Here is a 113795-nt window from a genome sequence, read left to right as displayed (position 1 = left end):
TGTTGAACGTTGGCCACGTATTGAGGTAGCAGAGACAAGGATTGAATATTGGCCACGTATTGAGGTAGCAGGGAGAAGTGTTGAACGTTGGCTACGTATTGAGGAATAAAGAAGAAGTGTTGAACGTTGTGCACGTATTGAGGTAGCAGTGAGAAATTTTGAACGTTGGCCACGTATTGAGGTAGCAGGGAGAAGTGTTGAACGTTGCCCACGTATTGAGGTAGCAGAGAGAAGTGTTGAACGTTGGTCAAGTATTGAGGAATAAAGAAGATGTGTTGAACGTTGTGCACGTATTGAGGTAGCAGGGAGAAGTGTTGAACGTTGGCTACGTATTGAGGAATAAAGAAGAAGTGTTGAACGTTGTGCACGTATTGAGGTAGCATTGAGAAATTTTGAAGGTTGGCCACGTATTGTGGTAGCAGGGAGAAGTGTTGAACGTTGGCCAGGTATTGAGGTATAAAGGAGAAGTGTTGAACGTTGGCCACGTATTGAGGTAACAGGGAGAAGTGTTGAACGTTGGCCACGTATTGAGGTAGCAGGGAGAAGTGTTGAACGTTGGCCACGTATTGAGGTAGCAGAGAGAAAAGTGAACGTTGGCCACGTATTGAACAGTTGAACCACGTATTGAGGTAACAGGGAGAAGTGTTGAACGTTGGCCACGTATTGAGGTAGCAGGGAAAAGTGTTGAACGTTGGCCACGTATTGAGGTAGCAGGGAGAAGTGTTGAACGTTGGCCACGTATTGAGGTAGCAGAGAGAAGTGTTGAACGTTGGCCACGTATTGAGGTAGCAGGGAGAAGTGTTGAACGTTGGCCACGTATTGAGGTAGCAGGGAGAAGTGTTGAACGTTGGCCACGTATTGAGGTAGCAGGGAGAAGTGTTGAACGTTGGCCACGTATTGAGGTAGCAGGCAGAAGTGTTGAACGTTGGCCACGTATTGAGGTAGCAGGGAGAAGTGTTGAACGTTGGCCACATATTGAGGTAGCAGGGAGAAGTGTTGAACGTTGGCCACGTATTGAGGTAGTAGGCAGAAGTGTTGAACGTTGGCCACGTATTGAGGTAGCAGGGAGGTGTGTTGAACGTTGGCCACGTATTGAGGTATTAAGGAGAAGTGGTGAACGTTGGCCACGTATTGAGGTAGCAGGGAGAAGTGTTGAACGTTGGCCATGTATTGAGGTAGCACGGAAAACGTGTTGAACGTTGGCCACGTATTGAGGTAGCAGGGAGAAGTGTTGAACGTTGGCCACGTATTGAGGTAGCAGGGAGAAGTGTTGAACGTTGGCCACGTATTGAGGTAGCAGGGAGAAGTGTTGAACGTTGGCCACGTATTGAGGTAGCAGGGAGAAGTGTTGAACGTTGGCCACGTATTGAGGTATTAAGGAGAAGTGTTGAACGTTGGCCACGTATTGAGGTAGCAGGGAGAAGTGTTGAACGTTGGCCACGTATTGAGGTAGCAGGGAGAAGTGTTGAACGTTGGCCACGTATTGAGGTAGCAGGGAGAAGTGTTGAACGTTGGCCACGTATTGAGGTAGCAGGGAGAAGTGTTGAACGTTGGCCACGTATTGAGGTATAACGGAGAAGTGTTGAACGTTGGCCACGTATTGAGGTAGTAGGCAGAAGTGTTGAACGTTGGCCACGTATTTAGGTAGCAGGGAAGTGTGTTGAACGTTGGCCACGTATTGAGGTAGCAGGGAGAATTGTTGAACGTTGGCCATGTATTGGGGTAGCACGGAAAACGTGTTGAACGTTGGCCACGTATTGAGGTATAAAGGAGAAGTGTTGAACGTTGGCCACGTATTGAGGTAGTAGGGAGAAGTGTTGAACGTTGGCCACGTATTGAGGTAGCAGGGAGAAGTGTTGAACGTTGGCCACGTATTGAGGTAGCAGGGAGAAGTGTTGAACGTTGGCCACGTATTGAGGTAGTAGGGAGAAGTGTTGAACGTTGGCCACGTATTGAGGTAGCAGGGAGAAGTGTTGAACGTTGGCCACGTATTGAGGTAGCAGGGAGAAGTGTTGAACGTTGGCCACGTATTGAGGTAGCAAGGAGAAGTGTTGACGTTGGCCACGTATTGAGGTAGCAGGGAGAAGTGATGAACGTTGGCCACGTATTGAGGTAGCAAGGAGAAGTGTTGACGTTGGCCACGTATTGAGGTAGCAGAGAGAAGGATTGAATATTGGCCACGTATTGAGGTAGCAGAGAGAAGTTTTGAACGTTGGCCACGTATTGAGGTAGCAGGGAGAAGTGTTGAACGTTGGCCACGTATTGAGGTAGCAGGGAGAAGTGTTGAACGTTGGCCACGTATTGAGGTAGCAGGGAGAAGTGTTGAACGTTGGCCACGTATTGAGGTATCAGGGAGAAGTGTTGAACGTTGGCCACGTATTGAGGTATCAAGGAGAAACGTGTTGAACGTTGGCCACGTATTGAGGTAGCAGGGAGAAGTGTTGAACGTTGGCCACGTATTGAGGTAGCAGGGAGGAGTGTTGAACGTTGGCCACGTATTGAGGTATAAAGGAGAAGTGTTGAACGTTGGCCACGTATTGAGGTAGCAGGGAGAAGTGTTGAACGTTGGCCACGTATTGAGGTAGCAGGGAGAAGTGTTGAACGTTGGCCACGTATTGAGGTAGCAGGGAGAAGTGTTGAACGTTGGCCACGTATTGAGGTAGCAGGGAGAAGTGTTGAACGTTGGCCACGTATTGAGGTAGCAGGGAGGAGTGTTGAACGTTGGCCACGTATTGAGGTAGCAGGGAGAAGTGTTGAACGTTGGCCACGTATTGAGGTAGCAGGGAGAAGTGTTGAACGTTGGCCGCGTATTGAGGTTGCAGAGAGAAGTTTTGAACGTTGGTCACGTATTGAGGTAGGAGGGAAAAGTGTTGAACGTTGGCCACCTATTGAGGTAGCAGAGAGAAGTTTTGAACGTTGGCCACGTATTGAGGTAGCAGGGAAAAGTGTTGAACGTTGGCCACGTATTGAGGTAGCAGGGAGAAGTGTTGAACGTTGGCCACGTATTGAGGTAGCAGGGAGAAGTGTTGAACGTTGGCCACGTATTGAGGTAGCAGGGAGAAGTGTTGAACGTTGGCCACGTATTGAGGTAGCAGGGAGAAGTGTTGAACGTTGGCCACGTATTGAGGTATTAAGGAGAAGTGGTGAACGTTGGCCACGTATTGAGGTAGCAGGGAGAAGTGTTGAACGTTGGCCACGTATTGAGGTAGCACGGAAAACGTGTTGAACGTTGGCCACGTATTGAGGTAGCAGGGAGAAGTGTTGAACGTTGGCCACGTATTGAGATGGCAGGGATTAGTGTTGAATGTTGGCCACGTATTGAGGTAGCAGGGAGAAGTGTTGAACGTTGGCCACGTATTGAGGTAGCAGGGAGAAGTGTTGAACGTTGGCCACGTATTGAGGTAGCAGGGAGAAGTGTTGAACGTTGGCCACGTATTGAGGTAGCAGGGAGAAGTGTTGAACGTTGGCCACGTATTGAGGTAGCAGGGAGAAGTGTTGAACGTTGGCCACGTATTGAGGTAGCAGGGAGAAGTGTTGAACGTTGGCCACGTATTGAGGTAGCAGGGAGAAGTGTTGAACGTTGGCCACGTATTGAGGTAGCAGGGAGGAGTGTTGAACGTTGGCCACGTATTGAGGTAGCAGGGAGAAGTGTTGAACGTTGGCCACGTATTGAGGTATTAAGGAGAAGTGTTGAACGTTGGCCACGTATTGAGGTAGCAGGGAGAAGTGTTGAACGTTGGCCACGTATTGAGGTAGCAGGGAGAAGTGTTGAACGTTGGCCACGTATTGAGGTAGCAGGGAGAAGTGTTGAACGTTGGCCACGTATTGAGGTAGCAGGGAGAAGTGTTGAACGTTGGCCACGTATTGAGGTATAAAGGAGAAGTGTTGAACGTTGGCCACGTATTGAGGTAGCAGGGAGAAGTGTTGAACGTTGGCCACGTATTGAGGTAGCAGGGAGAAGTGTTGAACGTTGGCCACGTATTGAGGTAGCAGGGAGAAGTGTTGAACGTTGGCCACGTATTGAGGTAGTAGGGAGAAGTGTTGAACGTTGGCCACGTATTGAGGTATAAAGGAGACGTTTTGAACGTTGGCCACGTATTGAGGTAGCAGGGAGAAGTGTTGAACGTTGGCCACGTATTGAGGTAGCAGGGAGAAGTGTTGAACGTTGGCCACGTATTGAGGTAGCAGGGAGAAATGTTGAACGTTGGCCACGTATTGAGGTAGCAGGGAGAAGTGTTGAACGTTGGCCACGTATTGAGGTAGCAGGGAGAAGTGTTGAACGTTGGCCACGTATTGAGGTAGCAGGGAGAAGTGTTGAACGTTGGCCACGTATTGAGGTAGCAGGGAGAAGTGTTGAACGTTGGCCACGTATTGAGGTAGCAGGGAGAAGTGTTGAACGTTGGCCACGTATTGAGGTAGCAGGGAAAACTGTTGAACGTTGGCCACGTATTGAGGTAGCAGGGAGAAGTGTTGAACGTTGGCCACGTATTGAGGTAGCAGGGAGAAGTGTTGAACGTTGGCCACGTATTGAGGTAGCAGGGAGAAGTGTTGAACGTTGGCCACGTATTGAGGTAGCAGGGAGAAGTGTTGAACGTTGGCCACGTATTGAGGTATTAGGGAGAACTCTTGAACGTTGGCCACGTATTGAGGTAGCAGGGAGAAGTGTTGAACGTTGGCCACGTATTGAGGTAGCAGGGAGAAGTGTTGAACGTTGGCCACGTATTGAGGTAGCAGGGAGAAGTGTTGAACGTTGGCCACGTATTGAGGTAGCAGGGAGAAGTGTTGAACGTTGGCCACGTATTGAGGTAGCAGGGAGAAGTGTTGAACGTTGGCCACGTATTGAGGTATAACGGAGAAGTGTTGAACGTTGGCCACGTATTGAGGTAGTAGGGAGAAGTGTTGAACGTTGGCCACGTATTGAGGTAGCAGGGAGAAGTGTTGAACGTTGGCCACGTATTGAGGTAGCAGGGAGAAGTGTTGAACGTTGGCCACGTATTGAGGTATCACGGAGAAGTGTTGAACGTTGGCCACGTATTGAGGTAGCAGGGAGAAGTGTTGAACGTTGGCCACGTATTGAGGTAGCAGGGAGAAGTGTTGAACGTTGGCCACGTATTGAGGTAGCAGGGAGAAGTGTTGAACGTTGGCCACGTATTGAGGTAGAAGGGAGACGTGTTGAACGTTGGCCACGTATTGAGGTAGCAGGGAGAAGTGTTGAACGTTGGCCACGTATTGAGGTAGCAGGGAGAAGTGTTGAACGTTGGCCACGTATTGAGGTAGCAGGGAGAAGTGTTGAACGTTGGCCACGTATTGAGGTATAAAGGAGAAGTGTTGAACGTTGGCCACGTATTGAGGTAGCAGGGAGAAGTGTTGAACGTTGGCCACGTATTGAGGTAGCAGGGAGAAGTGTTGAACGTTGGCCACGTATTGAGGTATAAAGGAGAAGTGTTGAACGTTGGCCACGTATTGAGGTAGCAGGGAGAAGTGTTGAACGTTGGCCACGTATTGAGGTAGCAGGGAGAAGTGTTGAACGTTGGCCACGTATTGAGGTAGCAGGGAGAAGTGTTGAACGTTGGCCACGTATTGAGGTAGCAGGGAGAAGTGTTGAACGTTGGCCACGTATTGAGGTATAACGGAGAAGTGTTGAACGTTGGCCACGTATTGAGGTAGTAGGGAGAAGTGTTGAACGTTGGCCACGTATTTGAGGTAGCAGGTATTGAGGTATAAAGGAGAAGTGTTGAACGTTGGCCACGTATTGAGGTAGCAGGGAGAAGTGTTGAACGTTGGCCACGTATTGAGGTAGCAGGGAGAAGTGTTGAACGTTGGCCACGTATTGAGGTAGCAGGGAGAATTGTTGAACGTTGGCCACGTATTAAGGTATTAAGGAGATGTTTTGAACGTTGACCACGTATTGAGGTAGCAGGGAGAAGTGTTGAACGTTGGCCACGTATTGAGGTAGCAGGGAGAAGTGTTGAACGTTGGCCACGAATTGAGGTAGCAGGGAGAAGTGTTGAACGTTGGCCACGTATTGAGGTAGCAGGGAGAAGTGTTGAACGTTGGCCACGTATTGAGGTATAAAGGAGAAGTGTTGAACGTTGGCCACGTATTGAGGTAGTAGGGAGAAATTTTGAGCGTTGGCCACGTATTGAGGTAGCAGGGAGAAGTGTTGAACGTTGGCCACGTATTGAGGTATAACGGAGAAGTGTTGAACGTTGGCCACGTATTGAGGTAGCAGGGAGAAGTGTTGAACGTTGGCCACGTATTGAGGTAGCAGGGAGAAGTGTTGAACGTTGGCCACGTATTGAGGTAGCAGGGAGAAGTGTTGAACGTACGCCACGTATTGAGGTAGCAGGGAGAAGTGTTGAACGTTGGCCACGTATTGAGGTAGCAGGGAGAAGTGTTGAACGTTGGCCACGTATTGAGGTAGCAGGGAGAAGTGTTGAACGTTGGCCACGTATTGAGGTAGCAGGGAGAAGTGTTGAACGTTGCCCACGTATTGAGGTAGCAGGGAGAAGTGTTGAACGTTGGCCACGTATTAGGGTATAAAGGAGAAGTGTTCAACGTTGGCAACGTATTGAGGTAACAGGGAGAAGTGTTGAACGTTGGCCACGTGTTGAGGTAGCAGGGAGAAGTGTTGAACTTTGGCCACGTATTGAGGTAGCAGGGAGAAGTGTTGAACGTTGGCCACGTATTGAGGTAGCAGGGAGAAGTGTTGAACGTTGGCCACGTATTGAGGTAGCAGGAAGAACTCTTGAACGTTGGCCACGTATTGAGGTAGCAGGGAGAAGTGTTGAACGTTGGCCACGTATTGAGGTAGCAGGGAGAAGTGTTGAACGTTGGCCACGTATTGAGGTGGCAGGGAGAAGTGTTGAACGTTGGCCACGTATTGAGGTAGCAGGGAGAAGTGTTGAACGTTGGCCACGTATTGAGGTAGCAGGGAGAAGTGTTGAACGTTGGCCACGTATTGAGGTATTAAGGAGAAGTGTTGAACGTTGGCCACGTATTGAGGTAGTAAGGAGAAGTGTTGAACGTTGGCCACGTATTGAGGTAGCAGGGAGAAGTGTTGAACGTTGGCCACGTATTGAGGTAGCAGGGAGAAGTGTTGAACGTTGGCCACGTATTGAGGTAGCAGGGAGAAGTGTTGAACGTTGGCCACGTATTGAGGTAGTAGGCAGAAGTGTTGAACGTTGGCCACGTATTTAGGTAGCAGGGAAGTGTGTTGAACGTTGGCCACGTATTGAGGTATTAAGGAGAAGTGGTGAACGTTGGCCACGTATTGAGGTAGCAGGGAGAAGTGTTGAACGTTGGCCACGTATTGAGGTAGCAGGGAGAAGTGTTGAACGTTGGCCACGTATTGAGGTAGCAGGGAGAAGTGTTGAACGTTGGCCACGTATTGAGGTAACAAGGAGAAGTGTTGAACGTTGGCCACGTATTGAGGTAGCAGGGAAATGTGTTGAACGTTGGCCACGTATTGAGGTAGCAGGGAGAGGTGTTGAACGTTGGCCACGTATTGAGGTAGCAGGGAGAAGTGTTGAACGTTGGCCACGTATTGAGGTAGCAGGGAGAAGTGTTGAACGTTGGCCACGTATTGAGGTATAAAGGAGAAGTGTTGAACGTTGGCCACGTATTGAGGTAGCAGGGAGAAGTGTTGAACGTTGGCCACGTATTGAGGTAGCAGGGAGGAGTGTTGAACGTTGGCCACGTATTGAGGTATTAAGGAGAAGTGTTGAACGTTGGCCACGTATTGAGGTATTAAGGAGAAGTGTTGAACGTTGGCCACGTATTGAGGTAGTAGGGAAGTGTTGAACGTTGGCCACGTATTGAGGTAGCAGGGAGAAGTGTTGAACGTTGGCCACGTATTGAGGTAGCAGGGAGAAGTGTTGAACGTTGGCCACGTATTGAGGTATTAAGGAGAAGTGTTGAACGTTGGCCACGTATTGAGGTAGCAGGGAGAAGTTTTGAACGTTGGCCACGTATTGAGGTAGCAGGGAGAAGTGTTGTCTGTTGGCCACGTATTGAGGTAGCAGAAAGAAAGGGTTGAACGTTGGCCACGTATTGAGGTAGCAGGGAGAAATGTTGAACGTTGGCCACGTATTGAGGTAGCAGGGAGAAGTGTTGAACGTTGGCCACGTATTGAGGTATAAAGGAGAAGTGTTGAACGTTGGCCACGTATTGAGGTAGCAGGGAGAAGTGTTGAACGTTGGCCACGTATTGAGGTAGCAGGGAGAAGTGTTGAACGTTGGCCACGTATTGAGGTAGCAGGGAGAAGTGTTGAACGTTGGCCACGTATTGAGGTAGCAGGGAGAAGTGATGAACGTTGGCCACGTATTGAGGTAGCAGGGAGAAGTGTTGACGTTGGCCACGTATTGAGGTAGCAGGGAGAAGTGTTGAACGTTGGCCACCTATTGAGGTAGCAGGGAGAAGTGTGAACGTTGGCCACGTATTGAGGTAGCAGGGAAAACGTGTTGAACGTTGGCCACGTATTGAGGTAGCAGGGAGAAGTGTTGAACGTTGGCCACGTATTGAGGTAGCAGGGAGAAGGGTTGAACGTTGTGCACGTATTGAGGTAGCAGGGAGAAGTGTTGAACGTTGGTCACGTTTGCCGCGTATTGAGGTATAAAGGAGAAGTTTTGAACGTTGGCCACGTATTGAGGTAGCAGGGAGAAGTGTTGAACGTTGGCCACGTATTGAGGTAGCAGGGAGAAGTGTTGAACGTTGGCCACGTATTGAGGTAGCAGGGAGAAGTGTTGAACGTTGGCCACGTATTGAGGTAGCAGGGAGAAGTGTTGAACGTTGGCCACGTATTGAGGTAGCAGGGAGAAGTGTTGAACGTTTGCCACGTATTGAGGTAGCAGGGAAAAGTGTTGAACGTTGGCCACGTATTGAGGTAGCAGGGAAAAGTGTTGAACGTTGGCCACGTATTGAGGTAGCAGGGAGAAGTGTTGAACGTTGGCCACGTATTGAGGTATTAAGGAGAAGTGTTGAACGTTGGCCACGTATTGAGGTAGCAGGGAGAAGTGTTGAACGTTGGCCACGTATTGAGGTAGCAGGGAGAAGTGTTGAACGTTGGCCACGTATTGAGGTAGCAGAGAGAAGTGTTGAACGTTGGTCAAGTATTGAGGTAGCAGGGAGAAGTGTTGAACGTTGGCCACGTATTGAGATGGCAGGGATTAGTGTTGAATGTTGGCCACGTATTGAGGTAGCAGGGAGAAGTGTTGAACGTTGGCCACGTATTGAGGTAGCAGGGAGAAGTGTTGAACGTTGGCCACGTATTGAGGTAGCAGTGAAAAATTTTGAACGTTGGCCACGTATTGTGGTAGCAGGGAGAAGTGTTGAACGTTGGCCACGTATTGAGGTAGCAGGGAGAAGTGTTGAACGTTGGCCACGTATTGAGGTAGCAGGGAGAAGTGTTGAACGTTGGCCACGTATTGAGGTAGCAGGGAGAAATGTTGAACGTTGGCCACGTATTGAGGTATAACGGAGAAGTGTTGAACGTTGGCCACGTATTGAGGTAGCAGGGAGAAGTGTTGAACGTTGGCCACGTATTGAGGTAGCAGGGAGGTGTGTTGAACGTTGGCCACGTATTGAGGTATAAAGGAGAAGTGTTGAACGTTGGCCACGTATTGAGGTAGCAGGGAGAAGTGTTGAACGTTGGCCACGTATTGAGGTAGCAGGGAGAAGTGTTGAACGTTGGCCACGTATTGAGGTAGCAGGGAGAAGTGTTGAACGTTGGCCACGTATTGAGGTAGCAGGGAGAAGTGTTGAACGTTGGCCACGTATTGAGGTAGCAGGGAGAAGTGTTGAACGTTGGCCATGTATTATTGAGGTAGCAGGGAGAAGTGTTGAACGTTGGCCACGTATTGAGGTAGCAGGGAGAAGTGTTGAACGTTGGCCACGTATTGAGGTATAAAGGAGAAGTGTTGAACGTTGGCCACGTATTGAGGTAGCAGGGAGAAGTGTTGAACGTTGGCCACGTATTGAGGTAGCAGGGAGAAGTGTTGAACGTTGGCCACGTATTGAGGTAGCAGGGAGAAGTGTTGAACGTTGGCCACGTATTAGGGTATAAAGGAGAAGTGTTCAACGTTGGCAACGTATTGAGGTAGCAGGGAGAGGTGTTGAACGTTGGCCACGTATTGAGGTAGCAGGGAGAAGTGTTGAACGTTGGCCACGTATTGAGGTAGCAGGGAGAAAGTGTTGAACGTTGGCCACGTATTGAGGTAGCAGGGAGAAATGTTGAACGTTGGCCACGTATTGAGGTAGCAGGGAGAAGTGTTGAACGTTGGCCACGTATTGAGGTAGCAGGGAGAAGTGTTGAACGTTGGCCACGTATTGAGGTAGCAGGGAGAAGTGTTGAACGTTGGCCACGTATTGAGGTATAACGGAGAAGTGTTGAACGTTGGCCACGTATTGAGGTAGTAGGGAGAAGTGTTGAACGTTGGCCACGTATTGAGGTAGCAGGGAGAAGTGTTGAACGTTGGCCACGTATTGAGGTAGCAGGGAGAAGTGTTGAACGTTGGCCACGTATTGAGGTAGCAGGGAGAAGTGTTGAACGTTGGCCACGTATTGAGGTAGCAGGGAGAAATGTTGAACGTTTGCCACGTATTGAGGTATAAAGGAGAAGTGTTGAACGTTGGCCACGTATTGAGGTAGCAGGGAGAAGTGTTGAACGTTGGCCACGTATTGAGGTAGCAGGGAGAAGTGTTGAACGTTGGCCACGTATTGAGGTAGCAGGGAGAAGTGTTGAACGTTGGCCACGTATTGAGGTATAAGGGAGAAGTGTTGAACGTTGGCCACGTATTGAGGTAGCAGGGAGAAGTGTTGAACGTTGGCCACGTATTGAGGTAGCAGGGAGAAGTGTTGAACGTTGGCCACGTATTGAGGTAGCAGGGAGAAGTGTTGAACGTTGGCCACGTATTGAGGTAGCAGGGAGAAGTGTTTGGCCACGTATTGAACGTTGGCCACGTGTTGGCCACGTATTGAGGTAGCAGGGAGAGGTGTTGAACGTTGGCCACGTATTGAGGAAACAGGGAGAAGTGTTGAACGTTTGCCACGTATTGAGGTAGCAGGGAAAAGTGTTTAACGTTGGCCACGTATTGAGGTAGCAGGGAGAAGTGTTGAACGTTGCCAACGTATTGAGGTAGCAGGGAGAAGTGTTGAACGTTGGCCACGTATTGAGGTAGCAGGGAGAAGTGTTGAACGTTGGCCACGTATTGTGGTAGCAGGGAGAAGTGTTGAACGTTGGCCAGGTATTGAGGTAACAGGGAGAAGTGTTGAACGTTGCCACGTATTGAGGTAACAGGGAGAAATGTTGAACGTACGCAACGTATTGAGGTAGCAGGGAGAAGTGTTGAACGTTGGCCACGTATTGAGGTAGCAGGCGAGGTGTTGAACGTTGGCCACGTATTGAGGTAACAGGGAGAAGTGTTGAACGTTGGCCACGTATTGAGGTAGCAGGGAAAAGTGTTGAACGTTGGCCACGTATTGAGAACGTTGGCCACGTAGTATTTAGGTAACAGGGAGAAGTTTTGAACGTTGGCCACGTATTGAGGTAGCAGGGAGAGGTGTTGAACGTTGGCTACGTATTGAGGTAGCAGGGAGAAGTGTTGAACGTTGGCCACGTATTGTGGTAGCAGGGAGAAGTGTTGAACGTTGGCCACGTATTGAGGTAGCAGAGAGAAGTGTTGAACGTTGGTCAAGTATTGAAGAATAAAGAAGAAGTGTTGAACGTTGGCCACGTATTGAGGTAGCAGGGAGAAGTGTTGAACGTTGGCCACGTATTGAGGTAGCAGGGAGAAGTGTTGAACGTTGGCCACGTATTGAGGTATAACGGAGAAGTGTTGAACGTTGGCCACGTATTGAGGTATAACGGAGAAGTGTTGAACGTTGGCCACGTATTGAGGTAGCAGGGAGGTGTGTTGAACGTTGGCCACGTATTGAGGTATTAAGGAGAAGTGGTGAACGTTGGCCACGTATTGAGGTAGCAGGGAGAAGTGTTGAACGTTGGCCATGTATTGAGGTAGCACGGAAAACGTGTTGAACGTTGGCCACGTATTGAGGTAGCAGGGAGAAGTGTTGAACGTTGGCCACGTATTGAGGTAGCAGGGAGAAGTGTTGAACGTTGGCCACGTATTGAGGTAGCAGGGAGAAGTGTTGTCTGTTGGCCACGTATTGAGGTAGCAGGGAGAAGTGTTGAACGTTGGCCACGTATTGAGGTAGCAGGGAGAAGTGTTGAACGTTGGCCACGTATTGAGGTAGTAGGGAGAAGTGTTGAACGTTGGCCACGTATTGAGGTAGCAGGGAAAAGTGTTGAACGTTGGCCACGTATTGAGGTAGCAGGGAGAAGTGTTGAACGTTGGCCACGTATTGAGGTAGCAGGGAGAAGTGTTGAACGTTGGCCACGTATTGAGGTAGCAGGGAGAAGTGTTGAACGTTGGCCACGTATTGAGGTAGCAGGGAGAAGTGTTGAACGTTGGCCACGTATTTAGGTAACAGGGAGAAGTGTTGAACGTTGGCCACGTATTGAGGTAGCAGGGAGAGGTGTTGAACGTTGGCCACGTATTGAGGTAACAGGGAGAAGTGTTGAACGTTGGCCACGTATTGAGGTAGCAGGGAGAAGTGTTGAACGTTGGCCACGTATTGAGGTAGCAGGGAGAAGTGTTGAACGTTGGCCACGTATTGAGGTAGCACGGAAAACGTGTTGAACGTTGGCCACGTATTGAGGTAGCAGGGAGAAGTGTTGAACGTTGGCCACGTATTGAGGTAACAGGGAGAAGTGTTGAACGTTGGCCACGTATTGAGGTAGCAGGGAAAAGTGTTGAACGTTGGCCACGTATTGAGGTAACAGGGAGAAGTGTTGAACGTTGGCCACGTATTGAGGTAGCAGGGAGAAGTGTTGAACGTTGGCCACGTATTGAGGTAGCAGGGAGAAGTATTGTTGAACGTTGGCCACGTATTGAGGTAGCAGGGAGAAGTGTTGAACGTTGGCCACGTATTGAGGTAGCAGGGAGAAGTGTTGAACGTTGGCCACGTATTGAGGTAGCAGGGAGAAGTGTTGAACGTTGGCCACGTATTGAGGTAGCAGGGAGTTGTGTTGAACGTTGGCCACGTATTGAGGTAGCAGGGAGAAGTGTTGAACGTTGGCCACGTATTGAGGTAGCAGGGAAAAGTGTTGAACGTTGGCCACGTATTGAGGTAGCAGGGAGAAGTGTTGAACGTTGGCCACGTATTGAGGTAGCAGGGAGAAGTGTTGAACGTTGGCCACGTATTGAGGTAGCAGGGAAAAGTGTTGAACGTTGGCCACGTATTGAGGTATAAAGGAGAAGTTTTGAACGTTGGCCACATATTGAGGTAGCAGGGAAAAGTGTTGAACGTTGGCCACGTATTGAGGTAGTAGGCAGAAGTGTTGAACGTTGGCCACGTATTGAGGTAGCAGGGAGAAGTGTTGAACGTTGGCCACGTATTGAGGTAGCAGGGAGAAGTGTTGAACGTTGGTCACGTATTGAGGTAGCAGGGAGAAGTGTTGAACGTTGGCCACGTATTGAGGTAGCAGGGAGAAGAAGTGTTGAACGTTGGCCACGTATTGAGGTAGCAGGGAGAAGTGTTGAACGTTGGCCACGTATTGAGGTAGCAGGGAGAAGTGTTGAACGTTGGCCACGTATTGAGGTAGCAGGGAGAAGTGTTGAACGTTGGCCACGTATTGAGGTAGTAGGAGAAGTGTTGAACGTTGGCCACGTATTGAGGTAGCAGGGAGAAGTGTTGAACGTTGGCCACGTATTGAGGTAGCAGGGAGAAGTGGTGAACGTTGGCCACGTATTGAGGTAGCAGGGAGAAGTGTTGAACGTTGGCCACGTATTGAGGTAGCAGGGAGAAGTGTTGAACGTTGGTCACGTATTGAGGTAGCAGGGAGAAGGGTTGAACGTTGGCCACGTATTGAGGTAGCAGGGAGAAGTGTTGAACGTTGGCCACGTATTGAGGTATAACGGAGAAGTGTTGAACGTTGGCCACGTATTGAGGTAGCAGGGAGAAGTGTTGAACGTTGGCCACGTATTGAGGTAGCAGGGAGAAGTGTTGAACGTTGGCCACGTATTGAGGTAGCAGGGAGATGTGTTGAACGTTGTGCACGTATTGAGGTAGCAGGGAGAAGTGTTGAACGTTGGTCACGTATTGAGGTAGCAGGGAGAAGGGTTGAACGTTGGCCACGTATTGAGGTAGCAGGGAGAAGTGTTGAACGTTGGCCACGTATTGAGGTAGCAGGGAGAAGTGTTGAACGTTGGCCACGTATTGAGGTAGCAGGAGAAGTGTTGAACGTTGGCCACGTATTGAGGTATAAAGGAGAAGTGTTGAACGTTGGCCACCTATTGAGGTAGCAGGGAGAAGTGTTGAACGTTGGCCACGTATTGAGGTATAACGGAGAAGTGTTGAACGTTGGCCACGTATTGAGGTAGCAGGGAGAAGTGTTGAACGTTGGCCACGTATTGAGGTAGCAGGGAGAAGTGTTGAACGTTGGCCACGTATTGAGGTAGCAGGGAGAAGTGTTGAACGTTGGCCACGTATTGAGGTAGTAGTGAGAAATGTTGAACGTTGACCACGTATTGAGGTAGAACGGAGAAGTATTGAAGGTTGGCCGCGTATTGAGGTAGCAGAGAGAAGTGTTGAACGTTGGCCACGTATTGAGGTATAACGGAGAAGTGTTGAACGTTGGCCACGTATTGAGGTAGCAGGGAGAAGTGTTGAACGTTGGCCACGTATTGAGGTATAAAGGAGAAGTGTTGAACGTTGGCCACGTATTGAGGTAGCAGGGAGAAGTGTTGAACGTTGGCCACGTATTGAGGTAGCAGGGAGAAGTGTTGAACGTTGGCCACGTATTGAGGTAGCAGGGAGAAGTGTTGAACGTTGGCCACGTATTGAGGTAGCAGGGAGAAGTGTTGAACGTTGGCCACGTATTGAGGTAGCAGGGAGAAGTGTTGAACGTTGGCCACGTATTGAGGTAGCAGGGAGAAGTGTTGAACGTTGGCCACGTATTGAGGTAGCAGGGAGAAATGTTGAACGTTTGCCACGTATTGAGGTATAAAGGAGAAGTGTTGAACGTTGGCCACGTATTGAGGTAGCAGGGAGAAGTGTTGAACGTTGGCCACGTATTGAGGTAGCAGGGAGAAGTGTTGAACGTTGGCCACGTATTGAGGTATTAAGGAGAAGTGTTGAACGTTGGCCACGTATTGAGGTAGCAGGGAGAAGTGTTGAACGTTGGCCACGTATTGAGGTAGCAGGGAGAAGTGTTGAACGTTGGCCACGTATTGAGGTAGCAGGGAGAAGTGTTGAACGTTGGCCACGTATTGAGGTATTAAGGAGAAGTGTTGAACGTTGGCCACGTATTGAGGTAGCAGGGAGAAGTGTTGAACGTTGGCCACGTATTGAGGTAGCAGGGAGAAGTGTTGAACGTTGGCCACGTATTGAGGTAGCAGGGAGAAGTGTTGAACGTTGGCCACGTATTGAGGTAGCAGGGAGAAGTGTTGAACGTTGGCCACGTATTGAGGTAGCAGGGAGAAGTGTTGAACGTTGGCCACGTATTGAGGTAGCAGGGAAAAGTGTTGAACGTTGGCCACGTATTGAGGTAGCAGGGAGAAGTGTTGAACGTTGGCCACGTATTGAGGTAGCAGGGAGAAGTGTTGAACGTTGGCCACGTATTGAGGTAGCAGGGAGAAGTGTTGAACGTTGGCCACGTATTGAGGTAGCAGGGAGAAGTGTTGAACGTTGGCCACGTATTGAGGTAGCAGGGAGAAGTGTTGAACGTTGGCCACGTATTGAGGTAGAAGGGAGAAGTGTTGAACGTTGGCCACGTATTGAGGTAGCAGGGAGAAGTGTTGAACGTTGGCCACGTATTGAGGTAGCAGGGAGAAGTGTTGAACGTTGGCCACGTATTGAGGTAGTAGGGAGAAGTGTTGAACGTTGGCCACGTATTGAGGTAGCAGGGAGAAGTGTTGAACGTTGGCCACGTATTGAGGTAGGAGGGAGAAGTGTTGAACGTTGGCCACGTATTGAGGTAGCAGGGAGAAGTTTTGAACGTTGGCCACGTATTGAGGTATAAGGGAGAAGTGTTGAACGTTGGCCACGTATTGAGGTAGCAGGGAGAAGTGTTGAACGTTGGCCACGTATTGAGGTAGCAGGGAGAAGTGTTGAACGTTGGCCACGTATTGAGGTAGCAGGGAGAAGTGTTGAACGTTGGCCACGTATTGAGGTAGTAGGGAGAAGTGTTGAACGTTGGCCACGTATTGAGGTAGCAGGGAGAAGTGTTGAACGTTGGCCACGTATTGAGGTAGCAGGGAGAAGTGTTGAACGTTGGCCACGTATTGAGGTAGCAGGGAGAAGTGTTGAACGTTGGCCACGTATTGAGGTAGCAGGGAGAAGTGTTGAACGTTGGCCACGTATTGAGGTATAAAGGAGAAGTGTTGAACGTTGGCCACGTATTGAGGTAGTAGGGAGAAATGTTGAACGTTGGCCACGTATTGAGGTAGCAGGGAGAAGTGTTGAACGTTGGCCACGTATTGAGGTAGCAGGGAGAAGTGTTGACGTTGGCCACGTATTGAGGTAGCAGAGAGAAGGATTGAACATTGACCACGTATTGAGGTAGCAGGGAGGAGTGTTTAACGTTGGCCACATATTGAGGTAGCAGGGAGAAGTGTTGAACGTTGGCCACGTATTGAGGTATAACGGAGAAGTATTGAACGTTGGCCACGTATTGAGGTAGTAGGGAGAAGTGTTGAACGTTGGCCACGTATTGAGGTAGCAGGGAGAAGTGTTGAACGTTGGTCACGTATTGAGGTAGGAGGGAAAGTGTTGAACGTTGGCCACCTATTGAGGTAGCAGAGAGAAGTTTTGAACGTTGGCCACGTATTGAGGTAGCAGGGAGGAGTGTTGAACGTTGGCCACGTATTGAGGTAGCAGGGAGAAGTGTTGAACGTTGGCCACGTATTGAGGTAGCAGGGAGAAGTGTTGAACGTTGGCCAAGTATTGAGGTAGCAGGGAGAAATGTGTTGAACGTTGGCCACGTATTGAGGTAGCAGGGAGAAGTGTTGAACGTTGGCCACGTATTGAGGTAGCAGGGAGAAGTGTTGAACGTTGGCCACGTATTGAGGTAGCAGGGAGAAGGGTTGAACGTTGGCCACGTATTGAGGTAGCAGGGAAAAATGTTGAACGTTGGCCACGTATTGAGGTAGCAGGGAGAAGTGTTGAACGTTGGCCACGTATTGAGGTAGCAGGGAGAAGTGTTGAACGTTGGCCACGTATTGAGGTAGCAGGGAGAAGTGTTGAACGTTGGCCACGTATTGAGGTATAAAGGAGAAGTGTTGAACGTTGGCCACGTATTGAGGTAGCAGGGAGAAGTGTTGAACGTTGGCCACGTATTGAGGTAGCAGGGAGAAGTGTTGAACGTTGGCCACGTATTGAGGTAGCAGGGAGAAGTGTTGAACGTTGGCCACGTATTGAGGTAGCAGGGAGAAGTGTTGAACGTTGGCCACGTATTGAGGTATAAAGGAGAAGTGTTGAACGTTGGCCACGTATTGAGGTAGCAGGGAGAAGTGTTGAACGTTGGCCATGTATTGAGGTATAACGGAGAAGTATTAAACGTTGGCCACGTATTTAGGTAGTAGGGAGAAGTGTTGTCTGTTGGCCACGTATTGAGGTAGCAGGGAGAAGGGTTGAACGTTGGCCACGTATTGAGGTAGCAGGGAGAAATGGTGAACGTTTGCCACGTATTGAGGTATAAAGGAGAACTCTTGAACGTTGGCCACGTATTGAGGTAGCAGGGAGAAGTGTTGAACGTTGGCCACGTATTGAGGTAGCAGAGAGAAGTGTTGAACGTTGGCCACGTATTGAGGTAGCAGGGAGAAGTGTTGAACGTTGGCCACGTATTGAGGTATAAGGGAGAAGTGTTGAACGTTGGCCACGTATTGAGGTATAAGGGAGAAGTGTTGAACGTTGGCCACGTATTGAGGTATAAAGGAAAAATTTTGAACGTTGGCCACGTATTTAGGTAACAGGGAGAAGTTTTGAACGTTGGCCACGTATTGAGGTAGCAGGGAGAGGTGTTGAACGTTGGCCACGTATTGAGGTAGCAGGGAGAAGTGTTGAACGTTGGCCACGTATTGAGGTATAAAGGAGAAGTGTTGAACGTTGGCCACGTATTGAGGTAGCAGGGAAAAGTGTTGAACGTTGGCCAGGTATTGAGGTAGCAGGGAGGTGTGTTGAACGTTGGCCACGTATTGAGGTATTAAGATCTGAGTAAAGCTTGTAATCCTCCGATGAGGTGTAGATTTGTGGGGCATTTACTTGAGTAAAGCTTGTAATCCTCCAGTGAGGTTAGCTTTGTGGGCTATTTATCCGAGTAAAGCTTGTAATCCTCTAGTGAGATTAGCTTTGTGGGACATTTATCAAAGTAAAGCTTGTAATCCTCCAGTGAAGTGTAGTTTTATGGGCCATTTATCTGAGTAAAGCTTGTAATCCTCCAGTGAGGTGTTGCTTTGTGGGACATTTATCTGAGTAAAGCTTGTAATCCTCCAGTGAGGTGTTGCTTTGTGGGCCATTTATCTGAGTAAAGCTTGTAATCCTCCAGTGAGGTGTAGTTTTGTGGGGCATTTATCTGAGTAAAGCTTGTAATCCTCCAGTGAAGTGTAGTTTTATGGGCCATTTATCTGAGTAAAGCTTGTAATCCTCCAGTGAGGTTAGCTTTGTGGGCCATTTATCTGAGTAAAGCTTGTAATCCTCCAGTGAAGTGTAGTTTTGTGGGGCATTTATCTGAGTAAAGCTTGTAATCCTCCAGTGAGGTTAGCTTTGTGGGCCATTTATCTGAGTAAAGCTTGTAATCCTCCAGTGAAGTGTAGTTTTGTGGGCCATTTATCTGAGTAAAGCTTGTAATCCTCCAGTGAGGTTAGCTTTGTGGGCCATTTATCTGAGTAAAGCTTGTAATCCTCCAGTGAGGTTAGCTTTGTGGGCCATTTATCTGAGTAAAGCTTGTAATCCTCCAGTGAGGTGTAGTTTTGTGGGGCATTTATCTGAGTAAAGCTTGTAATCCTCCAGTGAGGTGTAGTTTTGTGGGACATTTATTCGGGTATTGCTGTTAACCCGTGACTTGAATATAACTTTGTTAAGACTCTCTGATAAATAGGCTGCTAGATAGGTAAATAAAACTTTACAATAAAAAAAGAACACCAGACATTTTATCATTCATAAATTGTTTTATTTTCTGATGAAGGCACTAACCCGTGAACAGCTCTTCCACAAGTATCCATAGCAACAAATGTACATCCTGCGTTTTACCTATAATTAACTGTCAGGTTTTATTACCAACCTATGAGGACTAGTCCACACCTCTGATGTCTTAAGTTCACATCTATGAGGTCAGGTCTACACCTGTGATGTCTAGTCAATACCTGTGGACATTATAGCCCCAAGAGGTAAATGATATATTCTGGCATTAACCCTAAAACTATCACTAAGATGGTAATATCTGTAATAACAACTGTTCCTCATATATACATACACAGTAGAAAAAAAGAACCTGTTTTAAGAGTGTTTTAATGAACTTGATATGATAATTGATCAAAATTCAAAATGTCCCATACAATACAGAAATTCCTACTTCATTAAGTCCTCAACACAAATCCTATTCAGACTTGAAATTTTGAAAATAATTAAAAAAAAATCAGTCAAATTCAAGTATGCTTTACAGAGACCAGTGAGATGTTTTATGATACTCTAGAATAGCTGTAGTAAGAAATAATGAAAGAACTAAATGTGACTAATTACTTTGAAATATTTCATGATTCATGTAAACATTTTATTCAGAATCAATTAGGTATAAGGAATAATTATCTAAATATTTTGTGTAAAACCAAGACACACCCTGTACCATATTTACCTCCTAATAAGCCCAGGCCTGGGAAGAATAAAACCTGGACACATTGTACAAAATCAAATTACTAATAAACCCAGGCCTGCACAAAATTCTGAAACCTTGAGCATTGTACCATATCTAACCTCAAGTAAACCCAGGCCTGGTACAGAGGTCTGAAACCTGTTACATTTTACATATTGTATCAATGATAAACCCAGGCCTGGTACAGAAGTCTGAAACCTGTTACATTTTACAAATTGTATCAATGATAAACCCAGGCCTGGGACAGAAAAAAAAGAATTAAAGCAACTAATTTGATAGTATTTTTTTATCCCCTCAGCAATAAAACAAGACAAGAAGATGTGCAACACAGTCACAAAATCATATAATGTAACACCTGTAAACAGTACCTTGTTAGACATTCCTACATACATGTAACACCTGTAAACAGTACCTTGTCTGACATTCCTACATACATGTAACACCTGTAAACAGTACCTTGTCTGACATTCCTACGTACATGTAACACCTGTAAACAGTACCTTGTCAGACATTCCTACATACATGTAACACCTGTAAACAGTACCTTGTCAGACATTCCTACATACATGTAACACCTGTAAACAGTACCTTGTCTGACATTCCTACATACATGTAACACCTGTAAACAGTACCTTGTCTGACATTCCTACATACATGTAACACCTGTAAACAGTACCTTGTCTGACATTCCTACATACATGTAACACCTGTAAACAGTACCTTGTCAGACATTCCTACATACATGTAACACCTGTAAACCTACATACATGTAACACCTGTAAACAGTACCTTGTCTGACATTCCTACATACATGTAACACCTGTAAACAGTACCTTGTCTGACATTCCTACATACATGTAACACCTGTAAACAGTACCTTGTCTGACATTCCTACATACATGTAACACCTGTAAACAGTACCTTGTCTGACATTCCTACATACATGTAACACCTGTAAACAGTACCTTGTCTGACATTCCTACATACATGTAACACCTGTAACACCTTGTACATTCCTACACATGTAACACCTGTAAACAGTACCTTGTCTGACATTCCTACATACATGTAACACCTGTAAACAGTACCTTGTCTGACATTCCTACATACATGTAACACCTGTAAACAGTACCTTGTCAGAGATTCCTACATACATGTAACACCTGTAAACAGTACCTTGTCTGACATTCCTACATACATGTAACACCTGTAAACAGTACCTTGTCTGACATTCCTACATACATGTAACACCTGTAAACAGTACCTTGTCAGACATTCCTACATACATGTAACACCTGTAAACAGTACCTTGTCTGACATTCCTACATACATGTAACACCTGTAAACAGTACCTTGTCTGACATTCCTACATACATGTAACACCTGTAAACAGTACCTTGTCAGACATTCCTACATACATGTAACACCTGTAAACAGTACCTTGACCTTGTCTGACATTCCTACATACATGTAACACCTGTAAACAGTACCTTGTCTGACATTCCTACATACATGTAACACCTGTAAACAGTACCTTGTCTGACATTCCTACATACATGTAACACCTGTAAACATGACCTTTTCTGACATTCCTCTGTAACCTTGAATCTCGTGATTCCTTGATGGACTTAGTGAAATAAAACATGACAATTCATTTGAAGACATATAAACTGGAATAAAAATATTCCTCTTTATAATATATCATCAATGAGAAATCTGAAAAAAACATCTACTGATTGACAAATTAATTGTGACCTGACATTAAAGAGTTTAGTATAGACTGTCAACAACCTTAGTGTCTATAGGTAATATTTTTGTAATCTGTAATGAGAAAACATCACTACCACACCAGACCAGTTTACTCAACAACATAGAAATATCATGAAATTAAATACTTTGACACAATTTCTTATTGAAAACATCATTGAACATCAAATGTAATCTAATATACATGTATTAAATTAGTAGCATGTATAAAATAAAGATATATATAGCACATCCTTGTAAAATGTATGACTCCATGGAATAACAGATTATGTCACAATGTAAGGAATGAGAGATAATAGTGGAATGTAAGACAGTAATTTGTGGCAAAACATATTTATGATAGTGCTGTATTCATATTTTGACCTTTATACAGCATGTAGTTTATAAATGCATTAATAAATAAAACAGAGTGATTGTAGTTGGCTCCCAAAAATATACCTGCTCTCTGACAGTCCCCTCTGCCCACTGTTGGCATCCCTGTTAACCGGCCCACTGTTGGCACCCCTAATAACCTGCCCACTGTTGGCACCCCTGTTAACCGGCCCACTGTTGGCACCCCTAATAACCTGCCCACTGTTGGCATCCCTGTTAACCGGCCCACTGTTGGCACCCCTAATAACCTGCCCACTGTTGGCACCCCTGTTAACCAACCCATTGCTGGCATCCCTAATGACCTGCCCACTTTTGGCACCCTTGATGACCTGCGCACTGGTGACACCCCTAATAACCTTCCCACTGTTGGCACCCCTGATTACCTACCCACTGGTGGAACCCCTGTTAACCAGCCCATTGCTGGCACCCCTGTTAACCTGCCCACTGTTGGCACCCCTAATAACCTGTCCACTGTTGGCACCCTTAATGACCTGCCCACTGTTGGCACCCCTAATGACCTGTCCACTGTTGGCACCCCTGATTACCTGCCCATTGCTGGCACCCCTGTAAACCTGCCCATTGCTAGCACCCCTGTTAACCTGCCCATTGCTGGCACCCCTGTTATCATGCCCACTGGTGGCACCACTGTTAACCTGCCCATTGCTGGCACCCCTGTTAACCTGCCCACTTGTGGCACCCCTGTTAACATGTCCACTGTTGGCACCCCTAATGACCAGCCCACTGTTGGCACCCCTAATAACCTGCCCACTGTTAGCACCCCTAATGATATTCCCACTGTTGGCACCCATGATGACATACCCACTGGTGACCCCCCTAATAACCTGCCCACTGTTAGCACCCCTAATGACCTACCCACTGTTGGCACCCCTAATGACCTGACCACTGGTGACACCCCTAATCACCTGCCCACTAGTGGCACCTCTAATAACCTGCCAACTTGTGGCACCGCTAATAACCTGCCAACTTGTGGCACCGCTAATAACCTGCCATCTATTGAAAGTGACCTAGCTTGGTCTCTTATCTTGACCAATGACCAAAACAGTATCCCAGTTCATTACAAGGCTGAAAAAGACTACATCTATCAGGCCGTTAAACCATTGCCAGATCTCAAGGAAATAAAAGAATAAATTTTTTAAAAGATATGACAGCCACAGTCACAAGGATGCCTCAAATATCATGTAATGAAATGCATACCTTTAAAAGGTACTCGATTCATTAATTAATCCCTCAAAACTTGCTCATTTTTTATGATTAAAAATGTTGGTTTGGCAGTTACTATTTTTGACCATGGGCTACACATAAAATGTGTTAACTACTGGGGTGTAAATATTTTTATTACAGATGTCTAAGAGCTGTGATTGATTAATCAACAATTTTCATTCAGTTTCTTTAATGAACACTAGAAACACTTGAGAGAAGTACAGGTTCTTATGAATTAAACCCTTGTCTACCAATCTCACTACTTTTACAATACCAACACAGATACACATATCTCTAATACCAGCACATGTACTGGAATGATACCAGTGGTGGAATGTGTATTCATATAATACTTACGAACAATGGTTTACATACGCACTTATAAATATTGTCATCACAGGAAAAAAATGGTTTATGAAATAGGAAAATATGTTTAATGTGATTTCATTGACACCTTTATATGTGAATATATCTTTGTTTTAAGTGATACTAATATACTTTGTCTCTAATACTATTGGTAAATAAAACTACACTACTCTAAGATAAAACTCCACATCGCCTTGCAAGATGATACATGATCTGATAAATATACAGCAGATTCCCAGTACGGTAGAAACTTACATTACCCATAAATACCTTGGTTTCTGAGGAGTATACAAATCAATGAAAGTATTCTTCTCAAGGTGATTGGTCATAAAATTAGTCCTTGGTTACATTTACCATAAGAACCAACAAATGTGTGCAAAAGGTCCAAAGTAGGGGTGTGTGGGGAGGGGTGGGTGTGTGTGGGTAGGGGGTAGGGTTATGTGGGGAGGGGGTGGGGTGTGTGGGTAGGGGGTAGGGTTATGTGGGGAGGGGGTGGGGGTGTGTGCACAATTATGTAGCTATAGATTTATTTTGCGGAAACATTTGACATTGAAACTTTAAGCAAGAATTTATCTGAAAGCATTTAGATCAAAACATCAGGTGTTTCTGACCTTTGTACTGAATGTTTAACAAAGAAATCTATTATATCTGACAGCTTTCCCCTTTGGAACAAAAGTGTGATGCCAATGATAAAGGCTTTTTTTTTTAAAGAAAAATTCAAAATTCCGACACTTTGGTACTAATTCTGTTATGTGTCTATCTAGTGTGCCACAGCAAGGTTATAGCACTGTGTTCTCCGATAAATACAGGCAATTCTCTCGGGGAATTAATCTACCAAATATCTATAGCTTGGTTTCTACTTTAGAAAAAGCTACAAAAATAAACATACATTTATATGCTATATCTTCTGGTCAATAAGCCCACCTATATATATGTACTGTGGCTACAATCAAATCAACAATAACCCACCTATATATATGTACTGTGGCTACAATCAAATCAATGATAACCCACCTATATATATGTACTGTGGCTACAATCAAATCAACGATAACCCACCTATATATATGTACTGTGGCTACAATCAAATCAACGATAACCCACCTATATATATGTACTGTGGCTACAATCAAATCAACGATAACCCACCTATATATATGTACTGTGGCTACAATCAAATCAACGATAACCCACCTATATATATGTACTGTGGCTACAATCAAATCAACGATAACCCACCTATATATATGTACTGTGGCTACAATCAAATCAACAATAACCCACCTATATATATGTACTGTGGCTACAATCAAATCAACGATAACCCACCTATATATATGTACTGTGGCTACAATCAAATCAACAATAACCCACCTATATATATGTACTGTGGCTACAATCAAATCAACAATAACCCACCTATATATATGTACTGTGGCTACAATCAAATCAACGATAACCCACCTATATATATGTACTGTGGCTACAATCAAATCAACAATAACCCACCTATATATATGTACTGTGGCTACAATCAAATCAACAATAACCCCATCCCCTGACTTTGACTCATTGGTAATGTGTTGGACCAGGACCTATTGAGGACAAATATGATATCTAAAAACGAAAGTATGTGGACAAGGAGGGCTCATTTTGTAAATGGTTATATAACTCAGACAACTAGTGTGTTTGGCGAATGATAACATCATATATAAGAATTGTGTTTAATACAAGCATATCAAAATGTTTGTTTAGAGTTAACACATTTACAACGCAATACTATAGCCTCTTACAACAAAAATAGAATATTCCAGATCAACTGGAAATGTGAATCAATATTAGACATATAGGGGGTGTTTTTCCCACACTCAGACCTCTACACAATATTAGACATACAGGGGGTGTTTTTCCCACACTCAGACCTGTACACAATATTAGACATATAGGGGGTGTTTTTCCCACACTCAGACCTTTACACAATACATTGGTTTTGGCAGCTTTATGTACACAGCAACTTATCAAAATAGGTATTTTATACACTTTGTTTTATATACAAACAATGAACATTCAACAAATCACATAATTTTATAAAATTTAAACAGCACAATTATTAATATCATTATATTGTAATTAAAGGGGGGTAACTCTCAAATGCAGTAAATCATCTCTCAGGTCACAGACCACAACTCATAAAACAAACAAATTCATTTGTGAATAAAATGGATTTCTAAATCTTTTGTTTATTATAAAACATATTGTGTGACTTCAAAACATTTAAAAAAAATCACATATATGATGATTGAGCAAGGATGATTTGATAGTACTAGATTTTCCTTACCAAACACTTCCTACTAATTAAATTTTAAACATTAGAATTTTGTGATAAAAAAGCAAGAAATTATATCCCATAACATCTATACTATAAAAAATCAATTTGATTCCTACGTGAGATGCTGTTTATCTAAGGTCATCTCAGAAGGGGTTATCAACTAAAACACTGTCATTCTACTGAGCTCATTGTCTTGTAGGTGAACTTTTAGCACTTTGGTAACTACTAAACACTCTTCAAGTACATGTATCACCAAACTTTTGTGGTATTTGTACTTTTGTGTTGAATTTATTAGTTGTTCTCAAAATAAATTTGAAGATATTCTGCATTTTAAATGCAGTGAAGCGAGTTATTCTGAAGGTCAGATTGTACATGTAAATCATTTTTTGGATCCAACTTTAAGTTGCACTGAAAGTCAATATGTAAGAATTATATTTGGGGTCAAATTGAAGTTATTCTGAAGGTAAAATATATATTTTGAGGTTTGAAATTGAATTTTCCTGAAAGACATATTCTGAAGGCCATATGGTTTGACTCCTTTTAATTAAGTTGATATATGATGTATTACTTTTATGAACCATCACTGCCTACAACTTGAACACCCAATCTATGGTCAAGCTATGATGTATCTTCTTAAACACAGGAAATCTCACAAGAATAACCAGAAAATTGTAAGCAAGATAAGTAAAACTGGTGGTCAGTTGTACAGATATCACTGTTACACTGTAACATCAGTTTACAATGACTTTCAGTTGGAAACATTTAAACAGATATGACCTGATAAAGAAAAGCCTCCCTGTTCCAGTAGTACATCACATACATGTTTTTACAGTGGACATCACATCCACATTATAAATGGAGGTATTCCATTCTCGAATAGAGGCCATCCACATTGAACTGGGTTATCATCATAGTATAAAATGGCAGCCATCCCTCTATACCTATGAGAGTAGAGGGCTGCGTGGAATGATTGGTCCTCGGAACATTGTGTCATAGTTGTAATCACAGGTATGTTATTATAAAATACTATTCTCAGGATCTCTATAAAAATAACATCTCTTGCATAGAAAAATAACAATTCTGTATATCAACATGATAACAAACAATGATGTGCCTAAACTGTGTCCCGTATAATGCCGTTTGGTGGTTTCTTCTTCCACTGCCACAGTTGTCGGTCGATACCAGAACACGTCCGCATCAGGAGCTTTTGACCGTCTACCGATACCTCCATACATTTCTGTGTGTTAGCGTGGAGAATTGTGTTGTCCTATAACATCAAGGTCCTCTTTATATTAATAACTCTATCTTTGTTATACAAAGTCTTACACAATTCACAAAATTATAAATACTGCTTAATCAATGAAGTAATGATTTTTTATACTAATTAAGTGGTTGGGACTTATAAAGATTTCTACAAAAGGATTCAATTTAATCTGTAATCATGTGATTCTGAACAATATCCAATATGGTGCACTGATGATGAAATAACTTGCCATCAGTTTGATATAAATCTGTAGCAGTACTCATGATTTTCAATATTTGAATATTTTTTGGACTTTTCTATAGATTTTCAATGCTAACAGATAAAATAACATGATTATTAACACATCACTCCCTGTATTCAGCTTGTACCAGCACTCCGAATTATCCTTCCCCAGTAACCACTGCATGCATTCACCTCTCTATACATCCCTTTCATAGCATTCACCTCACAAGAACCACTCTTAGGTACTCTTCAATAGTAACCACTCTGTGTTTTCACCTTTCTATACACACACTCCTGGTTACCTTCCCTTGTAACCACTCTGTGTTTTCACCTCTCTATACACACACTCCTGGTTACCTTCCCTTGTAACCACTCTGTGTTTTCACCTCTATATACACACACTCCTGGTTACCTTCCCTTGTACCACGCTGTGTTTTCACCTCTCTATACACACACTCTTGGTTACCTTCCCTTGTAACCACTCTGTGTTTTCACCTCTCTATACACACACTCCTGGTTACCTTCCCTTGTAACCACTCTGTGTTTTCACCTCTCTATACACACACTCCTGGTTACCTTCCCTTGAAACCACTCTCTGTTTTCACCTCTCTATACACACACTCCTGGTTACCTTCCCTTGTAACCACTCTGTGTTTTCACCTCTCTATACACACACTCCTGGTTACCTTCCCTTGTAACCACTCTGTGTTTTCACCTCTCTATACACACACTCCTGGTTACCTTCCCTTGTAACCACTCTGTGTTTTCACCTCTCTATACACACACTCCTGGTTACCTTCCCTTGAAACCACTCTCTGTTTTCACCTCTCTATACACACACTCTTGGTTACCTTCCCTTGTAACCACTCTATGTTTTTACCTCTTTATACACACACTCCTGGTTACCTTCCCTTGTAACCACTCTGTGTTTTCACCTCTCTATACACACACTCCTGGTTACCTTCCCTTGAAACCATTCTCTGTTTTCACCTCTCTATACACACACTCCTGGTTACCTTCCCTTGTAACCACTCTGTGTTTTCACCTCTCTATACACACACTCCTGGTTACCTTCCCTTGTAACCACTCTGTGTTTTCACCTCTCTATACACATACTCCTGGTTACCTTCCCTTGTAACCACTCTGTGTTTTCACCTCTCTATACACACACTCCTGGTTACCTTCCCTTGTAACCACGCTGTGTTTTCACCTCTCTATACACACACTCTTGGTTACCTTCCCTTGTAACCACTCTGTGTTTTCACCTCTCTATACACACACTCCTGGTTACCTTCCCTTGTAACCACTCTGTGTTTTCACCTCTCTATACACACTCCTGGATACCTTCTCTTGAAACCACTCTGTGTTTTCACCTCTCTATACACACACTCCTGGTTACCTTCCCTTGTAACCACTCTGTGTTTTCACCTCTATATACACACACTCCTGGTTACCTTCCCTTGAAACCACTCTCTGTTTTCACCTCTCTATACACACACTCCTGGTTACCTTCCCTTGTAACCACTCTGTGTTTTCACCTCTCTATACATACACTCCTGGTTACCTTCTCTTGTAACCCCTCTGTGTTTTCACCTCTCTATACACACACTCCTGGTTACCTGCCCTTGTAACCACTCTGTGTTTTCACCTTTCTATACACACACTCTTGGTTAACCACTCTGTGTTTTCACCTCTCTATACACACACTCCTGGTTAACTTCCCTTGTATCCCCTCTGTGTTTTCACCTCTCTAAACACCCACACCTGGTAACCTTCCCTTGTAACCACTCTGTGTTTTCACCTCTTTATACACCCACACCTGGTTACTCCTCACTAAACACACACACCTGGTTAACCCTCCCTATAAACCAACATACTGTTCTCACCTTCCTATACACCCACACCTGGTTACCCCGCCCTATACACCCACACCTGGCTACCTCTCCCTATACACCCACACCTCGTTATCCCTCTCTATAAACCAACTCACTGTACTCACCTTCTTATACACCAACTCACTGTTCTCACCTCCCTATACATTCACACCTGGTTACCTCTCCCTATACATCTACACCTGATTAGCCCTTCCTATAAACCCACACCTGGTTACACCTCCATATACACCAACTCACTGTACTCACCTCCCTATACACCCACACCTGGTTACCCCTCCCTATACACCACCACCTGGTTACCCCTCCCTATACACCACCACCTGGTTACCCCTCCCTATATACCCACACCTGGTTACCCCTCCCTATACACCACCACCTGGTTACCCCTCCCTATATACCCACACCTGGTTACCCCTCCCTATACATACACACCTGGTTATCCCTCTCTATACACCAACACCTGGTTACCCCTCCTTATACACCCACACTGTGTTACCCCTCCCTATATACCCACACCTGGTTACCCCTCCCTATATACCCACACCTGATTACCCCTCCCTATATACCCACATCTGGTTACCCCTCCCTATACACCAACACCTGGTTACTCTCCCTATATACCCACATCTGGTTACCCCTCACTATACACCCACACCTGGTTACTCCTCACTAAACACACACACCTGGTTACCCCTCCCTATAAACCAACATACTGTTCTCACCTTCCTATACACCCACACCTGGTTACCCCTCCCTATATACCCACACCTGGTTACCCCTCCCTATATACCCACACCTGGTTACCCCTCCCTATACACCAACTCGCTGTACTCACCTCCCTATATACCCACTCTTGGTTACCCTCCCTATACACCAACTCGCTGTACTCCCTATACACCCACTCTTGGTTACCCTCCCTATACACCAACTCGCTGTACTCACCTCTCTATACACCAACTCGCTGTACTCACCTCTCTATACACCAACTCGCTGTACTCACCTCCCTATACACCCACACCTGGTTACCCCTCCCTATACACCAACTCGCTGTACTCACCTCCCTATACACCTACTCTTGGTTACCCTCCCTATACAACAACTCACTGTACTCACCTCCCTATACACCTACTCTTGGTTACCCTCCCTATACACCAACTCGCTGTACTCACCTCCTTATACACCCACTCTTGGTTACCCTCCCTATACACCAACTCGCTGTACTCACCTCCCTATACACCTACTCTTGGTTACCCTCCCTATACACCAACTCGCTGTACTCACCTCCCTATACACCTACTCTTGGTTACCCTCCCTATACACCAACTCGCTGTACTCACCTCCTTATACACCCACTCTTGGTTACCCTCCCTATACACCAACTCGCTGTACTCACCTCCTTATACACCCACTCTTGGTTACCCTCCCTATACACCAACTCACTGTACTCACCTCCCTATACACCCACTCTTGGTTACCCTTCTGGCTATGACAGGGGTAGATAATCACACTTTCACCACCCGAATAATCCAGACACCCATCGTCCCGGCGAATCTCACCACCTTTACTCAGCATCCAGTACTGAAATCAACAAAAAAGCACTTCTAACTTCCATAAATTTGATATAATTGGTAACAAAATACTAAAGCTGATGTAAAACAATGTGAATGAAATAAATTCATTTAATCATTAAGGAACATTTTATAAACTGACCTGGTTGCCTCCCTGGTTGTGACATGGCCACATGTTGACAGGTTTGTGGAAGTTGTGAGAGTCCACTGAGCTATCTACACACATCGGTTTGGCCTTGTTACGTACCTGAAATGATTTTATTACTTGATAAACGCTTTATTGTTATAGAAAACTAACACTTGTTTAGTATACTTTTACTGCTATTTATGTCAGGCTTATATTAGCATGTTATGTGATAGCTGGAAAGTTGTGATCATGATTTCCAGGAGAAAATAACCCTCACAGGTAAAGTTACTATATGTTTACAGTGTTTCTAAACATGGGTTTATCATTTTAGTACATTTAATACATCTGCAACAAATATGACTCCTCTACTGATATGCTAACAAATCGCAATGTTGGTGCAACATTCACCTTTATCCATGATTTTGATGATTGTTGCGTGTAACCATAAGAAAAACATGCTTACCTCCCCTGATGCCACTGCCTCTCCTGGTACAAAGAGATCAGGATATATGTTTTTAACAAACCAGTCAAATGATTTACAGTTTAATTTTTTCCTCAAAGTCTTCCTCTCCGAAACGTCGCCATAATCACCCTGTAGACAGATGTCATTTTAAATCACAGACAAGTTAGTTTAAGAAAATTCGTTAAAACAAAGACAAACATAATTCTTTTTCAAAAAGTCTGTGTTGTGTGATTATCTTTTGGACAAAATGGAACTGATAAGTATCTTTAAACACATCAAATTTTGCTGTAAGCATGCTATGATATGTCCATATCAAATACCATTATCAAGGAAAGTAAGCTCGCTTAAATAAATATATTAGCTTCAAAACTCACCAGATCATTGTTAAATCGTTCATAATAATAATTTTTATAGTCGTCCATCCAGACTTCAGCCAATCGGATGGAGTTTTTCTTCACTACGTTGACCCCCGACCTCCATTTGTATGGACTACGTTTCCTAAAGATGTGACCTACATGCGAACAGGGGATGATCTCCAGGGTTCCACCACACATCCAAACCTGGGTAAAAGGTCAAAGGTCAATAAAACATCAGCATTTGTTGTGTATAGATAGCACTAATACAAATTTCAACTACTTCATGAGTCACCAAGTCATATGACATTGAACCATGACCTCTCCTGAAAGAAATTTCCATAAGGATGTCATAAGGAAGTCTAGATTTTCAAATAAAAAAGCACTGTTTATATTTAAGATGCTGATGCATCTTCAAGGACAAATATTTCAACAGGACTATTTTGTTTATTTTTCAGGAGCTGACTGTAGAATTCAGCACTTTCTCTGTCACACATACCATCAGTTTATTGAACAAGAAACAATGCATGAAAAGACTTGGATCTGTTGTCCAAACACAGAACTGGAATATTTTTGTTCATTAATAGTTTGCTGCCTTTCTCTTGATGATTATACTATGGCCAAGAAAAAACACTGTATAACGATTTCTGTATAGGTCAGTCCAGACCTTCTTTATTAAGCATCAATTGTGTCCACATGATAAGCTTAGACACGCAAGACCTGGTAATTTGGCCAAATTGTCTCCTCCCAGGCTAAATGTTTGGCGTGGGTTAAAAATTGTCAGACAAATATGTGAATAACCATTGAGTGAGCCTTTGGAACCATAAAAATGGCTGTGTGCCCCCAAGGGCCTTTAGTTAAATCCTGTGACCTCTCCGTATGAGGTCGTAAATATTTCTACAAATTTAATATGACGTGTGTTTTTGGTCCCTGCTTTACAGTAAAACCTAACACAAGAAACATTCTCTTCTTGTTATTGAGCAATTGTGTTTATTCTCATTTGGTCGCTACGGTAACAGATCTCATTCACTGCCATAAAACTGTTCCATTGAATTCAAGAAAAATCTGTATTGCATGTGCTTGCTTTAAAAAAGATGGTCATTATTGTGCAAAAGAGATACAATTCAAAGACAAAGTTTCACACTAATTTCTGTCTGTATGTGATTGTCTCTTGTCATGATACATAAGTCAGCCCCCTAAATTCCTACGACTGGCTCAGCAAGAACCAATTTTAGACTTCAAGTATACATGTAGGATTTGGCTACATTTAGAATGTAATGCTGTTGGTACATATGTTACAAAATCTAACCAAGGTAAGGTTGGCAAGCTCTTTTCTCTACTAAACTTTGTGAGAATGTTAAAGAATTTGCTGACAGCTCTAATGTCACAGGGCAGATTCTACAAGCTGACAACAACACTAGCCTGACATTCTTACTGGAACAACTGGGGTTACAAATGAGGACAGGATAAATACATATTGCTATTTACAGATGTTTGTATAAATTCATATTCCATGACTTTGTTTCTCTTATGGTAAACAAAGGGCGCCAATGATACTCTTCACTAACTGACAAAAAAACAATGGGGGGACTTACAGGGCAATGGGGTATTGTTTGGACAGGAGGTTAACTACTATAAAGGTCATGGTTTACTGATGGGTGGGTACAAACTGTAACAAAATGATAACAGGCCCAGTTATTCAAAGCTTGGTTAGAGTTAAACAGTGGTCAGTGAATTTTTTCAATTATGAATTAAACAAAAATTGGGAACATTTTTCATTTCACAGTTGTAGATTTACTGATATCTTTTAATATTGATTTTGCTTTGAATGTCCCTGTATTTTCAAGTGAGAACATGGAATTTTTCACTAACCACTGATTAACTGAGACAAAGCTAAAGCCAAATTGGGGTCAGGCCTCTAGACTTATCATTAACCTGTCTGATTGGTCAACATCAGATGTGAGTGAGAATCATACAGATTAGTTATATCTGCAAAAATATTCAACCCTCTACCATTTTGTTTCTTGAAGAAAGGCTGGTCCAAATATAACAGTATTGTCTCCTCTGGACAATTAATACACGATTCAACAAGAGGCAAGCCCCACCAAATTTGACCGGGGTCATTTCTTTTTGACAACTTTGTCAAGCTGCATCCAAGGAACATACTATATTGCAACTAAGCCTTTAATTCATGAGATGAAGTTGTTCAAATGCTTTTACAAATCTGACCCCTGTGACATTGAATATAAGTCAAGGTTGTTTCTTTCCAAAAACTTCATCATTTTCATCATAGGAACATACTAGCCAAATATCGAAATGTTTGGTCCATTTTTTATTGAGAAGACATTGTTTAAGGAAAAAAGTTGATGCCCTTTGGGCCAGGTGAGTCAACATTGAGTCTTAGGGTCAAGTGCATTAGATCTGACTCAGAGAGTGGACTTGTAACAAGACAATAGCATTTACTGGCAATGAACTTAAACCAAATAGATATATATAAATGGGCTTCTTAAAAGACATAGAATTATCACAATTTGTTGGATGAATACAAAAGGTAAATCTATAGTATCTTTAGTAATAAATATACCATTCCATTCCATTTGTGCCTGCATTCATGAACCCTGATATTTTCCATCCATGAAAGGTTCAATAAATTAACTTCTATGTTCAGGAGTGGTTTTCAATTTTTGTTCTTACCCTAAAGGACATTTCCAGGTTCTCACCGCCCCAAATGTCCATTCCTGGATCGTAGGTGCCAATTTTTGTGAAATATTCTCGACTGATGGAGAACAGTCCTCCGGCCATGGTAGGGGACCTGTGTGTATAGAAACACAGACACTTTACACATACTTTCCAATACTTAACATGAATCATTTTGTCCTACATACATACAACTGAAGTCTTACATATCAGGAAAATGAAGTGTCTTTCTAATTTCTGTGCATATCTATCAATAACAAGAGTGCCGTGGACACAATATACACAGCCACAAAATATAAAGATAAAGAAAAACTGTAAAATTGCCACTTCCAGCACATCCACCCATTGTAGTAGTGACATTGAGCAAGTTTCGTGAAAATCTGATCATTAGTTAAGTAGGAGTTGCGTTCACAAAGCTCTACTAAGAGCAAGCTACAGACACAAAGTTGAAAATGGCATAAATCTTACAAAAATCAAAGAACCGAAAAATCGCAACTTCATGCACATCTACCCATTGTAGTGGTGACATTGAGCAAGTTTCGTGAAAATTTGATGATTATTTTAGGAGGAGTTGCATTCACAAGAAATGGACGTACGCCTAGACGCGCAGACGGACGGACGTAGAAGATGACGCCAATATACGACCGCTTCCGGCGGCGTATAAAAACTGTATATTTACCATTGCTTTAACTGAAACAACTTTTGCAGGTGACATTCAAATGTGGCAATTTTAACTGTACATGGTTTGATGCATGCCTATTGAGTGGTCAAGATTTGCAGGCAATCAGGCTCTTAAGCTTTTATCCAAAGTGACCAGTGAGTGCAATTCCTTGATTGGTGGAGAAAGACAATAAAGGTCACAGTGATTCTGTTTTCTCATACATGAGATCCTCTGTATGCTTATCTAATTAGATCATTATATACAGTACAATTCTTGTTACAAATATGACAGATAAATATATCTGATATTAAGTTAACATTTGATATTCTATCTGGCAGACCATTGGATTAATTACAGTCAAACTGTGGAACACTCAGTTTTCTCCAGTTATACTGTACAAATAAACTTTCACAAACTAACCCCTAAAAACTTGTTTTATCTAAAGTGCTTCCCATGTCCAACACAAGTAAATCTGTGTCTACTGCCCATCTCTACAAGTAAGGTACTTCACCAATGTCATTATAATCATCACATCAAGACATATTCTGTCTAGAACCAATGTTTCCGTTTTGTTTTTTGGAAACATTTCATTCTGAACTGGTAATAAGTAACAAGTTTCTCATCTCCTTACACATAGAGGTGAGTTTGAGTCCAAGGAAATTCAACAGAGATACCTCTCTTCAGACTATAAACAAACACAGTGTGCCTATTTGACACTGTTTTAGGGGACATAGGTTGTGTTCTCTCATTACTGATGGACCTAAATCAAAAGTCTTCATACAGCAATGTGAGAAATGGACAGACAGGGTAAAAGCTAAAAGCCCAAGTAATTTTGTGACAATTTAAGGACATAAAGATATCAAAAGGTTTTGTGAAAAGTATATTCCTAAGGTCCTTCCAACATGGTGATTTTTAACTGAGAAAATATTAGCATTAGTGTCATATAGCCAAAACAGGTCATATCTAGAATAATTTCAGCAAGTTAACAGATAACCATTCAAATAACCAGTTTATTTACTAGTCTACTGACCTATCAACTGACCAGTCCACTGACCAGTCTACTGACCTATCAACTGACCAGTCCACTGACCAGTCTACTGACCTATCAACAGATCAATCCACTGACCAGTCTACTAACCAGTCTACTGACCTATCAACTGACCAGTCCACTGACCAGTCTACTGACCCAGTCCACTGACCAGTCTACTGACCCAGTCCACTGACCAGTCTACTGACCTATCAACTGACCAGTCTATTTACAAGTCTACTGACCTATCAACTGACCAATCTATTTACCAGTCTACTGACCTATCAACTGACCAGTCTACTGACCAGTCTACTGACCTATCAACTGACCAGTCCACTGACCAGTCTACTGACCTATCAACTGACCAGTCCAGTGACCAGTCTACTGACCTATCAACTGACCAGTCCACTGACCAGTCTACTGACCTATCAACTGACCAGTCCACTGACCAGTCTACTGACCTATCAACTGACCAATCTATTTAGCAGTCTACTGACCTATCAACTCACCAGTTTACTGAACTATCAATTGACCAGTCTACTAACCAGTCTAGTGACCTATCAACTGACCAGTCCACTGACCAGTCTACTGACCCATTCCACTGACCAGTCTACTGACCTATCAACTGACCAGTCTATTTACTAGTCTACTGACCTATCAACTGACCAGTCCACTGACCAGTCTACTGACCCAGTCTACTGACCTTTCAACTGACCAATCTATTAAGCAGTCTACTGACCTATCAACTGACCAGTCTACTGAACTATCAACTGACCAGTCAACTGACCAGTCTACTGTACTATCAACTGACCAATCTATTGACTAGTCTACTGACCTATCAACTGACCAGTCCACTGACCAGTCTACTGACCTATCAACTGACCAGTCTATTTACCAGTCTACTGACCTATCAACTGACCAGTCTATTTATCAGTCTACTGACCTATCAACTGACCAATTTATTTACCAGTCTACTGACCTATCAACTGACCAGTCCACTGACCAGTCTACTGACCAGACTACTGACCTATCAACTGACCAATCTATTTAGCAGTCTACTGACCTATCAACTGACCAGTCTACTGAACTATCAACTGACCAGTCCACTGACCAGTCTACTGTACTATCAATTGACCAATCTATTTACTAGTCTACTGACCTATCAACTGACCAGTTGACTGACCAGTCTACTGACCTATCAACTGACCAGTCTATTTACCAGTCTACTGACTTATCAACTGACCAGTCTATTTACCAGTCTACTGACCTATAAACTGACCAGTCCACTGACCAGTCTACTGACCTATAAACTGACCAATCTATTTACCAGTCTGTGGTGTGCTGTAGTACATGGACTTTTAGTATGCAGACGCTGTACCAAGAGCTGATCAAACCCTGCTCAGATTAGATCAGCTGATCAGAATGTAATTAGGGTGTTGATGGCCACCACGAATATTCTGTTATTGTAGGTCGATGATGAAGCAGACAGTCTGATGCTATGGTTTGTATCAGAGAGAACAAGAATGTTATTCCCAAACATACACTGTTTTCCTTTACAAATATTTTACCAAAAGACTTAAAAATCCACCCTCTTATATCAGTTGTCATCAGAAAGCCCACAAGAGATTCAATCCATAACACACTGATTTTAAAGTAGAATTGTGAAACACATGAATAAACACCCTAAGCCTCCTAAAACAATATCCTAAAATCAGTATACACCAAACACATTGTATTTTTTATTATCTTAGTATTGTCAGTTTTTTGTGACACTGAAATATTCTGTCTGACAAATTCTTACTATGGATATACATAGACTCATCAGTACAACACAGTGTGTATTTACAATAATCCCTGTTTGGTGTACAGCCATGCTTAAGTATGGTGTTTTAGTATGACAATAGTCCCTGTTTGGTGTACAGCCATGCTTAAGTATGGTGTTTTAGTATGACAATAATCCCTGTTTGGTGTACAGCCATGCTTAAGTATGGTGTTTTAGTATGAAAACAGTCCCTGTTTGGTGTAAAACCATGCTTAAGTATGGTGTTTTTGTATGACAATAGTCCCTGTTTGGTGTAAAACCATGCTTAAGTATGGTGTTTTAGTATGACAACAGTCCCTGTTTGGTGTAAAACCATGCTTAAGTATGGTGTTTTAGTATGACAATAGTCCCTGTTTGGTGTACAGCCATGCTTAAGTATGGTGTTTTAGTATGACAATAGACCTTGTTTGGTGTACAGCCATGCTTAAGTATGGTGTTTTTGTATGACAATAGTCCCTGTTTGGTGTAAAACCATGCTTAAGTATGGTGTTTTAGTATGACAACAGTCCCTGTTTGGTGTAAAACCATGCTTAAGTATGGTGTTTTAGTATGACAATAGTCCCTGTTTGGTGTACAGCCATGCTTAAGTATGGTGTTTTAGTATGACAATAGACCTTGTTTGGTGTACAGCTATGCTTAAGTGTGGTGTTTTAGTATGACAATAGACCTTGTTTGGTGTACAGCCATGCTTAAGTATGGTGTTTTAGTATGGCAATAGTCCCTGTTTGGTGTAAAACCATGCTTAAGTATGGTGTTTCAGTATGACAATAGTCCCTGTTTGGTGTAAAGCCATGCTTAAGTATGGTGTTTTAGTATGACAATAGTCCCTGTTTGGTGTACAGCCATGCTTAAGTATGGTGTTTTAGTATGACAATAGTCCCTGTTTGGTGTACAGCCATGCTTAAGTATGGTGTTTCAGTATGACAACAATCCCTGTTTGGTGTACAGCCATGCTTAAGTATGGTGTTTTAGTATGACAATAGTCCCTGTTTGGTGTACAGCCATGCTTAAGTATGGTGTTTTAGTATGACAATAGTCCCTGTTTGGTGTAAAACCATGCTTAAGTATGGTGTTTTAGTATGACAACAGTCACTGTTTGGTGTAAAACCATGCTTAAGTATGGTGTTTTAGTATGACAATAGACCTTGTTTGGTGTACAGCCATGCTTAAGTATGGTGTTTTAGTATGACAATAGACCTTGTTTGGTGTACAGCCATGGTTAAGTATGGTGTTTTAGTATGGCAATAGTCCCTGTTTAGTGTAAAACCATGGTTAAGTATGGTGTGTTAGTATGACAATAGTCCCTGTTTGGTGTAAAACCATGCTTAAGTATGGTGTTTTAGTATGACAATAGTCCCTGTTTGGTGTAAAGCCATGCTTAAGTATGGTGTTTTAGTATGACAATAGTCCCTGTTTGGTGTACAGCCATGCTTAAGTATGGTGTTTTAGTATGGCAATAGTCCCTGTTTGGTGTACAGCTATGCTTAAGTGTGGTGTTTTAGTATGACAATAGACCTTGTTTGGTGTACAGCCATGCTTAAGTATGGTGTTTTAGTATGGCAATAGTCCCTGTTTGGTGTAAAACCATGCTTAAGTATGGTGTTTCAGTATGACAACAATCCCTGTTTGGTGTAAAGCCATGCTTAAGTATGGTGTTTTAGTATGACAATAGTCCCTGTTTGGTGTAAAGCCATGCTTAAGTATGGTGTTTTAGTATGACAACGGTCCCTGTTTGGTGTAAAGCCATGGTTAAGTATGGTGTTTCAGTATGACAACAATCCCTGTTTGGTGTAAAGCCATGCTTAAGTATGGTGTTTTAGTATGACAATAGTCCCTGTTTGGTGTAAAGCCATGCTTACGTATGGTGTTTTAGTATGACAATAGTCCCTGTTTGGTGTAAAACCATGCTTAAGTATGGTGTTTCAGTATGACAACAGTCACTGTTTGGTGTAAAGCCATGCTTAAGTATGGTGTTTTAGTATGACAATAGTCCCTGTTTGGTGTAAAACCATGCTTAAGTATGGTGATTAGTATGACAATAGTCCCTGTTTGGTGTAAAACCATGGTTAAGTATGGTGTTTTAGTATGACAATAGTCCCTGTTTGGTGTACAGCCATGGTTAAGTATGGTGTTTTAGTATGACAATAGTCCCTGTTTGGTGTAAAACCATGGTTAAGTATGGTGTTTTAGTATGACAACAGTCCCTGTTTGGTGTAAAACCATGCTTCAGTATGGTGTTTCAGTATGACAACAGTCCCTGTTTGGTGTAAAACCATGCTTAAGTATGGTGTTTCAGTATGACAACAGTCCCTGTGTGGTGTAAAACAATGGTAGTATGGTGTTTCAGTATGACAATAGTCCCTGTTTGGTGTACAGCCATGGTTAAGTATGGTGTTTTAGTATGACAATAGTCCCTGTTTGGTGTAAAACCATGCTTAAGTATGGTGTTTCAGTATGACAACAGTCCCTGTTTGGTGTAAAACCATGCTTAAGTATGGTGTTTCAGTATGACAACAGTCACTGTTTGGTGTGAAACCATGGGTAAGTATGGTGTTTTAGTATGACAACAGTCTCTGTTTAGTGTAAAACCATGCTTAAGTATGGTGTTTTAGTATGACAACAGTCCCTGTGTGGTGTAAAACAATGGTTAAGTATGGTGTTTCAGTATGACAATAGTCCCTGTTTGGTGTAAAACCATGCTTAATTATGGTGTTTCAGTATGACAACAGTCCCTGTTTGGTGTAAAACCATGGTTAAGTATGGTGTTTTAGTATGACAACAGTCCCTGTTTAGTGTAAAACCATGCTTAAGTATGGTGTTTTAGTATGACAACAGTCCCTGTTTGGTGTAAAACCATGCTTAAGTATGGTGTGTTAGTATGACAATAGTCCCTGTTTGGTGTAAAGCCATGGTTAAGTATGGTGTTTTAGTATGACAATAGTCCCTGTTTGGTGTAAAGCCATCGTTAAGTATGGTGTTTTAGTATGAAAATAGTCCCTGTTTGGTGTAAAACCATGGTTAAGTATGGTGTTTTAGTATGATAATAATCCCTGTTTGGTTACTTTACATACATGTATATATAGCTGAAGACAGTATTGGGTTTTACCTGGGTACTTTTGTGTATAATGGTAAGCTCTCAAATTCAGAACCTAGCGCTTAACAGTGTAGTTAGCTTTATCATGAGAAAAAGCCTTTTAAAGTATTTTTATCAATAATTGCTTTTGACATGTAGAGAACTAGACTGAAAAGCAAGAAACAGGTCTAACTCTAACTGATGTGTTTTCCAATTGAAATTAGAAATATTTCTAACAAGTGTTCTTCTGGCCTATAACACTTGTCAACAATAAATGGCCTCTCGGGATCTAGTGGATTCCACAACACATTAGCCAACAATTCGATTGCATAATGAACCCTCAGCATACTTCTTAACAAATACCGCAGTAAATGAAAAAAAAAACTGTATTTCTGTCGATATGTTTTCACTTAATTTAACATGGAATTCAATGCCCCATAGTAAAATGGAGCACAAACCATGCCTGATGCAACCCATCACATCGCTAGGAAATGCCTGACACAGACTGTAACACAGTTAGGAAATGCCTGACACAGTTTGTAACACAGTAAGGAAATGCCTGACACAGCTTGTAACACTGTTAGGAAATGCTTGACACAGCCTGTAACACTGTTAGGAAATGCCTGACATAGCCTGTAACACAGTAAGGAAATGCCTGACACAGCTTGTAATACTGTAAGGAAATGTCTGACACGGCCTGTAATACTGTAAGGAAATGTCTGACACGGCCTGTAACACCGTTAGGAAATGCTCGACACAGCCTGTAACACTGTTAGGAAATGTCTGACACCGCCTGTAACACTGTTAGGAAATGTCTGATACAGCCTGTAACACTGTTAGGAAATGTCTGACATAGCCTGTAACACAGTAAGGAAATGCCTGACACAGCCTGTAACACTGTTAGGAAATGACTGACACAGCCTCTAACACAGTAAGGAAATGCCTGACACAGCCTGTAACACAGTAAGGAAATGCCTGACACAGCTTGTAATACTGTTAGGAAATGTCTGACATGGCCTGTAACACCGTTAGGAAATGCTCGACACTGCCTGTAAAACTGTAAGGAAATGCCTGACACAGATTCTAACACTGTTAGGATATTCCTGACACAGCCAGTAACACTGTTAGGAAATGCCTGACACAGCCTGTAACACTGTTATGAAATGCTCGACACAGCCTGTAATACTGTAAGGAAATGTCTGACACGGCCTGTAACACTGTTAGGAAATGCTCGACACAACCTGTAACACTGTTAGGGAATGTCTGACACCGCCTGTAACACTGTTAGGAAATGTCTGATACAGCCTGTAACACTGTTAGGAAATGCCTGACATAGCCTGTAACACAGTAAGGAAATGCCTGACACAGCCTGTAACACTATTAGGAAATACCTGACAGAGCCTCTAACACATTAAGGAAATGCCTGACACAGCCTGTAACACAGTAAGGAAATGCCTGACACAGCTTGTAATACTGTTAGGAAATGTCTGACATGGCCTGTAACACCGTTAGGAAATGCTCGACACTGCCTGTAAAACTGTTAGGAAATGCCTGACAAAGTCTGTAACGCTGTTAGGAAATGCCTGACACAGCCTGTAACACTGTTAGGAAATGCCTGACACAGATTCTAACACTGTTAGGAAATTCCTGACACAGCCTGTAACACTGTTAGGAAATGCTCGACACAGCCTGTAACACTGTTAGGAAATGCCTGACACAGCCTGTAACACTGTTAGGAAACGCCTGACACAGATTCTAACACTGTTAGGAAATGCCTGACACAGCCTGTAACACAGTGAAAAATGCCTGACACAGACTCTAACACAGTAAGAAAATGCCTGACACAGCCTCTAACACAGTAAGAAAATGCCTAACACAGCCTGTAACACTGTTAGGAAATGCCTAACACAGCCTGTAACACTGTTAGAAAATGCCTGACACAGCCTGTAACACTGTTAGGAAATGCCTGACACAGCCTGTTACACAGTTAGGAAATGCCTGACACAGCCTGTTACACAGTTGGGAAATGCCTGACACAGACTTTAACACAGTAAGAAAATGCCTGACACAGCCTCTAACACAGTAAGAAAATGCCTTCAACAGCTTGTAACACTGTTAGGAAATGCCTGACACAGCCTGTAACACTGTTAGGAAATGTTTGACACAACCTGTAACACTGTTAGGAAATGTCTGATACAGCCTGTAACACTGTTAGGAAATGCCTGACATAGCCTGTAACACAGTAAGGAAATGTCTGACATAGCCTGTAACACTGTTAGGAAATGCCTGACACAGCCTGTAACACTGTTAGGAAATGCCTGACCAAGCCTGTAACACTGTTAGGAAATGTCTGACACAGCCTGTAACACTGTTAGGAAATGTCTGATACAGCCTGTAACACTGTAAGGAAATGCCTGACATAGCCTGTAACACAGTAAGGAAATGCCTGACACAGCCTGTAACACTGTTAGGAAATGCCTGACACAGATTCTAACACTGATAGGAAATGTCTGACACAGCCTGTAACACCGTTACGAAATGCCTGACACAGCCTGTAACACTGTTAGGAAATGTCTGACACAGCCTGTAACACCGTTACGAAATGCCTGACACAGCCTGTAACACTGTTAGGAAATGTCTGATACAGCCTGTACCACTGTTAGGAAATGCCTGACATAGCCTCTAACACAGTAAGGAAATGCCTGACCAAGCCTGTAACACTGTTAGGAAATGTCTGACACACCCTGTAACACTGTTAGGAAATGTCTGATACAGCCTGTAACACTGTAAGGAAATGCCTGACATAGCCTGTAACACAGTAAGGAAATGCCTGACACAGCCTGTAACACTGTTAGGAAATGCCTGACACAACCTCTAACACTGTTAGGAAATGCCTGACAGACTCTGTAACACAGTAAGGAAATGCCTAACACAGTTAGGAAATGTCTGAAACAGCCTGTAACACCGTTAGGAAATACTCCACACAGCCTGTAACACTGTTAGGAAATGTCTGATACAGCCTGTAACACTGTTAGGAAATGCCATACACAGCCTGTAACACAGTAAGGAAATGCTTGACACAGCCTGTAATACTGTTAAGAAATGCCTGACACAGACTTTAACACTGTTAGGAAATGCCTGACACAACCTGTAATACTGTAAGGAAATGTCTGACACGGCCTGTAACACTGTTAGGAAATGCCTGACACAGCCAGTAACACTGTTAGGAAATGACTGACATAGACTGTAACACAGTAAGGAAATGCCTGACACAGCCTGTAACACTGTTAGGAAATGACTGACATAGACTGTAACACAGTAAGGAAATGCCTGACACAGATTCTAACACTGTTAGGAAATGCCTGACACAGCCTGTAACACTGTTAGGAAATGCCTGACACAGCCTGTAACACTGTTAGAAAATGCCTGACACAGCCTGTAACACTGTTAGGAAATGCCTGACACAGATTCTAACACTGTTAGGAAATGCCTGACACAGCCTGTAACACTGTTAGGAAATGCCTGACACTGTTAGGAAATGCCTGACACAGCCTGTAACACAGTAAGGAAATGCCTGACACAGCCTCTAACACAATTAGGAAATTCCTGACACAGCCTCTAACACAGTAAGAAAATGCCTGACACAGCCTGTAACACTGTTAGAAAATGCCTGACACAGCCTGTAACACTGTTAGGAAATGCCTGACACAGCCTGTTACACAGTTAGGAAATGCCTGACACAGCCTGTTACACAGTTAGGGAATGCCTGACACAGCCTGTTACACAGTAAGAAAATGCCTGACACAGCCTCTAACACAGTAAGAAAATGCCTTCAACAGCTTGTAACACTGTTAGGAAATGCCTGACACAGATTCTAACACTGTTAGGAAATGCCTGACACAGCCTGTAACACTGTTAGGAAATGCCTGACACAGACTCTAACACAGTAAGAAAATGCCTGACATAGCCTGTAACACAGTAAGGAAATGTCTGACACAGCCTGTAACACAATTAGGAAATGCTCGACACAGCCTGTAACACTGGAAATGCTGACACAGCCTTCTAACACTGTTAGGAAATGCCTGACACAGCCTGTAACACAGTGTGCCTGAGGAAATGCCTGACACAGCCTGTAACACAGTAAGGAAATGCCTGACACAGCCTGTAACACAGTTAGGAAATGCCTGACACAGCCTGTAAAATGGACACAGCCTGTAACACTGTTAGGAAATGCCTGACACAGCCTGTAACACTGTTAGGAAATGTCTGACACAGCCTGTAACACTGTTAGGAAATGCCTGACACAGATTCTAACACAGTTAGGAAATGCCTGACACAGCCTGTAACACTGTTAGGAAATGCCTGACACAGCCTCTAACACTGTTAGGAAATGCCTGACACAGCCTGTAACACTGTTAGGAAATGCCTGACACAGCCTGTAACACAGTTAGGAAATGCCTGACACAGACTGTAACACAGTTAGGAAATGCCTGACACAGCCTGTAACACAGTAAGGAAATGTCTGACACAGCCTGTAACACAATTAGGAAATGCTCGACACAGCCTGTAACACTGTTAGGAAATGCCTGACACAGCCTGTAACACTGTTAGGAAATGCCTGACACAGCCTGTAACCTGACACAGCCTGTAACACTGGAAATGCCTGACACAGCCTGTAACACAGTAAGAAAATGCCTGACACAGCCTGTAACACAGTTAGGAAATGCCTGACACAGCCTGTAACACAGTTAGTAAATGCCTGACACAGCCTGTAACACTGTTAGGAAATGCCTGACACAGCCTGTAACACTGTTAGGAAATGCCTGACACAGCCTGTAACACAATTAGGAAATGCCTGACACAGATCTGTAACACAGTTAGGAAATGCCTGACACAGCCTGTAACACTGTTAGGAAATGCCTGACACAGCCTGTAACACTGTTAGAAAATGCCTGACACAGCCAGTAACACTGTTAGAAAATGCCTGACACAGCCAGTAACACTGTTAGGAAATGCCTGACACAGACTGTAACACTGTTAGGAAATGCCTGACACAGCCTGTAACACAGTTAGGAAATGCCTGACACAGCCTGTAACACAGTTAGGAAATGCCTGACACAGCCTGTAACACAGTTAGGAAATGCCTGACACAGCCTGTAACACAGTAAGGAAATGCCTGACACAGCCAGTACCACAGTTAGGAAATGCCTGACACAGCCTGTAACACAGTTAGGAAATGCCTGACACAGCCTGTAACACAGTAAGTAAATGCCTGACACAGCCTGTAACACTGTTAGGAAATGCCTGACACAGCCTGTAACACAGTTAGGAAATGCCTGACACAGCCTGTAACACAGTTAGGGAATGCCTGACACAGCCTGTAACACAGTAAGAAAATGCACAGAAATTCTGTTAGGAAATGCCTGACACAGCCTGTAACACAGTTAGGAAATGCCTGACACAGCCTGAACACAGGAAATGCCTGACACAGCCTAACACAGTGTTAGGAAATGCCTGACACAGCCTGTAACACAGTTAGGAAATGCCTGACACAGCCTGTAACACAATTAGGAAATGCCTGACATAGCCTGTAACACAGTTAGGAAATGCCTGACACAGCCTGTAACACAGTTAGGAAATGCCTGACACAGCCTGTAACACAGTTAGGAAATGCCTGACACAGCCTGTAACACAGTAAGGAAATGCCTGACACAGCCTGTAACACTGTTAGTAAATGCCTGACACAGCCTGTAACACACTTAGGAAATGCCTGACACAGCCTGTAACACAGTTAGGAAATGCCTGACACACAGTTAGGAAATGCCTGTAACACAGTTAGGAAATGCCTGACACAGCCTGTAACACTGTTAGGAAATGCCTGACACAGCCTGTAACACAGTTAGGAAATGCCTGACACAGCCTGTAACACAGTTAGGAAATGCCTGACACAGCCTCTAACACAGTAAGAAAATGCCTGACACAGCCTGTAACACTGTTAGGAAATGCCTGACACAGAGTCTAACACAGTTAGGAAATGCCTGACACAGCCTGTAACACAGTTAGGAAATGCCTGACACAGCCTGTAACACTGTTAGGAAATGCCTAACACAGCCTATAACACAGTAAGAAAATGCCTGACACAGCCTGTAACACTGTTAGGAAATGCCTGACACAGCCTGTAACACTGTTAGAAAATGCCTGACACAGCCTGTAACACTGTTAGGAAATGCCTGACACAGCCTGTAACACAATTAGGAAATGCCTGACACAGCCTGTAACACTGTTAGGAAATGCCTGACACAGCCTCTAACACTGTTAGGAAATGCCTGACACAGCCTGTAACACTGTTAGGAAATGCCTGACACAGCCTGTAACACAGTTAGGAAATGCCTGACACAGCCTGTAACACTGTTAGGAAATGCCTGACACAGCCTGTAACACTGTTAGGAAATGCCTGCCTGTAACACTGTTAGGAAATGCCTGACACAGCCTGTAACACAGTAAGAAAATGCCTGACACAGCCTGTAACACAGTTAGGAAATGCCTGACACAGCCTGTAACACAGTTAGGAAATGCCTGACACAGCCTGTAACACAGTTAGGAAATGGCTGAAACAGCCTGTAACACAGTAAGGAAATGCCTGACACAGCCTGTAACACTGTTAGGAAATGCCTGACACAGCCTGAAACACAATTAGGAAATGCCTGACACAGTCTGTAACACAGTTAGGAAATGCCTGACACAGCCTGTAACACAGTTAGGAAATGCCTGACACAGCCTGCACTGTTAGGAAATGCCTGACACAGCCTGTAACACAGTTAGGAAATGCCTGACACAGCCTGTAACACAGTTAGGAAATGCCTGACACAGCCTGTAACACAGTTAGGAAATGCCTGACACAGCCTGTAACACAGTTAGGAAATGCCTGACACAGCCTGTAACACAGTTAGGAAATGCCTGACACAGCCTCTAACACAGTAAGGAAATGCCTGACACAGATTCTAACACAGTAAGGAAATGCCTGACACAGATTCTAACACAGTTAGGAAATGCCTGACACAGCCTGTAACACAGTTAGGAAATGCCTGACACAGCCTCTAACACAGTTAGGAAATGCCTGACACAGCCTGTAACACAGTTAGGAAATGCCTGACACAGCCTGTAACACTGTTAGGAAATGTCTGATACAGCCTGTAACACTGTTAGGAAATGCCTGACACAGCCTGTAACACAGTAAGAAAATGCCTGACACAGCCTGTAACACAATTAGGAAATTCCTGACATAGCCTGTAACACAGTTAGGAAATGCCTGACACAGCCTGTAACACAGTTAGGAAATGCCTGACACAGCCTGTAACACAGTTAGGAAATGCCTGACACAGCCTGTAACACAGTTAGGAAATGCCTGACACAGCCTGTAACACAATTAGGAAATGCCTGACACAGCCTCTAACACAGTAAGAAAATGCCTGACACAGCCTGTAACACAGTTAGGAAATGCCTGACACAGCCTGTAACACAGTTAGGAAATGCCTGACACAGCCTGTAACACAGTTAGGAAATGCCTGACACAGCCTGTAACACAGTTAGGAAATGCCTGACACAGCCTGTAACACAGTTAGGAAATGCCTGACACAGCCTCTAACACAGTAAGAAAATGCCTGACACAGCCTGTAACACTGTTAGGAAATGCCTGACACAGCCTGTAACACAGTAAGGAAATGCCTGACACAGCCTGTAACACAGTTAGGAAATGCCTGACACAGCCTCTAACACAGTAAGAAAATGCCTGACACAGCCTGTAACACTGTTAGGAAATGCCTGATACAGATTCTAACACAGTTAGGAAATGCCTGACACAGCCAGTACCACAGTTAGGAAATGCCTGACACAGCCTGTAACACAGTTAGGAAATGCCTGACACAGCCTCTAACACAGTAAGAAAATGCCTGACACAGCCTGTAACACAATTAGGAAATTCCTGACACAGATTCAAACACAGTAAGGAAATGCCTGACACAGATTCTAACACAGTTAGGAAATGCCTGACACAGCCTGTAACACAATTAGGAAATGCCTGACACAGATTCTAACACTGTTAAGAAATGCCTGACACAGCCTGTAACACTTTTAGGAAATGCCTGACACAGCCTGTAACACAGTAAGGAAATGCCTGACACAGCCAGTACCACAGTTAGGAAATGCCTGACACAGCCTATAACACAATTAGGAAATGCCTGACATAGCCTGTAACACTGTTAGGAAATGCCTGACACAGTCTGTAACACTGTTAGGAAATGCCTGACACAGACTGTAACACTGTTAGGAAATGTCTCACACAGCCTGTAACACTTTTAGGAAATGCCTGACATAGCCTGTAACACTGTTAGGAAATGCCTGACACAGCCTGTAACACTGTTAGGAAATGATTGACATAGCCTTTAAGACAGTAAGGAAATGCCTGACACAGATTCTAACACTGTTAGGAAATGCCTGACACAGCCTGTAACACTGTTAGGAAATGCCTGACACAGATTCTAACACTGTTAGGAAATGCCTGACACAGCCTGTAACACTGTTTACAAGAGTACATATCAATGGATGGGCTAATTTGTCAGATTGATTCCATTTTTATCATTGAAAAATCCCTTTTAATGACATAAGTTGTAAATTTATTGGTTTAATTGTCCAATGACTTCCCTTCCGACCATCATCTCATAATCAAGGCCTTAAAATAAACATTTCCACAACATGAAATTTGAAGAGCAGCATCCATTATTTAAATCATTCCCCAAGGACTATGAAATAATCACGATATGTACTGACAGTTTCACATCTTGTGAAATTTAATTTTGTAAAATCTGAATCCTTTTCTCTCCTACAATATGACACAAACAAAACCCGGAATCACCATCAAACCAGCTGTAATGGTTTATTTAACCTCAGGATCAGATAGAATATTACAAGATGGCAGTTTTTCAGAAATAACTCCACCAGCTTGCAGAATGATTTTGATAAGCTGTCCATCTTAGTAACTCAAAGTGGTATGGCTACACTCAAGGTACTGCTACATATGTACCTTTTGATCCAAAGACATCAGTGGGTGGTCAGGTGGCACAGTGGTAATGCAATCGCCTTTCACCTAGCCGTACGGGGTTCGATTCCCAGCATGTTAAAAGGTAACGGGTCACCTACCCAGCCATGTGGGTTTTTCCTCGGTTCTCCGGTTTCCTCTCCCAATAAAAACACTCACGTGCTTAAATCCAGGCCAACAAGAGTGATTAGTACAATAACTTGTTTCGCAATTGTTGTAAAATAAATAAGTGTATATAAAGACACCAGCTCCTTAACTACAGATGACATCCCCGTCCTCCTCATGACTCTCACTCAGTATATCTATCCCCAAGACACCAGCTCCTTAACTACAGATGACATCCCCGTCCTCCTCATGACTCTCCCTCAGTATATCTATCCCCAAGACACCAGCTCCTTAACTACAGATGACATCCCCGTCCTCCTCATGACTCTCACTCAGTATATCTATCCCCAAGACACCAGCTCCTTAACTACAGATGACATCCCCGTCCTCCTCATGACTCTCACTCAGTATATCTATCCCCAAGACACCAGCTCCTTAACTACAGATGACATCCCCGTCCTCCTCATGACTCTCCCTCAGTATATCTATCCCCAAGACACCAGCTCCTTAACTACAGATGACATCCCCGTCCTCCTCATGACTCTCCCTCAGTATATCTATCCCCAAGACACCAGCTCCTTAACTACAATCAGCAAGCTTCTAAAACCCAAAGACAATGTCCATTGGTACAACTTGACACCAAGAGATCCATATATCCCATGACACTATCCACCGGTATATCTAGATACCTAGACCTCCTTTTTCATCCTTAGATACCATTAATTGTAAGACACCATCCAACCATCCATTATTACATCTACATACAAAGAGAAATTGTTCTATATCCCAAAACACCATTCATTGGTAGATCTATACACCAAGTGATGTCTCTATATGTAGATAGCAATACATGTCTCTATATCTATACACCAAGTGATGTCTCTATATCTATACACCAAGAGATGTCTCTATATCTATACACCAAGTGATGTCTCTATATCTATACACCAAGAGATGTCCCTATATCTATACACCAAGTGATCTATACACCAAGTGATGTGTCTATATCTACAACCAAGTGATGTGTCTATATCTATACACCAAGAGATGTCTATATCTATACACCAAGTGATGTGTCTATATCTATACACCAAGTGATGTGTCTATATCTATACACCAAGTGATGTCTCTATATCTATACACCAAGTGATGTGTCTATATCTATAAACCAAGTGATGTCTCTATATCTATACACCAAGAGATGTCTATATCTATACACCAAGTGATGTGTCTATATCTATACACCAAGTGATGTCTCTATATCTATACATCAAGTGATGTCTCTATATCTATACACCAAGTGATGTCTCTATATCTATACACCAAGTGATGTCTCTATATCTATACACCAAGTGATGTTTCTATATCTATACACCAAGTGATGTGTCTATATCTATACACCAAGTGATGTCTCTATATCTATACACCAAGAGATGTCTATATCTATACACCAAGTGATGTGTCTATATCTATACACCAAGTGATGTCTATATCTATACATCAAGTGATGTCTCTATATCTATACACCAAGTGATGTCTCTATATCTATACACCAAGAGATGTCTCTATATCTATACACCAAGAGATGTCTCTATATCTATACACCAAGTGATGTCTCTATATCTATACATCAAGTGATGTCTCTATATCTATACATCAAGTGATGTCTCTATATCTATACACCAAGTGATGTTTCTATATCTATACACCAAGTGATGTGTCTATATCTATACACCAAGTGATGTCTCTATATCTATACACCAAGAGATGTCTATATCTATACACCAAGTGATGTCTCTATATCTATACACCAAGTGATGTCTCTATATCTATACACCAAGAGATGTCTATATCTATACACCAAGTGATGTCTCTATATCTATACACCAAGTGATGTCTCTATATCTATACACCAAGTGATGTCTCTATATCTAGATAACAATATATGTCTCTATATCTATACACTTAGTGATGTCTCTATATCTATACACCAAGTGATGTCTCTATATCTAGATAACAATATATGTCTCTATATCTAGATAACAATATATGTCTCTATATCTATACACCAAGTGATGTCTCTATATCTATACACCAAGTGATGTGTCTATATCTACAACCAAGTGATGTGTCTATATCTATACATCAAGTGATGTCTCTATATCTATACACCAAGTGATGTCTCTATATCTATACACCAAGTGATGTGTCTATATCTATACACCAAGAGATGTCTCTATATCTATACACCAAGTGATATCTCTATATCTATACACCAAGAGATGTCTCTATATCTATACACCAAGTGATGTCTCTATATCTAGATAACAATATATGTCTCTATATCTATACACCAAGTGATGTCTCTATATCTATACACCAAGTGGTGTGTCTATATCTATACACCAAGAGATGTCTTTATATCTATACACCAAGTGATGTCTCTATATCTAGATAACAATATATGTCTCTATATCTATACACCAAGTGATGTGTCTATATCTACAACCAAGAGATGTCTCTATATCTATACACCAAGAGATGTCTCTATATCTATACACCAAGTGATGTCTCTATATCTAGATAACAATATATGTCTCTATATCTATACACCAAGTGATGTGTCTATATCTACAACCAAGAGATGTCTCTATATCTATACACCAAGAGATGTCTCTATATCTATACACCAAGTGATGTGTCTATATCTACAACCAAGTGATGTGTCTATATCTATACACCAAGTGATGTGTCTATATCTATACACCAAGAGATGTCTCTATATCTATACACCAAGAGATGTGTCTATATCTACAACCAAGTGATGTCTCTATATCTAGATAACAATATATGTCTCTATATCTATACATCAAGTGATGTCTCTATATCTATACACCAAGTGATGTGTCTATATCTATACACCAAGTGATGTCTCTATATCTATACACCAAGTGATGTGTCTATATCTATACACCAGGTGATGTCTCTATATCTATACACCAAGAGATGTCTCTATATCTATACACCAAGTGATGTCTCTATATCTATACACCAAGAGATGTCTCTATATCTAGACACTAATTGAACTCTGTCTTATGAGAGAACCTACTTGTCTTCTGTCAATCAAAACTCTTTCCAATTCCTGTAGACATGTGGAGATACAGACAAAAACCCCTCTAATTTCCCACAATTTCCTCCACGGAATTTGAATCATAAATCAATTATCTATGTTAGTGGTCCTGTCGTAGAAATCTATATATGGCTTACAGGTTGATCTCGCCTTGGTAAATTTCGTCCACACAGCATTCAAATCTATTGAGAAGAGATAGCTAATTAATAAATCATATAGGGAGCTTTGGCACAGGAAGTCCCTTTCAGTGTCCCTGTCTTTGTGACAGAGAACCAGACTCAAAAGACAAAGATTTGTAAGGAAATGATCTGCCACAGAGCCATTATCACAACGCGGTACTGACATATACTGCTAATATCGTACACAGGAGTTAGGAATGAAATGTCAGAGACTGGTACACAGTGTTTGTACCAGTCATATCTTCTCTGTTGTACTCCAGGAAATAACAACCAGAACATACTGATAACCATAGCACTGATATACAGGAGTGTAGGACATATATGAAATACTACGCAACAATTTGAATTTGAATTTTTACTGTACTCAAGAAAAAAATACTACTGCTTGGGGAGAAATTATCAAGAAAAACGTAGTGTTTATGACATTTTTTTATCTGATTGATTCAAAATCAGTTTTTTTGTGGTAGAAGTATGTTTACCTCAGAAATACTAGTTTCATCATTTACAAAAAATATAGCTGTTTGAATGCATAGTGAAGACAATATATCTTCACCAATTATCATGATTTTTTAAAAAAATATATATTTGAAATATCTGTGATAGATATTTTTCAACAAAATTGTTACCGAGCAAAGCAGAAATTTTCCATTTTTCAATAAGAATATGTTGATTTTGTTATTTCATGATTATCATTTTTTTTCTGCATTATATCACACAGCACAATGTCAAGCTTTGAGATAAAATATTTATTTCTGAATCATCTCGATCGAGGCACAAAATCATTGATGAATATTCAATGTGCATATAGGCATATATAACTTGAATATTTAATGTGCATATAGGCATATAAAACTTGATTTATTTCTTATCAAAGTTATTTGATTTATTCATATGAAATTAGATTCCCCCCCACCCCCTAAAAGAACAACAAAACCAAAGCAAATAAAATGTGTTCTTGTTTGGTGACTGTCATAGTTTTCTGCCCTTGTATTTCAAATCCAGACTTGTCATTGTTGTCTGCCCTTTTTTTCGCATTTAGACATGTCATATCTGTCTGACCATATTTTTCATACCTAGACAAAAATGATGTCATAGTTATCTCCCCTTGCATAAACAGTTGTCTGGTAAGCAACAAAGAACTAAACATTTACAGTTATGAACTATCTACTTTTGTCACCGTGGGGTGAAAAAATGTCAACAAATTGATGCACGAAAAAATTGTGAATTGGGAAGGAGCTTTTCATGTTGTCTTGACTCTTGACCTACTTTCTACTTTTGTATAAAGTCTTTTCATGCATTATAAAACAACCTTCTACAATCATGACAGAAATAAGACTATATCTCTTTAAGAGTAGACTATGTACATGTAATTAACACATCACAGAGGCTCCAGGACATGATAGAAATCAAGGGGGAGGTTACTCTAATATTGCAACAAAATTCCAATAATAAATATGCTATTCATGGTGCATACTTCAGCATTGGTTATCAAAGTAATATTCTTAAATAATTGTTAAATCTTATTCTTGGACAATTTTCATGATCTTTTCCCTGATATATTCATTAAATGTCAAGCTGTTGCCAGGACAACCATTCAAACACTAGCTTAAGCATGGTGGTCATCTCTCCTGTCTAAGCAGATGATTAAAGAAATTCAGGACAACATGTCCAAATGTGTCTTCAAAATTTGAAGTGTGAGTTTAATGATGATCATTTACATAACAAAATCCAATTCGCTTTTTCTCCATTTTAAATGATTTGTTGATAACATCAGAATGTTGATAAATATCATGTAGCTGGGCATACTGTGCAGTACATGTAGATGATATTCTCAATATTTTGGGGTAAACTTCATTTGTAACAACACAACTAAGTAAAATCATATGTCACATGGTATTGTGTCCTATCTGGAAAGTTCTATACAGAATTCTACATAAATCACACTCTCCATTGGAAGGCAATGTACTGTTAACTTTGGAAGAGTCTCTCGTAACTTCTTGAATCCTCTGTACGATGTCTGTTGTCTCAGTGACCTACTTCAGTAAGAAATAGGTATGATGAATTTCACATATGAATACCAGAAATCAATATAAACAACAATTTGGTCAGATAACCTGTAGAGAGACATTTCATATGCCTCAACATGCACATCACTTTTAGACTGAAATTACTTTAGAATGGGTATAGTATGCTTGTTTTTATGCATACAATGCAGACAAGATCACAAATTTTGTGGTGTTTCAACACTTAACTTCAATCCCCTAAATTTATCTAGATGTCAATCTGATCTAGCAAATCTTTGCCTTTCTAACTCCAGGCTACCAGCATGTACGTAATGGTCATTACATACAAACACTTTATGCTCAAGTTGGAATATTTACAAAATTTCTAAATACACCTTATATAACATGATTTTATTGAAATTAAACATCAGGTATGGCAAGTTACCAACAAGAAGCTCATGTGCCTGCATTGTTCACCTGGTATTCAATATTCTTCAAAAATACAATCAATGTTCATAACAAATACATTCATATGTACGCTATTTGCATTCAAGCTGAACGCAATCAATCAATTTTAACACTTATAATTTCCACAACAAGCTTTATCTTCTAACATTCAACTACATATGGTCATTTCTACTTTCTTCTCAACATTTGTGGGGCTTTGACCTTTGACACCTTTCCTGGAGATATTCAGCTCCTTTGACCTTTTCTTTTCCAAGGTTTACCAGAAATCTTTCACAGGGTTTGATTTGACTATGGTTCAAGGTCATTTTTTTTTTGCAACATTTTTCAGACTTCATCCGAGAGATATACCTGCCAAATATCATGCTTCTAGATCTTTCAGTTAATCAGAAGAAGTTGTTTGAAGTTTTTCCCACAGAAAAAGACATAAGCATGTTTACATGTGATTTTCTTGAGATAGAAGTAGTTGCATCCTGTGTACGTTATAAAAAGTGACTTGTAGTAACAAGATAGATAACCTACCTGTAACAATAATTTGTGTTCAGACCTATAGTGTTCTATAAACTTTATATACTGTACTATATATATGTAATTCCCTGAGGCTATCATCAGCTACAGAGTTAAAGCTTTGGACACTTTGTTCCTTCTTTCCTGTATGTGTTAAGAATTGTTCCAGCTTTTAATGGTATCAGATAGCATATTGGGTAGAGCGTGAGACTTCCTGCAGGAGGAGCCACATGTACCCTAAACAGTGGTAGATAAGAGCTGCTAACACTGCTATTTTAGGGTTCCTTTACCGAACATCTGTGAGCAGGTGTGAGGCAGGAGGATCCATTACTGATCGCGGATATCCAAGAAGAGTTATTGATTTAAAAGTAAAATAACTTAACACTTCCAGACAGGTCTACGGCACATCACTGCAGAAACGAAACAAGAAACTTTGCCACGCAGAAATCAATTTTACTATTAAAACAGTGGAAGAAAAGGTTAGAGAACCATTTGATGGAAACTCTGTATACACCTATAGGTACTGCTACATTTTAGTGTTCACACATTACTTTGACATGTTCATACCCTCTCATAATACATAGCTGTGAAATTTCATGAATTTTTCAAATTTCAAGTAAAATAACGATAGGGGTGATGAAAAAACAGTAATTAAATCTATAATTCTTGCCAACAGTTTCTCACACCATGAGGGTTTTCTAGTTCCTGGCTGCATTCCCATCGTACAAAGATTAAAAAAGTGATGTACAACAGATAATTACATAATAAAGAATGTAACGCCATATATAGTAGTCTTGGCGCGATTCTAAGGTAACAATTTTTTCTAGTTTCCATGACTACCAATTTCTGTTCAATCATTAATTTTTGGTTGGCTATTTCTTATCCAAACATAAGAAGTTTAGAGTTTAGTCAATTCTGATCATCCACAATGCCTGTATTTCTGTTCTCTGGTGTCAAGTTTGATAAAACATACCAACAGATACAAAATCTCTAAGAAATCATACTTGCCAACATTTTTTTAATTTTCATGTCGGAGATTGAACACATTCAAAACTTCTCCACTCAGAAAAGTGCAATTATCTATTACAGATCTCCATCAACTAAAAGTACTTTTTATAAACTTGATCCTCTGAGCTTATTGCTATGTAACGAAACATATACCGACAGAATTGAGCATCCTGAAAATGAGGCTACCATAGTTCTGACAAGGTTGTTAAGTGAGAATATGATTCCTCACAAGGTCTAGTGTGGCGCGTTGGACCGTACTACTAAAGGAAATTGTATGATTTCAGCATGTTTCCTTGAACATCAGGAGGAATAAAAAAAAGATTCTTTGAATTTTACGCTAGAGTCATAAAGACCGATATTCCCTTATCACTCTCCAAATGTTTCAATCTTTTCTTTGTAATTTGAAAATTTAACTCCATTACGGCTCGCTGAACTGTCAAGTGATTCCTACTTCAGTAGGTTGTTCATTTTGTATTTCAATTTCTTTTCTGTCGATGACATAATTTCACAAATTCTCGAGAACATTCCTAATTTTCTACTTCATTTTCTCTCCTTCAGATGATTTTAACACAATAATCATTCTCTTTTCAAGTCAAATTGGTAGGGAAGTTTTTTGGTTTTCATCAGTGCTAATTAACTCGCACACTACCTCTCGCTAACAATGCCTCAATGCTTTGTACCCACGTAGTTTATTGAATTGTCTGATCTGGGAGGGGGTGAGGAAGGCAACATGAACAAAAGCTGTGTATGACAGGTAACTGGTGTTCTGGAGGTTCCCAAGACAGAAATTCATCAGATTTAACATGGTAGGCCGTCAAAAAAATATTTCACTTTAATGGTATTTGTCATAATGCTTTTGCAAAATACAAAGAATTTTTTTTTTGGTTACATTTTCTGTGTTGATGGTAATTCAGTAACATTTTCAAGTCTTTTACTGAAAAATTGAGACTTCTGTCAAAATTTCATATTTACTGATTTAATAGAATATATTGTAAAATTTTTGGTTCTACCATATAAAACTTGCATTATTAGATTAAAGTATTGTAACACCAGTCTCTTAATGAATGTTCAGGTGTGTGGCTTCCAACTTCAGACATTTCCAAAAATGAATAGGAAACAACAAAACTATAAAAGTAAAACTGTCATCCAAACTTTCTCAAGCTTTTGTTCATCTTGATGAATTACTGTTATTTTATCATATCAACATAAACTGACATACCTGACGGGCATATAATCCTTGTATTGTCGTCGTTGACGCTCGTATTCTGGGATGGCATGCCAGTTAAACTGAAGGTTCCAATCAAATCCCCCAATACTCGTACTTTTGGCACTGCCATATTGGTATTTAAATGAATCATCTTCAATGACATCGATGACAGGACAGACGACAATAGAATTGTTTGTAGCGATTCTATCTAATAATGGCTCCAGCCATCCTACAGAGAGAAAAAGTCAGTAGAGTGGACACTCATTATCTAACACACAGAGAAACCATCAGTAAAGTGGACACTCATTATCTAACAAACAGAGAAACCGTCAGTAAAGTGAACACTCATTATCTAACAAACAGAGAAACCGTCAGTGGACACTCATTATCTAACACACAGAGAAACCATCAGTAAAGTGGACACTCATTATCTAACAAACAGAGAAACCGTCAGTGGACACTCATTATCTAACACACAGAGAAATGGTCAGTGGACACTCATTATCTAACAAACAGAGAAACGGTCGGTAAAGTGGACACTCATTACCTAACACACAGAGAAATGGTCAGTAAAGTGGACACTCATTATCTAACACACAGAGAAATCATCAGTAAAGTGGACACTCATTATCTAACACACAGAGAAATGGTCAGTGGACACTCATTACCTAACACACAGAGAAACGGTCAATGGACACTCATTATCTAACACACAGAGAAACGGTCAGTGGACACTCATTATCTAACACACAGAGAAACGGTCAGTAAAGTGGACACTCATTATCTAACACACAGAGAAACGGTCAGTAAAGTGGACACTCATTATCTAACACACAGAGAAACGGTCAGTAAAGTGGACACTCATTATCTAACACACAGAGAAACGGTCAGTAAAGTGGACACTCATTATCTAACACACAGAGAAACGGTCAGTGGACACTCATTATCTAACACACAGAGAAACGGTCAGTAAAGTGGACACTCATTATCTAACAAACAGAGAAACGGTCAGTAAAGTGGACACTCATTACCTAACACACAGAGAAATGGTCAGTGGACACTCATTAACTAAAAAACAGAGAACAGGTCAGGACACTCATTATCTAACACACAGAGAAGAGGTCAGTAAAGTGGACACTCATTATCTCACACACAGAGAAACGGTCAGTAAAGTGGACACTCATTATCCAACACACAGAGAAACGGTCAGTAAAGTGGACACTCATTACCTAACACACAGAGAAAAGGTCAGTAAAGTGGACACTCATTATCTAACACACAGAGAAACGGTCAGTAAAGTGGACACTCATTATCTAACACACAGAGAAACGGTCAGTGGACACTCATTATCTAACACACAGAGAAACGGTCAGTGGACACTCATTATCTAACACACAGAGAAACTAACACACAGAGAAACTGTCAGTAAATTGGACACTCATTATCTAACATACAGAGAAGAGGTCAGTAAAGTGGACACTCATTATCTAACACACAGAGAAATCATCAGTAAAGTGGACACTCATTATCTAACACACAGAGAAATGGTCAGTGGACACTCATTACCTAACACACAGAGAAACGGTCAGTTAAACACACAGAGAAACGGTGGACACTCATTATCTAACACACAGAGAAACGGTCAGTAAAGTGGACACTCAACACACAGAGAAACGGTCAGTAAAGTGGACACTCATTATCTAACACACAGAGAAACGGTCAGTAAAGTGGACACTCACACAGAGATCTCAGTAAACTAACACACAGAGAAACGGTCAGTAAAGTGGACACTCATTATCTAACACACAGAGAAACCATCAGTAAAGTGGACACTCATTATCTAACACACAGAGAAATGGTCAGTGGACACTCATTATCTAACAAACAGAGAAACGGTCAGTAAAGTGGACACTCATTATCTAACACACAGAGAAGAGGTCAGTAAAGTGGACACTCATTATCTAACACACAGAGAAACGGTCAGTAAAGTGGACACTCATTATCTAACACACAGAGAAACGGTCAGTAAAGTGGACACTCATTATCTAACACACAGAGAAACCATCAGTGGACACTCATTACCTAACACACAGAGAAACGGTCAGTAAAGTGGACACTCATTATCTAACACACAGAGAAACGGTCAGTAAAGTGGACACTCATTATCTAACACACAGAGAAACGGTCAGTAAAGTGGACACTCATTATCTAACACACAGAGAAACCATCAGTAAAGTGGACACTCATTATCTAACACACAGAGAAACGGTCAGTAAAGTGGACACTCATTATCTAACACACAGAGAAACGGTCAGTAAAGTGGACACTCATTATCTAACACACAGAGAAACCGTCAGTGGACACTCATTACCTAACACACAGAGAAACGGTCAGTAAAGTGGACACTCATTATCTAACACACAGAGAAACGGTCAGTAAAGTGGACACTCATTATCTAACACACAGAGAAACGGTCAGTAAAGTGGACACTCATTATCTAACACACAGAGAAACGGTCAGTACACTCATTATCTAACACACAGAGAAACGGTCAGTGGACACTCATTATCGAACACACAGAGAAACCGTCAGTGGAGACTCATTATCTAACACACAGAGAAACCGTCAGAAAAGTGAACACTCATTATCTAACACACAGAGAAACCATCAGTGGACACTCATTATCTAACACACAGAGAAACAGTCAGTAAAGTGGACACTCATTATCTAACACACAGAGAAACCGTCAGTGGACACTCATTACCTAACACACAGAGAAGAGGTCAGTAAAGTGGACACTCATTATCTAACACACAGAGAAACGGTCAGTAAAGTGGACACTCATTATCTAACACACAGAGAAACCATCAACACACAGGAGAAACGGTCAGTAAAGTGGACACTCATTATCTAACACACAGAGAAACGGTCAGTAAAGTGGACACTCATTATCTAACACACAGAGAAACGGTCAGTAAAGTGGACACTCATTATCTAACAAACAGAGAAACGGTCAGTAAAGTGGACACTCATTACCTAACACACAGAGAAATGGTCAGTAAAGTGGACACTCATTATCTAACAAACAGAGAAACGGTCAGTAGAGTGGACACTCATTATCTAACATACAGAGAAGAGGTCAGTAAAGTGGACACTCATTATCTAACACACAGAGAAATCATCAGTAAAGTGGACACTCAGTCTAACACACAGAGAAACCATCAGTGGACACTCATTATCTAACACACAGAGAAACAGTCAGTAAAGTGGACACTCATTATCTAACACACAGAGAAACGGTCAGTGGACACTCATTATCTAACAAACACAGAAACCGTCAGTGGACACTCATTATCTAACACACAGAGAAACCATCAGTAAAGTGAACATCATTATCTAACACACAGAGAAACCATCAGTAAAGTGGACACTCATTATCTAACACACAGAGAAACGGTCAGTAAAGTGGACACTCATTATCTAACACACAGAGAAACCGTCAGTAAAGTGGACACTCATTATCTAACACACAGAGAAATGGTCAGTGGACACTCATTATCTAACACACAGAGAAACCATCAGTAAAGTGGAAGAGAAACGGTCAGTAACACTCATTATCTAACACACAGTGAAACGGTCAGTGGTCACTGATTATCTAACTCACAGAGAAACGTTCAGTGGACACTCATTATCTAACACACAGAGAAACGGTCAGTAAAGTGGACACTCATTATCTAACACACAGAGAAACCATCAGTAAAGTGGACACTCATTATCTAACACACAGAGAAACGGTCAGTAAAGTGGACACTCATTATCTAACACACAGAGAAACGGTCAGTAAAGTGGACACTCATTATCTAACACACAGAGAAACGGTCAGTAAAGTGGACACTCATTATCTAACACACAGAGAAACCGTCAGTAAAGTGGACACTCATTATCTAACACACAGAGAAATCATCAGTAAAGTGGACACTCATTATCTAACACACAGAGAAATGGTCAGTGGACACTCATTATCTAACACACAGAGAAACGGTCAGTAAAGTGGACACTCATTATCTAACACACAGAGAAACGGTCAGTAAAGTGGACACTCATTATCTAACACACAGAGAAACGGTCAGTAAAGTGGACACTCATTATCTAACACACAGAGAAACGGTCAGTAAAGTGGACACTCATTATCTAACACACAGAGAAACGGTCAGTGGACACTCATTATCTAACACACAGAGAAACGGTCAGTAAAGTGGACACTCATTATCTAACACACAGAGAAACGGTCAGTAAAGTGGACACTCATTATCTAACACACAGAGAAACGGTCAGTAAAGTGGACACTCATTATCTAACACACAGAGAAACCATCAGTAAAGTGGACACTCATTATCTAACACACAGAGAAACGGTCAGTAAAGTGGACACTCATTATCTAACACACAGAGAAACGGTCAGTGGACACTCACTCACTCATTATCTAACACACAGAGAAACGGTCAGTAAAGTGGACACTCATTATCTAACACACAGAGAAACCGTCAGTAAAGTGGACACTCATTATCTAACACACAGAGAAACCGTCAGTAAAGTGGACACTCATTATCTAACACACAGAGAAACGGTCAGTAAAGTGGACACTCATTATCTAACACACAGAGAAACGGTCAGTGGACACTCATTATCTAACACACAGAGAAACGGTCAGTAAAGTGGACACTCATTATCTAACACACAGAGAAACCGTCAGTAAAGTGGACACTCATTATCTAACACACAGAGAAACCATCAGTAAAGTGGACACTCATTATCTAACACACAGAGAAACCGTCAGTGGACACTCATTACCTAACACACAGAGAAACCATCAGTAAAGTGGACACTCATTATCTAACACACAGAGAAACCATCAGTGGACACTCATTATCTAACACACAGAGAAACGGTCAGTGGACACTCATTATCTAACACACAGAGAAACCATCAGTAAAGTGGACACTCATTATCTAACACACAGAGAAACCGTCAGTAAAGTGGACACTCATTATCTAACACACAGAGAAACCATCAGTGGACACTCATTATCTAACACACAGAGAAACCATCAGTAAAGTGAACACTCATTATCTAACACACAGAGAAACGGTCAGTGAACACTCATTATCTAACACACAGAGAAACGATCAGTGGACACTCATTATCTAACACACAGAGAAACGGTCAGTAAAGTGGACACTCATTATCTAACACACAGAGAAACGGTCAGTGGACACTCATTATCTAACACACAGAGAAACCATCAGTAAAGTGGACACTCATTATCTAACACACAGAGAAACCGTCAGAAAAGTGAACACTCATTATCTAACACACAGAGAAACCATCAGTGGACACTCATTATCTAACACACAGAGAAACGGTCAGTGAACACTCATTATCTAACACACAGAGAAACGGTCAGTGGACACTCATTATATAACACACAAAGAAACAATCAGTATAGTGGACACTCATTATCTAACACACAGAGAAACGGTCAGTGGACACTTATTATCTAACACACAGAGAAACCATCAGTAAAGTGGACACTCATTATCTAACACACAGAGAAACCGTCAGAAAAGTGAACACTCATTATCTAACACACAGAGAAATGGTCAGTGGACACTCATTATCTAACACACAAAGAAACAGTCAGTAAAGTGGACACTCATTATCTAACACACAGAGAAACGGTCAGTAAAGTGGGCACTCATTATCTAAGACACAGAGAAACTGTCAGTAAAGTGGAGTTAGTAATGTTCAACCATTTAACATTAATCTTACATCTATATAAGTAATGTGTACAGATAAGTAAAGTTTCGATGTTATATTATATTAAGATTATGTCCTTAATAAGTTTATCTTATCTATAATGAAAATTTCAAAAATTTTTTTTATTAATTTCATGTCATTTATTTGTTGCTAAACTTTACAACTTCTGTGCCCAACAGAACCTCCAGAGCTCAGCTCTACTGTATTCCTAATTGGTTACCAAAGCATAAATCTTGAATGCGATAAGGGTCCATATTTCAATAAGAACCATCTGTGGAGCATACAACAATGAGGAGAAGTTCATTCAGTAAGGTTTTCAAGATGGCGACCACCTCAAATGTGGTGCAGGTCAGAATTTCTGTTGGTTCTATCATCTGTGGACAAGATCAAAAGTGGAAGTTCTGTCTCACTACAATTTTCCATCTAGTAGCAGTTGCTACAACAAGATTTTAAAGATAGCAACTGTAACAGTCCTTCATGGTTCTGAATTGTGTTTAGGACCATCTATGGACAATTCCCGTAACACTAGTGGAGGTCCTTTTTTATATTAGAGGAGTAATGATCAAACATTGTCTACTAACAAATAGACTGATGATAGACCCTGAACAATGTGCCATAGCTCTTCTCGTCTTCAACAAGTGGAACTAAAAACAACCTCATTTGATTGAATAATAGTACTTTTCCCGTAAAATAAACATACAGACATAACAAAGAGTGTCTCACCTTCAGTACATTCACAGTGGGAGTCCAGGTATGTCAGAACGTCTCCAGTTGATACCGAGTAACCTAGTAACCGTGCTCGTATTAAACCTTCTCGTTTCTTAGTCCGTACTATTTTCACTTTGCCTAACTTTGCCATGTAAGTTTCCAATGGCTCTTTCAGGTGATCTATAATCAAGGAAATCATTTTATTGTCAATACAATAAAACTGAAACATGAAGGATAAATTATAAGTGGCTAAACGTGTCAGGAGAAATGTGTTACACTTCCTCCGTAACATTCCAACACCTTTATGCTAAAAGCCATCTCAAGTTTTGATGTTTTGATGTCAATGTAGCAATTAAGTGACGATCTGAAGAGCAGGAGTAATGTTTTATGTTTTAGTGAAGCTGAGTTCTGAGGTTTGATCATCTTCACTTTATGTAGTAAATATTTACAGGTATATTCAGACTGGGGTTTGGAATTATCTAATAATGAGTAAATCAACACCCATTCTACATTATATGAAATAATGTCATGAAATACAGATTGCTCAATATGGCGAATTATCTCCCCACATCCAGGCTTATCCTAAAGATAGTAAACCTGGGGACACAACAACTGTAGGTAGTAAACCTGGGGACACAACAACTGTAGGTAGTAAACCTGGGGACACAACAACTGTAGGTAGTAAACCTGGGGTAAACCTGGGGACACAACAACTGTAGGTAGTAAACCTGGGGACACTATGACTGTAGGTAGTAAACCTGGGGACTCAACAACTGTAGGTAGTAAACCTGGGGACACTATGACTGTAGGTAGTAAACCTGGGGACACAACAACTGTAGGTAGTAACCCTGAGGACACAACAACTGTAGGTAGTAAACTTGAGGACACAACAACTGTAGGTAGTAAACCTGGGGACACAACAACTGTAGGTAGTAAACTTGGGGACACTATGACTGTAGGTAGTAAACCTGGGAACACTATGACTGTAGGTAGTAAACCTGGGGACACTATGACTGTAGGTAGTAAACCTGGGGACACTATGACTGTAGGTAGTAAACTTGGGGACACAACAACTGTAGGTAGTAAACCTGGGGACACTATGACTGTAGGTAGTAAACCTGGGGACACTATGACTGTAGGTAGTAAACTTGGGGACACTATGACTGTAGGTAGTAAACCTGGGGACACAACAACTGTAGGTAGTAAACCTGGGGACACAACAACTGTAGATAGTAACCCTGGGGACACAACAACTGTAGGTAGTAAACTTGGGGACACAACAACTGTAGGTAGTAAACTTGAGGACACAATAACTGTAGGTAGTAAACCTGGGGACACAACAACTGTAGGTAGTAAACCTGGGGACACTATGACAGTAGGTAGTAAACCTGGGGACACAACAACTGTAGGTAGTAAACCTGGGGACACAACAACTGTAGGTAGTAAACCTGGGGACACTATGACTGTAGGTAGTAAACCTGGGGACTCAACAACTGTAGGTAGTAAACCTGGGGACACTATGACTGTAGGTAGTAAACCTGGGGACACAACAACTGTAGGTAGTAACCCTGAGGACACAACAACTGTAGGTAGTAAACTTGAGGACACAACAACTGTAGGTAGTAAACCTGGGGACACAACAACTGTAGGTAGTAAACTTGGGGACACTATGACTGTAGGTAGTAAACCTGGGAACACTATGACTGTAGGTAGAAAACCTGGGGACACAATGACTGTAGGTAGTAAACCTGGGGACACTATGACTGTAGGTAGTAAACTTGGGGACACAACAACTGTAGGTAGTAAACCTGGGGACACTATGACTGTAGGTAGTAAACCTGGGGACACTATGACTGTAGGTAGTAAACTTGGGGACACTATGACTGTAGGTAGTAAACCTGGGGACACAACAACTGTAGGTAGTAAACCTGGGGACACAACAACTGTAGATAGTAACCCTGGGGACACAACAACTGTAGGTAGTAAACTTGGGGACACAACAACTGTAGGTAGTAAACTTGAGGACACAATAACTGTAGGTAGTAAACCTGGGGACACAACAACTGTAGGTAGTAAACCTGGGGACACTATGACAGTAGGTAGTAAACCTGGGGACACAACAACTGTAGGTAGTAAACCTGGGGACACTATGACTGTAGGTAGTAAACCTGGGGACACTATGACTGTAGGTAGTAAACTTGGGGACACTATGACTGTAGGTAGTAAACCTGGGGACACAACAACTGTAGGTAGTAAACCTGGGGACACAACAACTGTAGGTAGTAAACCTGGGGACACAACAACTGTAGATAGTAACCCTGGGGACACAACAACTGTAGGTAGTAAACTTGGGGACACAACTACTGTAGGTAGTAAACCTGGGGACACAACTACTGTAGGTAGTAAACCTGGGGACACAACAACTGTAGGTAGTAAACTTGAGGACACAACAACTGTAGGTAGTAAACTTGAGGACACAACAACTGTAGGTAGTAAACCTGGGGACACAACAACTGTAGGTAGTAAACCAAGGGACACTATGACTGTAGGTAGTAAACTTGGGGACACTATGACTGTAGGTAGTAAACCTGGGGACACTATGACTGTAGGTAGTAAACTTGTGGACACTATGACTGTAGGTAGTAAACTTGGGGACACTATGACTGTAGGTAGTAAACCTGGGGACACTATGACAGTAGGTAGTAAACCTGGGGACACAACAACTGTAGGTAGTAAACCTGGGGACACTATGACTGTAGGTAGTAAACCTGGGGACACTATGACTGTAGGTAGTAAACTTGGGGACACTATGACTGTAGGTAGTAAACCTGGGGACACAACAACTGTAGGTAGTAAACTTGAGGACACAACAACTGTAGGTAGTAACCCTGGGGACACAACAACTGTAGGTAGTAAACTTGGGGACACAACAACTGTAGGTAGTAAACTTGAGGACACAATGACTGTAGGTAGTAAACCTGGGGACACAACAACTGTAGGTAGTAAACTTGAGGACACAACAACTGTAGGTAGTAAACCTGGGGACACAACAACTGTAGGTAGTAAACCTGGGGACACAACAACTGTAGGTAGTAAACCTGGGGACACTATGACTGTAGGTAGTAAACCTGGGGACACTATGACTGTAGGTAGTAAACCTGGGGACACTATGACTGTAGGTAGTAAACAAGAATAGATGTATTGTTTTGGGACTAACAATAGAAAAAATGTAACTCTTAATTTTACCTCATTGTTCACTTTAGTACTACATCTGTGAAAAAGCACTCATAAATACTGGTAATAATATTCATAGTGATTAAAAAAAATCCATTACATGCCTCCTTAATCTGGAAAAATATTTCTTTTTGTTTAAAAAAGTGAAAAAATAATGATGTAAAAAAGATATTGGTGTTCTCATGTTTTGACAAAAAAGAATTAAAAAAAATTGACATTTCTTTACTTTAGTAATGAGCTCTCTAAGTAGGGATCAACAATGAGGCGTCGGCATGACAACATATGTGATTCCAAAGCAACAATGAGGCGTCGGCATGACAACATATGTGATTCCAAAGCAACAATGAGGCGCTGGCATGACAACATATGTGATTCCAAAGCAACAATGAGGCGCTGGCATGACAACATATGTGATTCCAAAGTAACTATGGGCTTTTCTGTTGGAACTTTCTATATGTTATCTGTTTACATTAATTTGCTAACATTAAAATCTTTCCTCCCAAGAACAAAATTTGAATTAATGACTTACAAGGATTGTTAATGTTGTTTACTGAATACACTCTATAAAATCTAAATTCACTGAAATATCCTTAGAGATGGCAAATGTGTGAATATAGGAGTTCTAGGAGTTAGTAGTAGTCTCTGCTACACTTGTTGTGGAAAATTTGGATAAACAGGCAATCATCTGAATCCTTCTGGTTGTATTCATAAGAGGCCAATTGTTGATAAGTAGAATACACCACTGATCATTTTGTAAAATTCACTATGGGGAGAATTATTGAATTATGGAATATGATCATTTTAATGTTATTCTTTTACCATCAATTCCTTGGACCACCATGATTTTTATTCTGCTTGAATAAAATACATTAATACTGAAAAAAATTATATCAGCGTAAATATAACTACAGGCTGGATAATCAATGTCACTGGAGAGTTAAGCTGGAATGTAGCTTCTTTGATGTTTCTACTCAGAAAAAAAAAACATCTGACTGACACAGAAAAAGTGAAATACACAGATTACAGGACTGGGGTCCTATAGAAGCAGGCTTATCTTTGTGATTGAGATATTGAAAGGGAAAGATTACTGCATCCATCAAAGACAACCTACAGTGGGTTTCCTATCAGGAATGTATTTTCATTAAAGTTTATTGGAAATACAATCTCTGGTTCATGATATACCACAGAATGGTTGTGTGTTATTAGACATAGTGTTGTCTGGTGAAGGCTGGATCATGAAGCAGTATTTGTTACAATGTTACACGTTCATTTACCTGTATCAACTCAGCAGTCAGATCTAAACATGTGATCGCGAAATATTCAATAAATATCATTTGCTTCTTCAGTAATTACAAATAACCATGCCTAACATGCAGGCTAAACAGAATGGTTCAGTAACTGTTTTTACTGATAAATACCCACAGAGTTATTACAGTAGCCATAAATTGTCACAAAAGATTTTTATCTCAAAAGAATTTCTATTTCACAGGAATCATCCTAATAAGGTAGAAATGAAAGATTTCTTAAACAGGAGTTGTCAAGATAAAAAAGTTACATCTGAGTAAAAAACATTAAGTTTTTCAACAGCAGTTGCCATTCCTTGTTAGTGGTATTGGGGAGCCTTGTGATTAAGACAAGGCATGGAGGGCCACATAATGCTCAATCCTTGGGGACATATCTTCAAAACAGCATATGGTTGTCTCCCCTGGGAGGGGAATGTAAACTGTTTAAAATGACACTCCTTCATCTTATCTCCTCCAGTAAATGAAATTCAGTCGGAGCCTCATTTATCATGGACTGACAACAGAGTCTACCATTCTCTAGAATGGATGACAGACATTAACCCTGTGGCTGGGCAGATCTTGTCATACAGATAAATAAAATTCTGACCAACACCAGAAACCTCATCTTCCTTTTTTATTAATATCATTCATATTTGATTTTACCCATTTTAGCTGTCATACAGCTGAAATCTGTCACACTTATTCTCTATAACATTTCCTCGTCTATGAACTGTTTACAATGCATTTTATGTTAAAAGTGTTGTCAGTTCTTTTTTCACGAAACAACAAATGTTGTAATTACAAGTCGTGTCTGTAGAAGAGTTTTAGTGATGTGACAATAACCTTGAGCCAGTGATGCTGGGTACATTTGAATATATTCAAATGGCAAAAATGTTTGAGGATTTGTTTAAAGTTTGTAGCGATGGCTGTGCTAATGACATCATGATAAAAATTCTAATGAAAGTGTGTTACCTTGACATTTGTCTGTCAAGAAATAGACCCAAAAATGCAGATGTCAAATTGAAGTGTAGAAGAGATTTGCAGACAGGTGGATGACAAAATCATAAGAAATGTTTTGAGTACAGAAGGAGAGTATGATAAATACTTATTTGAAACTGATGTTAGGATGACAAAACTTGATGCTATCCGTTTAATGTTTTTTATCCTGCAAGTCTTGCTTTATTACCTGATAAATTTAATGAAAAATAGCATCTTATTCATATCAGAATTCAATTTTTTTCAAACATACAAACCCATATCAGAGAAATCATCGACCAGAACAATTTCGCGGAGTAGGTGGGGTGGAGATCTGTCTAGAATACTATGTACGGTTCTCAGCAAGACTGTCCATGCCTCATTATGAAAACACACCACTACACTGGTGTCAGGTAGTTTTTCCTGGTACTGAAGAGACTGACATCTGTAAAGACAATATCAAATAACACATTATACTCAAATAACACATCATACTCAAATAACAAGTAATACTTAAATAACACATCATACTCAAATAACACATCATACTCAAATAACACATCATACTCAAATTACAAGTAGTACTTAAATAACACACCATACTCAAATAACACACCATACTCAAATAACACACCATACTCAAATAACACACCATACTCAAATAACACATCATACTCAAATAACACATCATACTCAAATAACACACCATACTCAAATAACACATCATACTCAAATAACACATCATACTCAAATAACACACAATACTCAAATAACACATCATACTCAAATAACACACCATACTCAAATAACACATCATACTCAAATAACACACAATACTCAAATAACACATCATACTCAAATAACACACCATACTCAAATAACACATCATACTCAAATAACACACCATACTCAAATTACAAGTAATACTATAATAACACATCATACTCAAATAACACATCATACTCAAATAACACACCATACTCAAATAACAAGTAATACTTAAATAACACACCATACTCAAATAACACATCATACTCAAATAACACATCATACTCAAATTACACATCATACTCAAATAACACATCATACTCAAATAACACATCATACTCAAATAACACATCATACTCAAATTACACATCATACTCAAATAACACATCATACTCAAATAACACATCATACTCAAATAACACATCATACTCAAATTACACATCATACTCAAATAACACATCATACTCAAATAACACATCATACTCAAATAACACACCATACTCAAATAACACATCATACTCAAATAACACACCATACTCAAATAACACATCATACTCAAATAACACATCATACTCAAATAACACATCATACTCAAATAACACACAATACTCAAATAACACATCATACTCAAATAACACACCATACTCAAATAACACATCATACTCAAATAACACATCATACTCAAATAACACATCATACTCAAATAACACATCATACTCAAATAACACACAATACTCAAATTACACATCATACTCAAATAACACATCATACTCAAATAACACATCATACTCAAATAACACACAATACTCAAATAACACATCATACTCAAATAACACATCATACTCAAATAACACATCATACTCAAATAACACACAATACTCAAATAACACATCATACTCAAATAACACACCATACTCAAATAACACATCATACTCAAATAACACATCATACTCAAATAACACATCATACTCAAATTACAAGTAATACTATAATAACACATCATACTCAAATAACACATCATACTCAAATTACAAGTAATACTATAATAACACACCATACTCAAATAACACACCATACTCAAATTACAAGTAATACTATAATAACACATCATACTCAAATAACACATCATACTCAAATTACAAGTAGTACTCAAATAACACATCATACTCAAATAACACATCATACTCAAATAACACACCATACTCAAATAACACATCATACTCAAATAACACATCATACTCAAATTACAAGTAATACTTAAATAACACACCATACTCAAATAACACACCATACTCAAATTACAAGTAATACTATAATAACACATCATACTCAAATAACACATCATACTCAAATAACACATCATACTCAAATAACACACCATACTCAAATAACACACCATACTCAAATAACAAGTAATACTTAAATAACACACCATACTCAAATAACACACCATACTCAAATAACGTGTTATACTCAAATTACATGTAATACTCAAATAACACATAAAACTTAAGGTACAAGTCATACTCATATTATTAATAATACTCAAATTAATTTCACCTGCCTATCAAAAATGTTGGCAAAAGTCTTCTACGAAATTTAAATTTCATTTCAGTAATAATTATCATAACTTTAGTATGCAGTATTTAGGGTGCAGGCATGGCAAAGGAAGACCATGTTATTCATCTTTCTCCTGGGTGCTCGAATATTGACCTATCCGAGTCGTTCGAAGACAACCCTACCGGTGAGGAGGGTTCCCCCGGGGAAAGATGGCCCCAGGGCTGCTGAAGCATGCTCTGTCCAGGATGTGGGCCCTCCGGGCCGATGTCTCCTGTATTCTTGGGGCGGAGGTTTGCCCATTGCCTTCAGCATCGTCGATTCCCGAGTCCTTTTAGATTCCCTGGTGCCCCCTTGGGCATCCGTTCGGTCAGATTGGTCTCTGCCAGAAGGCACTATCATGTCTTCAGCTCTGGCCACTGACCGGGCTCGGGTTATGGAAAAGAATTCTTCCTCTACATGTGCTCCCGGGATTTCCTGGACTGCAACTCGGCATTGGTGATCTGTCGGAGGCTTCTGCCAATGACTATGCCTCACATGACTGGCAACTAGCCTCTCAACCAGCTAAGCTGGAATTGAGAGAGCTGGCAGCCTGGCCCGGCAAATCGGTGGACCAGGTAGTGTTAGATGCTAAGGAATACCACAAGATGGAGAGAATATTGGGGGGTTAGGGGTTGGGGGTGTCTCTCCGCTTTTCCCTACAGTGGCAGGAGATGACGTAAAGATGCTTGGGCTTTGTCTGTGGTCAAGGAGGCTCTAGGTATCCTCCTTCTTCGGGATCCGCCCCTTGCCACCCAGCCTATTTTCTTTCCTCTTCCAAGGGATGCGGAAAAGGCTCAGGCACTCCAGGAGGAAGTAGGGACCATGCTTGCCAAGGGCGTGGTTGAGGAGGTTCCTATGTCAGAATGCACTTCCTGCTTTTACTCCAGAATGTTTCTGGTTTAGAAGAATATCGGTGTGTGGCGTCCGATTATAGATTTCAGTGCCTTCAACAGGCACGTAGATTCTCCTTACTTCAAGTAGGAGACCCAACAGGGCATTATGGCCTCTGTGAGGGATGGAATGTGGGCAACTTCAGTAGATCTGAAAGGATGCCTATTTCCATATTCCAATCAAGAAGTCGGCATGGAAGTTCCTCCGTTTCATGTGCAATGGCAGGGTCTTCCAATTCGGGGCCATGCCCTTCGGGCTCATGACAGCTCCTTTGGTTTTCACCAAGTTGCTGCAGGTGGTCGTGGGACTGCTTCACTCACACAGAATAAACGTCCACATCTATTTCGACGACTACCTCATGCTTCATTTGGCGAGGGAATCGCTAGTGAAGGACACCAGTCTAGTCCTTAAAGTCTTGCTCAGAGTCGGCTTCATTCCTTCCAGATAGAAGTCAGAGGTTTCCCCTTCTAAGGACTTCAACTTCCTGGGGAACCGTTTTGACATGGTTCGGGGCTTAGCCCTTCCACCTTTGGAGAAGTTCGAGAAGGCCAGGGCTCTGGCTCTGACCTTCATCACTTGGTCACATGTCCAGGTGTGTTGATTCCTCAGCTTTCTGGGGTATCTCAACTCCCTGGAAGATGTGGTCCCCTTAGGGAGCCCCTGGCTCTCCCCACCAGACTGAATCTCTTTCACCAGCCTCGGTCTAGAACGATACACTCTCGACCAGAGATCCTCCACCTTCACCCGTGGAGGCTATCTCTGGAAGCCTCGCCAAGGCAGGCTTTTCTCAAGAGGTGTCAGATCGCATCACGCGATCAATCAGGGCTTCTGCTTTTGCCGTCTACCAGTCACGTTGGAAGATCTTCTGTGATTGGTGTGTCGGCAGGGAGGTTGATCTGTTCGAAGCCTCTGTGCAGTTGATTGCGGATTTCCTACTCTCTCTGTTTAGGGACTGCAATCTGGCACCTGGCACTATTGCTGGCTATTGTAAAGCTATTGCCAGTGTCCTTGCGTGTTATGGCAGAAAAGAGATAGGTTTGTCCTCCTCTCTTTCTGCCCTAATCAGAGGCTTCACTCTGGATAGTTCGGCAGCTGACCCCACAGTGGAATCTGGCCTTGGTGCTAGATTCCCTGACTAGGGCTCCTTTGGAGTGTGCCTCGTTAAAGTTTGTAACTTTCAAGGCAGTCTTCTCTTTGGCTTCTGGACGTAGAAGGATTGAAGTCCATGCCTTATCATTGTTCCCTTCTTGTCTACGTTGGTCCAGAGGCTGAACTTATGTAACTCTCCTAACTGATCCTTCCTTTTTAGCGAAGAATCAGGTCCCAGGGTTCTAGTCTGATCCCATCAGGATCCCGGCTTTGACTACCTCGGAGGAGCGAGATATGTTGCTTTGTCCTTGTCGGGCTCTTAGGTTTTATCTTGATAAAATTATCTCTCTGTGAGCAGGGCTCTCGATCCCGTCTGTTTCTGCCCATCAAACAGGGACAACGAGATATCTCCTCCCAGTCGTTTTCCTGGTGGGTTTGCCAGGTCATTAAGCATGCTTATGCGCATTCTGATGAGAACGCTCAGGCGAGAGTGAAAGTGCGGGCTCATGAGGTCAGGGCCCTCGCTGTGTCCTGGGCCCTTCTAAATGGGTCCTCTTTTCAGAAGGTCGTGTCTGCAGCATTCTGGCGGGGCAGGGATGCTTTCACAGATTTTTATCTGCGATCCCTAGCTTCCCACTCGGAAGGCCTGTATTCATTGGGAACTTCTGGTGGTGGCACAGTCAGTGGCTGTGCCTCCTCAGTAGCCCTAGGGCATGTCTTTCTGTATAGCGGCACGTGGGTACACCTGCTCTTACATGGGGAGATTCCTTCCTACTCTTTGGCTGTGCTGAATGGGCTGTCTGGCTTTTAGTCACCACTACGGTAAGACGAATTCGCATACTAAAGTTATGGTAATTATTACTGCCTGGCTGCCTCTCTGTAGGGTGCTCCATAAAGGTTATTAGAGAAAGGGAGATCACTCTATGGTCCTGCCGTGACGGCTCATGGATCATAGGGAGAGCGGGATTTTTTTAATCTTTTGTTGTTGGGATACAAAGATGGGTGTAGGTACTGTATTTGCATACTAAAGTTATTGAAAATTGGTTTTACACGAAAAGACCTCAAGTTGAAGATCATTTTTTCAATTTACTATTTAATATCATTTATCTGTTGTTGGTTAATAACTTCCCAAAATGCTTCACCACCTGTTGAAAAAGTTATGCCACACTAAGTTACAAATGTTGTTAAATAGCACTGAATGAATCACAAATTCATATTGGAGTGTTCAGGACTCAGCAATATTGAACTTCTTCTCAAGGCTATGTCCTGGCATACTACTAACAGGGCACCTTGTACTAACAGAGAGGAAGAAAATGTTCTTGGGGTGTTATTTATGTGGGATTTTGATACTTTAGTCTGACATACTACTAAAGTGTCCCTCAGGTATGTGAGAGTAGTGTTAACTTTAGTGTGACATTGGACTCAAGTGTCCCTCGGGTGTGAGAGTAGTGTTAACTTTAGTATGACATTGGACTCAAGTGTCCCTCGGGTGTGAGAGTAGTGTTAACTTTAGTATGACATTGGACTAAAGTGTCCCTCGGGTGTGAGAGTAGTGTTAACTTTAGTGTGACATTGGACTAAAATGCCCCTCGGGTGTGAGAGTAGTGTTAACTTTAGTATGACATTGGACTCAAGTGTCCCTCGGGTGTGAGAGTAGTGTTAACTTTAGTGTGACATTGGACTCAAGTGTCCCTCGGGTGTGAGAGTAGTGTTAACTTTAGTATAGTATGTGTTAACTTTAGTGTGACATTGGACTCAAGTGTCCCTCGGGTGTGAGAGTAGTGTTAACTTTAGTGTGACATTGGACTAAAATGCCCCTCGGGTGTGAGAGTAGTGTTAACTTTAGTGTGACATTGGACTAAAGTGTCCCTCGGGTGTGAGAGTAGTGTTAACTTTAGTGTGACATTGGACTCAAGTGTCCCTCGGGTGTGAGAGTAGTGTTAACTTTAGTGTGACATTGGACTCAAGTGTCCCTCGGGTGTGAGAGTAGTGTTAACTTTAGTATGACATTGGACTAAAGTGTCCCTCGGGTGTGAGAGTAGTGTTAACTTTAGTATGACATTGTCCCTCGGGTGTGTGAGAGTAGTGTTAACTTTAGTGTGACATTGGACTCAAGTGTCCCTCGGGTGTGAGAGTAGTGTTAACTTTAGTGTGACATTGGACTCAAGTGTCCCTCGGGTGTGAGAGTAGTGTTAACTTTAGTGTGACATTGGACTCAAGTGTCCCTCGGGTGTGAGAGTAGTGTTAACTTTAGTGTGACATTGGACTAAAGTGTCCCTCGGGTGTGAGAGTAGTGTTAACTTTAGTATGACATTGGACTCAAGTGTCCCTCGGGTGTGAGAGTAGTGTTAACTTTAGTGTGACATTGGACTAAAGTGTCCCTCGGGTGTGAGAGTAGTGTTAACTTTAGTATGACATTGTCCCTCGGGTGTGTGAGAGTAGTGTTAACTTTAGTATGACATTGGACTCAAGTGTCCCTCGGGTGTGTGAGAGTAGTGTTAACTTTAGTATGACATTGGACTAACATTGGAGTCGGGTGTGTGTTAACTTTAGTGTGACATTGGACTAAAGGGTGTGAGAGTAGTGTTAACTTTAGTGTGACATTGGACTAAAGTGTCCCTCGGGTGTGAGAGTAGTGTTAACTTTAGTGTGACATTGGACTTGTGAGAGTAGTGTTAACTTTAGTATGACATTGGACTAAAGTGTCCCTCGGGTGTGAGAGTAGTGTTAACTTTAGTGTGACATTGGACTCAAGTGTCCCTCGGGTGTGAGAGTAGTGTTAACTTTAGTGTGACATGACATTGGACTAAAGTGTGTCCCTCGGGTGTGAGAGTAGTGTTAACTTTAGTATGACATTGTCCATCGGGTGTGTGAGAGTAGTTTAAACTTTATTGTGACATTTGACTCAAGTGTCACTCGGGTGTGAGAGTAGTGTTAACTTTAGTGTGACATTGGACTAAAGTGTCCCTCGGGTGTGAGAGTAGTGTTAACTTTAGTGACATTGTCCCTCGGGTGTGTGAGAGTAGTGTTAACTTTAGTGTGACATTGGACTCAAGTGTCCCTCGGGTGTGAGAGTAGTGTTAACTTTAGTATGACATTGGACTAAAGTGTCCCTCGGGTGTGAGAGTAGTGTTAACTTTAGTGTGACATACATTGGACTAAAGTGTCCCTCGGGTGTGAGAGTAGTGTTAACTTTAGTGTGACATTGGACTAAAGTGTCCCTCGGGTGTGAGAGTAGTGTTAACTTTAGTATGACATTGGACTAAAGTGTCCCTCGGGTGTGAGAGTAGTGTTAACTTTAGTATGACATTGGACTAAAGTGTCCCTCGGGTGTGAGAGTAGTGTTAACTTTAGTATGACATTGGACTAAAGTGTCCCTCGGGTGTGAGAGTAGTGCTAACTTTAATATGACATTGGACTAAAGTGTCCCTCGGGTGTGAGAGTAGTGTTAACTTTAGTATGACATTGGACTAAAGTGTCCCTCGGGTGTGAGAGTAGTGTTAACTTTAGTGTGACATTGGACTAAAGTGTCCCTCGGGTGTGAGAGTAGTGTTAACTTTAGTGTGACATTGGACTAAAGTGTCCCTCGGGTGTGAGAGTAGTGTTAACTTTAGTGTGACATTGGACTAAAGTGTCCCTCGGGTGTGAGAGTAGTGTTAACTTTAGTATGACATTGGACTAAAGTGTCCCTCGGGTGTGAGAGTAGTGTTAACTTTAGTGTGACATTGGACTAAAGTGTCCCTCGGGTGTGAGAGTAGTGTTAACTTTAGTGTGACATTGGACTAAAGTGTCCCTCGGGTGTGTGAGAGTAGTGTTAACTTTAGTGTGACATTGGACTAAAGTGTCCCTCGGGTGTGAGAGTAGTGTTAACTTTAGTGTGACATTGGACTCCCTCGGGTGTGTGAGAGTAGTGTTAACTTTAGTATGTGGACTAAAGTGTGGGGTATGAGAGAGTGACATTAATTTAGTGTGACATTGGACTAAAGTGTCCCTCGGGTGTGAGAGTAGTGTTAACTTTAGTATGACATGACATTGTGTGACATTGGACTAAAGTGTCCCTTGGGTGTGAGAGAAGTGTTAACTTTAGTGTGACATTGGACTAAAGTGTCCCTCAGGTATGAGAGAGTGACATTAATTTAGTGTGACATAACTTTAGTGTGACATTGGACTAAAGTGTGCCTCGGGTGTGAGAGAGTGACATTAATTTAGTGTGACATTAAAAGTGTGACCCTTTGTGAGAGTAGTGTTAACTTTACATTGGACTAAAGTGTCCCTCGGGTGTGAGAGTAGTGTTAACTTTAGTTTGACATTGGACTAAAGTGTCCCTCGGGTGTGTGAGAGTAGTGTTAACTTTAGTGTGACATTGGGGTGTGAGAGTAGTGTTAACTTTAGTGTGACATTGGACTCAAGTGTCCCTCGGGTGTGAGAGTAGTGTTAACTTTAGTGTGACATTGGACTAAAGTGTCCCTCGGGTGTGAGAGTAGTGTTAACTTTAGTGTGACATTGGACTAAAGTGTCCCTCGGGTGTGAGAGTAGTGTTAACTTTAGTATGACATTGGACTAAAGTGTCCCTCGGGTGTGAGAGAGTGACATTAATTTAGTGTGACATTGGACTAAAGTGTCCCTCGGGTGTGAGAGAAGTGTTAACTTTAGTATGACATTGTCCCTCGGGTGTGTGAGAGTAGTGTTAACTTTAGTATGACATAGGACTAAAGTGTGCCTCGGGTATGAGAGAGTGACATTAATTTAGTGTGACATTGGACTAAAGTGTCCCTCGGGTGTGAGAGTAGTGTTAACTTTAGTATGACATAGGACTAAAGTGTGCCTCGGGTATGAGAGAGTGACATTAATTTAGTGTGACATTGGACTAAAGTGTCCCTCGGGTGTGAGAGAAGTGTTAACTTTAGTGTGACATTGGACTAAAGTGTCCCTCGGGTATGAGAGAGTGACATTAATTTAGTGTGACATTGGACTAAAGTGTTCCTCGGGTGTGAGAGTAGTGTTAACTTTAGTATGACATATGAGAGAGTGACATTAATTTAGTGTGACATTGGACTAAAGTGTCCCTTGGGTGTGAGAGAAGTGTTAACTTTAGTGTGACATTGGACTAAAGTGTCCCTCGGGTATGAGAGAGTGACATTAATTTAGTATGACATTGGACTAAAGTGTCCCTCGGGTGTGTGAGAGTAGTGTTAACTTTAGTGTGACATTGGACTAAAGTGTCCCTCGGGTGTGTGAGAGTAGTGTTAACTTTAGTGTGACATTGGACTAAAGTGTCCCTCGGGTGTGAGAGTAGTGTTAACTTTAGTGTGACATTGGACTAAAGTGTCCCTCGGGTGTGAGAGTAGTGTTAACTTTAGTATGACATTGGACTAAAGTGTCCCTCGGGTGTGAGAGTAGTGTTAACTTTAGTGTGACATTGGACTAAAGTGTCCCTCGGGTGTGAGAGAAGTGTTAACTTTAGTGTGACATTGGACTAAAGTGAGGGTGTGTGAACTTTTAGTGTGACATTGGACTAAAGTGACCCTCGGGTGTGAGAGAAGTGTTAACTTTAGTGTGACATTGGACTAAAGTGACCCTCGGGTGTGTGAGAGTAGTGTTAACTTTAGTGTGACATTGGACTAAAGTGTCCCTCGGGTGTGAGAGTAGTGTTAACTTTAGAATGACATTGGACTAAAGTGACCCTCGGGTGTGAGAGTAGTGTTAACTTTAGAATGACATTGGACTAAAGTGACCCTCGGGTGTGAGAGTAGTGTTAACTTTAGTATGACCCTAATCTATATGGTATTCACATGTTACAGAGGACTCTTTTGACTTTTCTGCTTGTGTAAATATGTTATTATTTGTGACTATTTTTACGATAACTGTCAGCAGTAAGGGGCAGATAAATCTGCACTAACCTAAATTGTATTCAGTATATAAATGGGAATCTCTTTATATCAAGCCTTCAGTTTTAAATGTAGTATGAATCCATGCTTAAGAACTTCTTACTACTTAAATACATGTATATATACTCGGCGCCAATGAAAACGCAACACTAAAATTTTGGACATAATATATTCTTCACAACAAGGATTAGATTCTTATTCTGCTGTATTTAGCCACAACACAATGCACTACAAAACTAACGAAATAATGGTCGAGTAATATCAACTCCTTGTTGTACCACAGGGCATTATCGTAAAAGCATGAGTTTGCACGTCGGCGCTCTAAAGTGCGTTATATCCTTGCTCAGTCACTACTAGTGAACACTGTAGCTACAGGCAGACATTTTTCCGTCATCAATTTTTTAAATTGTCATCATTATTTGCTACATATGCCTCGACTGACAGACAATGAAAGACACGAAGCTTGGGGGCTGGCAGGAGGGCTTTCTCAGAGGGAAGTTGCCAGGAGAATGGGTTGTTCTGCTTCCACAATCAATCGACTGGGAGAACGAGTGCGACAAACCGGATCCGTGAGAAATCGACCTCGTCCGGGGTGACAGAAAGTGACGATGCCAAACCAGGACCGTTACATTCAACTAAGTCACCTGTGAGATTGTTTTCGAACCGCGACAAGAACGGCTAGACAGACGATAGGAAGTCATGTCAGACGTTTGTCAGCTAGTACTGTGCGCCGTCGCCTTCGCACAGCCGGATTGGCGTCGCGCCGTCCATTTAGAGGAAACGAATTGACTCAAATTCGCCGTCAAAAACGTCTAAATTGGACAAGACAGCGCCGAGGATGGACCCAACGTCGGTGGGCTGGCGTCCTGTTCACCGACGAATCGAGATTCCGCCTCAGAGGAAATGACGGTAGAATTCGAGTGTGGCAACGTCGAGGTGAAAGGTTTATGGACTGCTGTTTAAAGGAAACGGATAGTTGGGGCGGGGGCAGTGTGATGGTGTGGGGAGGTATCTCTTTTGCATACCGTACCCCTCTAGTAATTATTGACGGGAATCTAACAGCACAGCGCTACATCAACTAGGTCTTAACTCCTGCTGTTGTTCCATTCTTTGCTGGACACCCAAACGTAGCGTTATTACAACAGGACAATGCACGACCACATACCGCTTGTATCACTACAGACTACCTTCAACATCAGAACATCGCAACCCTTTCGTGGCCCGCGTTTTCCCCGGATCTTAGTCCGATCGAGCATTTTTGGGACGAATTGGGTAGGGCTGTGAGAGAGCGACCACAACAGCCCCAGACACGTCGGCAGCTTGAATTCGCTCTTCAGGAAGAGTGGAGGAACATTCCTCAAATCAAAATTCAACGCCTTATTCGGTCAATGCCTCGAAGATGTCGCGCTTGTGTCGCTGCAAATGGTGGCCACATTAGATATTGAACGTGGTAATTTTGATTTTGGGGGTATGGACATTAGTCACTGGAAATCAAAGTATTCCCATGATGTAGTGCTGATTGCATTGAGTGAATTTTGTTATGGACATAATCAACTTTTAGGTATTTTATTAAATCTTGTATTCAAAACTATAACTGGTAAATTTTTTTCATTGACGCCGAGTATATAATTATAAACAGATTTTCAATTATCCTTACAAAAAAATTACTGCTTATACACCATCAGCAAAAATGCTTAATCTTTACAATCAGTTTATACTGATATTACAGAAAGAATCAATGAGAGGGTAAATATAACATTGAGAACTTCTGTAACAATATTCTATACTGTTGAGTGTCCTCGACAACGTACGGGACAGATTGTAACCCTTTATACTGTAAACTGTGACAGATTGTAACCCTCCATACTGGGCTGTGACAGACAGATTGTAACCCTCTATACTGTGGGCTGTGACAGATTGTAACCCTTTATACTGTAAACTGTGACAGATTGTAACCCTCTATACTGTGGGCTGTGACAGACAGATTGTAACCCTCTATACTGTGGGCTGTGACAGACAGATTGTAACCCTCTATAATGTGGACTGTGACAGACAGATTGTAACCCTTTATACTGTAGACTGTGACAGATTGTAACCCTCTATACTGTGGGCTGTGACAGATTGTAACCCTCTATACTGTGGACTGTGACATATTGTAACCCTCTATACTCTGGACTGTGACAGATTGTAACCCTCTATACTGTGGGCTGTGACAATTTGCAACCCTCTATACTGTGGACTGTGACAGATTGTAACCCTCTATACTCTGGACTGTGACAGATTGTAACCCTCTATACTGTGGGCTGTGACAATTTGCAACCCTCTATACTGTGGGCTGTGAGAGATTGTAACCCTTTATACAGTAGACTGTGACAAATTGTAACCCCCATTACTGTAGACTGAGACAGATTGTAACCCTCTATACTGTGGGCTGTGACAGATTGTAACCCTCTTTAATAAGGGCTGTGACAAATTGCAACCCTCTATACTGTGGGCTGTGAGAGATTGTAACCCATTATACTATAGACTGTGACAAATTGTAACCCCCATTACTGTAGACTGTGACAGATTGTAAACCTCTTTAATAAGGGCTGTGACAAATTGCAACCCTCTATACTGTGGGCTGTGAGAGATTGTAACCCTTTATACAGTAGACTGTGACAAATTGTAACCCCCATTACTGTAGACTGTGACAGATTGTAAACCTCTATACTTTAGGCTGTGACAGACAGATTGTAACCCTCTATACTGTAGACTGTGACAGATTGTAACCCTCTATACTGTAGACTGTGACAGATTGTAACCCTCTATACTGTAGACTGTGACAGATTGTAACCCTCTATACTATGGGCTGTGACAGACAGATTATAACCCTCTATAATGTGGGCTGTGACAGATTGTAACCCTCTATACTGTGGAGTGTGACATATTGTAACCCTCTATACTGTGGGCTGTGACACACAGATTATAACTCTCTATACTATGGGCTGTGACACATTGTAACCCTCTATACTGTAGGCTGAAACAGACTGATTATAACCCTCTTTACGGTAGACTGTGACAGATTGTAACCCTCTATACTGTGGGCTGTGACAGATTGTAACCCTCTATACTGTGCACTGTGACATATTGTAACCCTCTATATTGTGGACTGTGACAGATTGTAACCCTCTATACTGTAGACTTTGACAGATTGTAACCCTTTATACTGTAGACTGTGACAAATTGTAATCCCCATTACTGTAGACTGTGACAGAATGTAACCCTCTATACTATGGGCTGTGACAGACAGATTATAACCCTCTATAATGTGGGCTGTGACAGATTGTAACCCTCTATACTGTGGAGTGTGACATATTGTAACCCTCTATATTGTGGATTGTGACAGATTGTAACCCTCTATACTGTAGACTGTGACAGATTGTAACCCTCTATACTGTGGGCTGTGACAGACAGATTGTAACCCTCTATACTGTAGACTGTGACAGATTGTAACCCTTTATACAGTAGACTGTGACAGATTGTAATCCCCATTACTGTAGACTGTGACAGAATGTAACCCTCTATACTATGGGCTGTGACAGACAGATTATAACCCTCTATAATGTGGGCTGTGACAGACAGATTGTAACCCTCTATATTGTGGGCTGTAACAGATTGTAACCCTCTATACTGTGGAGTGTGACAGATTGTAAACCCTCTATACTGTAGACTGTGACAGACAGATTGTAACCCTCTATACTGTGGGCTGTGACAGATTGTAACCCTGTATACTGTTGGCTGTGACAGACAGATTGTAACCCTCTACACTGTGGGCTGTGACAGATTGTAACCCTCTATACTGTTGGCTGTGACAGACAGATTGTAACCCTCTATACTGTGGGCTGTGACAGATTGTAACTCTCTATATTGTGGGCTGTGACAGATTGTAACCATCTATACTCTGGGCTGTGACAGATTGTAACCCTTTATACTGTAGACTGTGACAGATTGTAACCCTCTATACTGTTGGCTGTGACAGACAGATTGTAACCCTCTATACTGTGGGCTGTGACAGATTGTAACCATCTATACTGTGGGCTGTGACAGATTGTAACCCTCTATACTGTGGGCTGTGACAGATTGTAATCCTTTATACTGTAGACTGTGACAGATTGTAACCCTCTAAACAGTTGGCTGTGACAGACAGATTGTAACCCTCTATACTGTAGACTGTGACAGATTGTAATCCTCTATACCGTGGACTGTGACAGATTGTAACCCTCTATACTGTAGACTGTGACAGATTGTAAACCCTCTATACTGTAGACTGTGACAGATTGTAACCCTCTATACTGTGGGCTGTGACAGATTGTAACCCTCTATACTGTTGGCTGTGACAGACAGATTGTAACCCTCTATACTGTGGGCTATGACAGATTGTAACCCTCTATACTGTTGGCTGTGACAGACAGATTGTAACCATCTATACTGTGGGCTGTGACAGATTGTAATCCTTTATACTGTAGACTGTGACAGATTGTAACCCTCTATACTGTTGGCTGTGACAGATTGTAACCCTCTATACTGTAGACTGTGACAGATTGTAACTCTCTATATTGTGGGCTGTGACAGATTGTAACCATCTATACTGTGGGCTGTGACAGATTGTAACCCTTTATACTGTAGACTGTGACAGATTGTAACCCTCTATACTGTGGAGTGTGACAGATTGTAAACCCTCTATACTGTAGACTGTGACAGACAGATTGTAACCCTCTATACTGTGGGCTGTGACAGATTGTAACCCTGTATACTGTTGGCTGTGACAGACAGATTGTAACCCTCTATACTGTGGGCTGTGACAGATTGTAACCCTCTATACTGTTGGCTGTGACAGACAGATTGTAATCCTCTATACTGTGGGCTGTGACAGATTGTAACCCTTTATACTGTAGACTGTGACAGATTGTAACCCTCTATACTGTTGGCTGTGACAGATTGTAACCCTCTATACTGTAGACTGTGACAGATTGTAACTCTCTATATTGTGGGCTGTGACAGATTGTAACCATCTATACTGTGGGCTGTGACAGATTGTAACCCTTTATACTGTAGACTGTGACAGATTGTAACCCTCTATACTGTAGACTGTGACAGATTGTAACCCTCTATACTATGGGCTGTGAGAGACAGATTATAACCCTCTATAATGTGGGCTGTGACAGACAGATTGTAACCCTCTATATTGTGGGCTGTAACAGATTGTAACCCTCTATACTGTGGAGTGTGACAGATTGTAAACCCTCTATACTGTAGACTGTGTCTGACAGATTGTAACCCTCTATACTGTTGGCTGTGACAGACAGATTGTAACCCTCTATACTGTGGGCTATGACAGATTGTAACCCTCTATACTGTTGGCTGTGACAGACAGATTGTAACCCTCTATACTGTGGGCTGTGACAGATTGTAACCCTCTATACTGTTGGCTGTGACAGATTGTAACCCTCTATACTGTAGACTGTGACAGATTGTAACCCTTTATACTGTAGACTGTGACAGATTGTAACCTTCTATATTGTGGGCTGTGACAGATTGTAACCCTCTATATTGTGGACTGTGACAGATTGTAAGCCTCTATACTGTAGACTGTGATAGATTGTAACCCTCTATACTGTAGACTGTGACAGATTGTAACCCTTTATACTGTAGACTGTGACAGATTGTAACCCTCTATACTGTAGACTGTGACAGATTGTAACCCTCTATACTGTGGGCTGTGACAGACTGTGGGCTAACCCCTCTATACTGTGGGCTGTGACAGATTGTAACCCTCTATACTGTGGGCTGTGACAGATTGTAACCCTCTATACTGTAGACTGTGACAGATTGTAACCCTCTATACTGTGGGCTGTGACAGATTGTAACCCTCTATACTGTGGGCTGTGACAGATTGTAACCATCTATAATGTGGGCTGTGACAGATTGTAACCCTTTATACTGTAGACTGTGTATACTGTGAGATTGTAACCCTCTATACTGTAGACTGTGACAGATTGTAACCCTCTATACTGTGGGCTGTGACAGATTGTAACCCTCTATACTGTTGGCTGTGACAGACAGATGTAACCCTCTATACTGTGGGCTGTGACAGATTGTAACCTGTGATCTATACTGTGGGCTGTGACAGATTGTAACCCTTTATACTGTAGACTGTGACAGATTGTAACCCTCTATACTGTGGAGTGTGACAGATTGTAAACCCTCTATACTGTAGACTGTGACAGACAGATTGTAACCCTCTATACTGTGGGCTGTGACAGACAGATTGTAACCCTCTATACTGTGGGCTGGACTGTGACAGACAGATTGTAACCCTCTATACTGTGGGCTGTGACAGATTGTAACCCTCTATACTGTTGGCTGTGACAGACAGATTGTAATCCCCTCTATACTGTGGGCTGTGACAGATTGTAACCCTTTATACTGTAGACTGTGACAGATTGTAACCCTCTATACTGTGGGCTGTGACAGATTGTAACCCTCTATACTGTAGACTGTGACAGATTGTAACTCTCTATATTGTGGGCTGTGACAGATTGTAACCCTCTATACTGTGGGCTGTGACAGATTGTAACCCTTTATACTGTAGACTGTGACAGATTGTAACCCTCTATACTGTGGACTGTGACAGATTGTAACCCTCTATACTATGGGCTGTGAGAGACAGATTATAACCCTCTATAATGTGGGCTGTGACAGACAGATTGTAACCCTCTATATTGTGGGCTGTAACAGATTGAACCCTCTATACTGTGGAGACAGATTGTAACCCTCTATACTGTAGACTGTGACAGATTGTAACCCTCTATACTGTTGGCTGTGACAGACAGATTGTGGGCTGTAACCCCTCTATACTGTGGGCTGTGACAGATTGTAACCCTCTATACTGTTGGCTGTGACAGACAGATTGTAACCCTCTATACTGTGGGCTGTGACAGATTGTAACCCTCTATACTGTTGGCTGTGACAGACAGATTGTAACCCTCTATACTGTGACAGATTGTAACCCTCTATACTGTAGACTGTGACAGATTGTAACCCTCTATACTGTTGGCTGTGACAGATTGTAACCCTTTATACTGTAGACTGTGTTGTAACCCTCTATCTATACTTGTGGGCTGTGACAGATTGAACCCTCTATACTGTTGTGACAGATTGTAACCCTCTATACTGTGGGCTGTGACAGATTGTAACCCTCTATACTGTGGGCTGTGACAGATTGTAACCCTCTATACTGTAGACTGTGACAGATTGTAACCCTCTATACTGTGGGATGTGACAGATTGTAACCCTCTATATGTGACTGTGACTGTGACAGATTGTAACTCTCTATATTGTGGGCTGTGACAGATTGAACCATCTATACTGTGGGCTGTGACAGATTGTAACCCTTTATACTGTAGACTGTGACAGATTGTAACCCTCTATACTGTGGAGTGTGACAGATTGTAAACCCTCTATACTGTAGACTGTGACAGACAGATTGTAACCCTCTATACTGTGGGCTGTGACAGATTGTAACCCTGTATACTGTTGGCTGTGACAGACAGATTGTAACCCTCTATACTGTGGGCTGTGACAGATTGTAACCCTCTATACTGTTGGCTGTGACAGACAGATTGTAATCCTCTATACTGTGGGCTGTGACAGATTGTAACCCTTTATACTGTAGACTGTGACAGATTGTAACCCTCTATACTGTTGGCTGTGACAGATTGTAACCCTCTATACTGTAGACTGTGACAGATTGTAACTCTCTATATTGTGGGCTGTGACAGATTGTAACCATCTATACTGTGGGCTGTGACAGATTGTAACCCTTTATACTGTAGACTGTGACAGATTGTAACCCTCTATACTGTAGACTGTGACAGATTGTAACCCTCTATACTATGGGCTGTGAGAGACAGATTATAACCCTCTATAATGTGGGCTGTGACAGACAGATTGTAACCCTCTATATTGTGGGCTGTAACAGATTGTAACCCTCTATACTGTGGAGTGTGACAGATTGTAAACCCTCTATACTGTAGACTGTGACAGATTGTAACCCTCTATACTGTTGGCTGTGACAGACAGATTGTAACCCTCTATACTGTGGGCTATGACAGATTGTAACCCTCTATACTGTTGGCTGTGACAGACAGATTGTAACCCTCTATCCTGTGGGCTGTGACAGATTGTAACCCTCTATACTGTTGGCTGTGACAGATTGTAACCCTCTATACTGTAGACTGTGACAGATTGTAACCCTTTATACTGTAGACTGTGACAGATTGTAACCTTCTATATTGTGGGCTGTGACAGATTGTAACCCTCTATATTGTGGACTGTGACAGATTGTAAGCCTCTATACTGTAGACTGTGATAGATTGTAACCCTCTATACTGTAGACTGTGACAGATTGTAACCCTTTATACTGTAGACTGTGACAGATTGTAACCCTCTATACTGTAGACTGTGACAGATTGTAACCCTCTATACTGTGGGCTGTGACAGATTGTAACCCTCTATACTGTGGGCTGTGACAGATTGTAACCCTCTATACTGTGGGCTGTGACAGATTGTAACCCTCTATACTGTAGACTGTGACAGATTGTAACCCTCTATACTGTGGGCTGTGACAGATTGTAATCCTCTATACTGTGGAGTGTGACATATTGTAACCCTCTATATTGTGGATTGTGACAGATTGTAATCCTCTATACTGTGGGCTGTGACAGACAGATTGTAACCCTCTATACTGTAGACAGTGACAGATTGTAACCCTTTATACTGTAGACTGTGACAGATTGTAATCCCCATTACTGTAGACTGTGACAGAATGTAACCCTCTATACTATGGGCTGTGATAGACAGATTATAACCCTCTATAATGTGGGCTGTGGCAGACAGATTGTAACCCTCTATATTGTGGGCTGTAACAGATTGTAACCCTCTATACTGTGGGCTGTGACAGATTGTAACCATCTATACTGTGGGCTGTGACAGATTGTAACCATCTATACTGTAGACTGTGACAGATTGTAACCCTCTATACTGTGGGCTGTGACAGATTGTAATCCTTTATACTGTAGACTGTGACAGATTGTAACCCTCTATACTGTGGGCTGTGACAGACAGATTGTAACCCTCTATATTGTAGACTGTGACAGATTGTAACCCTCTATACTGTGGACTGTGACAGATTGTAACCCTCTATACTGTAGACTGTGACAGATTGTAAACCCTCTATACTGTAGACTGTGACAGATTGTAAACCTCTATACTGTAGGCTGTGACAGATTGTAATCCTTTATACTGTAGACTGTGACAGATTGTAACCCTCTATACTGTGGGCTGTGACAGACAGATTGTAACCCTCTATACTGTAGACTGTGACAGATTGGAATCCTCTATACTGTGTACTGTGACAGATTGTAACCCTCTATACTGTAGACTGTGACAGATTGTAAACCCTCTATACTGTAGACTGTGACAGATTGTAACCCTCTATACTGTGGGCTGTGACAGATTGTAACCCTCTATACTGTTGGCTGTGACAGACAGATTGTAACCCTCTATACTGTGGGCTATGACAGATTGTAACCCTCTATACTGTTGGCTGTGACAGACAGATTGTAACCCTCTATACTGTGGGCTATGACAGATTGTAACCCTCTATACTGTTGGCTGTGACAGACAGATTGTAACCCTCTATACTGTGGGCTGTGACAGATTGTAACTCTCTGTATTGTGGGCTGTGACAGATTGTAACCATCTATACTGTAGACTGTGACAGATTGTAACCCTCTATACTGTAGACTGTGACAGATTGTAACCCTCTATATTGTGGGCTGTGACAGATTGTAACCATCTATACTGTGGGCTGTGACAGATTGTAATCCTTTATACTGTAGACTGTGACAGATTGTAACCCTCTATACTGTGGGCTGTGACAGACAGATTGTAACCCTCTATATTGTAGACTGTGAGAGATTGTAACCCTCTATACTGTGGACTTTGACAGATTGTAACCCTCTATACTGTAGACTGTGACAGATTGTAAACCCTCTATACTGTAGACTGTGACAGATTGTAACCCTCTATACTGTGGGCTGTGACAGATTGTAACCCTCTATACTGTTGGCTGTGACAGACAGATTGTAACCCTCTATACTGTGGGCTATGACAGATTGTAACCCTCTATACTGTTGGCTGTGACAGACAGATTGTAACCCTCTATACTGTGGGCTGTGACAGATTGTAACCCTCTATACTGTTGGCTGTGACAGATTGTAACCCTCTATACTGTAGACTGTGACAGATTGTAACTCTCTATATTGTGGGCTGTGACAGATTGTAACCATCTATACTGTGGGCTGTGACAGATTGTAACCCTTTATACTGTAGACTGTGACAGATTGTAACCTTCTATATTGTGGGCTGTGACAGATTGTAACCCTCTATATTGTGGACTGTGACAGATTGTAAGCCTCTATACTGTAGACTGTGACAGATTGTAACCCTCTATACTGTAGACTGTGACAGATTGTAACCCTTTAAACTGTAGACTGTGACAGATTGTAACCCTCTATACTGTAGACTGTGACAGATTGTAACCCTCTATACTGTGGGCTGTGACAGATTGTAACCCTCTATACTGTGGGCTGTGACAGATTGTAACCCTCTATACTGTAGACTGTGACAGATTGTAACCCTCTATACTGTGGGCTGTAACAGATTGTAACCCTTTATACTGTAGACTGTGACAGATTGTCACCCTCTATACTGTAGACTGTGACAGATTGTAACCCTCTATACTGTGGGCTGTGACAGATTGTAACCCTCTATACTGTAGACTGTGACAGATTGTAACCCTCTATATTGTGGGCTGTGACAGATTGTAACCATCTATACTGTAGACTGTGACAGATTGTAACCATCTATACTGTGGGCTGTGACAGATTGTAACCCTTTATACTGTAGACTGTGACAGATTGTAACCCTCTATACTGTAGACTGTGACAGATTGTAACCTTCTATATTGTGGGCTGTGACAGATTGTAACCCTCTATATTGTGGACCGTGACAGATTGTAAGCCTCTATACTGTAGACTGTGACAGATTGTAACCCTCTATACTGTAGATTGTGACAGATTGTAACCCTTTATACTGTAGACTGTGACAGATTGTAACCCTCTATACTGTAGACTGTGACAGATTGTAACCCTCTATACTGTGGGCTGTGACACACAGATTATAGCTCTCTATACTATGGGCTGTGACAGATTGTAACCCTCTATACTGTTGGCTGTAACAGATTGTAACCCTCTATACTGTGGGCTGTAACAGATTTTAACCCTCTATACTGTAGACTGTGACAGATTGTAACCCTCTTTACTGTAGACTGTGACAGATTGTAACCCTCTATACTGTAGACTGTGACAGATTGTAACCCTCTATACTGTGGGCTGTGACAGATTGTAACCCTCTATACTGTAGACTGTGACAGATTGTAACCCTCTATACTGTAGATTGTGACAGATTGTAACCCTTTATACTGTAGACTGTGACAGATTGTAACCCTCTATACTGTAGACTGTGACAGATTGTAACCCTCTATACTGTGGACTGTGACAGATTGTAAGTGTTTATACTGTAGACTGTGACAGATTGTAACCCTCTATACTGTGGGCTGTGACAGATTGTAACCCTCTATACTGTGGGCTGTGACAGATTGTAACCCTCTATACTGTTGGCTGTGACAGATCGTAACCCTCTATACTGTGGGCTGTGACAGATTGTAACCCTCTATACTGTTGGCTGTGACAGATCGTAACCCTCTATACTGTAGACTGTGACAGATTGTAACCCTCTATACTGTAGACTGTGACAGATTGTAACCCTCTATACTGTGGGCTGTGACACACAGATTATAGCTCTCTATACTATGGGCTGTGACAGATTGTAACCCTCTATACTGTGGGCTGTGACAGATTGTAAGCCTCTATACTGTAGACTGTGACAGATTGTAACCCTCTATACTGTGGGCTGTGACAGATTGTAACCCTCTATACTGTGGGCTGTGACAGATTGTAACCCTCTATACTGTGGGCTGTGACACACAGATTATAGCTCTCTATACTATGGGCTGTGACAGTTTGTAACCCTCTATACTGTGGGCTGTGACAGATTGTAAGCCTCTATACTGTAGACTGTGACAGATTGTAACCCTCTATACTGTGGGCTGTGACAGACAGATTGTAACCCTCTATATTGTAGACTGTGACAGATTGTAACCCTCTATACTGTGGACTGTGACAGATTGTAACCCTCTATACTGTAGACTGTGACAGATTGTAAACCCTCTATACTGTAGACTGTGACAGATTGTAAACCTCTATACTGTAGGCTGTGACAGATTGTAATCCTTTATACTGTAGACTGTGACAGATTGTAACCCTCTATACTGTGGGCTGTGACAGACAGATTGTAACCCTCTATACTGTAGACTGTGACAGATTGGAATCCTCTATACTGTGTACTGTGACAGATTGTAACCCTCTATACTGTGGGCTGTGACAGATTGTAACCCTCTATACTGTAGACTGTGACAGATTGTAACCCTCTATACTGTGGGCTGTGACAGATTGTAACCCTCTATACTGTGACAGATTGTAACCCTCTATACTGTAGACTGTGACAGATTGTAACCCTCTATACTGTGGGCTGTGGCAGATTGTAACCCTCTATACTGTAGACTGTGACAGATTGTAACCCTCTATACTGTGGGCTGTGACAGATTGTAACCCTCTATACAGTACACTGTGACAGATTGTAACCCTCTATACTGTGGGCTGTCCCCAACAAGATTAGGGACTGATTGTAACTGCTGTTCCCAAAAAGGTAAGGAAAAATAATTAAAAACCTTCTACTCTGTTGGCTTCACCTTGCAAGGTGGGGGACAGAACACAGACCTTCTATGCTCTGACGTGTAGGCCTGATGGTGGGGGACGTTACATTCCCTGATGTACAGCTTTGAGAACGAAAATGTTGAGAAGCAAACCAATATTTCATTTGGAGATCTGGCTTAAGGATTTAGAAATGACCCCTGGGACTGGATTGTTGTGGGGAAAACAATTTGCATTTTTCATCATCTGGACCAATTAACAGTTCTAAGGATTGTAAATGGATGGAAAGACAGAAGATGCCATGTACAGATGCTAAACCCGCCAGCCTACACCAAGATTTTTGTGTAGAAGGGATCTGCTGCCTCTGATTACGGGTTGTATTGCCCTTGTTTAATTCCCTAATCCTCCGTTAAATCTCCTCGAAGACTCAATTTGTTTTTTATTGATCAGCGTAGACTTGGGAAATTTGGCTGAGTAAACAGGTTATCGAACATGATGATAGAACTGATAGTCAAGTTTGACTTTGTGTTACATGTGTGTCATAACAATTAGATTTACAGAGTAAAAATTTTGATTATTAGTAAATAACAGATACATAGATATGATGACTTACTCAGTGTCTCGTACATCAGGCAGACTTCGGTGAAGTGATATCATGTCACTAACATACATATTAAAAGCATTATTTTGCCAGCCATCATCATATTTTTTGCGTTCTTCTGGAGACAGTTTTTCCTTGTCTATCACAACTGCTTTTCCATTCTCCCCTGTAAAACAAAATGAAACTCTCTATGTAAAGACAACATTGAATCCTTAGTTGCATGAATGAGGCACATAACCTTGACCTATAGAAACAAACTTACAACAAAAATGTTAATAAAAAACTTGACCTTCAACACAAATGTTGTGACAAAAAGGAAAGTGATGTATGTTTCTTAAGGGTCATATGTGAACAGTGTATTTAAATGTAAGTGTACTGGGCTGTTCATTTATCAGAAACAAAATAAGGTGAAACACTAAAATAGCTTGTAGAAACCACAACAATGTTAGTCTCGAAACAAAGTCAATTGTAAGGAAATTGGAATAGACAATCCACCTAAATATAGATGTGTAATCTTTTTGTAAGTCAGGATGACCAGACGAGATCACACCAGCAGTTGTCATCGACAAAGTAACAGCCAATAGGGAAGTTTGACAGCATTGGTCAGTGTGTGGCTAATTAGTTCAGATTAATAACACTGTTTGGATTGATCTAATTGTGTGTTGGTTTCCCTATAATCAGGTTTACTGATACGGCTAGGTGATAAGATCAAAAGATGTCAGACAAAGATGATAGCTGTCTAAAGATTCTCCTTTCTATCACAAATAAAACCATCTCGACATATTTAAGGGAGATAACTCTATCTCTTTATGCTGATACATGTTTTAGTTAATCGGAAATATCAAAAACCATCACAGAACAAGACAATTTTAAGCTATGATTGCTACTGCTCCAGTGCCTATTAGTTAACCATGTGTTCATATCATTTTTTGATGAATTTACAGAAGCAGTCCAATGTAACCTTAAACCTTCACCAACAACCACCTTAATATGATTGGGTGTAGAACTTCATGTTATCATACTGTATAGGGCAAATATGAATGAATCTGTTGAGGTTAATGTATGACATTGATTATACATGGGACATGATACAACATTACACAACAGCATGGATGGATAATACTTCATGACACACATCCCTCTAATAAAAGGACTGGCACTGTAAACAAGGGAGGCAATCACAGGGATGCTTAAACACTGCACATTATACAGTGAATCTGTGACCTCATGGGAGGTAACTCCATATGTCTTCATGAACAAAACATTAATGTTGAAACTTTCTGGAATAATATGATATAATCTGTTCAATAATTGTGTATACCTTTACAGTTTATTGTCAAGCTTTGTAATGTTTACCGATCGTCATTCTCAGAAGAGTCTTATTCCAGATTACATCAAACTTTTGAGAAAATTTAGAAAATAAATAATAATGACATGTTCTTTATTGGTCATGTTAATTATTGTGATAACCTCAGCTCTGTGACACAGTGATACATTTCCTGATAAATCTTAATATCCTACACACCACTGTATTGGAGAAAACCATGTCCTGGCCATCAATCGGATTGTAAAGGAAACAAAGATGGCTACCATACAGTATCCAACAGAACCTCAACAAGGAAGGTAAATACAAAGGAGAGAGAAAATGGAGCATCAACGTCGGGAATCCATGGTTTTATTATTGGTTTATATGTTTTGATTAGCTAGGCTAGCCCTCATCAGAACAATGTATAAATATTCACATAACTCAGGTTAAAATAACAGCTCTGCTGTCACATTATTACCTTTCAGCAGTTGGTCTGGTATGGAAAATATGTCTAGTATGGAAGAATTGTGTTTGGCCATAAAGTATGGCACTGTACATATTGGCAAAAACAAAACAAGAAAAAAAAAAAAACTTCTCATAATTTCCTGAGACAACCTAAATATCTGCACAGACTTAGGTCAACTATGTTCATATAATACTGCTATTAGTACAATCAAAATACAATTCTACCTCAAACTAATTGCAACAGAATGACTTTTATAATTTTCATAAAGTATTACGATATATTAACAAAATACTAAAAATCTACAGAAATCTAAATTATGGAAAGTATTAAAATGAGCGATTGAAAGCTGTAATTTTGTGTGCAGGTTGTACAGCACGTACAGACCACCGTACAACACAAGGGAGACAACTCCTTTTGTTGACACCGATGAGCAAGTCTGAATACCAGGTGTTTGTTCCTGCGACATATGGGTAAGTGAATTCACGATCATTTTTTGTTGTATGTTAGAATGGTTGTATTAAGCATATCAAAATTCTAATAACTGGAAAATAAAACCGATTTATCGGTGTAAACATCCCGTAGTTACGACGATCGGAGAAAGCACAAGACAGACTGTCCGATTTAATACCAAAAGTAGATTTCTTATAAATATCCATATTTGATTATAAATGATCAATAAACTGTCAGTATTTGACTCATTTATTGAATTTAAATTAAGGTTGATACATCAGATTAATATGCTTCTTCGAAATAATGAATTGCATATGAGAGCAGATGCCGCAAATTTTTTAAAGTATGGAAGCACCGTAGCATCAGACTGCCGTATATATTATTGTAAACCTGGCATTCGTAGGTGGTTTTCTTTCAATGTTGCTTTTTTTTGTTTTTTTTTTTTTTGTTTTTTTGTTTCTTAACAGATTTTAACAAGAGATTCATCACTTTTTAACACGGATCCCTGCATATTTTGTCCAAATTGAAATATTTTTATGCATTCTTGAAACAAACCATATATAAAACAATAAACATTGTATATATTACAGATACCTGTCTGCTAAGAACCTGTCACTTGAAACATTAAATCCTCTTCCGAATCGCTTGATTACCAAAGTAAGTATATTTTTTGTCTAATTATCATGTTTTTAAAGTAAAACATTCAAAAATTTTAGAACTGTGTTCACTTTTCATACATAATTTCAACATTTTTAACTGGTTTTTAATCTGTTTCTCGACATTTCAAGCACATTACTGGTATATTTACATGTACATATAAAGCATATATAGTCTATTGGTTAAGTTTGATGTTACAATTTGTCTTTATTGTGTAACTGGATTATACAATAGATAGAGAATATTACACTCGTATGAGTCTATTTATCATTTGACTACTAAAAAGTCCAAAAATACATCGTTAAGATAGACGTTCTTCCCGTCATTTCTTGACAGCAGTCCATTGCTGACGTGACGTCATCTGATCGACTGTGACGTCACAATTGGAAAGTGTTATTACACATGTGTAATAAAGAAAATTTATGTCATGGCTCTATTACACTGCAAAACACAGCAGTCATATGATAAAATAATTTCAACTACCATTCATAAATTAATATGGAATTCATTAAAAATATAGTAAGATTATTTTTTTTTGCACACAAACAATGCATACTGTAATATAGATAGAAGCCTATAGTTTTTCAGTTATTGTACGTGTGTAATATATTCAAAAGTGTAACGTTTTGAAATATTTTTGCAAAGACATTGAAATTTTAATAATTTAAAGATTTTTCAATTTTCTGTTTTTAGTTTTATATGTACACTGTATAAAGTTTATAAAGTTATTTATATTATTTTCAGTTCCATTTTAAGATATGTGATGAATTGCCAATCAAGGCAGCGAGAATTATAGCCTACAGTCTGTATGTGAGTAGTAGCATTCCGTTTCTTTTACTCAGCTGTATGTTTAACAAATGACCAGTTTATAAAAAATATTGTTGAATTAATGAGTGTGGTAGCCCTGCCGAACCAGAATAACCGGGCGCGAACAAATAATTTGACATCCATTTCATAGCTAGGCCTTGAAAATTATAGAATCATTATTTAATTTATTTACTATATCATGCTTCTTATACTTAACATTACTACAATCTTTTAAATTTTCCATAAATATCTTTCCCTTTCTCTCATTTTTATCATTGTTTTATTTTCATTTACATTTTATTTTGTTTTCTTTCAGTTTCACCATGATGTGCTTCCACAAAGATCATTTCAAAATCCTTATTTTTTAGGGATTTTATGTTTTGTTTTGTTCAGTTTTTATCTATTATTATGCCCATTGATTTTATCATCATTACAAGTTATCAAAAACCATAAGCAGTTATATAATTTATTTCAGGTGGACAATGGAAGCAAGCATCCTTTGTCATCAGGATATCGTCCACGTCACCGAGGCTGTAAAGATAAAGGGAAGTGATGGTATAAATGAGGCCAGTATACTAAGGGGTGATAATATTAAGGCTAAACCGGGTGACTTTGTTCAAATTGATTGTAGAAAAAAATATACAAACCCTCTGGTGATTAAAGGAATCCTTACAAACTGCTCAAAGCCAGATTACAAGGATAAAGACAAAGCACAATCTCTACGTTCCCACGGGGTGTTCAGCTTCTCGGATAACTGTCTATTTTGTACAAAACCAGCTAAAGTCAACAGTAAGAGATGTTGATGTGTATCCTGTACGCATATCAGATTTTCAGAATGAGGTTTTACTGAAGTGTCAACAAAGAGATGATGAATGGGCAGCTGAAGTTCGTGGGCGCCTGGAATCCATCAATGATCTGGTAGCAGCAGATGCAGTTTACCATAACCTGTGCAGCGTCAGTTTTCGCACGAATAGATCACTTCCTCAGGCATTCACCCCAGGTAAGAAGCAGAAGTCTACAGCCGGACGACCCAAGAAGGAAAAGGGCAATGCTGGACGACCAAATATGACTTCTAACCATTTCCTGCAAGTGGTTGACTATCTGATGGAAAACGAAGATGAACAACTCACAATTTCTGATCTTGTGGCTAAAATAACTGAGATCTGTGGAGAAAATGCATACAGTCCGAAATATATGAAAAAGGTGCTTTTGAACCACTTTAAAGAGGACATAATTGTTGCAGATACGACTGGAAAATCTGATGTCATCACTCTCAGAAGAACAGCAAAATCTATTTTCAGGGAGTTCTACACAACCCTAAGAAGCAACCCGGATCTTGAGAAAAAGGCAGTGATTGAAGCAGCAGCCAAATTGATCAAGCATGAAGTCAAATCAATTAAAAAGTCAAAGGAGTACTACCCAACTACATCTGATATATCATCGCAGGAGAAGAACTTAGGTTATGTCACAGAGAGCCTACAAACATTTCTCAAGATCCTCTTCAGCGAGAAGGATTCTGACTTGAAGGTGTCTTCTATTGGACAGGCAGTTATGCAGGCTGTGCGCCCACGTGGACTCCTCCCACCTCTACAGATTGGCCTTGGTGTTCAGCTTAATTATCACTTTGGGTCTAGATTATTGATTGATGCGTGCCATGCCCTAGGTTTTGTGCATCCTATAATGAGGTCAACCGATTTGCTTCCAGTTCTGCTGTGTCCCAATGTGACTTCATACAGGAACTTGTCCAGAACACCAGCTTGCAGTTTGTTGCAGATAATTTTGACCACAATTCAATTGATGGACATGACACTTTCCACGGAATGGGAATCATTGCCAGCGTTACATCAATTACGGCAAGGATGGAATACCGGATGATGTACTTTCAGTGCTAGATGGTGGCTCTCTTTTGCAGTGGATTCCTTGGAAAATTGGTGAATCATTCAAATCAATCTGCAATATGTACATCACATATGTAACTAGAAGATATTTGAGGCTAGTTGTTGCCTTTGATGGCTACGAGAATGGACCATCCACGAAAGATGTCGCCCATTTGAGACGTGGAAAGGGTGTATCATCAACAAAAATAGAATAACACCTTGTAAGACGAAGAAGGAACTGTTTTTGGCAAACCAGGACAACAAACAAGCGTTCATCTATTTTCTTGGCAGCAAACTACAAGAATATGGGTGCATTGTCATACACTCTGATGGTGATGCTGATCTTCTGATTGTCAAGACTGCTCTTAATTGTGCTCGGTTGCAAAATGTAGAGATCATCGGGGAAGACGCAGACTAACTTGTACTTCTTTGTTATTACTTTGACTGTCATGCAACAAATACTATCTCCTTTAGGTCAGACTGCAGGAAAGCAGGAAGAAAGGTGAAAAAGATCTGGGACATACGAGCTGCAGTCGGCATTCTAGGCGAATCAATATGTTCTGCACTTCCTGGTCTCCACTCATTGACTGGATGTGACACCACTTCAGGCTTATTTGGAATTGGAAAAGGACAGGCCCTCAAGAAGCTTATGTCAAGCAAGACGATGACGGAACAAGTGGCTCAACTTATGTCCAGAACATTAACTTTAAAAGAAGTTATAGAGATTGGAGAGTCCATTTTAGTTGGCTCTTTATGGAGGGCCATCTGGTGAAAGCCTGGATATCTTGCGCCATAGAAAGTTTACTACCAAAGTTAGTGCAAGGATGACCAGCAACAGTGTCCAAGTCCAGTCTCTGCCACCTACGTCAGATGCTGCAAGATTTCACATCATGAGGGCTTATTACCAATGTCAGTCATGGCTTGAAAATGAAATGGATCCAAAGGATTGGGGCTGGTGTGTCACACTAGGCAGGCTTACACCTATCAAATCCAATCTGCCGTCTGCACGCAGCTGTAAAACAAACTGCGAAAGCAAACGCTGCTCCTGTAGAAAACATGGCCTTGACTGTTCAACTGCTTGTACAGAATGCAAGGGGATTAACTGTGCAAATTCAACCATAGAGATAGATACCGACTTCACAGATGATATTATATGACATGATTTCTTTTATAACATTAAAATGCATATGTACTTGTGTGGGCCGGATGAAAGTGCATATGCACTTGTGTGGGCCGGATGAAAGTGCATATGCACTTGTGTGAGCCGGATGAAAGTGCATATGCGCCTGTGTGAGCCTGATAATTCCCTGAGGACATTGCTAGAGACAAACCGCCAAGACTTTATATCGTATATAAATATATAGTTAAGCTCTCCTGAAAAAAGGTAATTCACTTTAAATGGAGGTAATTACAATTCTGTTTGATGTTATAGTATAACGTCTGTAATATTTATGTCTTTTCTAGAAGATGAATTGGCGTTTGAGGGATAGTATTATATATCTATTCCATATCTTATTGCCTTAATACAATGCTTTAATTTTTTGTCAAATAACCAACTTTCTACCTATTTTTGAGAAAATAATTATGTTAAGTAATCCTTTCTAAAAATCAGTTTCTATCAAATATATACTTTTCCCCTCAAAAAGCTTTTAGATCATGTCACATTTACGTTGGATATGTTATTGTGGTAACATTACGAAAAATTTAAAGGATTTTCACATTTATAATTCAAGATATTATATATCCCTTGAAAGGACGGGAAAAATCACGTTTTGACCAAAGGGAGGTAATTCATTGGTTCTTGTGATGTCATCTTGTATCAGAAGTATTTCTTTTTTTTTGTAATTTCATCCAATGATGAATTACCTATCCTTTGGTATACAATTCATTTAATCATTTTGCATAATAGTGTTTACCTTACCAAAAATTTACCCCTGTTTTCTAGTAGTATTTGCTGTTCTCTAACTTACATTTTAAAAATGCGATTTTCATGCATTTACACAATTTTCATGGATGTAGATCTTTAATATGATATACTTCAACAATAGAACTTCAAAAGTTATCTATAAAGAATTCTGTTGCAATTAGTTTGGGGTTTGCCCTATTCTGGTGCTAAAATGACTGCACTATATGGAAAAGAAACATTCTGATGAGCCAGAAATTATAATAGGGAAAGTACATTGTCAATGATTTACATCAAGGGGATTCATGTACACAGAAGAGTGAATTTACAGGGAGATAATTCAGGGGATCTAAAAAATGTAGATCCAGAAGATTTAATTATCAAAATAGAAAAAGAAGACACAATATGGAGTTGAGATTTTAACTTCGGGACATGAAATATTTATGTATTTGAATTAGCACACTCTAGTATCAGCACTCTCTGGAGGTAAAGAATTATTAGCACAATCTTAAATTCAGAAAATGACTGATTTTCAAATAAGCAGTATTATACTTTTCTGTTTCCAGATGTCCTTTGATGGTGCCCATGTACAAGTATTTCTTGTACATGGAATACAAGAATGGAAGATTCTCTTCCATTCAGCCCTCCGGCTGTTCGGATTAAATATGTGTATTGTCAACCTACTGGGTGCGTGACCCTGAAGTTCAAGGGTAGAAAAAATACCATGGTATATCAGTGTCACACTATAAAAGCCATGACAAAGCCTTCTCACATGCTTATTAAAAGATAAGGGTATTGGCAAATCAGGAGAACTTAAATCGAGATCAGAGAGGGTATTTAACCCTCCAGCCTTCGGGCTTCATTACAGAGAATCCCTCTCATCTATCATATGGGATACTTGGATAAGGGGGGAATTATCAAGGAGCCATGTTAATTATGATATATACTATATACTTTAAACTGTGACTAAATGACCAATCACAGCACTGAATATATCCAACAGTGTATTCAATAGTAATATGTGGTTATCTTTATGCCCAATAACCAGATGGAGAAATTTTATTGCTTCACTTGAATAATCATAATGACTTGAGCATGAAAGCTGCTATAAGTATAATAAAAACTGAAATATTTACACATACAGCCATCTATGATCATATCCTATACATGTTTCTGTCTGGCCTCCATATATAACGACTGTACCACACATCCTATACATGTTTCTGTCTGGCCTCCATATATAACGACTGTACCACACATCCTATACATGTTTCTGTCTGGCCTCCATATATAATGACTGTACCACACATCCTATACATGTTTCTGTCTGGCCTCCATATATAACGACTGTACCACACATCCTATACATGTTTCTGTCTGGCCCCCATATATAACAACTGTACCACACATCCTTTACATGTTTCTGTCTGGCATCCATATATAACGACTGTACCACACATCCAATTCATGTTTCTGTTTGGCCTCCATATATAATGACTATACCACACATCCTATACATGTTTCTGTCTGGCCTTCACATATAACGACTGTACCACACATCCTATACATGTTTCTGTCTGGCCTCCACATATAACGACTGTACCACACATCCAATTCATGTTTCTGTCTGGCCTCCATATATATCGACTGTACCACACATCCTATACATGTTTCTGTCTGGCCTCCATATATAACGACTGTACCACACATCCTATACATGTTTCTGTCTGGCCTCCATATATAACGACTGTACCACACATCCTATACATGTTTCTGTCTGGCCTCCATATATAATGACTGTACCACACATCCTATACATGTTTCTGTCTGGCCTCCATATATAACGACTGTACCACACATCCTATACATGTTTCTGTCTGGCCCCCATATATAACAACTGTACCACACATCCTTTACATGTTTCTGTCTGGCATCCATATATATAACGACTGTACCACACATCCTATACATGTTTCTGTCTGGCCTCCACATATAACGACTGTACCACACATCCAATTCATGTTTCTGTCTGGCCTCCATATATATCGACTGTACCACACATCCTATACATGTTTCTGTCTGGCCTCCATATATAACGACTGTACCACACATCCTATACATGTTTCTGTCTGGCCTCCACATATAACGACTGTACCACACATCCAATTCATGTTTCTGTCTGGCCTCCATATATATCGACTGTACCACACATCCTATACATGTTTCTGTCTGGCCTCCATATATAACGACTGTACCACACATCCTATACATGTTTCTGTCTGGCCCCCCTGTATATAAGATGTAATTCTACACTGACAATAACACCTCTCTTCCCTGTACATGTTCCTGTCTGGTCCCATGTTTGAAACATGTGCCTATATACACACAAACATCTGGCCCTTGTGTGACCCTTTTATTTTTAAAGTACAAAAGATATTAATAATTTATCATAATCTATCCAAGAAGAAATTAACCTTATTGTACTAGCTACATCATATTTGACAAAAAAAACCAATTCATTTTATATCAGGAATATGTAAAAGCTAGAAAAGTACATAAAATTGAAATGACCTGTAGTATCTTGTCAAAATGTCACATCACTTTTATTTGTTGGTCATTTCAGTTTAAAAATGATTGTAAGTACATGACAATTACCAGCTGATGAATGTATACTTACTACCTGTATAGATAGTTTGTTTGCCTGTCTGATCATTGCAGACTTTTCTTACAGCATTAATATTTTACAGTACAATGAACACTGCTGAACACTGTGAAATCATATCTATATAGGGCTGAACAAATTTTATGTTATAAAAACTGGTTACAGAACAAAAATCAGGACATTGGTCAGCTATACTGGACAACTGGTTACAGAACAAAAAACAGGACATTGGTCAGACAACTGGTTACAGAACAAAAATCAGGACATTGGTCAGCTATACTGGACAACTGGTTACAGAACAAAAAACAGGACATTGGTTAGACAACTGGTTACAGAACAAAAAACAGGACATTGGTCAGCTATACTGGACAACTGGTTACAGAACAAAAAACAGGACATTGGTTAGACAACTGGTTACAGAACAAAAAACAGGACATTGGTCAGCTATACTGGACAACTGGTTACAGAACAAAAAACAGGACATTGGTCAGACAACTGGTTACAGAACAAAAAACAGGACATTGGTCAGCTATACTGGACAACTGGTTACAGAACAAAAAACAGGACATTGGTCAGACAACTGGTTACAGAACAAAAATCAGGACGTTGGTCAGCTATACTGGACAACTGGTTACAGAACAAAAAACAGGACATTGGTCAGCTATACTGGACACTGGTTACAGAACAAAAAACAGGACATTGGTCAGCTATACTGGACAACTGGTTACAGAACAAAAAACAGGACATTGGTCAGCTATACTGGACAACTGGTTACAGAACAAAAATCAGGACATTGGTCAGCTATACTGGACAACTGGTTACAGAACAAAAAACAGGACATTGGTCAGCTATACTGGACAACTGGTTACAGAACAAAAAACAGGACATTGGTCAGACAACTGGTTACAGAACAAAAATCAGGACATTGGTCAGCTATACTGGACAACTGGTTACAGAACAAAAATCAGGACATTGGTCAGCTATACTGGACAACTGGTCACAGAACAAAAATCAGGACATTGGTCAGCTATACTGGACAACTGGTTACAGAACAAAAAACAGGACATTGGTCAGACAACTGGTTACAGAACAAAAAACAGGACATTGGTCAGCTATACTGGACAACTGGTTACAGAACAAAAATCAGGACATTGGTCAGCTATACTGGACAACTGGTTACAGAACAAAAATCAGGACATTGGTCAGCTATACTGGACAACTGGTTACAGAACAAAAATCAGGACATTGGTCAGCTATACTGGACAACTGGTTACAGAACAAAAAACAGGACATTGGTCAGACAACTGTTACAGAACAAAAAAACAGGACATTGGTCAGCTATACTGGACAACTGGTTACAGAACAAAAAACAGGACATTGGTCAGCTATACTGGACAACTGGTTACAGAACAAAAAACAGGACATTGGTCAGCTATACTGGACAACTGGTTACAGAACAAAAAACAGGACATTGGTCAGACAACTGGTTACAGAACAAAAAACAGGACATTGGTCAGCTATACTGGACAACTGGTTACAGAACAAAAATCAGGACATTGGTCAGCTATACTGGACAACTGGTTACAGAACAAAAATCAGGACATTGGTCAGACAACTGGTTACAGAACAAAAATCAGGACATTGGTCAGCTATACTGGACAACTGGTTACAGAACAAAAATCAGGACATTGGTCAGCTATACTTGACAACTGGTCACAGAACAAAAATCAGGTTATTGGTCAGACAACTGGTTACAGAACAAAAATCAGGACATTGGTCAGCTATACTGGACAACTGGTTACAGAACAAAAATCAGGTTATTGGTCAGACAACTGGTTACAGAACAATCAATAGTACAGTGACTGACATCACAGGAAAAAACTCAATAATACACAAGGCGATTTGTCACAGAAAAGTAGTGTTTTTATCTGGAAGGTATTTCATATATAGTGTTCCTTAGAATCCTCCATTTCTTTTAACAACATTTTAGAATGCTCTTTATAAATTTCACAGATGTTGAAAGATGCATAACATATATGTTTTGCTCTTTGCTATCTGACAGTATACTGATTCAATTACCAGTTTATTCATTTAGCATTGTTACCATCAGGCCAAATGGAGGCATTAATCAGATTCCTACATGTAGCATAATACAACAGTACAAGTACTGAAGATTATAAGAAAATTCTGGTTAAATGAGAAAGAAAATCTCACTTCCTTAAACCGTAGTTGTATGTGTTTAAGATGTATGGGTACAAAAACACCTGTACAGATGTTTAGATTTTCACTTGAAATAGTATGATTCACTCATTTTTCAAAGATCTGTTTTTGTCCTGATTTCACGACTTTATATGCACTATTGTAATGACCTGTTACTACACACATTTCTGATAAAATATGCTGTATTCAATTTCTTAACGTTCATATAAACACCACAGATGCCAATGACTATGAACAAGAGTATCAGTGAAATGTTCCTGTGATTTATTGGACACGAAAGGACAATAAATCAGTAATTATGGGATTTCAGACACTGAATTAGGTACACTACACATCCTCTTAGTATCACCAATGTATACAAGTTTCATTATCCAAGTTAAACTGAAGGTAAAGTTCTGCTACAGACATAAAATTTAAACAAAGGGCAATAACTCTGTGACTGAAGGGTCCCAAGCACTGCCTTTACTGCACATAACTTTCATATGACTGGTGTATTATATCATAATTCATTATCCTAGTTTTAATGCAGGCAAAGTAATGTTCCAAATATGAAATTTTAACACAAGGCAATAATTAAAGGTTTGCAGGCCCTAATATTGGTACAACTTAATCAATGTTTCATAATCCTAGCTGAACTATGGGCAAAGTAATGCTGCAGATGGACAGACAGACAAAGCAACGACTATATTCTCCCCCTTAAATTCTTTGACAACATTAAAACTATACTACCTTAAGGATGTTTTCTCTCCGATGTACCTGGTTTTTGCCTGGTGGAAACAATGTACTATAGGTGTGCCATGTAAGGTTGGTCTGACACTTGTAAGCATATCTTAAGCTAGAGCAAAGCTTTTATCTTAAATGTGCAAAAATTGGTTTAACATTGGACAATGTGAATGAACATTTAGGGAAATGTCACCTGCCCGGGGTATATTTACATGGCGTACATGTTCAACTGTGGCATGGCCTTTCTAAGCCCCTTACGGCCAGACACCAAATGTAACCAGTAATTAACATTCATTTCAGGTGCTTTACGAGCAAACCCAACAGGACTAACATATTTATGAGATAATAATTGGATCACCTTGACACTTGTGTGTTAATTAGGAAAGCTTGACTGCTAAATTTGTCTCTTTTTACCTCATTTTCCATAGTTCTTAAGCTTTTTAAGAAGATTAATTTCTAAATGATTAATTCAATCAATATGATTTCATTTCTACAATTATAAAGTAAATCTCACTGCTCCTGTTTTATACTGTCTATTTCCTAGTAAATCTCACTGCTCCTGTTTTATACTGTCTATTTCCTAGTAAATCTCACTGCTCCTGTTTTATACCGTCTATTTCCTAGTAAATCTCACTGATCCTGTTTTATACTGTCTATTTCCTAGTAAATCTCACTGCTCCTGTTTTATACTATTTCCTAGTAAATCTCACTGCTCCTGTTTTATACTATTTCCTAGTAAATCTTTACTATTTCCTAGTAAATCTCACTGCTCATACTGTAAATCTCACTGCCCTGTTCTATATACTATTTCCTAGTAAATCTCACTGCTCCTGTTCTATACTATTTCCTAGTAAATCTCACAGCTCCTGTTCTATACTCTGTAATACATACTAAATCTCAAAGCTCCTGTTCGATACTATTTCCTAGTAAATCTCACTGCTCCTGTTTTATACTCACTGTCCTGTTTCCTAGTAAATCTCACTGCTCCTGTTTTATACTATTTCCTAGTAAATCTCACTGCTCCTGTTCTATACTATTTTTCCTAGTAAATCTCACTGCTCCTGTTCTATACTATTTCCTAGTAAATCTCACTGCTCCTGTTCTATACTATTTCCTAGTAAATCTCACTGCTCCTGTTCTATACTATTCACTGTCTATTTCCTAGTAAATCTCACTGCTCCTGTTCTATACTATTTCCTAGTAAATCTCACTGCTCCTGTTTTATACTATTTCCTAGTAAATCTCACTGCTCCTGTTCTATACTGTCTATTTCCTAGTAAATCTCACTGCTCCTGTTTTATACTGTCTATTTCCTAGTAAATCTCACTGCTCCTGTTCTATACTATTTCCTAGTAAATCTCACTGCTCCTGTTCTATACTATTTCCTAGTAAATCTCACTGCTCCTGTTTTATACTGTCTATTTCCTAGTAAATCTCACTGCTCCTGTTCTATACTATTTCCTAGTAAATCTCACTGATCCTGTTCTATACTATTTCCTAGTAAATCTCACTGCTCCTGTTCTATACTATTTCCTAGTAAATCTCACTGCTCCTGTTCTATACTATTTCCTAGTAAATCTCACTGCTACTGTTCTATACTATTTCCTAGTTCTCACTGCTCCTGTTCTATACTATTTCCTAGTAAATCTCACTGCTCCTGTTCTATACTATTTCCTAGTAAATCTCACTGCTCCTGTTCTATACTATTTCCTAGTAAATCTCACTGCTCCTGTTTATACTATTTCCTAGTTTCCTCCCTAGTAAATCTCACTGCTCCTGTTCTATACTGTCTATTTCCTAGTTAATCTCACTGATCATGTTCTATACTATTTCCTAGTAAATCTCACTGCTCCTGTTCTATACTATTTCCTAGTAAATCTCACTGCTCCTGTTTTATACTATTTCCTAGTAAATCTCACTGCTCCTGTTCTATACTATTTCCTAGTAAATCTCACTGCTCCTGTTCTCACTGCTCCTGTTTTATACTATTTCCTAGTAAATCTCACTGATCCTGTTCTATACTATTTCCTAGTAAATCTCACTGATCCTGTTCTATACTATTTCCTAGTAAATCTCACTGCTCCTGTTCTATACTATTTCCTAGTAAATCTCACTGCTCCTGTTGTTCTATACTGTCTATTTCCTAGTAAATCTCACTGCTCCTGTTCTATACTATTTCCTAGTAAATCTCACTGATCCTGTTCTATACTATTTCCTAGTAAATCTCACTGCTCCTGTTCTATACTATTTCCTAGTAAATCTCACTGCTCCTGTTCTATACTATTTCCTAGTAAATCTCACTGCTCCTGTTCTATACTATTTCCTAGTAAATCTCACTGATCCTGTTCTATACTATTTCCTAGTAAATCTCACTGCTCCTGTTCTATACTGTCTATTTCCTAGTAAATCTCACTGCTCCTGTTCTATACTATTTCCTAGTAAATCTCACTGCTCCTGTTCTATACTGTCTATTTCCTAGTAAATCTCACTGCTCCTGTTCTATACTATTTCCTAGTAAATCTCACTGCTCCTGTTCTATACTATTTCCTAGTAAATCTCACTGCTCCTGTTTTATACAGTATATTTCCTAGTAAATCTCACTGCTCCTGTTCTATACTATTTCCTAGTTCTCACTGCTCCTGTTCTATACTATTTCCTAATCTCACTGCTCCTGTTCTATACTGTAAATCTCACTGCTCCTAGTAAATCTCACCTAGTAAATCTCACTGTCCTGTTCTATCCTGTAAATCTCACTGCTCCTGTTCTATACTATTTCCTAGTAAATCTCACTGCTCCTGTTCTATACTATTTCCTAGTAAATCTCACTGCTCCTGTTCTATACTATTTCCTAGTAAATCTCACTGCTCCTGTTCTATACTATTTCCTAGTAAATCTCACTGCTCCTGTTCTATACTATTTCCTAGTAAATCTCACTGATCCTGTTCTATACTATTTCCTAGTAAATCTCACTGCTCCTGTTCTATACTAATCTCACTGATCCTGTTCTATACTATTTCCTAGTAAATCTCACTGCTCCTGTTCTATACTATTTCCTAGTAAATCTCACTGCTCCTGTTCTATACTATTTCCTAGTAAATCTCACTGATCCTGTTCTATACTATTTCCTAGTAAATCTCACTGCTCCTGTTTTTATCCTGTTCTCACTATACTATTTCCTAGTAAATCTCACTGCTCCTGATCTATACTGTACTATTTCCTAGTAAATCTCACTGCTCCTGTTCTATACTATTTCCTAGTAAATCTCACTGCTCCTGTTCTATACTATTTCCTAGTAAATCTCACTGATCCTGTTCTATACTATTTCCTAGTAAATCTCACTGCTCCTGTTCTATACTATTTCCTAGTAAATCTCACTGCTCCTGTTCTTTACTATTTCCTAGTAAATCTCACTGATCCTGTTCTATACTATTTCCTAGTAAATCTCACTGCTCCTGTTCTATACTATTTCCTAGCTCCTGTTCTATACTATTTCCTAGTAAATCTCACTGCTCCTGTTTTATACTATTTTCCTCTCACTGCTCCTGTTCTATACTATTTCCTAGTAAATCTCACTGCTCCTGTTCTATACTATTTCCTAGTAAATCTCACTGCTCCTGTTCTATACTATTTCCTAGTAAATCTCACTGCTCCTGTTCTATACTATTTCCTAGTAAATCTCACTGCTCCTGTTCTATACTGTCTATTTCCTGTTCTATACTGTCTATTTCCTAGTAAATCTCACTGCTCCTGTTTTATACTGTCTATTTCCTAGTAAATCTCACTGCTCCTGTTCTATACTATTTCCTAGTAAATCTCACTGCTCCTGTTCTATACTATTTCCTAGTAAATCTCACTGCTCCTGTTTTATACTATTTCCTAGTAAATCTCACTGCTCCTGTTTTATACTATTTCCTAGTAAATCTCACTGCTCCTGTTCTATACTATTTCCTAGTAAATCTCACTGCTCCTGTTCTATACTATTTCCTAGTAAATCTCACTGCTCCTGTTCTATACTATTTCCTAGTAAATCTCACTGCTCCTGTTCTATACTATTTCCTAGTAAATCTCACTGCTCCTGTTCTATACTATTTCCTAGTAAATCTCACTGCTCCTGTTCTATACTATTTCCTAGTAAATCTCACTGCTCCTGTTCTATACTATTTCCTAGTAAATATTTCCTAGTAAATCTCACTGCTCCTGTTCTATACTATTTCCTAGTAAATCTCACTGCTCCTGTTCTATACTATTTCCTAGTAAATCTCACTGCTCCTGTTCTATACTGTCTATTTCCTAGTAAATCTCACTGCTCCTGTTCTATACTATTTCCTAGTAAATCTCACTGCTCCTGTTCTATACTATTTCCTAGTAAATCTCACTGATCCTGTTCTATACTATTTCCTAGTAAATCTCACTGCTCCTGTTCTATACTGTCTATTTCCTAGTAAATCTCACTGCTCCTGTTTTATACCGTCTATTTCCTAGTAAATCTCACTGATCCTGTTCTATACTATTTCCTAGTAAATCTCACTGCTCCTGTTCTATACTATTTCCTAGTAAATCTCACTGCTCCTGTTCTATACTATTTCCTAGTAAATCTCACTGCTCCTGTTCTCCCTAGTTCTCACTGCTCCTGTTCTATTTCCTAGTAAATCTCACTGCTCCTGTTCTATACTATTTCCTAGTAAATCTCACTGCTCCTGTTCTATACTATTTCCTAGTAAATCTCACTGCTCCTGTTCTATACTATTTCCTAGTAAATCTCACTGGTCCTGTTCTATACTATTTCCTAGTAAATCTCACTGGTCCTGTTCTATACTATTTCCTAGTAAATCTCACTGGTCCTGTTCTATACTATTTCCTAGTAAATCTCACTGCTCCTGTTCTATACTATTTCCTAGTAAATCTCACTGCTCCTGTTCTATACTGTCTCCTTTCCTAGTAAATCTCACTGCTCCTGTTCTATACTATTTTTCCTAGTAAATCTCACTGCTCCTGTTCTATACTATTTCCTAGTAAATCTCACTGCTCCTGTTCTATACTATTTCCTAGTAAATCTCACTGCTCCTGTTCTATACTATTTCCTAGTAAATCTCACTGCTCCTGTTCTATACTATTTCCTAGTAAATCTCACTGCTCCTGTTCTATAATATTTCCTAGTAAATCTCACTGATCCTGATCTCACTGCTCCTGTTTTATACTGTCTATTTCCTAGTAAATCTCACTGCTCCTGTTCTATACTATTTCCTAGTAAATCTCACTGCTCCTGTTTTATACTATTTCCTAGTAAATCTCACTGCTCCTGTTTTATACTATTTCCTAGTAAATCTCACTGCTCCTGTTCTATACTGTCTATTTCCTAGTAAATCTCACTGCTCCTGTTCTATACTATTTCCTAGTAAATCTCACTGCTCCTGTTCTATACTATTTCCTAGTAAATCTCACTGCTCCTGTTCTATACTATTTCCTAGTAAATCTCACTGCTCCTGTTCTATACTATTTCCTAGTAAATCTCACTGATCCTGTTCTATACTATTTCCTAGTAAATCTCACTGCTCCTTCTATACTATTTCCTAGTAAATCTCACTGCTCCTGTTCTATACTATTTCCTATTCCTGTTCTATACTATTTTTCCTAGTAAATCTCACTGCTCCTGTTCTATACTGTCTATTTCCTAGTTATTTCCTAGTAAATCTCACTGATCCTGTTCTATACTATTTCCTAGTAAATCTCACTGATCCTGTTCTATACTATTTCCTAGTAAATCTCACTGATCCTGTTCTATACTATTTCCTAGTAAATCTCACTGATCCTGTTCTATACTAGTAAATCTCACTGTAAATCTCACTGCTCCTGTTCTATACTATTTCCTAGTAAATCTCACTGCTCCTGTTCTATATACCTATTTCCTAGTAAATCTCACTGCTCCTGTTCTATACTATTTCCTAGTAAATCTCACTGCTCCTGTTCTATACTGTCTATTTCCTAGTAAATCTCACTGCTCCTGTTTTATACTGTCTATTTCCTAGTAAATCTCACTGCTCCTGTTCTATACTGTCTATTTCCTAGTAAATCTCACTGCTC

At 40.8% G+C, this 113795-nt stretch overlaps 2 protein-coding genes across 2 annotated transcripts; one reads left to right on the top strand and one right to left on the bottom strand.

Moving 5' to 3' along the window:
- Positions 1-22146: 22146 nt before the first annotated feature.
- Positions 22147-23214, top strand: LOC132563848 (cell surface glycoprotein 1-like; the record flags this gene model as incomplete). The annotated part of the gene is made up of 1 exon (XM_060228599.1): positions 22147-23214. A coding segment is annotated over one exon (1068 nt), but the record flags the coding sequence as incomplete, so codon positions are not given.
- Positions 23215-27052: 3838 nt separating this feature from the next.
- On the bottom strand, positions 27053-96488 carry LOC132563846 (polypeptide N-acetylgalactosaminyltransferase 5-like). The gene is made up of 11 exons (XM_060228598.1): positions 96428-96488; positions 94656-94809; positions 71148-71314; positions 65393-65557; positions 58865-59081; positions 34569-34686; positions 31896-32081; positions 31522-31650; positions 31074-31178; positions 30813-30941; positions 27053-27249 (listed from the first exon to the last, which is right to left on the bottom strand). The coding sequence occupies exons 1-11, from the start codon at positions 96486-96488 to the stop codon at positions 27097-27099; spliced, it is 1584 nt and encodes a 527-aa protein (XP_060084581.1). The 3' UTR covers positions 27053-27096.
- Between the last annotated feature and the right edge of the window lie 17307 nt (positions 96489-113795).

Source organism: Ylistrum balloti, unplaced genomic scaffold (genome assembly GCF_031769215.1).
Source record: "Ylistrum balloti isolate Yb309-2 unplaced genomic scaffold, AGI_CSIRO_Ybal_v1 Utg371884, whole genome shotgun sequence".
Lineage (NCBI taxonomy): Eukaryota > Metazoa > Mollusca > Bivalvia > Pectinida > Pectinidae > Ylistrum > Ylistrum balloti.
The sequence above is the reverse complement of the archived record's forward strand: the minus strand, read 5'-3'. Positions and strand labels throughout refer to the sequence as shown.

Excerpts from the sequence above, each read along its gene's own strand:
- LOC132563846 (XM_060228598.1), bottom strand. The coding sequence starts at position 96,488 with ATGGCCAAACACAATTCTTCCATACTAGACATATTTTCCATACCAGAC. Across the intron at positions 94,810-96,427 it reads ACCAGACCAACTGCTGAAAG|GGGAGAATGGAAAAGCAGTT; the intron begins GTAATAATGTGA and ends TTTGTTTTACAG. Across the intron at positions 30,942-31,073 it reads ACAACCAGGGAGGCAACCAG|TACTGGATGCTGAGTAAAGG; the intron begins GTCAGTTTATAA and ends TGTTGATTTCAG.